The following is a 144179-nucleotide window of genomic DNA, read 5'->3' as shown; positions in this document are numbered from 1 at the left end:
TGCTGAAAATAAATGAGGAAGCCATAGGGTATCCCTGCTCTTTTTATTGACGCAAATAATCCCATTAAAGTCCACAGGAGTTCTTGTATCCAGTGGGCAGGTTCTGACCCCAATTGTTTTAACAGTTCTTTTTATTCACACCTCATATTCCAACTAAAAAATGTGATGGAGCTTGACAGAAGGCTTAAAATCATGAGACTGCCCAATGGTGGAATTAAAATTATGCATAAACTACTTGATTGACTTTGCTCAGGTGAAAAGGGATAGAAAAAATAGAGGAAGAAAAAAGGTGTTGAGGGTAAACAGCTAGCAGAAGTTTGCTGAGTCAGACTGTCAGCATCATAATCTTATTGAGAAATCACAGTCAACACATTACTTTTATCTGTGCCTCAGTTTCCCCACCTACAATAGCAGATTTATCATATTTTCCTTTTGAAAAGAGTTGTGAACATATAGTCGGTTACACAATTCAGGTTATGGGTTGTAAAAGGGATGAGTGCATTTTTCTTCAAATAAGGTGAAAATCAGTCCTCTTTGGTAAAAGAATTATCTTTTTATCTTATTATCCTGGTGCTTCTCAGAGTTGTTGACATAGAAATGTGATGAATGATGTTACGTTCAGCCATAAATGCTGAAAATAAACCAGAGGTAACTGATTCAAAGAGAGTGAGCTCTGTGCATGTTTACACAGTCCTATGCTTCTCTTCTACATCGCTCAATGCACAGTCAAAAACAATTTTCTAAAACCAGTTAAGAACAATTAAATTTCTTCAGAGCATCTAAAAAACTTCTCCTCCCTATAGGCTGTCCCATTGCTAAAAAGTTTTTGATGCATTCTAAGCTGAATTCAAAGTGAAAAGTTAAGCTTTTTTTTTGTTGTTGTTTTTAAAAAACAAAAACATTTATTTGCTTACAACACCAGCACCGTATAAATAGCAAGGCATTCCACTCCACACATCTTCCTCATATCTTACACCTTCTGGTAGACAATCTAATTTTATTTCAGCTTTGAAGGGAATTAGTCACCTCTAAGTTCAAACTAAACACAAAAAGTTGTAAGCAGAATAGATTTTTTTGAGAAAATTACATGGGAAGGTATAAAAACAACGGGTTAGAAAGGAATTAGTCTTTCAGCTTGAGTTTATTGTGTTTATGATATTACTCAGTTTCTGAAGAAACTAATAACCATCACAAATCTCACCAGCATCCCATGTTTTAGGGCTTGAGTATTCAACTTTCTGCTGGTTTAAAGCCTAACAAAAACAATAACAAAGTTTTGGTAAACTAAACTCTAATATTAAAATTGTTGCAATATTTATAGATACATAATATAGAGATATATAACATTACTCTTGGGCAACAAAAATCTCTATTGCAACTTTAACAACAAATGTCATCCCCTCTCCTACATCCCATAATAGCCTCTATTTTTCAAGAGTAGAGCTCCACATCTGTAGTATATTATGTGCATAATTTGCACTTAATTACCAACCACATTGATTAAGCCATTGCACAACAATTAAACTTAATTAGTTTTTTTTTACAGTGCCTTCACTATTTAACTGAAACACGTCAAGTGTCTTATCAGCCCTAATTGAAATGCTTGCTGGAGATATTTAGCTTAAAGTGTGATCGCCATTTCTTTCCAATTTCAGGTGAAGGTAAAACTGGGGATTAACAAATGTGTGTCAGCCTGTGACCCAGCATGAGTCACTTTGCATTCACAATTGTTTCCATGTGTATGCCAGCAAATGTTCATCTCAATGCTATAAATAGATGACCAGGCTGCCCCCACCCTGAAATTAGACAAGTTCTATAGCACTTAACAGGAATGGTGGGTTTTGGTTGTTATTAAAAACCAGACCATGAAATTCAAAGGGTATGTCGAATTTTCGGTATTATAGGTAATAATTTCAGGCTTTATTTTTCTCAAGAACAGAAACGTAGATGCTATCCGAAAGGACAGAATTCTGTAGAATTCATCTAGTAAGGGTGATGAAGAAGTACATTGAGGTGTGCCATTACTAAGAAGCTGGTAGTTAGATTTAGGGAACTAATTTTTATTTTTTTTATTTGTTTTAAATAATAAAAAAAAAAGCTACTGCAGTTCAGATATTTGCACAATTATGGCTTTGAGTGTTTGATTATTTTTCTATACAGAAAGTGATGGCAAAATATTTGATACCTTGAAAGTGTAGCTCCTATGACAGAGGCTACCGGTAGATCTTTGAGCTGTACTTCATGTGAAAGAAATAAATTAATTATCGCTTTGACAATGTTCATTCTTACTGGGGCTGAACTTGTTGGGGGGAGAGAGGGGGAGGAAATGGAAATGAAAGGGAGAAATAAAATAGGTACAGTTCATTGGTTTCTGATCGAAGAAAACAAATAAAGGAGTGATCTATGTTCAGTTATATATCAGTGATGTTAAGTTACAAAAACAAACAAAAACACTTGAAAACCACTGAATAATGCCCAGAGATGAATGCAAAATGTTTGAGATGTGGACTTTTTGTGGACTTTTAATTCTGCTTCAAGCTTGAATCTAGTTGTGCCAGGTTGTCACTTTTTATTCAGGAGCAAGCAACTGAGCCTTCTCTCTATTTAATTTCTTAAGCAATATTAACCTGGACAATTTTTAAAGCAATAAGTTAATTCTACTACAGATGATGGATATGATATATACACAGATATGCAGTTTCCGATTTTCAGTAGCATATAAACTATTGTTTTAAAAAATATTAGTTGCTTCATTGGCAGAGAAAGGCATTTCAGTATTTTAATTGCCATCAGGTCCAACAGTGATTGAAGTCTGTTGAATATATTCATCAGACAATGCTTTTGGCAGATTTTACAATGTGTCTTCACTAAATGATTTAACTAAAATGATATTCATCTCTTTCCCAGCTGATAGTACTGCTTTGGTAAATTTCCCAACCATTCGTGGGGGGAGAGGTTTCTGTGGAATCTTTCAAATATAATATTTTCAAGCAAGAAATATTTTCCTTTAAGTCACCCAGCGTGGTGACTGCTGAAACTGTAAGAAAAGCTAAACTAGGAAAGTTCAGTGCACATATACAGTGCCTCAGATCAATAGACATCATTTCAGTTTTGCCTCTAAAATTTTTTCTTCTCAAATGATTTAGAAATAATTAAAAAACAAAAAACAAAAAACATGATTTGACTGCAAACATGCCCTGGACATTTCAGCAAAGTGGGAAAAGCAAAACTTTCTCATTCAATGCCCACCCAGCACATCTCTCAGGGGTCCACCTTAAGAGCCCATCTGTAGGCTGGGGGCAGACATCTATTTTTAAAGAGCAGGAGAGTTCAAGACCTGCTCCGTGGTTAACCGTGGAGCCTTCTTCCAGTGTTCCCAGTGACTCCTCTCTGCAAGCGTGAAATGCCATAAAGCGCTGCAGTGATGTCGTTATGAATGGCCTGTTTGTCTCCCTCTCCTCTGGCAGCCTTTTTTTTTTTTTTCCCTTCCTTTTTCACCCCACACTTCTCCAGTGGCCCAAAGCAGTTTAGCAGATATGGCAGCTCACATGAATTATGGAAATGTGAATATGGCTTGGCTGCCTTGTACTCTGAGTGCTGGTGCTTTGTTGGGTTCTATTTTCACTGCAAAATATCTTTGTGAAAAATTAGAGGACAGGAAAATGTATTCCTGTAGACAACACCGGGTGCTGCACATGCGTAAACAGGAAAAATAATTGGCCAAATTTAAATAGTGAATGTACGCATTTCCTAGTAGAACCTAAATGCAAGATCTCTCTGTGTCAGTAGCAGATCAAACTCTACTTATGGATATGCTCAAAGATGGAGCGTCTGGATCCAGGGGTAATGTCTGCAGGTGTTGTTCATCTCTTAAATAAAACCATATCTGGGAGACAGGCAGGATCGCACTCATGCCACTCTACAAAGTGACAAATCAATCTTCTGTGCACTCTGTGAGAGATGAATTTATAAAATGTTGGAAGAATTTAATTAAGTGGCCTAGCAGTTCATTTCAGAAGTATTACTGGCAAATCACCTAAACTTCTAGGGTTGATGTTAAAATCTGTTTCCACATATCCTTGGGGTGGGGGGAGGAAAGGGGGAGGACAAGACAGGACAGAAATGAAAAAAAGGTTATCCTTCACCCTTTCCAGTGAGCCAGGAAAGCTTGAAACTGAAATGGTGGCTTTATGCCCAGACAGAGAGGAACTGAAGTAAATATGAGCAGGGTTAAGAATTTTCTTTATTGAGAGCACCTGCTCCAATTTTATATGTAGCGTTGCTAAAAATTCCTTCACTACAGTGTACTCAACTCTGTGGGAGTTCAGTGAAGCCTTTGGTACTGAGAAAACCCAAATGGGTCCTTTGGACCTAGCCAGAGAAAGACTTTCCTTGCTTTCATCCAAATGAATTAATTTAATGTGTCCAAACAAAGGTATCACAATGGCAGAGGTGCATGCGGTGTTTCCAAAGCCATTCGTGGGCAAAAATGAATGTCCTGCATTGCTGTGGGTGAGTTACAGGCCAAGGAAGTGGGAAAAAAAAAAAAAAAAAAGACTGGCAAAGCCTCTCTGCTTGTGAAAGTTCATACAAAATGGCAATTTCTGCAGTTATTTTTTTTCTGTGGCCACACACCTGGATGTATTGGGTACACTACACCTGAACATCAACAGTTGCTTTTGTGTCTGCTCAACCATCTAGTCAAACAAAGGACACTGGAGGAGCTGGTTTAGGAGTTTATTTTGTGATACACCAAATTTTGACATTTTATTGTCATTGTGACGGGATAAAGACAAAAAGCATGCAAAGTTTTAGCAAGAAGAAATCTGTTTGTATTAAATTGGTTGATGTAGCTAGAAAAGACATCAGGCAGGCCAGATTTCTGTGGGTCTTAAGCAACAAATTTCACACTAATTTTGGGGAAAAAAATGGTCCTTTCAAGTTTAAATTGATAATGTTAATCAATTAGCCTGAGACTTTGACTGAGACAGAGGCATACTTTGTCTAAGGTCGAAAAAATTAGGGACTAATCCTGTAAACTGTATTACTGCTGGAGTCCGGGTTGATTACGCACAGATCACTCAAACCTTCTACTGCTGCTGTTGAAGTTTAGCTCTCCAGAGGTCTTTTGCTAAAGTTGTGATGATCCAAGGACATGTCTAAGAAAAGGTACAGCTGCTGCTTACCAACCAAATTCCAGTTCAAGTCTGTTACTATCTTCTTACTTCACCTTGTGGAAAAGGAAGCTGTCTTCAACTTCGGAAGCTTAATCTCAGTGTTGACAGTGGGTCTCTTGGTGACATTGACTGAGTTTCTTGTTTTATGGCACCTTGCTTTCCCCTAAGACATGATGATTCCTTTGTTAATGGTCTAAAAATAATATTCACAATAAACTTTTCAACTAGATGGAAGCCTTTAGATGATAGATTCTGAAGTGCTTTAGGAAGCATTGTTTGAGAACTAATAAAAAAATTATGTGTAAGAAAACAGCAACATGCTGGTGATGGCCAACAGATTCAGTCAGACTGGCTGAGTCCTTGCAATGCTGCCTGAAATTCTCCTGGAACTCAGCTCAGCAGCCCTGTCCTTGGAGCTGCTAGCATCTAGTTTGGTAGCCCACTTTGCTCTTCCATGTGCCATAAAGCTGCAATATATATATATATATGTGTGAATGGCATCCTGGGGGTCACCATACAGGGGTGCCAGTATCTACTGACCGAAGGCATCTGCAACATGCAGACCCATGGCAAGCCATCAGAGAGCTGCTACCCCATGGAGAAATCATTTCTGCAGCTGAAGATGGACATGAGCAGGGGTGGAAAAGAAGTGCAGGAGGTTCCTTGCATCAGCTGTTTCCTTCAGATATCTCCCCAGGTGCTGACATAGCCTAAGCCTAGGAACTGGCAGGGATTTTTTGCTTCACTGGGACAGAAGTAACATTCTTGAACTTACAGAAATTGCAATACTTTACTATGGGATAAATCTAATCAGATCGTATCCAAATGGTTGATCTATAAATTTTAACCACAGATGTATCTCATTTTCTTAATACCTAAGCTGCTTAGAAGCTTTAGCGTATTTATTTTCCTTTCACCCCTGCAATGCAGAGATACACTGTCTCTATTTTACAGCTGGGGAAGTTACTCACAGAGAGATTTAAGTGTATGTATTCACAGCAGTCACTGAGTAGAACGGAATTCAGCATGGCTGGAAAACCCACCTGAGAAGCTGGGTAAATACTTGGGCAAGTAGCTCAGTGGTCAATGCCAGGAGTACCCACGCTAATTCATTGAAAACAGGTTTAAGTGCATCTACTTGCACTCTCTGCAGGGTAGAAAGGGTCTGAATGTCTCGCTCAGGGTGATGCAGGGAGCCTGGGGCAGTCCCAGGAGCTGATCCATGTCACTGAGGCTGTATTCTGCTCCTGCCTGCTCCATGGGCAGGGGCTCACTGGTTGGTGAATTATGTGATAGAAATTAGGTATGAGGTGAAGGTACTAAAGGGCACTAAAAGCTCCATGTTTGTTGTTGTTGTTTTGTTTTTTATTTATTTATTATTATGTTTATTTTTTTTACATTCTCACCTCCTTTTTCTCTGTAGTTGTGTAAGAAGCATCCACCAGTCCAGACCAAGTCATTAAACCTCCTGCCCACTCTGGTCTCCCAGTCAATCAATCAAGCTCAGCGAATTCATTGATTTCCCTTGGAGGTTTGAACAGGACCTTTTAGAGAAGCAAGGGCGCAATGATAAATCAGACCAGCAACACGTGTGTGAACCTAGCCACGAGTGTGGCACTGCAGCAGAGACCATTCCTTGAGTCCCAGGTCATAATTAACTCCCTGAGGGACAGAAACCTGACAGGAAATCCAAAATCTCTTTGCAATCCACTAAATATTACAGGAATGAATGGCTGGCACAGGGGAAGGAATGTTGGCTGGAAGTGAAGCTCTTTGGTTTGAGCTTTTCCTGGGTTGTGTTTATTTAGTGTATAGCTTGGAGGCACTTGCTGTTTCATATCTACCAGTGGAAGTAGCACAGATAGCCTTGCACTGGAAGATGGAAGGGCTGCAGCTCAATCTGCTGTTACCTGGAGCTAATTTCTGTGCTTGCACAGGACCTTGGGTGGTGTTTAAAGCATTTAAAGTATTTAACTGTGGGTTTAAGTCAAACAGTTCAAAATGTGGCCGCCTTGCAGGCCTTTGCACTCACATTGTGAAGTCCAAGGTGTGATTCCTAATGGCTTTTAATTTTCCCTGTGTGAAATGGAAATGAAACCATAGAAAAAATATCTGAGCCTTTCTCCTGCCAAACCCCAAAAAACCAATGCACTTCAAATTCAATTTCCCTCAAGAACAGGATGAGAGAAAGGAAAGACATATGTTGTGTGATGTCATATAACCACTACCAGAAGATATTCAGATACGAGATAGTGAGGGTCCCATACAAACTAAAATAGAACAGAGATCATTAATTTCAGTGAAGTGATGCTGTTTCACAACAGCTATAGATTCCCTCCTTCCTCGAGAGCTCTAGTTTTGCCAAGCTTCCATCTGCAAACATTCTTTGTCTTCATTTCTTATCCTTTCCCCCCTACAAACCATCCTTGGTTGTGTTTGAGAGCATCACTCTCATCTAGCTCTTTTCTTCTGCTCCCTGGAAAATAAGGGCCTGCCACCCCATGTAACTTTGAATGGCTGATGCCATTCGGATAGCAGAGGGCTTGATTTTACACAGCATCACTGAACCCTGGGTGTTGAAATGCAGGTGATGAGTTTCCAATCAGATAAAGCGATGGTAATTCCAGATGACCCTGCCATCAGTTGCAGGAATTGCCATGCAGGGAATGTTGGGATTAGGTTTCACTTGGAGCCTGGACACATTTATAATGTTTCAGTAAATGAATAGGGAGTACTGTGACCCAGCTGGGAAATTTATGGCCTTGGTTGTGGCTCTGACAGGACTTTGGAGTGAGATATCGTGGGCTTCAGGGGTGGAGGCTCATCTTAAACTTAAATTGGGGTGGGGGTAGGGGTGAGAAGCAGAGATAAAGCAGCTGTTGAAAAGCTTAAGCTGTGTGTCTCTGGCTAAAAGCAGCTCAAGAGAACTTGCTCACTGAGGTGTCAACCGTCTATGAAGTACCCATTAATTGAAAAATGTTCCAACTGGACCCTGAAGGATAGATCGAGTCCCGTGTTGGGGGGTCCAGGCACTCGCTCGTAAAATCTGCAGATTGCAGTCTTCACAGAGGGAGGAGGAGGAATAGTTTCATGGGAGGAGAGGTTGTTCCTGACAATGTGCAGTCACTGCCAGGCTCGAGTCAGGGAGCTGTGCAACACAGAGACCTTTCACTCCACAGTCTGTGGTCACTCAACTTATTTTCTCTTGTGTCGGGGCGAGGGATTTATTGCACCTTTTGGATTTTCAACAGCATCTGTTACATAACCTGAATGCCTGATTAAAATGAGCTCTTCAAGAAGGGGAAGCTAATCTTTGTCTAAGCAACGTATGGTGATATGCTGTGACCCCCTTGACTTATGTTTAGAAAAGTTTAGCTTAAAAGTAAAGGGTGAAAAGCAGGTTTTATATATATCCTGGGACATTTACAAGTATGATAACATTTTTCAGCCTGTTTGGTTTTATGATAAATCAGTTTTTATTGCCTAAGAAAACCCAGGAGATGATGTTCAGAAGTAGCATTTTTTTGGCTTTATAATTTGAAAATCAGACCCCAAATGTTTCAGCTATGAATGAAAGGAGGCTTAAAGCACAAAACAGTCTTAGGTAACTAGTCAGAATACTTGCTGTGGCTATCCAAACAAAACCAAAAAATGCTTAGAAGTAAACAAAAGATATATTTTGCAGGCCACTGAGAAGGCCCTTATTTTTCCCCTTTTGATCTCAAAGAATTTTTTGTATTTTTTCCAAAGAAAGTAGTGAGGTTGAAAAATAATTTTTGTGTGTGTGAAAAATATGAGTGTTTGGAGAAAAGCCAGCTGTTGATGATTTGTTTGATTTGAAAAATTTCAGTCATCTGTACCTATGAAACTGGAAATCAGGTAAAAATTGCCCTGATCTGGGCTATCTGGGCTTTTTTTTTTTTTTTTTTTTAAACTGGAAAGTCAACAAGGGTTCATCAGAATGGTTTTCGAACTGTCCCAGCCTTGCTGGAGACTGGACTTGTATATAAAAATCAGATAAAACCATATTGGTTGAGCTGTTTCACTTTCTTGTTTGCAGACAAACCTGAAATCCCAAGTTATATAGCATTTGTAACAAAACCAAACTGAGATTTAGGGAAAAAAAATATATTTGCTAATTAATACCCCCAAAAAATCAACATACACAGAAATGGTAGTTGTATTGAAGTCATTACTTTTGTCATTTACTTGACTGGAAATTGGAGTCTACCCTGAACATTCACCATCAAGTCAACCTGCCTGCTGACACAATAATAAACAGTACTAGCTATTTTCCAAAGCAATTGTCTCATTTTTAATTCTTCTAAATCTTCATCTTGAAGAAAAGCTGATCAATGAAGAGCAATTCTTTGTTGAAAGCCAGCATAGCTTAAACATCTTTTAAGTTTAGAAGAAGAAATAAATATGTCTACCTCTTCATTTCATACTCACAGTTTTAGAAAACTCCTTAGGGGAGTTACCTTTTTCTCTTCTGTTTTAGCATCCTTTCTAGTGGCTAATTCCTGATTTATGTGAAAGACTCATAAGCATTAGGCAATATGAATTTGGTACATAGCTGAATAATAGAATGAGATTCATTTTCAAGTGCAATTATATTGCAGATGTGTGTGGATATTTTTTAAAAGCCCATGTTTGCCTAATCTTAATTTGAAAGAATGGTGAGCCACCAAAGCCTTGATCAACTTCAGGACCCCCTGTTGGATAGTTCACCTGCAGTAAGAAATTGTAGCTGGTATTTTGGATATACTGCAAACCGAAATAAAATATTTCAGGGCTGTTTTTTTTTTCAGGCAATCTATACCTATGCAGTAGCTTTCCTGGAATCTGAACCATCTCACACAGCACAGAACACTGAATTCCTGCCAGAAATGATAAACATATCCCATTTTTCTTTCCTTATCTGTTTGCATTTTGCTAATATCATTTCTCATCCCCTTCCGCTCACTTCCAGTGGCTATTATCAGCAGGCAGCAAAGAAATCCTTCCCAAGCAATGTGTCTGCAACTTACATGTGTGAAATTTTCTCACCCATGTTCTCTATTCACATAAGACATGATTTACAAAACCTAGTGATATGGGGGCTGATTATGGAAGTTTAATTAAGATCAAGTATGTAACAAGTAAAATATTAGGATAAAGGATGACACAACTTCTTGAAAATCTGATTACATGAGACTCACCAAAATATATTGCCACAGGTATTGGGAAAAACATTACTTTGACTTGCTTGGAGGAGGTTTACCAGTAGGGGAAAGCCCAATTTTTTGAATATCTATGTTCATTGCTAAACAGGCTGTATGTATTATAGTAAAAATGAAAAATCAAGAAGGAGAAATTAACTTGTCATGAACTATTAATTTTCAATTACAAATCAATTTGTTGTGTATGTTAGGATTATATATGTGTCAGAAAAAAAAAATATTCTGTTGTAGCACATGGCTAAACAAATTGTAAAGGTCTTGTGTATTCTCCAGAAGTAAATTTAATTGAGTAACTCTTTTTAACTTAATCTTCTAAATTTTATATTATATGTAAAGGGAATTTGCCATCAGTACATCTTTATTAAGTGTACTAAATTATTTTGATAAATGTAGCCTGGAAGCCAGAAAAGTTTTGAGCATAGTAGGTTCCCAGACTTAACGGAAACTAGTATATAGATCATTGGTAATTATACATATGAATTTTTATATATATATATATATATATATATATATATATATATATATAAATATATATATATATAATGCTGCAGATGCCATAGTGTTCAGGTAGGAATCAGAAAAATTTTAAATACTAAAATCTAGATAGAAACCCAGCTCAATAATATTTGTTACAAATGTGGGAGTTGCCAAGGAAGAAGCCAATATTGCATTCCTCAGGTCTAGGGCAGAAAAAGTGGAGGAGTTAAGATGAAGCACAGATTTTCTTCTAATCAAATCCAGAAGACGTGCTGTAAACCTTATTCTAAGAGATCCGCTAAGTCTGCAGCATGAACATGACAGGCAGGCAAAATTGTGGATTTGATCATTTTAAAACCTGTGGATTCCTGGGGTTTTGGCTACGTTAAAGACTCTGAGAAAAGACATGCTGAAAATTGCTGAGGGGTGTTACCAAACCAAGTTGCCAAAGGCTTAGTCTGCCTCAGTAATACAGAGAGCAGCTGGTTGAGCTAACTCCCAGTTAATTACCTCTTCTTTTCTGCAATCACTCCATAGTTTGTTTAGGGCAAGGTGGACCGGAGGTTTCAGTGCCTAAATCATTCAATTTATTCATTTGCTATAGAAAATTAAAGTTGGAAAATAAAGACCTCATTATTGTACATATTTTTTCATTTAATTTGTTATGGGCATATTACAAAATGGCTTTGTAATTTGGGTAATCATACACAAATGTTGAGTTTTGCTGCAGCATATTCAGATCAAATACTTGTTTGGCTGAACCTGGCAGGCAATGCTGGTATAAGCCCAGCTCACTAAGAGTGTAGAGGTGATTGATTAATTGCTTCTGTAAATCTTACAGAGCCAGATCTTGACATCTTTTCACACTCTGAATAAGGTAGGACTTTCAGTGCCCATGATATGAAAGGCTTTTTTACATGGAAGGAAAAAAGTCGTGAGGAGCAAGGGGATCAAAGCAGGGGATACACCCATTTAACTGAGAGGGAAAATAAAGATATGGCACATCTTCTCGTCATTTAATGGGATCATTGTAGGACTGTTTCATATACTGAAGTTTTTCAGGTCATCTGTCCCATCTCCCTCACATAAACACTCTTGGTCTTAGGTCTTGAGTTAACAGCAAAGACAGTCAGTCTTAATTTCCACTATTAGGTCTAACTCTTGTAGGTTTTCCTAAATGATTGCTCTTTTTCTTTGTCATTTTTACACAATACCAAATTACAATCTCTTACAACACCAGCCTCATTTTAACTTTGCAGCGAATTTTAAACCAGCATTTAAGGAGTATTTAACTTGTAAAGTCAAGCTTTAGAAGATTAGGAAGTGCTTGGATCCAGAATACCCAAGCAACCTTAAATTGGGCCCATTCTATTAAATATCTGATTGCTACAAGATCATGCCCCTTCCAACTACTGTGGGAGAAAAAAGAAAAAAAAAAAAAAGAGAGAAAAGAGGGAGAGAGATGAGAAACCTGAAAAAACTAGTCCCCTTTGAGGCACAAACTGGATTCATTCTCACTTTACTTTCCATCTGAGGCTTTGAATGAAGCAGGGTGTTATATGGAGGAAAAAAAAATAAAAGCCACAAAGTCACAGTGTGATAAGGTAATTAATATTTCCTTGTGTGGAACCACAGCAGCCCCTAGCAACTGGTGAGAGCAGATGGAAGAGAGTTCACACCCTCACACTGACAACTTATTGTATGAAATTAGCCCAGCTTTCTCTAGGAAAACCTCTTGGAAGGTTGATATTAATTCATTTTTTCTTGGCAGGCAAGAGTTGCGATGGGAGATTGAAGTGTCTCTTATGCATTTTACTCTCTCACGTTATTGCCCTCAAAAATCAAACTACTAGAAAATAAATCCATGTTCTTCAAAGGATATAGAGGTTTCTTCCACAGCACTTTTTGCTTTATCTGCCATACACTGAGAGTTGGAGACAAAGTGTAGGATCTTTTTCTAAGATTCAGACTTAAGTATCCAGATTACCAAATGCATCTTCAACTTCTGTCACTTGGTTCATCTATTTTAGCTCCAATTTAAAAAAATCAAACAGGGAAATAAACACACAAAGAACAACAACAAAGAAAAAAACTAACACAATTTTGTTTTGTTCTGTTTTGTTTTAAACAACCTCTTCTTCTAAAAATGATGGTGGGGAGGTCCTCATCATCCCTTCCAATGCCAGACTTGATATATGTTTTAGAGGGATTTAATGGAATAATATGCCCACCAAATGATCCAAACGGCTAAGGATGCTTGGGTGTTGGATTATCGTGTAACAGACAGTAAAGACACACTCATGGGACTGGCATCAACAAGAAGTCAGAAAGTGCTGTGTACTGTGAAGTGTTCCAAAGCCACTTTGGGAAATTGAACAGGTCATTGTAAGAAAGTCAACTATTTCAAACTTACATCTTTTCTGTGTTCTCCATAATCCTGCTCTCCAAAGAGGACAAAAAGATGCAAAAGACAATAAGGTGTTTTTCACATTGTATCTAGCTATAATCCCTGATAATTCCAGGCCAGTACTATGGAAGAAATGACCAAATTTTGTTCATTTTATGTTGTGAAAGTTTTAAAAAGCTTGTTTCCAGCTGACTTACCTACTACTGTACTCACTTTGACTGAAATGGCTTTCACAGTCTGGGTACAATCAACATGGCCTCAAGGGATTTGGAAGACCTCACAGTGAAGACCTCCTAGGATCAGCTGTGAATGCTGCCTCTTCAGTTAGAAAATAGCTTCTCAGCTCCAAGTAGGCTTTGAGTCAGTGTCTCAGGAGAGGGATCTGCCCTTGGAAGTTCTGCTTTCCTTGAGTGCTTTTAAGATCTTGACCACTCTTCCACCAAATCATTTTATGTGAGCATTGTGCCTTTTCACTCCAATATCCTGTCAGCATCTGAGGCTGTTTCCATTCAGAGTAGGGACAGTTATTTCCAAAGATGAAGGTTCGTTATGGAGAAATCTTTACTCATTTCCCTTTATTCAAAAATTATGAAGAAATAAAAAGAAAGAAAAAAGAAAAAGCATTGCTTAATCTACATAGAGCTTTAAAAGTCAGAACTCCAACTGGAGCACAGCTCATAGGCCTCTGGTGTTATTATATTGTTCCAGTGACATACCCAACCTATGAAGTGGGTTGACCAGCTTCCAGCTGATTAAAGGTGTTCTCCAGGAGAACAGTCTAATTTGGAGTTGACAAAGGCATGGAAACTATGTCTACTTCCAATAAAAATCCCTTTCTTTTTGCCAGGCACAGAAGAAAAAAGATTTGCCTTTAAACTCCTGGCCCCAAACTTGCTGCATGTTTTAGCATTGCCATGCTCCTTTCCTTCTCACTAAGAACATTGCTAAGAAATTACCAGAATATAATCTGCATGCAAAACCAATATGTTCTTTGACATATTTTCCTGTTTCTTCCTCCATCCCAGTAGCCGCACATTAGTCTGATCTGGGCTACATGCTTCCCCTCTTCTTTTATGCTGGTCCAGTAAACCCCAAAGGCACAAACTGGAAAGCGATTTGGCTGGAGGTGTGATTTGTTCCTCTGTAGACATCCCTAATTTCACTGTATGTTGGCGCAGTTTTTGAAAAATGATTTGGAAGAAAGTGGTGTACTGAAGTTGGTTATTGCTTTCTGATGATAATGCTGAAGGTGATGATTGCCCTGTAGTACAGTGTATCATGTTGGATTCATTTAGTGTATGTTATGTACCCTGTGGTCTGTGATTCATTCACTGCATTGCAACGTGCTTTTTGGAATCACACTCCAGCAGTGACTTTCTGACATGCGGTTCAAATACTCATTTCTTTTTAGACCATACTTTTATTACAGTGAGTAGATCTGTATATAGCTTTAGACTGCTGCAAATTTCCAAGGGCCGCGTCCCAACAAGTATCACTTTCCAATTTCATTCCCCTCAAGAAATTCTGTCAACAGCTTCTCCCAATTCCATTAATCTTGTGTTTTACCATCTTAAAGCCTCCCATTCTCTCAACTCCCTTAAAGATGTGACCAGTGTTTCTCCTTGAGTGCTGACAATTGCTTTCTCATTCTTACGTGGAGCTGCTCTCCTTGCTAAGAACCACATGCAGTTTTCAATAATACCTATTCATCAGTAATGTATATAGTGAGCCAGGTCTGGATTTCCACACTGAGGTACTGATGTATTTTACATACCTTTCCTTTCTCAAAAGGGATTTTCTGTCTCTGAACACTAAATATGAGAAGCATTTTTCAAATTCTTTGACAGAATGCTTTTAACATATCAGCAGGGTTAATAAATCTTTTCCATTTGTTCTGTTCACTTTTATTCATAGTGAAGTATTGATCAGGAACAAGCAGGGATTGTGAGGACAGTTCTCAAATGAAAGTGATATATGGGACTAACAGGACACTGATGCAAAAAGTTTTGCTTGGAGTTGTGGGCCATCAGCCCTGAGGATTTTCTCCCTGCAGCAAGGAAACCCAGAAAAAGAACATTATAACCGTGCCAGACCACCAACCTGTTGGAGCTCTTCATTGCATTAAGTTTTCACATTTGCTTTTCTTCAACCCCCTTTTCACTGTGGTGCTCTTAATTAACACAAGTATACTTTGTCTCTGAAATACAAGCAATTGCTGGGTCAACATGACTGATTTCAAGCAGAAATGGAGTGAGATTGGGTACAATAATACTGATGCTAAAGGGAATACTTCTGAAGCTCAATTTCACCTTCTGTCCATGCCTCAAATCTAGACAACCCAGGGAGTTATCCTGCATTAATTTAATTTCTCTCAAAATATATTCCTGTATGTGTATGCTTGATAGGTACCCTATGGCTGTGCAACAATTAAAGCTTCTTCTCAGACTAATAGTTCAGATGTGTATTTGATCCTGTTATCTTGGGTTGAAGGATAATTTGCCAGCTGCAAAAGCTTGTGCTCACAGGTAGTCCACAAGATTGGTCCTTGGGGCAGCATGAGCATGGAACAGGACCACCACATACACAAAGATAAACACAGTTGTCACAGACACTCTTGGGCAGGTCCTTGGATGAAGAAACCTGAAGGTGCTTCTTGGGGACCAGGACAGTGTCTGCACAAAACCATCACTGAATTACAGCAAGAAGTAAACAGCATGAAAGGAGACAGGGAAGTTCATGAGTGTCCTTGCATGGTTGGAAGCTATGTCTGGAAGAAATAACAAAGAAATTCTCATGTAATAAACATTGCAAAAATTTTTCAGTTACAGCCTTCTTCACTTATACATCCCAAATGTCATTAGAGGAATGTGACAGACTCCCAACTGTGCTGTCACAAATGAATTTCTGGTGTAGAGAGGTCACACATGTCTCATTCAGCAATTGAACTTAGGTCCCACACCTTACCTGAGGGTTCTGTTCACTACCCCTGTTTTCAAAGCAATTTGAAAAGTGTCCAGAAAAGAACAAACTCACAAAAACAAAATCAAAAGTCAGCAAATCCTTTAGAAAAGAATATGTAGAATGTCAAATACTCTATAGAAGGCAAAAAAAAAAAAAATGCTGTTTGTTTTAATCAATTTTCCATTTCTAGTTTCCACAATCCTGTAATTCCGCGTTGTTTTTTTTTTCTCTGTTGTTCTGCATATGAAACAGCTTCTCCACATGCCAGTTTTTCAGAAGCATCTGGTCATTGCAATTCCTGCGTAAAACTTTGGTGACATGTTGTGCTTTTGTCACTCTTGGCAGAGGCAGGGACAGTTCATGTGATCCACTGAGAAGAACAGAATGTCAAAACACAGTTGTAGCACAAGAAGAGTCGACAAAGTTTGGAGTTGGAAGTCTATTTTTAGTGGCTAAGGATTGTTCCAAGGTTAAAAGAACATACAATTCTGGGGGACGGTGGAGAGAATATTTGCCCTCCCTGGAGGGAATCCAAGAGGATTTCAGAATAAGAGGTCAGAGGAGCAAAGGGAGGGGAGGGGTATCTGTGACACAGCTGTTTTTGAAAACAGAAAGAAAAAAGGAGTTGGATGGTAATGCTGAGTCCCATACGCTGTATCCCACTGAAGCGTTTTTCAGGCTGGTGGAGTGGAACAAATGTACAGTCATATTTAAGGCATCAGACCACCTACGTCTTAACAGATCCACAAATTGACGTTAATGAAGCCATTTATGTTAAAAAAATTTAAATTCAGCTGGAAAAATAGAAAGATTGCTGAAACACTGGCTTACTTGTTCAAACCAGCTTTCTAAAGCAGTATTTGATATGTTTGCTGGAGAAAAGAGCAGAAAGGACAAAGCTTTCTAAGGAAGATGTAGCTTGGGCAATACTTTTCTTCAGCATGTTTCTGACCAACAGTGGAAGACCTGAGGGTTGTATCAATGACAAATGCTTGCACATAAAAAAGGAAACAGCAGTTTCTTTTTTTGGCAGAAAAATGAATATTTGGGCAGTGTAGGACCCTTTCAGATGCATTTATTGGAGATGAAAACTGCAAATGCAGCAAGAACTATTCACTGTAAATTAGTGATGTCTAAACTGGGAAGATATTGTGATTCCTCTTTCTTTCTTTCTTTCTTTCTTTCTTTCTTTCTTTCTTTCTTTCTTTCTTTCTTTCTTTCTTTCTTTCTTTTCTTTCTTTCTTTTCTTTCTTTCTTTCTTTCTTTCTTTCTTTCTTTTCCTTCTTTCCTTCTTTCGTTAGAAAATGAAAACTACTTTTACTTTTTTCTCCTGTGACTATTTCAGTTACTCACTTTTTCAAGAGAAAGCATAGCAACTTCATTTTTGAACAGGGAAAGGCACAGGAGCTACCTACTTTTGCTACATTTTGTTCTCCCTTAAAGAATTGTAAGTTTTCTCCAAGGAAGTATGTTGTCAATGATCAAGCCACATATGAAAAGAAAACAGTACATGTAACCCAGTCTGTGCACAAGTCAGAATGTTTTTTACACAGGTTAAGAACGTGCTCAGAATTATTTCTTTTCACCTGCCAATGAGCCACGCTCACCCATTCACATTTTGGATGTACATATAAATCTTTCAAAGACTTTCAAAGGTTGTCCTCAGTATTTAAGGATAGAGCAGAAAGCCAATATTGTCCATTTGAGGGCTATATTTGATGAATGCTTGCAGAGAGCTCTCTAGGGTTGCCATAAATATCCTGTTTGCTTTCTTTGTTTCTCTTTCATTTAGCTCCCTTGGTTTCACCCAGACTATTGTTTCCAAAATGTTTTACTATATCCCTGCTGCTCCATTCAGAGGAGGAAACCAGGGAAATACATTTGCAGGGGGAAAGGTATATTTATTCAGCAATGAGTAACTTTTAAAAATAGTTAAATCAATTTAGAGCAAACTTTCAGCAGTGAACGCTCACCTTTGGACAGGGATCAAGAATGGAAACTCTCAGACCAGAAGGAATTTGTGCAGGATGTAATGAGGAATAAAAAAATGTGAGTGGATCTGGGGGGTGCCAGGACTGAAATAACGCCAGGTCACCCCAAACTGCCAGGCAACACGCTGCCTTTTTCCCCTCTCACACAGCACACACACAGATGTATAACATTTCGCTGAGAGAGTGAAGTGCAAATTCAGGCACCCGCAAGGATTAATTTACATGCCCAAATGGGGAGCTGTGCTTCAACAATGAGGCTCTACCCTGAAGTCCTTCAGTATGTCACATACATGCACAAGTCCAGATGCAGGCATTCAAGTGCCTACAGAGTATTTCTTCTGGCAAGAGGTGCATGTGATATTGGGCTCATTAAGATTAAAAACATGAAATCAGATCCTCCTCCTTTTTTTCCTGCTCTGTTCTGTCTGTCTTTCCACTGGGTGTCAGAAATGCAGATTGCATTTGTACAACCGCTGCCTGCAGCATCGGAGTGAGACAGGGTTTATTTGTATCTTCCTTCTGTTTGTCTTTACAAATTGTTGGCTTCCTCATTCAGAAGTTTCTGAAAAAGAGAAATTCTCCTAGCACTGATAAACTTTTTTTTTTTTTTTTTTTTCTCTTTTGTGAAGCAGATGTTATGTTTCTTAGAACACCACTGCTGACCTTTTTCCCATGTCTGTTCTCCTGGCTGGGGTGTGTGGGACGCCAGCAGCTCTGCTGACCACTGGCCCACATGCCTGCGGCTGGAGAGCCATTCCTCACCAAGGAGGCTTTGCATCAGCCTCCCTGACAAGCTGGGGAAATGCCTTCAAGCAGCTCCTCTCACCTCCTAAAAGCCAGGGTGTGAATTGCCAGCACATGTGAGACACCCTGCAGACTCTGGGGATGCTGAACTTCTGTTCTCCCACCACTATGGCCCCAAGTGCTCAGCAAATCCTTCCCATCCCCATTTTGGTGACAACTCCATTCCCCTGTTGGATGTTTTTCTCAGTCTCATGTGATGCTTTGGATGTGCAGGTGGTGACACAAGAGAAGTGGGTCATTGCTGGCTTCCTAGGGCTACACATAATTTTTGGTGCATACAACAACATGGCTTTTAGGGTCAGCCTTGACACAAGCAGCCAAGAACAGAGATGAGGCTTGCAGATGGGAGGTGGGTGGTGGTTACACTGCCCCAAGCATTGTAGCTGCTCAGGGGAATTTCTACCAAAGGTCTCAGCATCTACAGGGGAGAGCTTGCAGTTCCCGTAATGCCAAAATGTGCAGTGTACTCCACACACAGCTACAGCCATGTCGGTCAGATTTTTATGCTCCTCATGGATAGATAACACCTGCCTCCCCAGAGAAAAATCAGGGGGAATTGTAGATGCCTTTGTAGCGTTGCCTGCCTCATTAAGTTAAAGTACTCCCAGATCTGCCTTTGCTTGTGGGTATCCCATTCCTCTTGCCCAGCAGGCACTGAGGTATGTTGAGTTAGGTTGATATATTCTGTGAACAGGTGGAGAAAAGAACCATTTATTCAGACAAAAAAAAAAAAAAAAAAGAGTGGCTAGAAAGTTCATCCTCTGCTGCTGAGTAACCTTATCAATGAATATCAGTAGGTTACACATTTATGGTTATTTTTTGGTTCTAAAATTATTGTATGATTGCAAATTTAGCTTGCACAGTGTTCTCACAAATGAAAGATTTTTTATCCAAATAGTTAATTACACATATCTGCACAACCTCATCCATCCAGGATGGACGGGATAGGAAAGGACAAGGGTAACACTGCTTGGACAACTGCCTCCAAATGTAAGGAATGTCTAAACCCATATCTTGTAAAATACAGTGTCACTGTTGCCTTTAGCAAGACGCCTCTCAAGAGAGGTGACACCTAGACATCTGTGTCTAGGTGACACCTAGACATCTGTGTCCAAGGCCCCTTGGACATCTTAGGCACCACCAGGAGAAGCCACCACGTCAGTGACCTAGTGGCGTAGACTGCAACGGGGAATTTGGCTCAGGATTCAGACCCCAGAAAAAAGCCTGTCAGATGCTCACTAGTGCCCATGTGAGGGGAAAAGGCTCCCAGCCCAGAGGTTTCACCCCACCAGTGATAATCCTCCTGAAGAAACTATCAAGACAAAACCCTACTTTTTTGTTTTGTCATTGTTGCTGTCAGTGGTTTGCAGTGAATTATGGGCAGTGTGGTGTGTTTACACACTGTGGCTGAGTAAAAATACCTCTCTGTGCCCCCCCAAAAACGATCAACACTCTGAGGAGTCAGCAGATGAACTGGAGTGGTTAAACTCATTAACATTAGGTTAACTCCCATTGTGAAGCTCCTGGCTCGACATCAGAGAGCAATAAAACACCGAGTGCAACATGATGACTGTTCTGATCAGGAAATATGGGACATGTGTCATTACAGGGAACAAACAGGGCAGCAGAGGTGTCTGGCAGCAGCGCTGCCGAGTGTTCGTTGCCATCCACTCCCCCTCAATGTTCCTCTTATGCCCTTTATCGGCTTCCTCCGCCGCTGGGTGCAAACAAAGTCTGGCCCTTACCTGAGGGTCAGAGAGATGAGAGACAGTGTTACACAGGATATTCCCAGCATTTTCAATGCTTCCTTTGCGGTGCGTTATGAATGTCTGACTGACATGTCCGAGCGAAAGTGCTCCGGGTTCCCGCGGGACCTGTGTGGCTGTAAAACTCACAAACATAATAATAACAAAGTCATAAATTCTGACCTGTGGTACAGTCCGAGTCAAATAACAGCTCCCCAGCTGTGGAATATGTGCCCTTGTTGTGTGAAGGTGGCAGACCCGAGGGGAAAGTTCAGGTCGTATTTGTCAAGTTGTGTAGAGCCAGGACTGTTTAATGACCCAAATGCAGCCAAAAACCCCAAGCAGCAGGACAGATGCCCAACAATGTTTTCAGCCTGTTATGATTTACCCATTATTTTGTAAGTGGGGAAGGCTTAAAAAAACAGGGACAGATAACCGAGCCAGGGCTACAAGTAGCTGAGATCCTATCATGAAAGATGGGTTTATCCCCTTCAAAACATGCAGGATCCTTCTACTTTAGAGCTTTACCCGATTATGAATACCTTCAGGGCATGAGGACTGGATGCAGCCCAGAAGGAGAGGTGCAATATCCCATGGCTATTCAAGCTCCTTTCTGCAGTGATGTCTTTCTGCTTTCAACCTTGCAGCCCCCAAACCCTGAAAGACCTTAGGGAAACTCCAGGCCTTACAGAGAAGCAGGGAACTGTGCTGGGTGAATATTAAAGATGCCTGACAGAGCCATGAGCTAATTCAGATCCTTCCCAACAGAGCAGAAATGGCGTTTAATGTGCAGAAACCCCCTGAGTAGCCCATGCCTGCCTTTGGGATGTGCTCAGAAGAGTTGGCAACAAGGAGGTGTGCAAAGAGGCCAAGGAGAAAGCTTGTTAAGGTCAGCCTTCCTCAGGAGTGGGATTTCCAGGGAAAACGGTCTTGGGAGACTTCTTCATCCCCCCGTCTCCTCTTTTAGACTGGGATCGAGTCCACCTAAAGCCTCAGTGACACGCCGGAGTGGGCTGCTCGCCATCCGGAGAAGGAAGGACGAGATGATTTGTTTTTGTGAGTGTTTTTCTTTCCATGTCTGCTGCTTGGAAGGAAACATGTCTGCTTTTAGAGAACAATGCTGCCCAGGGCCGTGGGAGTCAGTTACTGATGTATGCGAATCCTAACCCGGACCCTGTTCCCAGGCCAGTGCTCGGCAGTGCTCAGCTGTGCACTGTCCCCATGCGGCACGTTAAATGTTCAACGAGAGGGACTGGGGGTAATTCAGCACTGCAGTGTCTTCTCCCCTTTAAGGGGACATGGGTTTTCCTGAGCTGTTGTAAACAAGCATGTGCTGGAGCCTCTTGAAGCCCCCCAAGTCCCCACTCTCCAGCCCATGACCTAACTTCCCACCTCTGATTTTTCCTCACTTCCCTACCACCAAATGCTTTCTCTTGATATTTCCTACAGCTTTTTCTTCTTTTCTTCCCCATCTTTACACCAATGAACTGATGGGGACAATATACAGTGATAGGACAGCTACCAAATATCTTCCTCTTCTACAACCAAGCACAGCAAAGCCAAATCTCATCTTGAGACAATGCAGTGCTCTCCAAGATTGTGAAATTCCTACCATATCTTTGGTAATGACATCAAGAGTCATCTATCCCTATTCTCCAACAGCCACCTTTGGAAGTAGGGAGGACTCTGCCTGGTTTTCAGCTCCTACCAGCCAGGTACCATTTTGTGCTGGTACTCCTCAGGTGTCAGACTATGAAGGTTGCCTTCTGGGATGCAACCTTTGTACTCCTCTTCTTGTGCAAAATCATGTTTTAAAGGATTCCCAGCTGGTTTTCCAAACAACTCCTCTGACTGCAAATATTTGCCATAAACTAGGAAAGGCTCAGGTAGGCTCCGGTTTCCGTCTAAGTCTGAGCAATGCAGGACTGGGAGCAGGACATGTTTTAAAGGACTCATTACCAAGCACTATGAAATTGATATTATTAAGGTGAGGGGAGCTTAACAAAAACTGCAGAGTTTTGCAGAGTTTAGACAACAGACAAGAGCAGAACTTTTGAGCTCAACTGTGCCCAAAGGTAGGGAAAGCTATGGGGGGAGTGCTGCTGTCTATCCCAGCAAAATAGAGTCTGGCTGTCCCCATTGGGATCCTTTAAGATGGTCCTGAAGGTCTCCAGGTCACCTGTAACATAAACGACTGCACTGACACATCAGGGAGTGCTTGAACAAGGCCCCTTAACATCCACCCGTCCTTCAGCGCACTTCTCTTGCCATCCGCCTGCCCGAGCCCAGCTAGTATGGGTTTGAATGGGAGCTTAGTTTTAAGGATAAACACATCCATCACAAAGCTGCTCGGCATACGCCAGTGCTGGCACTCACCCCCTCCCTGAAACCCCTTTTGAGGACTCTCAGTCCAGAGCCCGCATCTCCACTCCAGCCTTTCCACTCTCCAACCTGCTTTTTCAGCATTCCCCAAGCCTAATCCCACAGTTTACCGGGAATGCTGAGAGACGCAGGAAAACAAGGGGCGCTTTAACCCCCTTTCAAAGCCTTAATTCCCTCCCAGTTTGGTGTATTTAACTTGGGCACAGTTCTGAAACAAAAGGTATAGAGACTCCAAGTTGTTGGGCAGGGGGAGGGAAGAAAGTTGGTTTGATTTTGAGAGCCCTGGAAGATCATTAAAATTTCATAACAGGCAGAAAGAAAAAAAAGTAAAAAAAAAAAAAAAAAAAAAAAGTTGTTTGCTTATAAGGTCTCTAGTGTTTAAAGAGCTAGAGACAAAACTGCCGAGCAGTATATTCCAGTTTATCCTGTGGAATAGGAAGGAATGGCCCCAGACGTAATTACAAGTAAGTAGTGCACCGAGAGAGGGGAAAAGCGCAGGAAATGTGATGTCTAAGAACTCTTTTTTTTTCCTCTGGTGTTTAATCATTTTGCTGGGTGTACAGTAGGGATTGTTTGTTTGTGTTTTTCGTGATCTGCCTCCGTCATAACATATTGGATTCTTTGATGGTGAATGTGCGGGATGGGAAGAATTTTTCTACAGCAGCTTCTGAAATTCAATGCAGTTTAAAGCAAAACCAGGGAACAAGGGTGAAATGTGAAGCTTGTTTTGTGAGTTTACGGAGCTGAAACCCAGGGTATGAAGTTTCAGTGGTGGTCTCACTACTTATTGACTTTTAAGTTTTATTCACTGAACAAGCAACATGAGAGAGATTTTGCAAAGCAGGGAAATGATATCTCATTAATATTCTACATAGCAAAAAAAGAGAGTAATAATAACATTAGTGGTTATAAAGAAACAGGGAGATCATGATGAATGCTAGGCTGTGTATGAAAACTATACAAGCACGTATAGATTTCAAAAATATGTTCTATTTCTCTTCTTTATCTGACTTCTTAAAAATACATTAATATTAAAATGGAATTTAAAAGCACTGAATAACAACATTCACAAAATATTTCTCAGAAACACAGAACTCGATCTGAAAAAAAAAATCAGTCATAAATCACAGAACACATTAAGAGTCACAATATAGAAATAGAACACTATAAAATATTCTTCTTGGTACAAAAAAAATCTGCAACAACAAATGCATTAAAACGATGCAAACATGAGTAAAAGTATTATATTACTGCAAAGACTGAAGATATCAGTTCCATTTTAAAAACTCTTTAGAGTACTTTAAAAAAATCATCAATAGTAAAAATCTTGTTCTATATTGCAGCATATTTATTTATGAAAACAACAACAAAAAAGTTGGATTATATTTTATTATTAACATACTTTTATTTCTTCAATTTGTACTGATTTAATATATTTAATGAAATGTTTGTTACAATAAAAGATACATATCTTAATTTTCTATTTTGCTTAACAAACAAACGAAAACCCCTACATATAATTTCCTGCAGTTAAATGATTGTTAGGTAACCCTTGAGCTGGGTACAAAAGAAATACATTGAATTATGTCTTTAAAAAACATAATATTTTTGGTAGTTTTAATGATTATAGCACAATATAATGCCTCTGTATATATCAAATATACATGTTTCATGCTTCTAAGAACAACTTTATAACCATGGTAAGAATTTTTAAATGTGTATAGCTAAATTAGAAATGAATTCCTATAATGTAGTGTGGGATTTGTACTCCTAAAAACATGGTGATTCATTGGTAAAATTTTGCATTAAGTTAATCCTCTGCTTTGAAATATTCATATCCCAAGAAGAATTAGTTGTTTTTAATTAGGATATAATTTTCTCTTTACTTTTTGCAACTCCTGGCAATGGAACAGCTTCCTTACATTTCAACTTTTACCTATGCAATTGCACAAATAAAACACAAAGCGTAGGTCTGTACATTGTACACGTGTAAAATCTCATCGTTGTTTTAAGGAGTTTCCCAGATATGAGACTGATCCAAGTCATGTTGAAGTTAATGAGTCATTTCTATCTGCTCTAAAGGGATTTGGATCCAAACACCGGACTCCTTACAAACTGGAGTCTGTACTTTCATAAGAACATGAATTTTATCATTTTGTAAAATCAGGCATAGTTGCCCGTGGAATAGTTTAGACTATAGTTGGAGAGTGTGGTCTGATAATGATATTTTCCTTCATGTACTCTGGACTTATCACTAGCTCTGTGGCTAACACAACTTGTGTCAGCTTATTTCTCACTCATGGGTTAATAAACAACGTGCTTTGGCATAGTGCTTTTATAGCAAAACATAATGAGCTTTTTTTACCCTAACTTTCCTTTTAGTATTTTTCAAAAACAGATAAGGTTATTCATATAAGAGTTCAATCCAAATTTTGGTAATTAGCATAGTAGCCTCAAATCTCATTACATTTATTAGAAAATTGAGAATTCTGAGGGCTTATAGGAATTCTGGAGTCAATGGAGCTTCAAATGCGTTTTGCCTCCTTTTCTTTCTTGCTTCTATACTTTTTATTCCTTGCTGTTCCATTGCGCGTGCCTTTTCACAAAGCTTTCATTCGGAACGGGGAGAGGGTCTGAAAAGGGTTAGCTTAGACTAAACATAGTATGGAAACAAGGACTATGTTGTCACATCAGGTTTGCTCAACACTTCAAATCTGCCTTGGGTCTCCATGTCCTGCCATAATGCAAATGAGAGTGTTCTTGCTGGGAACATGTCATTCCCGTGAACATTAAATGCTGTCATGCAAACCTCGTGGGAGCAAGCTGCAGCAAGTCCTCCTGATTTAAGAGCTATTACTGATGCTGCTATTATTACTTTACAGGGGTACAGCAGGGATTCACAACCTCAGTTCTCAACCTTTCCCTTATTTCTACATGGGAGGAAGCGAGGTGGCAAGGCTCCCAGCTAGACATATTTGTCATCCCAGTATGTAGGAATAATTGGAGCAAGGCTCCTGTTAGGGAGTTTCACTTGTGTAAAAGGAACCCTCAGATCATTTTTCAGACAGAAAGCTTTAAAAAAGTGACTATTTAAATAAATAAATATGTAAATAAAGCCACTACCCTTTATCACCAGGTGACAATAGGGTTGTGGAGAATCAATGGGTGCAATTATTTGCATGTATGATAGATTATGTCATTTATGTGCACAGAAAGCTTCTGGGATTTGCAACCTGGACAGCTGGCAATACGCAGGGATCCCACTCCTGATGTACAAATGGGAGCTGGCATAGATGCACTTCTTTCACTGAGCTCCTGAGGGCAAACTGTTCCAAAGAGGCTGGAGGTGTTGGGGTGAACTGTGATGGACCATTTCCAGGGATGAATCCAGCACCATGGAATTCCCACTACTTTCCCACCCCAATACAGAAAACTTTGCTGGCTCAGGGATGCAGCTTGCAACCCCTCTGGTACAACACTCATATATAGAGACCTTTTTATCTCAAGGTTTTCGTATTCTGAAGAAAATGATCACTGGCCATAACAAACATATCTTTCAGTAGTTCTGCTGAGGGCGCAACAGCCCAAGTCTTCAGCGTGGCATTGAAATGCATACCGCAGGCTAGGAGCCATAGATATGTCCTTATTCTTCCGTTTATCCTTTACACTTGATCCTGACCCAGTCAGTCATATGTTGTTCTTTCTGGAGGGCGGCAACTCAGAAAATGCCAAATCTCTGATTTATTTGTGGTTAAGAAAACGGCCCCTGCATGATCTGAAAGCTCCCCTCCTTTTCATTACAGTACCTGCCAAAAACCTTAAACTCTCCAAAACTTTCCTCAGCCCTGGAGTTGTTATTGCAGCTCCAGCACCCCGGTAAGCCCCTTGTCCTTAAGCATGTGATGGAGAAGACAACGCCTGCCTTAGCACAGCCACTATCTGCAGCAGAGCCAGGACAGGGGATGGGGCTGAAGCTGCTGAATGAGGTCATAATAGATTGGAGAGCAGATGTAAAACCAATTCCTCCAAATTCGGTGGAGAGGCAGTCTGCCCTTTTGTACTCCCAGTGTAGTCTTTTCTCTTTGACAATTTGCTGAAAGGACCTCCATTGTGTGTTACTTAACACAGATGTGAATTTATTGCAAGCTGATGCTTTCTGTTTTACATCTTAGTGGCACAAGCAGAAGAACAATTCACCCCAGATCTCTGACTCCACACCGCACCCAAACGTGGTAAAGCTCTGAAAGGCACTGATGCAGGAGATCCCTGCTTGTCCTGGCCTGATCCTGAATGATACTGACACCCACTGACTTTTCCTTGTAACAGATGCTTAGGAAAAAAGGAGAGAATTTGAATAAATACTACAAAAAAAGGAGGTTTATTTCCAAAACACAGCTTAAAATACCAGACACCACAGTGTCGGGTGGAGAAGATTGCATACAGCATTAACCACATTCCTCGTGTGCAAGTCCGCTTGTCCTGAGTTTATTCCCCTACTGTTTGCATAGTGGAGAATAAGCAGAAAAGGAAAGAATAGACCTTTCCCAGGGAGGAATAAAATTCAAATCTTAGCTTATCAAACTCAGTGGAGGAGCAAGGAGTGACGATGCCTTGCAGACAGATGTTCCCCAGATATTTATCACACCTGTGCTGTTTTGGTGCCTTGGCACTGTCTGGTCAGGGCAGTGCAAATGGGGACACTAAGGGCACCCTGTCCCTCCTGTCCTCCCCACTGAGCAGTTGCTGAGCTGTGTTGTGCTATAGTGCAGGGTTTTTTTCAGCTGGACAGCAGGCTATCCACCACAGGGTGTCCTTATCCTAATGCTTCCCTTGCCCTTTACCTTGTTTAGCCCTTTTGCCATAATGATATAATGTTCAGAATGGCAAGAACACAAAATAGCTCATGATATGCCTCAAACTGTGAGAAAAGACTATCCGATCCTCCCCAAACACAGACCTGCTCACTTCAAAGGCAGCAATATTTAGACAGTAATCAACATCGCGTTTTATTCCCTTTCCTGACTCAACGTGTATATTTGCTCAGCCACTCTTTCCGCCCATCCAGAAAATCTGCCGTGTCCAAAGCACACGTGGGGCTGAACAGAAGCTCCAGGCAATGCTGGGCAAAGCAGTCCCAGGGATGGTCCCAATGGCCTGGCTGCTATGGGGCTGCAAGTCCTGCTACCCCACAGCACAAGATTTGCTTCTGGGTTGCTTTATTTATGGGTATAACCCATAAAGCATTCTCCCACCTAAGTGAGAAACTTCTTCTTTGCCTTAAAGATGGTGAAATAAGAGTAAGCAAGATGGTGAAATGGGAGCAATCAACCAAGTTACAGTCTCAAAATGAGATCTATAACTCCCAGGAGGCAGAAGATATCCCTTGTGCCATTCCCATGCTGATTTCAATGTGTGATACATCTCAGAACAACTGACTGTGGAGAACTGAATTTCTTCAGTTCTCAGATACTGTAATAAATGTTTAATAAAGAATCAGATTAAAACCGAATGTTGCCTTTTTTTTTTTTTCCTTAGGTCAGCATGTGCAGCTTCTCGTGCTGTTATTTATGAAACAGCTTTATTAACTTATTACGAAAGTGGGCATTTGTTATGCAGTAAATTTAAGTTTCATAGTCAATGGATATTTTGTGGCCTGGGAAAAAGTAAACATAAACTGAAAAAGTCACTTATTCCTATTCTTGTTTTGGCCCAACGAGAATTAACATCAGATGTGTGAATGGTAAAATTCCTTGAAGGAAATGCATCTCCTTTGTTAGTGATTGTTAGCTAAAAACACCAGAACCTCAGATGATGTAATAGGCAGACGTCTTCAGACTTTAGGAACAATTGTAATTTATTTCCAGGAATAAGAGGAAATTTCTTTCTACTCCTCTTCCCACATCACTCATCCTAGCAGAGAAAGATACTTTCCAAGGCATTTCAGCAGCCACTAACGTTGTAGACTGTATGGGTCAATCCACTCAACAGATGGATTGGGATCTAACATCAATCCCATGAAAAAAGTGAAAAGAAGCCATAATATGAGAATGGAGACAGACTTATGAGAACACAGTGCTGATAGCAGTGAATTATTCAGGGGCTAAAGATGAAGGCTGACTGTGATGAGGTGCCAAAAATCCATCTGGAAGTACATGGCTGGGTGATAAATATCGAGTAAGATTCGGAATAGGTAAATGTCAAGTGATATACATGGGAGGGGAGGGTTCTGATTTTACCTATCCTCTAAACTAACTATAATGATTGAGGATTGTTAGAGCTATAACAGAGAATCTTGTAAAACTGATTATTCCATGAAACAGACTGCAGCAGTAGCTATCAAAAAAAAAAAAAAAAAAAAGTGAAAGAAATTATCAAGAATATAGAAAAAATATGTTGGTGCTATTTTATAAATATTTTGTAAACATTTATAAATCTCATCTCCACCTGAAATACCCCAAATCTTCAAGCTCCTAAAGGAACTAGTTAGCCTGGATGAGGCTCAGACGAGGGTGCCAAGGACAGGGACTTAGGAAGGCTTCAGTTTGAGAATGATTCTATCTACTAGGTTTCTTCAGCCAGAAAAGAGATGACTGAGAGGATAGATGGAGGGCTCTGGAGTTATGAGTGACAAGGAGAGAATAGCAAGCAGCTGTTCACTGTTTTTTCTTCTAATACAAAAACTCAGAAGCATGAAATGAAGCTGGTAGCTGGCAGTTTAAACTGAGAACAAGCAATCCTTCCTGACACCATGCTTAGTCATCTAGTGGAACTCCTTGCCACAGGATACTCAGAGTGCTAAAAGTTTACTGGATATATTCAGGAAAGAAAAAAACATCTGAGTTTTTTTTAAATCCATCTGGGTTTTGTATTAAATAGAAAGACGCCACGTCTGGTTCAGAAAGTGCTTGAGCCAGAAACCACCGTAGGTTGGGCAAGTATTTTGGGGAAGTATCACTGTATAATTGACCTACATTCGTACTCTTTCCTGGGCTCCTGCTACTATTGCAGATAAGAGGTTATTTGGCATGGACTTCCAGTCTGACCTGCTAAAGCAGTTCGTATCTTCTTCTTGTGAGCCTAGTCTTCGAAGTGATAAGTAATTCCAGACAAATGCATTCCTTATGTTCTCTCTTAAATCTAATTGTAATGTTAACTATTAAGTCAGGTGATGACAGGCCAATGAGTAGTGGCCTCTGGTCTTCTCCTTTTCCAGTTCCTAGTTTCCTTTGCACTGGGTTAATACAACCCAGAGCAACCCACAGGTGCATTAGGGGCATATCCACATGGGTTGACATCAGCTCACTTTGCCAGTCTGAACACCACCTACGTATGGCAGAGCAACCAAGAGACAGGGCAATTTAGCTAATGCACAGCAGGACACTAACAAGGTCAATGTGGTGTCTAGTCTGGCTTTGGGATTGCATGTGCAATGGCTGGGTCTGTCTGGTCAAGCAGATGTGCCCACATATGCTCTTGTTGCGAAGCAGCTCTGATGTGCTGATGCACAGGCAGCTGGAGCTCTGAGCATTTTAGCAGAGAGGAAAGCTAGTTTAGAAAACATTACTTTTGGCTCTAAACTAGCACATCTCCATAAAAGGTATTGACACTCTTATGGCCAGCTACTCCAAATTTAATTGCCTGGCCAGGCAGTTTAAAATAGCTACATCAGGTTCTGGGCAAATATATCTGTAATTTAGTGAAGCGTTTGATAGTCTCATAAAATCTTATTTGAAAGATTGAGTTGAACTGGCCTGGATGTAAGTACTTGTCTGTGGTCTCTGCATTGGCTGAAACACCATAACCGAAGATAAATTTTGACATGTCAGGTTTGAGGAGATGAGGGAGGTTCTGGTGGGAGAGGAACAGGAGTTAAGCCTCACTTTATTTAATGCCTTCATTAATTAACTGGAAGGAGAAGCAAACAAATCGCTCATTGTGTTTGCAGATGGATGGGAAATACTTGTGAAAAACATTGAAAATGAACTACTGGCAAGTAGTCTTCAATAACTCAGGCTAAATCATCTCCAGCAGAAAAAGTCTGCATGCATGTAGGAGTAACTGCATATGACCACCAACAGGGCTGAACATTTGATCTCCGCTGGCTTTATGATATGGCAGCAGAAAACCTGTCACATACGAGGACTCCATAGAGATGAAGCTTAATTGACCAGAGATAACAGTTTTCTTAAGTGTGGTAATGGTGATGCTCTAATTTCTTGAATGCTGTTCCACTCAGGGAATCTCAGTAAAGAAAGAGAGAGAGAGAGAGAGAGTAATAAAAATGATGAAGAGACAGAGGGACTGGTTTACAAGAAAAGATTAAAAGATCAAAATATGTATAAATTGGCTAAATTATGACTAAGAGAGGAAACGATAACTGTCTGTATGTATACAAGGGCTGTAAACTACTAAGAAAGGAAAGGAATTTTTTGATTAGCATAAGCAGAAATTTAGGAAAAATCAAACAAAGAAAAATGTTGAATGAATAAAAGGAATTTTTCCTTATGTTAAACTTGATTAGAGTTTTTAAAACTTTTAATATAAATTGATCCAAAAAAAAAAAGAAAAAAAAAAAACATTATGAAGATGTGAGAAAGCTGCTTGGATGGGAGTTATTAAAGATATCAGATTCTAATGCTTCCTGTAACAAAGCAAGAAACAAGAACAATCGACAGCAAACTCAATGGAAAGGATTTGGCTCTCTTTGTTTTCTGGTGCAGGAGACCAATGGTTTCAGAAAGTTCTGCCAATGAGCTTATTATTAAAAATGTAGTAAGTGCATCCAAAAAGCTCTCAGTCACAAATGAACATGGGTTTCTGAGAGCTTATGGCTGCACCCTCCCTCCTTCCAGGGTTTGAAAATATTTCTCAGCAAACCCTGCCAGAGCACACTGCTCATGTGCTGTAACTGGGAGAACAGGAGGGCTGTGATAAAAGAGGAAAGCAGCGTGACTTACACGCCCAGCACCAACACCAGGTGATGGAGGACAAGCTGGTCCAGGTCCAGGTTTCTTGAAGTGGCTTTCGACCAGAAATCCCAATGAGGTGCCCAAACATGGGCACCAATTCCCATGTTGTCTTTGTGGTGTGCCCAAACCACAGGTGGAGTCTATATGTACTGGGGTTTGTCCACACGACCATATGGCTTAACTCTCTAACTGGAAGCTGTCTGGAGCTGGCAGGAGGCAATAGCATGGACTTCATACCTAGCACTGGGGCCCACATTCCTGCCACAAAACCACGTCCATTACAGGAGGCAGGCAGCAAGTAACTTTGTGCTGCAGAGCCGTGATCCTTGCAGGGTATAAGAACATCTCACTGGGGTGTCCTTGGGGGTTTCTCTTCCAACAGGAGCCACGCAGCAGGTTGAAGAAGTCTCTGACAAACCACAGGCAACTGAATGACACTTCTTGATGCTGAGATGTTGAATAATTAAAAAATGCTGATCTTGCAGGTGGACAGATGAGATCTGGTGCTCCTCCAGGCACCAGGACCTTTTCTTGCAGATGTCAGCAAGACTCAGATTTTATTTTGAGACCACTGAGCTTGTAGGGCCCTGACTGCTTCTGGGAATCATGTCTTTGGCCTTAAAAGACTTGATTTTCCAAATAACTCAGAGACTGAACATTTCCATTGATCCTTAAACAGAGAGAGAGGGAGCACTCAGCACCTCTGTGAATCACTGCACAATTTATCATTTATGATTTAAGTCACCCCATTACCTTCCTAGAGGCTGTGCTCTTAAGACAGGTCTTTATCAAAACCCTGGATTGCCATAAGCCAATCGAATAAATATTGGTAACTGGCATCAGTTCAATAATATGGGTTGTATCAAGACTCAGGATTTTCATATTTCAAAGAATGTTATGATTTTTAAAATCACAAACAGGAACGTATTTATGCACAGACTCATGCTGTGTGCAACATTATCCACTTAGACTCAAATTACAAAAATAAGCTGTAAACACTTTTGATGAAAGGACTAGACACTTTGTTTACACCCTGAAAATGGAGTTTTGTTTTAATGCCCAATTTCAGTTTGGTATTTAACCTTTCCCCTCTGCTTTACGTATATTCTATGATTTCAGTCCAGCTTGCTATTTATTTATCTTTGTGCAGAAGAAAAAAAAAGAAAAAGGAAATCACTTACATATATATATATATATATATATATATATATAAAGTAAATACATATATATATATATATAAGTAAATACATTTATAAAAAAGTGTTTGCAACTCTTAGCTAAATGAATACTACAAATCAGATTCTGTTCACCCTGAGAGTATTTTGTTTGGGGTCTTAGATGTTTCCCGTTCATCATGAATGTGTATTAGGTAAAATAAAAAACCTTTTACTTGTCAAGACATTAATTAAAATGTAATTAGTTTCTGTTTGCATGGTGCTTTGAAGATGTGAAAGTGTTTTGGAAGTCCTGTGCATATTAAGGCTTGCATTGGCTACTTCTGCAGCAGTTTTTGGCATTAGAAATATCCAATCTGGAATCAGGTCTTATTGCATCGTGCAGCCAGCTTGCTGTCTAATGCCTATCTGGGGTTGTGATGGTAACTCAGAAGAAACACTGGCCTTGGCAGCTCCATAAAATCCTTTATATAGAGAGAGAGATATAGATATATAAATATATTTAAAGGCTGGAATCCACCCCTACTGGCCAGGGTTTTCCCACAAATTAAACCTTGCCTCAAGGCCACACAGTGCCAAAAGAAGTGAGTGCGATCACCATGTCTCTCCCTGAATGGCTCAAAGCATCCCAGCATGGATGAAATCTTCACCATGAGGTCCACCTTCTTGGACACCTTATGTTATGCAAGATAGCCCATCATAAAAACACCTAAAAAGATATTTTTTTGGCATCCTTAGTGCCCTTTGCTCTCTGAGTAACCACACCGAAGGCTTTCCTTCAAAGATGGTTCACAGAGAGAAAAAGACAAACCAGAATTGGTCAGAAACATTGGCAAAATTATTTCCTCACTCCAGGAAGCCCAACTTTTAGTGGATTTTATTGTTCTTTGTAGGCACTGCAGCAGAAGAAAATGTTAAAGGAGAGCTTTGAAGCAAGGAAATAAGCTAGCTGGATGGATATTTATGGTAGGGTCTCCTCCCAGCTCTGAGAAACAGAGTGTGAGAAAGAAATGCAAGTACTGTGGTGGACGGTGCTACTAAGAGAAGAATGGTGCAGGGCTGGGTGCTTGTCATGGAAGGGGAGAAACAACCCCCTGGGTTGGATGAGGAGTCCAATAACAGAGTTTAACAAATGGGTGACCTGTTCAGATCAGGACCTTTTCAGAAGCATTTACAGAAAAGAGAATATGAGGGCCTCCTTTCATTGTGCTTCAGTCTGATTTCTAGAGAGCATTTCCATAGATTTCTGATAATCATCTGAACTCTTCTGACATTTTTGTGAACCACCAAATTCTTTTTTTCTTTTTTTTTTTTTTTATGATGTTTAGCCATCACTAATTGTAAATGAGCACTTTGGCTCCCATTTCTTCCAGACATTTAAACTGCCCAGGCACGGTTATACAGTAAAAAATGTCACAGAATTCGCAGAGAGGGAGAATAATAGTGAAATCTGTTCCTCATTTTTTTTATATTTCATATGGGATGCGAACCGTTTACTCCATAGTAATTGCAGATGTTAGACTGAGACTGTAATAATGTATCTGGCAATAACTCTATTGCTTTACCACAAAAAGCTTCCCAGTAGCATTAAAAAGACAACAGAAACAATAGTTTCAACACATTCATATGTACTAGTATTCTGGAAGCACTCAAGCTACTGATTTATCATGTAAACTTTTGCTGGTGTACGTATGAACTCCAAATATTTTCTCATACTGTTGTTTAAGAGATGACAATCCCATATTCTCTTCAATCACGCAATCTCCTAAATTTGTAAGACAAGTTTTGCCTTCCCATGGATTAAAAAGATCTTTGCTTTGTATCTAATATATACCAGAAAAAATGTCTGGTTTTATTTGTTTGTTTTAAAAACATGTATGATTTTCAGCTTCTTTGCCCATTTCAATGTGCTATGCTAGATTGCAAGTTTGAATTCAATTCTAAAATTTACTGCAGTTCTTGAAAAGGCTATTATAACATGCCCAGGCTGTAACGTAAAGAAAATACACCCTAAAATCAACCCTTCTGAGCTACGTGGGTACTCTTATCACACATTTTCATGTGTAAGACAAGACCGGGCGCATATCACTGTGCCTTCAAAGTACCACATATTTGTCACAGATGTTTTGCATAAATAAATGGTGTCATACAGGCTGATTAAATCAATACATCTGTATCAACTTGCAGTTCCTGACAGCCTGTTCCAGAGGATATCTTCTGCTCCCACTGTACCCTTTGAAATTTTAGATATAAACAAATAATAATAATAAAAATGCCTTGTTTTTCCCAGGTTAACTTTTCATCTTTATCTAATGATAACAGTAACAGCTCTGATGATGACAGAGAAAAATAATACACAGATAATGTGGACGAAGCTGTTCAGTGCAAGGTTACTGTTCTCGCAAGATATACAGTCTGGTGGTACTGTAAACCACAGGAGCAGAACTCAGCTCCAGTGTCATCAGATCCCCACGCTGGAATGTTCTTGTACTACAATTTTGGTTTTCCAGCCATTCCTTTCTAATCCAACACTCATACAGAGAACCCTTATTTTCTTTCCATCCATTGTTGCATATTTGCGTGTTTGGTACAGTAGTGCGAGATTAGGAAATTTCAATTTGAAAAAAAGCCTGGGGGCTGTGGTTTCTGGTTGTGTTCACATTGCGCAGAGGTCACTTCTCCATTGATATTTGCTGAAAGTAATGAGATTCGTAGCATGCCAATAATAATATCATGTTGTGTATCTGCTTTGCGTGTCTGGGTATCTTCAGAACCTCTATCTATCATGTGTGTTTAGTAGTGTTATTAACAGTGTGAGATCAGGTCTGGGATGTGGGGTTTTAGGGACTTTACAGCTACCAAGGGAAAAAAAGTGTCCTACGGATAATATTCATAGTTTTCCATTTAAATTAAGAACAAGTAAACAGATGAGTAACCTATGGTAAAAATACCAGTAACTTTTTTCTCAGAGGACGGGCTCCCATTAGGATTTAAAAATCATATTTTCCTCTGACTGCCGACTTCTGTCTCACTTCCTGGTCTTCCATCATTTCCAGAGCACTTGATAAGTTGGTGCTGGTATGTCAAAGTCTCTCTGTGCCGTCCTTAGGTGCAGAAGGCAAATTGATCCACCTGAGCTCAACAAGAGCTACTAACTGTCTGCATTGTAAACCCCTGATGACAATATATTGATTAGACTTATTTATGTAAGTGATTGTATTGCATCTGGTTTTAGGATAACCTTAAACACTGACTCTGTATCTGCTATTATGTTGATTAATATTAGAGGTAAGCATTAATGAACAGACCCAGGACATAACACAGCAAGTCATGAGCAGTCTTTAAAAAATAAATAAATAAAAAGTAATGTTACCTCTGGCTCTTACACATCTTTGATGTCAGACATTCCAAAGACTTCATTTTACTAAATGAAAAAGTCTTCCTGGAATTGGACTAGACAGCTTAGAAGTACTAGCAGTTAGAATTTCTTAGGGTTATCTTCCCACAGCTCTCTTTTTGTGGTTTACACGGTCATCAACAGACAGAATCTGAGCACCTTTCATGTAAAACTAACAGCAACTTAGCGCTATAAATGAGCAAACAATTATGGAAAGAATGAGAGAGAAAGTGTGTCTTCTCTGTCTCAAGAGATATGATGTTTTATGGGTAGTTGGAATATTTCTGTATTCATTATCTGCATCTTGGCTTGGCTTATCTTCAACCCCCAAGTTCTACAGAAATGTATCTCTGTATCGTTGTGACCTTCCAAACACATCAGTCTGGCTAGGAAATCCAGAGAATTTCTGGCATTGAGGGTACTGACTCACTCATTGTTCCTGTTCATTGTCAGTTCAGGAATTTCCTCTGGTTTGGTTGGAAGGAAAAAATCCAGCCAATGGCAGTTATGGGTATTTTGCTGTTGTTTGCCAGGAGTCTAAACCCCAAAATATTTTCTCTTCTCAACAGCGTCGTGTTTCTGATTAATCAGGGCCAACTCTTCTTTTTCTCACCTGACCTCTAGCAGTGACCCCAATGTTCCTTTTAATTTCCTTGATCTATTTGCTACATTCCCAGCCAGGTCTCTGGAGTGTTGAAGATTGAAAATAATTTCTAAACACCTTCAGCTGCATTCTGGTTCAAGTTAAACTGGTCCAAATCAAGACACCCTCTGCAGTATTCACTGGGCAAAATTGATATGAGAGCCAAACCACAGTTTATAATATTAAGGATTATGTCTTTCAAGGGGAAAAAGAAAGAGTTCTAATAATTGCTGTAGTATTTACTTTTTCTTACTAATCCAGATCTCTCCCTGTCTTCCTCATCAGCACAATGTCCTCTTTACGAACATGGTTTCCCAGCTCCCTTCAGTCAGCAGATACCACGAGAGGCAAATGGCTATGCCGGATGGAGCTCAGTCACAGGGTGCTGGATCTGCCCCTATGTCCCTGGGTGACTCCATCCAGCATTCCTGATTGACAATGGGAACTGTTTCTGAGATGTCCTTCTAGAGTAAGGGATGGAACTAGTCTATTTATTCCCATTAAGAAAACTAAGTGATGCAAAAATTTGAAAGACTGCAAGGGAATGACTATCATCTTCACTTATTAAAGAACATATTTCAGGCAGGATCACACCCTATTTGATTAAGCAAGCCTTCTCCTAAGGATCAGGCTTGATAGATGTCTGTTGTTTCAGTTTTGTTGCATCTGGGAGTTATAAACTCTATCAGAGATGGGCTCATGCTGTGAAGCTCGAAGAGGCTGGCTAGGTCTGAGCTTTTGGGGCTGTGCTCAGGACCTCAGGAGTCAGATACTGCTCAGTGGGATGCAGGGAGCTCGCTTTGACACAGAGGGTTTCTGCACGGGGAGGCCCAGATGATGGATTTGAACTTGAAAATGTAACCATAATATATTTACACCATAAGGTATATAATGATGTGCGTGTGTGTGTTCGTGAAGCAATGCTGGAAGGGGGTTCATGCAATAAGGCATGATTTATGTCGGCTGCTTAGTGGATCTAGCCTCCTTTTATCCCCTCTGAAGACCCATCTGGGAATTTCATCATGGTAGGAAAACAGTGAGGTGAAAAGGCATCCTCACTTTAGGTGATCTAACCCTGATCCAGCTCAGTAGCATCTGAGAGCAGGTTACCACAAGCGCAGCCCTGGTGCCAGGACTTATATAGTTTCCATTTCCCCATAAAGGCCAGCTCACATTATCCAGCGGAGATGAACGAAATTTCCATTTGCCATGGTGGGCTCATTAGTTACAGGTAAAAGTTTGTTCTCTTCACTAGCTAAATCCCTTAAGGGCACTTTGGGTTCATTCCTAGTCCCATTAAAGTCAATGGGAGCAGGATTGGGCTCCAGAAGGTATTATTCTTAATTTAAACATTAATAGTTTAACTCTCTGTTGTTAATAATAATAACCCCTTGGAAAATTCAGACTGAAATCCGTTTCCTTGCTGAATTTCTTTTCTCCCATCAGGCATGCAAACTGGTTTGTTATTGTTGGGTTGCTCTTGAGTGCTTTGGGTTGCACACACTGGTTTGTTATTGTTGGGTTGCTCTTCAGCGCTGGGCCGCGCACACTAACTAATTTGTTATTGGAGTGTTGCTCTAAGCTACACACTCCAGTTCATTACTGATGGGCTGTTCGCTGTGTGTTGGGCTGCTGTCCTTGTTTTATGATTATTACTGAGGTCTTTTGTGAAACTCCTACCCACACAAATAGAAGGGCAGGAACTGTGGCAAATTTAATGCAATGTTTGGGGATTAATCCATTTTGTTTAACTTTTAAAAAAGGACTAATTAAGGCTTTCAGAATTAGGAAACCTGCTTCTTACTTTAATATGGTTTAAAATACCATTTCCTTCCCTACTTCCCTTTCTTCCCACATCCTTCTTTTGAAACATAACTTTTTATAGGTATCCTATCTTCCATCTTAATGCTTCTGTTAGCTTCCCACTGGCCTTTCAGGAAAAACTTCTTTATGGAAGATTTCCTTTCAGGTTCAGTGCAAGAGCAAATACTCATGACCCTTGATCTTAATACTTACTTTCTTCTTTAATGCCTTCATTTCATTTTACTTCATATGCTGATGATCATCAAGGCAAGTGGAAAGAAAAACTGTTGGAAAATATTTGTTGGACAAGAATCTGACATATTTATATGATTTAAAACAGTGTTAATCATTGCCATCATTACTGAACAGCAAAATGCTGAATAAAATTTTAATTTTCCCTTTTCCACAAGCAGTGCCACTGGTGATCTGGTAACGTTAATTTGTTTTACCTGTTTGTTTTACCTGAGCTCTTTTACCAAGTCAGAAGTAACTATAAGAAAATAAATTATGATAAAAAACAGCTATGAGCTTTGAAACAACCAGTGGTGACTTCATCTTTTACTTTGCCATGCTGTTAATTTTTGCATTGTTAATGTTCTCTTGGATTTAAAAACAAATTTTCAGTGCAGTACTGTTGTTTGCAAAAGGTGAAGTAAAATAGCTACAAAGTGAATAGGACTCTTCACAGTTGTAACTCCGTCACTGTTACATTAACAATTATAAATAAGGAAAGAGAGAAACTCATGGCTAATTCATGCAACATTTCCTGCAAGACCCATCACTCTATCTCTCATTCATATACATAGCTGTCCATTCCAATTATATGAGTGTAAAACCCAAAAGACATCAGGCTGAAGACACCTCCTCATTGCTAAATCTATCTGCCTGCTATCAAGGCTTAGCACACTGACCTCGTTGAGCTTCATCTTGAAACAAGTGAGGATTTGATTTTGCACCCCAGCTGATCTGGACATTTCTGCACACCAGCCATGGACCAGGCACTAACCACAGGCATGAATGTGGAAATGCCCCTGCATCTGTCCACCAAACCCCAGAGGTAATAAAAGAAGTTGAGAAAGGGAAATGATTATTAGGCTTGTTTTAAGGAGAGGCCAGCTAAGGCAGAGAGGATCATCCCCCAAAGTCGTGGGCAGATCTGGGGGAGAGCAGCCAGGACTAAGTGGTAGGTCTCTGTCTCGGACTGGCTTTTCAGCCCTGGTCAGAAGCCAACCAGAGACTGAAGAAGCACTTTCACCATCCTGCAAAAGAAACGTTGTGCTATTGGCGCAAAAGTACTCCCTGGTCGGAATAGTTGCATCACATAATGGACTCTTTCTGGAAAGGGAAACTCATCTTAAACACGTATTTCCAAATAGCAACATCCCATGCTCCCTGCGGATGCAGCCTGCTCCTCAAAATAAAAATAGCAGTATCTTTTGATTTTTCTAACCCAAACACCACTTGCTTCAAGTCTTTATTTTCCTTTCAATAGAATTCATTTTCTGAGGGATGCTGGGGCACAGTTCAGGCTGGTTGCCTTCAGTGGCGCGCTCCATGCCTGAATAAATGGAGTGAGGAGGCTTGATGCCAACTTCTGCCCTCAGATAAACACTCTCAATGCTCATTGACTTGTCCACAAGCTGCCGGCGCATATCTGAGGGCAGAACTTGGCCTACAGAGTTGTTGTTTTGGTTATTTTGCAATTCCAGCACAGAAATGGATTTTTTCCTCCCCGTTCAGTGCCACAAACCAGTCTGCTGGTAAATGAAGCCTGGTGGGTTTATCGGTGATGACTTTTAACTACCGAGCTGTGTTGGGATTCTCAAGTTTTACAGCCGGAATATAGGATCTCTGATATGAACACCCAAGGATTTATTGGTCCCACAAGAACTCAGGATTTTGCTGGCACTGCAGTTCAGAGAGTCAGGAGAAGTCAAAGGTTATCTTTTGTAGGGTCGTATGGGACTTACCAGTTGACCCCTCCCCCTCTCCTCTGATTCATCTGCTAAAATCATTAAAGAGCTTTCCTTTACCCTCAAGAACTGTTAGTGTCTTTTTAGCACTGAGATCAGGTTACTGACCTCTGCGTTGCCAATATACCTTGAGGATTTCAAAAGCTCAGGGGTATTTTCAGTGTTAAAAGGAACAGTGCGAGGAAAGATAAATAGGTAGGTGCATTGCCCAAAATGAAATTTAAAGTTTTTCTCACTTGTTACATGGAGGCCTTGCTTGTTTATACATCATTGACTAGGGAGATTTTGCATTTGAGAAAATGTTTCACTCTTGCAGTGAATGGAAAAAAAAAGGAGGAGGAAAGTGGGATTTAGAAATTAATTGCAAGTGCTGAACTCATCATGGTGTTCCCCATCCAGCACACCATGAGAAGGCAGCTTGCCACTGTCATTCCAGAAATGATCTTCAGAAATGATGGGGAAATCATTTTGTCTTTCAACCATGCTGCTGGAGGACTTCATGGAGCTGGAGCTTTGTGCAGACAATTCCCAGGGTCCGTAAAGTGCTGCTCTCAGGAAAGAGAGCAGGAAAATTAACAGATGAATGTTGCTCTTCCACTCTCCTGATAGACTCTTCACCCTCCAGAACCAGCAACCAGGTCTTCTTGTAAAGGCTTCAGTAAGTTTATTTCCAGTTAAATTCATTTTGGAAGGACTCCACCACAAAATTAGCAATGAAATAACAATGATCTGGCTGGGCTTTTCTCACAGTTTCAAAGAGCAGCTAGAAGAGGTCATTTAAGGCTCCCGCTAATGTTTCCTCCTCCCTGCTGCCATCCCCTGCCACATACATCAGTGATCTAATCACCTGTGAAACCCAAAGCAGGGGTCTCTGATGTTATTTCATTACAAAATCAAGATTTATCTGAACATGATAAGCCTAGCAGGGTTTTATGATATGCGTGGCGCCATTCCTTTCTGTTAACCTATTTGTTATATTTATACTCAGGAACTTTTTATCATTCTTGACACCCCTCCATCTGTTCCTCACCATTCAGTTGCTGGGGGTCTTGTTTCACGGGACAGCAAGGATGAAATCGCTTCATCTCAATAATGGGTTACAGCAATTAAGTAACTGTTTGAACACTTGGATTTTAATCTGCTTTAAGGATAGAGTCCCTGGGCTTCCTTTTCTTCCCATCCTCCATAGAATTTGACACCCAGATAACTACAATTCCACCAATTATTGACTTTAAAATTTAATATATTTTCTTTTTTATTCTAATAACAAAAAGAATCTTAATATCAGATTTTCTTCTTGTAAAACTAAGGCAGGGGGCAAATGTTCTCAGGCATTAATTATACCCAGATTATCCGATATCAGGATCCAGAGAGTAGATTTTAATGTGCAGTATAAAGTGTGAAAAGAAGACAAGGAAAAAAAGAAATCTCTTTGTTTTCTCTTCAGTGTCAAGCCATTTGGAACCTGTTAGCTGAGCAAAACAGCTCCAAGATGCTATCGATTAATAGCAATTACAGTGATGCAGCAACCAGCTCAGTGACATGACTGACACCTTCTTGCCAACACTTTTAATGAGCTAGTCAAAAAGTTAAACTTTGTTTGCGTTGCATGGAATCCATCAGGAAATTGGAAAATATTGCACGTGCTTCAAGCTCTACTGGCTCCAGAGCCAGAGCCTCAGTGCATGCTGCAAGCCTGCATTGGCAAGATGTGAGGAAGATGTTCCTTCATGTCTTGCCTTGGATGACAACAGCTAGATATGTGAAGAAAGGCTTGTATTTTGCCTAATCTATCATCCTGCCTAGCAAAATATGTTACCCCTGGTTTTAAGCTCTTGTCTTGCTAATTTTTACTTCTTGTCTTCTTGTAACATTCAATTTTCTCTTTTATCAAATCACTGCTAAGAAAACAAAAACAGATACCTTCAACCTCGTAAAAAAAGAAGTGGGTAACAAAGAAAGCTTGCTGAAATGAATGGGTACAGCTGCTTGCTCTTGCTTGCTATTTATGAGGGGCATCGGGAGCTCAGTCAAATAAAACCCTGTGATTCAAGCAGCAAGTTTGGAGTAAACACTACATGTTTTATGAGCCGAACTCAGAAAATACAGATTGAACTGAGGCAATTACTTCTCGTACTTTGAAATGCCCCACCAGTTCTTTTTCTGGCTGCTGCTGACGCACTTTGCAGACCAAGTTTCCTTCTCTTTGAAGGCTTCAGAGCAGTGACAGATGCTGGCCATCTTCACCCCACAAACCAGGCTCCACCCTGAGCTACTGGGGCAGGTCCTTGACCAGCAAAATTGTATTAATTACCATCAGGTATGTGAATTTCAGAAATGAAGCTCTAAGAAGGATTATGAACAGTGCCTATGGGATACACAAATACAGCTAAATACCTGCTAGGGGCTGAGGTAGATGGCCTTCACTATGTGGAGGTATTTTTTGGCTCCCAGAATTGTACTCCTGACTTCAGAGGGATCACTTGCTCCACCTGACCGTGGATGTGAATGTGCTGCAGACACTGGTGCTGAGCTAGAACGTGAGAAGTTAGAAATAAATGTCTGGCATCTCGGTACCATTGAATTGAAAATTTCAGTTCTTTCTCCAGTTCTCAAGTAATGTGGGTCTCGGCTGGCTTTAAAATTCAGTTTAAAAGAATAAGTATTATCTGCCTTATTTAGACTCCTTGCTCCAGACTCACTGAGCAAGGGAGCTGGGAGGCAAGGCCATTTAGAGAAGTTCAAATAACTAAACTGGCCGTGACCTGAACTAAAACTAATAGTTTGTGTTTGTGATGGCTACGAGAACGGCATCTGGCTTACATTTAAATAGAAGGCTATTCAATAAAGCCACTGCTTCTCGAAACTGCACAGAAGCAAAGATTAATTATTGCAGCTAATGACGTTTCAGCCATTCATGCACCCAAGGGAGTAAGGCAACCCCCTGCCCCCAAAACCAATAACAACAACAACAAAATCTTGCAGAAAGCTGAACAAGGGAGAAACACCAAGCAATACTGTTGTTCCTGATGTTCTGCCCAGGCATCCTAAACATGGAATTAAATATAATCTTTACCAGCAAACTCTTTCTGCTTGTTATCCTCCCAAAGGAGAACCAAGAGTTTCGAATGGGCTTTTAATAGCAACACTCTGAGAATCCAGCCTCTATGTCTTGCAGCGTCTTAGGGAGATCATGTTTCACATTTCACTCATTCCTCAGTGCGTTGGCACAGCCTAACACTGGCTTCAGACATTTGGTATTTGAAACAGAAAATCTTGGTGTTTCATTCCTTGACTCACTTCTCCCTGTGTTTCTCCAGCATCATATAATATTGACAGCCCCTGCCTGTAAAGAAAGGCCAGGTTCTCTCGTTTATTCAGCTGCAGGCTTTAAAAATGTAGAATAGGGGTTTTGTTCATAGGAGAGAGCAACTGCCAGTGAACTTTTTCCTTCTTTACATAAAAGTAGGATAGCACAATAAACAATGGTAAGAGAAGTTGGACCCTAGGTATGCATGTATGTATGTAATATTTAGCTGGCCAGATTTTAGTGTCCCAGTTTCTGGGTACAAATCTCTTCCCATTTGTGTGAGTGACTTACATACTTTAAAAATCTCAGAACTTGTCCCTTTTTATGTCAAAATCTACAGTAAAAGATCTGGACCAATGCATGGCTCATATTTTGGTGAATCACATACTGAAGCATGCCAAGTTGTGTCTTTAGAGATTTCAGGAGCGAGAGAATGCCCACATTCGGGGAAAAGAGATGAGAAAGAGGAGATACAGAAACAAGGCATCACATCAAGTGGAACATTTTCAAAGACAATGGCCATTTCCATTTGGAGACATGCTGCAAGTTTACACAGGAGAGGCATATTAGGCAAATATCTGCATATCCTTTTTTTTTTTTTTAACACATTTCTTGAAGCACTGCTTCAGCAGATTGACTCCTATTCCATAATGGTGATGGGGAAAAAAATTAATTGTACAGTTTCTTTGTGGATATAAAATAGAAATCGTTGAATACCTATTGCTTTCCTCCATGCGATGGCCAGTCCTGTCTACTCCAATTCCTCTGTTTAATCTCCCCATCCCAGCTGTTCCCATCACCTCCAAACCCTGGCAGAGCCAGAATTGGATGACCGAGTCACCCGAAGAGGCCACCTGTTTTGGACAGACCTCAGTAACCCCTGCTGTTCAATAGACATGACTTTGATGGGCATATGAGCAGGTTGAACCACTGCATTCCTGCAGCTGTGCTCCCATGGCTGGGGAAGACATCCCCTATCAAAAAGACAGTTTAAGGAAAGGAGAAAGGTCTATAAGGAGGAAAGAAGGAATGGTGCAGTGTTGCATTGAGCCATCATGAGATGCCAGCATTGAGGCAGTGAGAACAGGAAATAAATCAAATGCTTGGCCTTGAGGGGCACTTCAGTGAGCTGCTACAGCAACGCCGAAGGGTCGGATTTGTCTAACGTCCTCCTCAAGGCAGGGAGAGCAGGGAGCATGCTGACTTCATCTCACAGGCGTCGTTATGCATGATTAATGCTGTTTGCCTCTGCTTCTGATCTTCCTCTGGGGAATTTTCATACTTCTTTTGGCCATAAGCACAAAAGGGATGTGAAAGGGAAAGCAAATTTTGGATCATTACTGGGTCTGTTGTGAAGAACTTACAGTGAAGCTGTACTTCAGTGTGAGCTGCTTGCTTGTTAGAGTGTAATAGCTCTGGAGCTGTCATCGGGTGTAGTATTGTGTAAATATATATTCAGGCACTTCTTTTGGAAGTGGATATGTGACCCAATAGGCTTTATTTAGCTCCTTCTGGCGACTGCAGGAATGCATCATTTTTGGCATATCCATGAGTAATCAGAGTAGATTCGGCCCTGTAGAAGTAAGGGCCTGTGAGGGATGTAGAGATGTTATGTACCTCATCTGGAAGCTGGGATTTTGCTGGAGAGGGAAGTGAAATTCTGACCCACTGCAGAAAATAGAGGCTTGACGACTTTAGAGAATGCTGTTTTTTTGTTTTTTTGTTTTTTTGTTTGTTTGTTTTTGTGTGTGTGTGTGTGTGTGTTTGTTTTCTTTCAGATATGCTCATGGTATTATTTGCTCTTAACAAAATAATGGGATGCTGCATCCTTCAAAACAATCTCTGTGTTAGTATGGAGAGTCATGAATTTGCTTTAAATGGGTCTCAAGAAGTGAAAGATCTCGTGGAGCTCCACAGTGTTGCTCAGCAGCTCCGTTATGGGGCCAGACACTGAGATGTTCCCCTGAAGCCCCAGAGGACCTCAGGTGGGGGGGCGGGGGGGGGGGACAGTTTTGAAAGCCACACTTCCATCTGCAAACGAAGTCTGCAGAAGTCTGAAATGCCTGTCTCAGCACTGAATTTATAGCATAGCAGGAAGGTGGTGGATTTTTTTTCAGATTTCTTTCAATTAAAAATGCCTTTTTCCCAATAATTTCCAATTATTCTTTTCCACTCCATTTGTGAATTTTATGTCATAAAATGTTATAGCCAAAATATGACACTTTGGACACAAAATGTCCAAGTTTGAAGACAAAAAATATTTTTTTTAAAAAATAGGGTGTTTTGGCAGAAGAAAGAAAAAAAGTTTTCAATGAAGTAAAAAATACTTTGAGCTGAACATGTTCTTAAAAGAATAAAATAATTATAATTATATCTGTTAATAAATATATTAATTGTACATGTTTATATTTATCCAAATCTTGTTTAAAATTCATTAAAGAAAACATCAGAACTAGTTTTAAATTTCACACCACTCCTTTTCCCTTCTTTTATTGAAATACAGGTTAACTTCTAATTCTCCTTTTTTGATATGAAAAAATTAGTTTTTAACAGGTCCCAACTAATTGACTGATTTTTGGGAAAAAAAAAAAATCCACAAGCTTTTACTGAGCTGCATCCAAAAAAATCTGCCCTGGTGCACTTCCTTTCTTCAGTCTGATAACATGAAATTAAAATGAAATCAAACCGATAAGCACATCCAAAACCCAGGGACTGGCGGCAGGGTTCGATAGCTTGCTCTCTGGAGGTCTCTGTCTCAGATATGGATCAGATTTCCTCCTGTTTACATGTAAGAAGGTTGTGAAGATCTGCAATTTCAAGATACATCTGGTTCTCGCATCAAATTAAACAGCAACTAAAGCCTGAGCACTAGGGCAGATTTTAAAATGTAGGAATGAATGTGTGTTTATATAGTATTTGCATTAATGCTTCCTACGGTTTATTTTGAAAGTGAAGAAAGAACATTGCATGGTAGGCAACTTAACCCAAACAATATCGGTTTAAAGTTAGGGGCATGCTCCTTGGAATATTTTCCTAGTGTTTTGAAGTGTCCACTTGAAGAGGGAATGGGGAGGGGGGGGAAGAAAAGGATTGTTCTGTCTTCTGCTCTGTGTTTGGCCTGGCTCAGTAGGGCTATTGCTGTTGCTCATCTGGTATGGATTAGGCCTTCTCTCTCACACTCTGTCAACTTGGGTGTTCTGCATGCAGGCTGTTTCTGCAGGGGTCTTGGTTTTGCTTTTTTTAACGGCAGGAAGTGCCCCACTCAGACCACATGTGAAATTGTGTGGGAACAGTGGGGGGGGATGAAAGAGCCCCATCAAACGTACCAAAAGTGTGGGTGGAGAGACAGGGAGCGTAAGCAGAGAGATACCAGCTGAGTAATTTAACCTCCTGGGCTGGCTGGGCTGGGGACACAGGGGAAGTTAGCTGCCCTAAAAGTGTCTGTTCCTTGGGACATCCATTTCTAATATTTTATAATATCAGGGGCTGTTAGAAGTGTGAGGGATTACAGCTGCCGCTTAATTTGTTCTAAATTTCCTGCTAGCCTCACTAGACATGTACAGGAAATAGGCAGTAAATGTTTAATAGGTAATACCTAACTGGACAATTAACAGGTGCTGTCACACTGAAAAACCAAACCTGCGTGCTCATGCACACTTTGATGCTGCCAGCAGCAGTGAGCGAGCAGCATCCCAATGCCATGGTACCCAGCTTCGAGAAGCCTGAGGTCCCAAATTCATCCCTTTTCCCATGTCCCTTGGAGACAAGGAGATTTTGTTTCTTTTTAAGTCACTTGCAGCAGTGGATTTTGCTCTTTGCATGAATAAATACCATCACAGAAACTAGTCCATCCTGTGGTGACGGATGGTGGAAAGCCTTCTTGAATCCAAATAACGCACAAAATCCACTCTCGTTATTCACACTATGGAAAAGAGAAGTCCAACACTCATCATGTGATAGGAAAGTGACTGTTTTTTCCAGGTCAGAATAAATGTCTGTCTGTCCTGCCACCCCAGCTCTACCAAAGACCAGCAAATGCTTGAAAAAAATATTGCAATAGGCAGGATATATTAAATGATCTTTCCCTTCTGGACTTTCTCAGCTTTTGGCAGTTGGCAGGTATGGGGTTTCCTGCTCCGGAGGCTGTATCTGGACTTTAATAGTCACCGATGGATGGTTTTTCCCAGTTTCAAATTAATTTTATTTTTTTTCCTGGTCTCCATAAAATCCTGTGGCAATGAGTTCTACAAGTTAATAGTCTGTTGTGTGAAAAGTACTTAAACTTGTTTTAAAACTCAGTATTAAATGTGACTTTAATTCTGTGCTGTTTTCTTTGTCTCAGTAGAAGACAATTTAAAATATATATGTATATTTAATATTTATATTAGAGTATATAATTTATAAAATATATTATACATATAATAAATATTAGCATAGTGGAATTACTTTGTTTTTATAGCAGCTATCCTTTGCAATTTTTCATTTATCTCCAGGTAAAATATTAGCAAATAATCCTTTTCAACTTCCAACCTTCTTTAATAGTTATAAGCTTGCAATTAAACTCTGTTCAAAATAATTGTATTTCCAATGAAAGTAGAATTAGGTTAATTGAACTGCTATTATTACCTACAGAGCAATATTGGTTTAATATGTTTGGCCAACATAAAGCAAACCTCTTCTTTGGAATTTGCTTTTATTAAGTTCAAGTCCAATTGAGTTCAAAAGATCCTTCTGTAAAACTTAGCTGTCCCCTAATAGTGCATGACTAATGTCTTACACTTGGCTTTCCTATAAATTGCTCTCTTTACTGAGCAATTTCTGTGTCAATACTCAGACATCCTTATCAGCACTTGATGTTCATGTAAACCAACTCTTGTTAATGACTACATGGACGGAGTGTGGGGAGGGGGAAGTAACATTACACAGACCTCAAGACTCCCGCTCCATCCGAACTTTGAAGTCCAGCTGTTAATAGCAGCGTTGACTACTTACATAAAAATGTGTAGTAAACTGAACTGACGTTGTCTGATTTCAAGTGATTGGTTTAAACCATCGCAAATGGCTCGAGCTTCCATGCTTTTTTCATCTTTCCAGCTCAGTGCCGTCACTCAGGATGATTAACGTTGTTTTGCACTATGAAAGCTATTGTCCTAAGCTGAAAAAAGTAAACGTTTTTACAGTTGGGAGCAAGAAAAATTTCAAACAAGTTCCCTTTTGCATGAAAAAGGGAACCCCAGCTGCTGTTTATTATCTCTCTGTTTATATCACACATGTGCAAGTGGAGGACAAAGTAGTTCAATAAATTACTTCTCTGCTATCAGTTTGGCCATTAAAGACTGGCAGGAACAAAAGCATTTAATAGCTCATCGAATGTCTTTCAATGTTCCTGCACTCATTTTTAACTCTCTCAAAGTGTTTGATCTGATTTCATCTGCTTTGCTATTTCATTTAAGGACAAGAACTTTTTTCACATTGCATGTAGTGAAATAAAATGAATTAAATTATTTCTACTGTTAAAGTGGTTCATATACATAGGCACAAACTCACACATTGCACTGGGCTTTTTGATATTAATGATGTGAATTCTTGCCCTGGAAGAGCCTGTGGCTTCCACAAGATTTGGTAAAGTTATTAATCCCTTATTCAATAATTACTCAATTAATTGATTAATCAATAATTTACCTAATGCCTCCATTTCTGGGTTTCTTGTATTGAAGTACACCTCCATGGGAAAAAAAAAAAGTAAAATCAAATGTATATAGAAATAGCATGAAAATGGATTTTTCTCTATAATAACAACTAACAACACCTTCATGGCTGTGCAAACACAGTCACATTCACTTGGCCTTCTTACCAGCCTTGAGTGTTTGGAAATCACTTACATTTTTTCATGGTTTAAGTCCATGTTGGGATGCCACTGTTGCTGCTTTTCTCTTAGGCAGGCAGCCTGCAGCAGGGCATCGGAATTTCCCTGGTGGCAGGGGAGAGTCTGTCTGCCCACTCCTCCTGAGCCCTGGCCCTCCCACCCCTCATCTTCATCCCTGGCTTTCCTGCCAAGTCAACTCTTTGAGGATCTTTTTCTAGTACAAGTCTACACAATGATCTACCTCTATAAAGGAGTAAAACCTAAACAGCTATAATCCCTAGCCTCTTTTCCCAGCTCCCACAATTTTCAGTGGAGCTATTACCAAATTAGTTGTGTACCTGCCCACAAGCAGGAACCACACACATGTTCTTCAGCAAAACAACTGGCAAAAAAAAAAAAAAAGTATCAGTGAGATGGTCAGAGTTCAAGAGACATTTCTGAGCTTTTGTTTTGGCCTGGATGATTTCAGAGCTCTCTGTGCAGAAAAGTCCAAGGAGAGCTGCACAAATAAAGGTTTGGATGAAAACTTCTCAAACCAATATCACCACCAACAAGAAGTTCCACAGCCTGGTCTGAGCAAGGTCAAGGTGCTATGGCAGCCCCATCTTCTCCCCCAGCGGCTCTGTGCTGGGGACTTCAAAGCCTCATATCTCCCTGTTTTTTGTATGGTGAGATGGGCAAACCCTTCCTTTCACATCCCAGCAGCCTATCCTGACTAACACCAGCTCCTGTGGTGACTCCTGAGCCCCTGCAGCACATAGCAATGACTTTTTTTTTTTTTCCTACCTCCCTCAGCCTTCCCATGGGACATTTTCCCGCTCAGTTTTTTATCAGACATTTGTGTTTTTGTCAGGTAGGTGAAGTCATCCCCCTTTGCACCTGAGACATGTATTACAAACCAGTTAATCATGTGCATGTTGTCATGTCCTATTGCTCACGGTTAAGAGATCAGGAGAGAAGAGCTGACGTCTCAGCTCAGCACGGAGCAAAGGGAAGCAATGCTTTCTGCCCTTCCCAGCTTCTCACCTCCCCACTGTGCCCATCAAATACTGAAGCTGTTATGATATGGTCCAAGCTGCTGTCAAGCAGTCCTACTTCTTATCACACAACAAGCTCATTCAGACAGCAGGTGTAATATTAACATTAACAATCCACTTCCCGTGCACTTGCTGACAATTCAGCAAACAGCTGGAAAGCCCCCTTGATGATCTTTCAGAAACAGAGGATACTATGTCTGGGACATATTTACGAATACACGTTAAAGCAAAACCAAAAAGATGCCCTGTAGGAAGTTAAACTTTCAATATCATTCCAGATCATTGCTCAGATTAGTGTGAATGCATACTACTGGTAAACACTCATTTAGTGCTGCTGGGAGTGTTTTGTGAATATGCATACATATATTTATGTGTGTGTGTGTGTTCTCTCAGGCAGCATCCGATGAAGATGCTCAGTCCTACTTCAGCTCAGTCACTCCATCTGATGCATCACTTTTGTATCACAATGAGCAGCCATGAGATCCACATCACAAGAACATTGTTGTATCCTAGCAGCCATGCCTGAAGTCCTACACAAAGGAAGATTGTTATGTCCATATAAGATGAAAACAATTCAAATGTCCATGTAAATGCTGAAAAAAGTGCTTCAAATGGAGTTCTTATTCTGAAAATTATAATCTGTTTGTCTTTTTTTTTTATTATTGGGTGATATCATCAACAGCAGGAAAAATATAAAATGCTTGGGTAGCCTTCTATCTCCTGACACTATGTTAATCTTCTGAGTGTAGAAAAATGGGAGAAAAGCCACAGTCTGGGGCCCACCTCAACAACATCATCTCAGAGTAATGTTGTCGTGAAAGGATGTCCAGTCCCTGTCATTCTGATACAGGCAGAGGAGAAAGAGCTGGAGAGGGGCAAAAGCCAACAAGAGTTCCCTCTAGGTTGATGTAGGTTTTCAAAGGAGAAAGAGCGGTTAACCTTTATGTCATTCTAAAGTACTTCAATACCTTTCTCTGGCATGTATTTGGGCTTAAGTATACGCCAAGTAGACAATGCAGAAGGCAGTTATCTTTGTAGCATCAAGAATGGAAGCAATAAGGAGCAGGAATTTCCCACAGACAGCTTGTTCTGGTGCAATTTTCCAGCCCAGGTTTCTTAACTTAAGAAATGTGAATATTTATAAGCCTCAGGAACCAAATGAACTCTGGGAGGATCCTCTGACTGAAACCCAGCATTTTTTAGATTTGCCGGTGACCGCGTTACACTGAAGCTGCCCCATGTCTGAAGTTACACAGTAGTTGTAGTCAGTGAAATAAAGACACTGACTTTCTTGATTCGTTCTTGGCTAAGAGCAATCTCTTGTACATTCCTACCTTTCACCCCTTCTTCATTAAGTGGAAAATCCAAAGTTTCCTTTAATCAGGTTTGAGCTTGGACTGATGTGATGTTTACTGACTGAGACAGTGGTTTTCAAACGACGTCAGGAACATCTGGCCTCGTGGCTTGGCAGGGAGCCCAGCAAATTGCCAATCCAAAGGCCCAAGTTCACAAGCAGCTTTGGGGCTTTCATCCTGTAACAAGAAAGCCCTGAGGGCAGTGGAGGTGGTACCGCTCCTCCCTGTTTAATCATGCTGCTTTACTACCTATGTGTTCCACTGCTGATCCCTGTGTACTGTCAGAGCCCTCTGATTAAGTTCCTGCAGGCATCTGTCAAGGCCATGCCATGCTGGCCTTGTCTCTACCTTCCTGTTGTGTCCCAGCACTGCCACCATCTCCCACTCCTACGTGTGGTGGGAGCTGTGGGGCAGATGGGATGAAAGGAAAGCTGTTCCTGCTCCAAGCAGTGGCAGCACACAACACATCCCTGTGTATGTCACAGCAGGTCCAACCCTACAACGCTTCCCATATTTCCATCTGTTTTTACAGATTCCCTAAGGCACCCAGGAAGTCTGTGCCATGCAAAGGGTTGAACCCAGGTCTCCAGCCTCCCAGTGGAGCAGCCTGACCAGGAGACCAAGCTGACATTGTGTCAGCAAGGACCGCCTGGAAAGCACAGCAGCAGCAGATGGTCTACATACGGAAAGCATTTGCATCTAGTGCAGTTTACAGCTACAGACACTTTTTAAAAGTTAATTCTCTAATGTTTTACTTGTCTGAGTTGCTTCTACTCCAACAAGTAGATCCGTTGACTCCATCAAATGGATAAGTAGGACTTCAGATGCAACCAAAGATTGGATCTCACTGTGAGGGATCTTAAGTACTATGACCTGGGCCCATCTGGTTCAGATTGCATTCTCTGTAATGGGTTGTTGGCTGGAGCATGAAAGTTTAACTCATCCTACACTGCTGAAATATGCACTATAGTTAAACAAAAAGCAGGCGGTCTCTGTTTGCATTTGGGATGTATATCATTGCAACATACCTCATGTAAGGAAACAACGGTGCTTGTTTACATGCAAGTGAAAATCTCTGAAGGTAGAGGATTATGTGGCTTTCACTGCATGGAAAATGGATGTGGAGAGGCTCACAGTCAAATTAAAAGTGTGTTTGTTAAAAAACAAAACAAAACACAGTCCTTTAGGGATTAGCACCAGTTGTCTTGAAACGGTTAGTGAGGTGAGAGGGAAAAGCAGCCAAGGGAAAAACAAGCCTCCAAAAGTAAGTGACCGATTGCTGAGAGAATGAAGCGTCTCCATCCTGACCTCCCGTGAGCTCTGAACTCTGCCGGCACTGTCCAGCCTCCTTCCCTCAGACATACAAAGCTTATGGAGAAAAAGTCATCTTTGTTCCACGAAATATTTACTTTAGAGAAGGGAAGGTCTTTTGTATATTGTCACTGACCTTGGGGGGGGGGGGGGGGGGCGGAGGATTGTAATCAGGTTTCATGATCACAATTTTCACAGCTGCACATAATAATTTGATTCAGGTATTTGATTCACGCATTGAAGTTGAAAACTTGTCTAGAGCTAACAAATGCTCTGCTTTCCCACAGACTGCAGAGAGGAACCTACCACCTGCCTATCAGCAGCTATTGACCCAGGCATGGACCATGAGTGGAAACCCTTTGTCCTGAGCACTATAAGAAAAGGGAAAGGAATAAAAAAGTAAAATGAAAATGCCTACATCTAGCATTCTTTTGTGTCTGATGATTTTTTTTTTCTTCCAAAAGCTAGCAAATGAAAAGGAAGAGCTAATAGGAGCTTGGCTCCTTCTCCTCTTCCTGAGACAGAGTGGGGTCTACAGAATTTCCTGCTCCTGTGCAGCTATCTTAGAGAGGCTTAAAAACACAGCCAAGTCCAAGAAAAATCAAAGGGCGATCTCTGAAAAGGGATACAGAATTTCCAGATCCTAGGGTGGGAGCTGCATTGATGTGGCAAATTACATGGCGGTGGAAAAAGGAAGCAGGTTCAGTGTAAGATTTCATGTGGATGCCCTTTAGTGCCTCAACAATGTAATGGGGAGAAGGGGTGGGGGTGCCTGGATGTGGGAGAGGAAAGATCCAGACTCCTTATTTCCTCTGTAACAAAACACAATCACTTACTACTTCAAATGCTGCCTTACCCAGCAATAACATGTAAGTGCTTTACAGACCATGGTTGGAAGCTTTATTCCTTCAGTGTTGAAGCCACAGAGACATTAACATGTCAGCCTGCTCTGACTGTGAGATCTCTCACTGATGTCATGCTGTCAAGGTACTGTGGGTCAAAATAAGGCAGTGCAAATCAGGAAAATTTGAATTCCCAAAAAGACCACAACTGCCCATTCTTGATGAAAAATTCATCCCATTTATCTATTTATGCATGTGTATTTAACTTATTTACACACTTGAATTAGGTATGATCAACTGGACAGCTGCAATTGCTCAGGGTGAGCTTTCAAAAGAAGAGGAAATCCACCCTTTCTGCAACCAGCTCTTAGTAACACCTTATCAGGTGATCTGATTTACATCAATAGGAAAAAAATAATAATAATAATTAAAAAAAAAAAAAGAGCAGAAAGGAATGAGTAGAAACAAGATGTACAATTACAGAAACATCCTGAAGACTTCACTGTGCTTGGATGAAGGTTGTCACAGCAGGACAGAGACAAAAGGTGTTGAAGAAGGTGTTCACTCACCCAAACCACAAGCTACACCAAATCCTGCCTACCGAGTCACCTACCATTAGCTCTACTGGTATAATACCAGAAATATGTTTGGCTTTTTTTAGTCTTCCCTCACAGATTCAGGCCTGAAATAACATCCTCTTATTTTTAAAGAAATCTTATGAAAATGCTACAAAACTGGGAATAGGTGGAGGGCAGAGAGTTTAGGTATTCAGCAGAGATGTACAGGAAAGCCCATGACCTCTGAGCAGACAGTTTGCCATTTGTGTCATCGTCTTTCTGTGCTTTAAGCATCAAGGATAATCTGGAATGCACTCCTGCTTTGGAGACAGATGGCAGTGAGGAAGTAGGTTGGAAGAAAGGAATAATAAATATCTGAAGGTGAGTAAATGTCTTGGCTTTAGGCAGCTGCGCCTGTGGTTTTTCTCAGGGTGCACAAATGTCCCCACATTTACTGTGCAGAACGCTTCTAGTAACTTTTTTATTGCGTGTTTCCTGTACTGTCTGGTGGAGGGTCAGAGATGTTAAGAGCTGGGGGAAATCTGAATTTGAGAGCACTGCATGATCAGGGTGTGATAAAACAGATTGATGGGCCCGTTTGCTGCAGGCAAGGCAGAGTTAGCTAGGCAGAGCAAAAAGGGTTATGGAAGGTTTCTGTTACCCAGAGGGTTGTTTTTTGCCAATTTTTAGACCACTAAGAAGTCAGTTTACCTTCTTCACCATGCTGCTGTATGTATATCCATCAGTAGCTGAACAGCTGCAGGAAATCAATATTCATAGTCTATTTGAGATACCCTCTTGCACCCTTCCTTCTGGGAACTTGGTGAACATCAAAAACACTGAGATTCACCAACAGATAGGGGACAGACTTTTTCTTTTCTGAGTTGTCTGGTGGCAGAAGACTGATGGTTGGACATGGATGTGGAGGCAACTGTGTGCTATAATGTACTCTTGGGAAGGTTTAAATCATGGCTTTTGCGAACAACAGTACAGAGCCATCCATCAAATGAAAATAGCTGGAACATGACAGCCAGCTTCCCAGCCCCATCCATTCTCTGTCAGGAGGGAGAGGCCTAGTGGAGAAGCCATCCATCCACTGTCTGAAGAGCGTTATATACTGTGAGAATGTGGGGACACTTATCTGTTCTTTGTTTCTTTATGGTGTAAAGTTTGCATCACAAACTGAACTGCCACCATAGGTGGAAGAAGGGTAGTTCCACAAAACAGTGCTATGCAACTGTTTAGAACTGAAAAATGGAGAAAGAAAAAAAAAATCAGAGCCAAAGTACACTTCATGCAGTTGACATAAGAGGCTGAAATGAGATAGGCAGTTTGTAATTACTTACATTGGAATATGGCCAGGACATCGAGGTTAACATCACAACTTCACAAGGACTTCAGAAGCAGCTGAGGATCTCTCTGAGTTGAGAAGACGTGCAGGGAACTTCCCTGAAACCTCCTGGCTTGGGCCATCACATGCAATGCATGCAAGCTCTCGCCCGGGCCAAGGCCAGGGAGGAACAAAATGGGTAGGAGCAAGACCTGATATGTCTTCATTGACATGCCAGAACCAAATAAACAAACAGCAAGGCTGTTGCTCTTCAGCCCAGGGCTGTTGGTCTTCTGCCACAGAGTTGTCATTCTTCTCGACAGTGTGCATCTGTTTGGGTAGTCCACCTTTTGAGATGAGAAAGCATAAGAGGGTAAAGAGTAAAAAAGGGAGACACAGCTGCAGCCCGTGAGCATCCCACACCACAGCAAACACAAGGGAGAATTTAAAGAAATTCTACACAGCCAAGAGATAACCAAATTTTTTCTTTAAAAAAACGTTGGTTTCAATAAACATAAGGGACATCTCTGGGCTCGTGCCATCTGTAACACATGCGAGAAGCACAAGCTACCGGGTGTCTCTCCACCAATGCAAACATATTTTATGGCAGCTCTTAATTTGACCCTAACCAGACTCAGAGGCAATAATTTTTGAGTGTTTCTCTGCAGAAAGACCACACCTCAAGTTTTTCTTGGAACTCAGCTACATTAAGAACAATCTTGTTCCTTAGGGGCTGGGCTGTTTTTTTTTTTTTTTATTTATACTAAGAACTCAGGTGTTTGAACCATGAACTAAGATGCCAATGCTTCACCTTGTTGCTTTAATTTAAACAGGCTGCAGCTTCACAAGAGAAACACGTGAAATGCTGAAAAAAAAGCAAAGATGGCGTATTGACTGCGACGTGAGAGCAAAGACATTTCTTCTATTCATTCAACTTCATGAAGAGGGTGAGAGAAAAGGAGGCTTTGGCAAAAGACATTTTGCACACGTTAATAGATGCATAGATGAGCTCTGTACCAGTCAAAATAGGAAATACCACCCATTAAATGTTGGAGGGAGTGAAAAGCTTTGTGAAACTGTGCCGTGGAGTGCTAAGTAGAATGGAAAAACCATCATTCCTAAAGCTAGTCTTTAGAGATTTCTGGGAAAATTGGCTTACCCACTAATTTTTGCTCAAGTCTTGATGTGACTGGTCTTAACCCTGGCAAGTACTCTAATCTACTCACTTAATCTGGCTGCAAAACAATGCCGTGCTGCAAAGAGCTGAGATGCTGTTTAGGTAATTTAGCTTAACTTTTTCTTTCCCCTGTTGCAAGCTGAGCCAGCCCTTTTTGTTCACTTAAATGGCTTCTTCTTCAAAGGGCTTGTGGAAAAGTCTTATTTCTTCCCCCAAGTGACAGATTTTTAAGTAATCGCGAAGATATCTTGTCCAACAGAATTACCCTCCACAAATCTGACCCTGACAGAGCTGAGGTAAAGTGTGATTTTTAACCTCAAGCACTAAAACATGTCAGGAAAGTTGTAGTTGTGGTGGAAAGACCTTGAGGTGGCTAAAATTTATGGAGAAGAGACGTTAGAAGTTTTAAATTCCAGATGTTTGAAGCTCCAGCCATTTGGTGAACAATCGTGGAATTCTGGACCATTTCTCAAGCACTGATTTCAGCCTCAGAAATCTATGCAGAATATGATCCAGCTATTTAATTGTCTGTTTTTAATTTATGCAAATAGTTTATTCATACCCTGGGACATGAAACATTTACTGTTTCTTAGAATGACTGAAGAAGACATATCACATTTTCAAAGGGGCATCCATGTATTGTTACCACAGAATCCCATATAAAATGCTATTCAGCTTTTTTAGTTTATTGAGCAAACCTGTAAGATGATGTATTGCAGAGCTATTAGAAAATGTATGCCACAGTTCGAGTCACTTTAACCCCATTGCTTGATTTAGGCTAAGTATGAGGGATAAAGACTGCCATTGAGACTGTATTTGATTTCTGTTTCAATTCTTGCCTCAAATTCTTATTTAAAGTCAAGTTCCCTGGAGTGTTTGTATTATAAGGGTCTGTAACAGCAGAGGCATGTGTTGTAAAGTCAAATTATTCACCTCCCATCCTGAACTGTGGGAAAAGGAAATCAGGGAATCTAATAAGATGGGAACAGTTTAGATGTAGATGGGATATAATAATAGACTAAAAAGGGAAAAAGAGGCTTAGACAGACAAAGAAAAAAAAAATAATTTCAGAAATTAATTTCATCTGTTTTAACCTTGGTAGCAGAGACACCATTCTGCTGGGACTTCTTCCCAAAAGAAGAGACCTGATGCTGTTTGCATGGAAGCAAACTCAGGGGCAGCAAAAGCAGCCAGAATTTTTCTTATTAACCTCTGGCTGTCTCTGTTGAATCAAAGCAGTTTGCTTCCAGGTAATGCTTTGTCATAACTGGTTGAAAAGAAGAGGCAACAGTTGCTCAAGTACAGCTAGATCTAGCTTTTTTTGCCCCCCTGCAACGAGTGAGGCAAGGGTTTTCAGAGGAAACAGCAATGGCAGAAATGTTTTGGGGTGAAAGGAGACAGGTCAAATCAAAAAGTTCTCACTCCTCAGCATCCTCAGCCTGTTTGGGAATGACAAATTGGAGGCAGGAAAATAAGCTAGAACATGACTGCAAGGGAGGAGGAGCAGTGTGTAATAGATGACTTAATAACAGGTTGCACTGATGGACAAATTGCACCTCTGTACTGTTTCCCTCCTTGAGCTGGCAGAAGGATGCTTGGATCCTTGTCAGGAAAGCTAAAAGATGGTTCCCAGTTGGAACATGCAACTAATCCATTGGCCCCATGCCTCCAGCACCAGGCCCTGGCCCTAGCACAGTCTCAACCTCCTTGGTCGCAGGGGCACCCTCAGAGAAAAAAAAAAAAAAAAAAAAAAAAAAAAAAAGGCACAAGGCAAAGGGTTAGGCTTCAAAAAAAGACATGGATTAGGTTTTAAATTCAACTCCTTTGTAGTTTTATTTCCATCCATATCTCTGTGTGGCCAAGCAGCTCCATTTCCCCTGTGAGCAGCCAGTGGGACTGCAGGGCATTGGCAATGAACACCTGAACATCATGCATGGGAGAGCCTGGATATCTGCCATGAAGGTCCTCAGTAAGATAATTTTACCTGACCCAAAAGTTGGGGTCTGTGAGCAATATTCCCTTTCATGAGGGAAGCTGCTCATCACAATGTGGGTTTTCCCAGTAATTCATTTCTATATGGCATAAGAGAAGCTGTCATTAGTAAGCATCCTGAGACTTTAATAAATAAGGCTTCCTAAAATAACCTTCAAGTATTTTACGACACACACCATCTTTCCTATGTGCTGGGTGTGATGTACAGCACCAACAATGATCTGACATAATTCCTCCAGAGGGCTCTTACTTTGCTCTAACCTCTAACCTCTAACCAGAAGGCTCTTACTTAGGTCTGCAAACTTTTTAGGTCCTGTTGCTTTAGTGCAACAGTTGGGGCTGCTCTGTCCCTACTTTCCCCACTCCCAGCAAATCCCAGGTCATTTTGTCCCCTTTCCCTTCCCAGCGTCCTCAAGAGCTCTCAGTAAAGGTTACAGCCTTCCCACCAGGGCTGGAGAGAAACAAATTAGCGGGGAAAAGGAAATGCTAATGGCAGATGGGTGCTCCTGGGGCTCCTAGTGTTCCCTCGCTTGGGATATGTTCACACCACAAGCCCCCAGAGCAAGAATGTCTGCTCTTAGTCTTCATGAACACAAATACCAAATAAAGACTGTAAATTTAGGGAATGGGCTTGTGGAATGACCCCAAATGATGTGTGGGCTGGGGAGAAAATATGCCCTACAAATTTCAGGGGGAATGAAAGCATCCCCTTTTCACTGAGGTCCTTTGCTGGATTTTGAGGCACATTCTTAACTTTCAGCTGGGCACTTGGGGCTCGCACAGATGCCATCTTCCAGTGACAGCATTTTGTACTGGAGATGCAAATGAAAGAAAAAGAGAAAAGAATAGTTATTGAAATTTCCCCTGAGGTGTCTCCTCCCCAATCATTAAATAATTATTTTCCAAAATAAAATTATTCAGCAAAATACTTTCCATCCCTTTTAAACCTGGGTGCCCTGTTTTTTTTCGCATCACTGCTTCCTGTGCACCCTATAGGTGTGGGACTGTTGGTGTGTTAAATTGGTTTCTGCCCTACCAAGACCAGTAAACCCTGCACAAACAAGCCTGACCAGTAAACAGCCCTCAACAAGATGTTAGGCAGCTGCTCTTTTTGGTCAGTTCTTGACATTATAGCTACTACAATAAGTCTGTGTGTTCGAGATGTATAACAATAATCTGTCATAATCTGTCATTGATAAAACAAACCAAAAAAAAAAAAAAAAAGAAATTACTTGTCCTGCATTACCCTAAAAATAAAATTAGATAGTGTCATGATCCTTCCTGACTTCATCATTAATGCATAATTTAATTATTAATAATAATATTTAAGCATTCACTGTATTCACAACTAAAGACTCCTTTCCGCCAGGCCACATAAAAGTGCTGGCTGCTCCCCAAAGACGTTGTTGCCTAAGGACCAACCACCAAATGCACTGTGCATGGTCATGTCTCTACCAGATGGTTTTCAGCATATCCTGAGAGGCTGTCTGAAGGACAAAGCGAGGAACTTCTGAAGGAGCTATGCAAAGTGACGCGAAAAAGCAAGTCCATGCATGTAATACAGTAAAGTACTTAAAATTATAAAGAGATCAACATTCTTTTGGAAAAGCTGAGGAATACCCAAATGGTAAAAAATTGAAAACTATCCCATGTACACACAAGCAACTGGAGAATTTGACCTAGGGATGTAATCAGTGGCACCAAGGCAGACACATGGCATGCTGGAAGGGACAGTGAAGAACTGCCAGGTCAAGCATAGCACTTGAAAAAGGTGACATCTATGTAAAAAGTCTGTGCCTCAACAATAAAAATAAAAAATAAAATAAAAATAAAAATAAAAAACAAAAATATAATTAAAATAATAAAATAAAAATAATGCATTAAATTTGATTAAAATAAAATAAAATAAAATAAAATAAAATATAATAAAATAAAATAAAATAAAATAAAATAAAATAAAATAAAATAAAATAAAATAAAATAAAATAAAATAAAATAAAATAAAATAAAATAAAATAAAAATAAATTCAGAGCATCAACACCTGAATTAAAGTTCTGTCACTAGGCTGAAAAGTCAAACATTTAAGTGGAAGAAAGCATGGTCGCCCAGTCCATGGCTGTGGTGTTAATTATGGTCTTTGAGCTGGGCGCCTTGAAGACACGTGGGAGGGAGCTCTCCTAATCTGGGCTGACTGGAAATGACAAACGGCCGTAACAAAACTCCAGTGTGCTGGCAGCATTTTATAGGGCATCTATGGAGACTTGGGGACGGGAAGCCAACCAAAACTTTAATCTCTGATTAAAAAAGAAAATAAAAACAAAGAAGGAAAATAAGTGGGATTTTTAAATGTGTTTACACACACACGCAATTGCTTCTTTTTTACTGCTAATGAAAACAGGATACATAGGCAGAGCTGGTACTTGCAGTAATAAATCCATGTACAGTAGCCCAATAATCCATGATTTCATGCTCAGGGTAAAGGTAGTCTGGCAGAGCTATGAGTCACACAGTTTAAAATAATGGCTTAGGCTCTACAAGGAAGAAGTCTATCCTATAACGTATGTGAGGGGTCTTAGAAACAGCAAACAAAAACTGCATTTTGTTCTTGTGTTTCCAGCAGTCACATTTGTCACCCTTTAGGACTGGGAACATAATTTTTTTGACCGGACAAAACAGGGTCACACCAACACTGGCAAAAATAGCCTGATGTAATTTTTCACTTCCCTTCTTCTCATGAGCACAATACCAAATTAGTTTGGTTCAGAAGAGGAGGGAGATTGCCTTAAAAATGGCCTTTTGGCAAGGCTAGTTTTGAGTTTGCAGTCAGATCTGAAGCCCCAAAAAATTAAAAGTTTTGGGTGCCTTTCAATGGAGAATGTGTCCCCAGCTGGAAAGATCAGCAGTTTAATGCAGGGCTCTGATGTCTGAACATTTGCCTACCACGCAGCGCAGTGAAACGCCCAACTTCTTCCGCTGAGATCAGCCCGAACTGTCAGACTTGTCCATGATTTAAATCCCTTCCAGCCTCACCCATTTTGGATGAGCTTCCTTTGATCAACACAAGCAAGTAATCCCCGGTGTGTCAGTGTTACAATTAACCCACTGTGTCCAATTCACAGATGACGCAAATCTATCATAGTGCTGCTTGAGGAACTTTAATTCAAGCCATTACAACTCCCTTCTTAAAGCCTTGATGCAATTGTGCAGCAAGGATAAATGCAGAGAAATGGAGTTATTCCCTACTGCAGCATTTGCTGTTTTTATGCTCCCTAAATAAGTGAATATTTATTTACTACTACTTTATTTTTGGGGAGCATTGGCAAAAAGCAGTACAGAACCTGGATGAATGGTGGGGAGCGAGATTTATTTGATGCCCAGTAGATGACAGATATTTCCTCCCAGGGCGGATTATTTATTTGCCCAGAGATGTTGGCATGCACGGATTTCTGACTCGTATAGGTCAGTTTGAAAAATGTGGTTTGCGAGAATATGAAAGCAAGCGGCACGGCTTGGTGAACACTCACGTCCGAAAGCAAAAGGTTTACCTACAGTTTTAAAATGCTCGTTGTGTCTTTGGTGGCGGAGCTTGAATGAAATCATTTATATCAGCAGCAATATCTGGCTGACTCCACTGATCTCCATAATCAAACGCAAGAGATTTGGAGGGGAGAAGGGGAAGGGGGTGGAGCGAAGCGTGTATAATTCAAACCTTGTTCTAATCCAGCTTTGATGCTTTTGCCAGGACAGGTTGGACTAGTCAAAAGCCCCAAACATTTTAGGTAGAATGTTGTTTTTTGTTGTTGTTTTTGTTGTGTTATTTTGTTTTGTTTTGTTTTTTAATTCTCTCAGTGGCTGCGAAGCAGCAAAGTGGTTATTAGCCTTATAAGGTACCAAGGTAAATATTTCAGATCCCCTGTGAATTTCAGTCTCTCCCGACTCGGTTTATTTGTTCTTGTCAGTGGACAGTGAAGTTTTGTTTGTCGAAACCAGTCGGGGCAGAGAGTGACAGCACCAGCGCGCTGTGATTTATTTTCCACCAGCCTGCCGCTTCCCCCGCGCTTCTTCCCCAGCCTGCCCCCGCGGGCTCTGCCCGGGGACATCACCACTGCTCCAGGCATGCAGCTGGGGGGTGACCCTGCACCAACCCTGGCGGCGCCAGGGCTTTTCCTTCTCTTTTTTCCATCTGTCTTAGGGCCCTTCTGTTGGTTCATACAAGGGAGCGATGCTGGATTTCAGGGTTGCAGGGTGCTTGTTACAATGGTTTTTTCTGCAGAGGGTCTTGTTTCCTTGCAGAACCATGGACCATGTATGCCAGTGTCTTCCAGGATGAGGATGCAGGACACTGACCTCTGGTGACATGTCCAATGTGGCATCTGGAAAGACTGTGGCCACCAGGGGCATGGGGACCAATGCAGACTCAATCTGCACACACAGTGCTTACAGACAATCTCATCTCAGAAGTGAATCCCAACAGGGCTTGCAAAACTACACAGCTTCCTTGCTCAAAACTCCATTGCCATATGACATCTCTTCAGCTTGAAGGCAAAGGAGAGAGAGAATGGTGTAGGGGGGCCAAGTCTCAAAAAACCTTTTTCGGGTATTATTTCGGAAAGGAGGTATTGAGTGTCTTTCATGGATGTTGAAAGCAAGAAAGAGCTTTCATTTGCAAGAGCATTTGTTCAAAATGTAGGAGAGGTCTAATAGGAACAGACTTAAGGAAATCGGTTTGTTTATCTTATTAAAAAGATCAAATAGAGAGTCATTTGTAGCATATAAGTATTTTCACCAGGGAAAAATAACAAATATTAAAGATTTCTTCAATCTAGTGAGAGAGGAGAGCTGAGTTCCAGTGGTTAAAAAAAAAAAAAAAAAAAAAAAAGTAGAGAAATACACACTGGTAATGAAGCATTTCATTTAATTCTGTTCCCTTTGTGGGGAAGAACAAGGTTGAATAACAATGATAACAAACAATTGCTGCAACCAAGGGTGCGTAGATTGGGAATGAAAGCTGTTCTGGATGACGTGGCTTTTCTGGGCAGGAAATACGATGGTAGAGCAGTTGTTAAGCAACGAGTGCAGCAGCTTGGAAAGCCAGGTAGTACCAATGCTGGTGCCCCTCTCAGTTGGTGGCACTGCCCCATTTTTGGGAAAAGCCTCAGCCAGCCCTACAGCCAAGTGGGGAGCCTCCCAGGACCAGGTGTCTCTTCCAGCTCCCTCCACCTGCAGCTCTCCTGAGATATGGCACGATCTATTCATCAGCCCAGGCATGTCCCCTCCCTCTGATGCCGAGGTGTTTTGCAAGACACTCTTTGCCCTCTACAGGACTTCGCTGCAAAGACCTTCAGCTCATTGCGATAATGAGGGGAGCTTCTTCTACCAGGTATGAGTTTGATCTGCAGCAATTCCATCTGCAAACTAGAAAGGAGAATTCTTGGCATATAAAACAAAACTCTGTACTTATGCAAACCAATGTGTGATAGCAGATAGGAAGGGAGAAGTCTCGTCACTAGGTGCTTAGAAGAAGCCAATAACTAGACCAATTCTTCTCTCCCATGAGGGAAGAGACATTAGACCAAGGTAGAAAGAATCCCCAGCTGTGTTAGAGGAATCATGTTGTTATAAGACTCTTTACAGTTTAGACGCTTTCTGTGGAAGACAAACCACTTCAGCAGACACTGCCAAGTTCACCAGAAGGGCTTGCCTGGTATTTGCCCCTTTTCAAGTTTTGAATTCAACTCTCCACCAAAAACCTTAGACTGTGGTCAGACTCTGCCCTCTCCTTCCGTCAAGGAAGAATAATCCTAGCAATTACATTTTAATCATAGCTGTTGTACAGTACCGCCTAACAGATCTTCCCCCACCCAATGATCAGTGCAAGGAGACCCATCGCTGTTTTCTAATGAGCTGCAGATGTGAAGCCAGCAGGGGGAGTGCATCATCGTGCCTTTGCAGAATCAGCAATAATTAATAAGCGGTATACAGGAGAAAAACCCTTCTTGGTAGTGGCCTTGTGCTCATAAACAGAAAAGTGGCATTTGGCAGATCTTCCTGGTCTGCAGGATGCGGCAGCACAAAACTTTGCTTTATTTTTAATTCAGGATGTAATGCAGACCAGAGGGCAGAAGGGCAGGAAGAAGAGTACCACATGGAGGGGATCTCAGAGGGAAAAGCATGTGCCCCAAATTCATTGGTGCTGCAGGAGAAGAAGGAGGGTTAAAGTTCTTGATGGCAGCAGCTAGAAGAAATCTGACTAAAGGCTAGAGGAAGCAAAGTGAGTAGCAAAAAGGAGAGGTACCCATCTCCATTCACAGAAGGTGCCAAAAAACAATACAACAAATGTCACCTTGCAGCTCTGGGAATACATATATGATGGTGTACTATCAACATTTTCCCCTACAACCTCCTAGTAACATCTCTCACCAATTCAGAATTACCTAGTGATTTCAAAGATTCAGTTCTGTTCAAAGAAAGATGTTAACAGCCCTTAGGAAATAAATTGCAATAATAACAAAAATGCAAAAATAAAATTCTGTGCACACTGATAAGAGTTTATTAAGCTGGCTGCCCTCATGCAGCCCAGTTTAACAAGATACTTAAGTTTCATTGTCTGAAATGGAAAAGAATTCAGCTGACAGTTGAAAGTATCTTCAACTACTTTGCTGTGCTGTGGATTTAACAGGGACATATTTTATATATCCCTAATGCAGTAGCCAGAGTTGGCCCCTTCTTCCTTCATATTTCCTTCTCCTTCCTTCATATTGGCTGATTTCCAGAAAACGTGTCGGTCACTTCATGTTCTCCTCTGTTTTGTCTGTTGCTTGTTTATTTATTTATTTTGATGCTCCCTTGCTGTAAGTAACACTAACCTCACAACTTACACACAAAAAAAAAAAAAAAAAAAAAAAAAAGTCTAAGGTTCAAAGTTTTTTCAACCAAAAAAATACAAATAAATTATTCTTAACAGCATGTTCTGAAGGTAGAAATCTATAATTTAGCCTGACATTTTAAGTGTACATCACTTGAATTGCTGCCAGCTTTCTAGAGTGATTAGGTGACTTGAAAAAGGCAAATATTTTTTCATATGCTTCCACTGAATTGGAGGCTCTGCTGCTGAAAAGACTTCAATAATCCTAGCTGTATTTATTTCCTAAAGCCTCACTCATCATTGTCAAAATGTTATCAGCCATCCCCAGCTTTCTCTCCAGCCCAGAATCTAATTCCAATTATTTAAAAAAATCCCTTTCTGGAAATGAATCTTCTGCAGTACTCTCTATTTTTCATGTAAGACTTAATCAATTATTAACTGGAATGTATATGCCACATAACTGTTGAGCTTAAGTGAAACTGCTCTTGTGTGTTAGAGAAAGACATGAAGAAGGGCTTCGGCATGCTTGCTGGGGAGCTGAAAGCGCATGGCTCATGCAAAGCTGCAGCAGTGCTCTGGGACCTTGGGCACAGGAAGAAAATTCACCGCCAAGGATCGTCTTGGAAGGAGTATAGGCTGGGAAGTAGCCCATGCCTGACCTCTTCTCTTAATTGTGAGTAGAAATGAAGAATTTGGTTCCACGAACACATAACCTCCCTCTGAAAAGCACCAAGGAGATAAATCAATCTCATTTGCTTGACTCCATCAGCAGCACAGGGAACTCAGTGTTTGCAAAATTTGCGGTGGGATCATCATCAGTTACATCCTTCCAGGATCTTGGCTGCAGTTTTTTGTCATTTCGTCAGCTGGGAAACAGTCTCTGTTTGCTTGATAAAAACACCTAGAAAGAACATTTTGTACTTTTCTGGGCAGACATGTCAGAAGATAGCTGAAAGACTGATTTGCCCCATGAGTTGCTCATGCTCATTCCAAAGATCATCCTCTTTAACCCTTAAAGCATTGCAGGATCCCCAACCAAGCTGTCCCCCAGCTGCTGCTGGCCCTCAGGCTTGTAGGTGTTGGGTGGGCTGCAGGGCTGCAGTAAAAGCAAGAGAAACAAAATAAGAGATCCTAGTGAGGGACTCTCATCCTCCAGGTTGGCAGTTCAAGGACGCATTTCAAACAGAGCCAAAATTCACTTATTTTGGAAGGAGTGTCCACCCAGTGATTTACAGGGGTTATCTGTAAAAATCCACACTTTTTTCTGTCTTGCTGGGGCTTCTTTAGGAGTAAAGATTTTGTCCTTAACTCCAGTGGGATCAGGCTTTCCCCTACAAATACCCAAAGGAAAAATAAAATAAAAAAAAATATGATACATCATCAAATGTATTTCATTTACTTCTAGATGGTGTTGTATGATGACTGCTTTATGTAGTAACTGTTCTAACATATATTCAGGGAAATAACCTTAGACAATCCAGTCTGGTGGTATACGACATTGTCTGCTCTTGTATGAAAAATGCAGAATAGCAGTATTTCTGTGCAAATTGCAGGAACAATTAGCTTTATTATAGTAAATGTCTTCAGACTACTTAGTGAAACATGCAGACTGTATTCGTTTGCTTCCAGCTAAATGAAGTTGTCCACTGTTTTTCAGTGCCTTATCACGAGGGTCCAACAGAGTTAAGATGAGACACCTTGTGTCCCAAATTTGCTGATAGCTACATGGCATCGAGGCTAGGTTTCCATATCTTACACGATGAACTTTCCATGACTTTCTGCGTCGTGTGCTCCTACAGGCTGAACCTCCCCTGCCTGCAAAGGGAAAATAGTAGTGAAGGAGTCAGAGGCACCGAGGCATTGAGTTAACACATTTATACCTTAGGGGGGTTTAAGGAGTTCGTGCCTGTTTTTACAGGGAGTTTTTCAGCCTACTTTGAACTACCTTAAAACAATAAAGTTCCCTTTTCAGCAGCTTGGTTTAATGGAAAGATTTACTGTATTTTCATTCTCCTGCTGAAAAGTGATAATGAAGCCAAGTTCAGAATTCAGTGTCAAAGGGAACGTCTATTTAGGAGAATTAAAGGGTCTAATAACATTCCTGCCACCTGGATTGCCTTATGGGTGGGAGACGTGGGTAGTCCTTCATGGAACACAGCTTGGTGTAAGTATGACATATTTTTATTTTAAAATAAAAGCACAAGCCCTTTGCCAATCACAAGAATACCTTGCTAAAATTAAAGTTTCAGAAAATACCGAAGAAGTCAAAATACAGCTTTGTAGGTTTAACATTTCATCATTGCTATATCTAATACTCTTCTGCCTGAGAGGGGCAACACAGTCCTGCCGTTATTGCTTCATGCCTCATCCTATTATGAACTTTCTCCTGTTAAACAAAGAAAATTCGGGTCCTGCAAATGCTAACACACATGCTTAGTTTTAAACATGTGAGTAACCTAACTGGCTCAAGTACAACTGTTTAAATGCTTGACATAAAGTGTGTGTGTACAGGTTTTCAGGAGAGGAGATATGGTTGCAAAGAATAACTTTACACGCGTGCTCCCAGATTCTCGAGTTGAGGAATCCATTAAGCTGCCGTTTGCTTTTTGTACTTTCCCTCCCAAAGGTTTGTACTAGAAATGACCCATTTTATGAACGGCACTTTTCAGGTTTGAACCCTTTAATACCGCACATAATGCTGGATAAGGAATTTTAGCTTGCGGAAACGTCTGCAGCAGCAGCAACAAGAGAAAGTGTCTCCTTTCAGAATTTCCCTTGCCTGCTCGGTGGTGAAGGAAATAAGCAAAACAAGTCTGAAATTGGGTTCGTTAATTTTTTGACAAGTTTTAACTAAGCACAATGACAGGGAGCTTTGCGAGAGAAATTTTAGAAGCCCAGGCACCAAGGCATAATAAGCTGTCAGAGAAAAGATCAAGTAGCATTCTCTAATTCATCTAACCAACATCAATGTTCCAGCTAACAGTAGACAGTGTTAGCCAGATTCTTGCCCTTTTTATCTATGAAAAGCTACATTTATCAAAATAAGCAAAAAATGTGAGGTATGGAATGCAGTTCATTGGAGGGCAGGGCTTTATTGGTTGATTGGTAAATTGAAACACATGGAAAAGTGCTACATGTAGGAACACACTGCTGACTGTATTACTCATTTTTTATTGGTTAATCTCTAATAAGAACCAGCTGGTAATAAAGGACGGAGTTCATGGGAACCCACCCTTTGTTGAAAGCGAAGTTGGTGTCAATACTAGAAACACATGAGCACAAAGAAAACAGATGTAATTGGCTTCTGGAGGTCAGGTTATGTAAAGACCCCAGTGAACAGAGGTGAGGTTTTGGCTGCAGAGAATGACAGGCTAAAATAGCCATTATTTCTGTGTCTGCAAGTGTGTGTGTGTCAGAAGGGGGTGGCAGTCACAGAGACCTCTGTTTTGGGTAGGAATCAGGGCTTTATGCTCTACAGAAAACAGGGAGCTTCACCTTAAACATACAGTTGCCAAATTAGGGAAAAAATGCTTTTTGGGGTAGGAAACCCGCAGCTTTGTCTTCAACTATAGTCTAAAATCTGCTTTGAGCTTTACTAGAATTAAATGCATTTTGTTAGACAAAACAGTGATGAGATACACGTTCACCCCTACAAATTCGTGATGTCTACAGCCCTGAAGAGAATGGGCTGGGGCTTCAGCACAGGTTTAAAGTTAAACAGATGCTTCAATAGTTCCTTGCCCAATAATGTCTACTTCTTCAATCAGAACATAAAACTGTCTTGTTAAAGCTTTAAACTAATTCATAAGAGGGGCAGAGGGGACTTTTTTCTTTTTTTTTTCTCTGAGGGCAAGAGTATACATTACATAAAAAATGTTCACATAGCAGGTTAGAAATGTAAGGAATCAAAATGGCAATATCCTGGGTTTTACCATCAGAGCGTTTAATGAGGCATTTAAACCAAGCTCTGTCTCTCTTGCACAGAAGGCTTCCTTTAAGAAGAACCTCAGAGATTCTGTTCCTTAATTTGGATTTCTCTGTTCTTTTTATAACGTGATGCTGCATGAACAATTCATGTGAGTAATGTGGGCAACAAGTGAATTTTCAGATACAGCCTTGTTCAGAATTATTTGCCAAAAATACTTCAGCTTGAGGATTGCCCAGGAGGAGTTCAGCAACAAGGATTCGAAATCCAAGCCTTGTAGGTGACATCTGAGCAGGCATGTGGTGGCGGCTCTGCCCTGCGGTTCGCTCACTGTAATCCTCAGATTCAGGATTCTGTTTTGAATATTTGTGGTTTGGAGTTCAAACTTCGTTTTCTTCAAACATTCTCTAATGTTCGAGTCAAATGCACTCTTTCCCGCCTGCAGGCTTCTTCACTGGAATACCACTTGCAAACAAATTAAAAAGACACACAAATGCAACCCTGGCTAAATCCAGATCTGGTCACTGATACCATCTTACAGTTACACCAATATAACTGCACTGGAACGTATTCTTGGTTTAATTCTCATGTGCATTGCAACAATGTCTAAAAGCCCTCAGGTCCCCCCAAAGTAGGCTTTCATTCTGCAAAGGACCATGTCAGAAATGAAAAGTCCATCTCAGCACTCCCAAGATCTTTTTGCCCCCTGCAGAGGAAAGAGCTGAATTGCTCAGTGCATTGTAAAATGAGGTCCCTCCAAGCTGTGCGTATATAGAGGAGTTATCTGGCAAAGTTGGCATGAAAAAAACGTCTGAGAAGCACAAAAGTAAAAATGAAAAGGAGGTTTTGGGTGATTGGTTCTGAGCCTGTACGCTGATGCATATTTAAAATACCTGAAATGAGGGACAAGTACACTGTAAACTGTATTGGAAAGGTTTTTTGGAAAAGTGTTTGCTACTGTTATTTTAAAGTCAGCTTAATGCCTTAATGCCTTTCTAGAAGCAGTGGTTACCAAAAAAAAAAAAAAAAAAGCTGGGAAAGAATTATTAACATAAAATTCAATAACATCCCCCTTGCTTTCTCCAAGGTATTGCCTGAGTGACTGCAGCATTTACAAAAGGGATTCTAATCTGAAATGAATTTGCAGCTAATTCAACCTGTAGGCTAGTGACTCTGGGATTTCCTAGATAATACAATCCAGACAGTAATGTTGATGGATGTTAAAGACTTGCCTGTGTAACTGTTGTAAAGCTCTGTCATAAGAACAAATGAGGCATTATTGCTTTAACAAAAGTAATCCCACTGCACCAGTAAATTCTGCACTCTTTCAATATCACACGATTATTAGTTACAGTGACTTAGTGATGTATCCTCCTTCAAAGAGGAACAAACACTTCATCCGTGGCTTTTGTATGTGAGAGGCTCTCCACAAACTATTTTTTTATTTACTTATTTTTAACACAGAGTGAATTCAGTGTCATGTGTTTTCTTACCTAGACAGATGAGCTGGAAGAAATGTGGCCAGCGTATAACAATGAGTACCAGGGTAGTGGGGCTACAAAAGCAGATGGTGATTTTCATTGCTCTGTATTTTGTTACTGACTCTGTGAGGGAGGTCAGGATGGCTGGGAGTAAAAAACTAGCCTTAAAAAGCTAAAAGAACATTTATGTTTGGAGGACACTGAATAAAAATGGTTTAGTGGTTGCATATTTTCCTAAAGGCTTCTATTGAAGCCACAGATATTTGGCTAACCTGGACTAGACTCTTCTGCGTTCACCCTAGAGCTAATGTGTTTTATGGATTTTAATTCCTGGACCAAGCCTCACTGACAGCATCCAGATTTCCATTCCTCTCTTTGCTCTTGAATAAAATGGCCAACCTGCCCTTTTCTTCCCTAGGTATCCATGCTCTCCAGCATTACCAGATATTCCACCCTATGCCTACAATCCTTTTCATCCAATGTTTTAGTCATCCTCTCACATATTTTATCATCTGTTCGTCTTTCTCAGAGAGCAAACCTTCAAAACAATTGAAGTAAAGCCAAAATAATTCTTTACTTTTGTGGGAGGGAAATATTGACCAACGGGGGGAAAAGAATTAAGCACATTATACTTACCAAGTCTTGCTGTGATGTTAGTATTAAAACTCTCCTTGTAAACTTTGAGAACCTCTTTTACTGATAATTTCAAGCATTAAAAATACCATTTTTCATGACCAGTGGTCCTTCTATTCCTAATGCTTTCCAGCCTTCTTTTTTTTTTTTTTTTTCCCTCCTAGTAAACAGCTGATGGACTAGAGCCTTCTGATCAAACACCTACTTACTAAATCCTGGGGGGAAGGGGGTTGTTAACTTCTATTTTTACTAATGCAACCACTCTGGAAACAACCCTATTGAAAGAGCATATAAAAGGTATCCCTTTTCCAGCCCAGTTTTTCCAATGGAGGGTTCTCCTGGCATAAGAGATTTACCCAAAGGTTTCTGTTGCTTCTCAGCTTTTCCAGCTCCAATCAAGGCCTGGGACAGGTTAGGTTCATGAAGTGAAGAGCCACCCTGATGTTCTCTGCTGGTCCTCGGCTGCAGTATGGCCCTGCTGGAACCAGGGCTGAGCATTAAAAGGTTTTGCATGTGTTGGGCTACAGCAAGAGCCAGAAGAGGCAGTGGTGTAACCAGTTCCCCAGCTCCCCTCCCTCCATCAGAGAGAACTTGGCTGAGCAAAGTGAACATGGCCCTCACTGTGAGTAACACTGTGGTTTAGAAAATAATAATAATGTTGGACTATCTAGGAAAAATCACACTTATTACGAGGCTGTCTGAAACCTGCCTTTGTGCCAAAGGTTAATGAGGAGAGGGCTGCAGGGGAATCTGGGCGGGAAGGGGGACGGGCACCTGATCTTCCATGATTAACTTGACAAATGTCTTCCTGGCCTCTGTCCAGTTCCTTGTGGAGATACAGCTCTTGGATGCATTCAAAATGACCTACTTTTCACTGCTGGCCAGGATTTTGCTGCATTGTTGTTATTGTTGGACTTTTCCGCTGCTTTTGGTACTGTTGCACATGAGGTTTTTGTCCTGTGTTAGAGTGCTGGTTTTGTGCCTGAGTACAGGTCTTCTCTGACTTCTCACATGCTGATGGTGACAATAAAGCATTACACCTTGAGGTACCTATATTCTGAAGCTCTCCAAAGGGTTTTAAAACTGTTTTCTTCTCCCATCGCTGTACATTAATAATTAATGCAGAGTTCCTAAAACCTGCTCATACATCTGCTTGCTCTGAATACAGAGTGGGCAGATGTTTGACATTCATCATCACCAGCCTAAAGAAGGAGTTAAAGATGATGGTACACAACAAAATCCACCAAGAAACTTGGCCCAGGAATGGGGATTAATGACTGAACAATAAAGAATGACCACCCCAAGAATGTGTCTTCCTCATCCCACCCTTTTCCTTAAATTGGACAGAGTACTACTCCAACCTGGTTCCTGTTTCCAGAGCCATTGGAAGGACAGAGCAAGCATCTCCTTGGTCAGACCAGCTCGGGTCAGCTTCAACAACCCTGCCAAAACACAGCGTTGTCTTGTAGTTTTAAAAACAGCTTTGGAAAGGATAAGATTCCTGGTTCACTCACACCTGCTCTTGCCCTTCAGGTCCATTTGCCTGAGGCTTGTGCAAATGATTTCTCTGCTCAAGCCAAAAGGGGTTTTGATGTATGCTTGTAATAGGTTTGGGTCTTGATTTTATGGGTTTCCATCTTGCTGAACATGACCACAAACATTTCTAACATATGTACTGGGGTAATTCAGAAAGATAGCAATCAGCAGAGAGCATAGGCTCGTTTAAGGTGTTACAGATAACTCTACAACCTGTTAAGCCAGAAGAAGCCTCAGGTAACAAGTGTATTGAAGAAAATGTAAAATGTATCCCAGAATGGATAGACAGACGAATATATTTAATGTTATTCTTTTTCTATTGGACATGTCAGTTCCGATTTACTAGGAGACTAGTTCATTATTTATCTCCTGTAAAATACAAACATGAAGGAAAGGCAAAGGTCTGTAGACGTCTCTTTGTTAGTCCAGCAATGCTGATGGCTATTTAGTCATGTTAGAAACTAAAATAATATTTTCTTCAAATGCTGCGTTTGCCAAATACAAAGTGAGCTGACATCTGCTTGGCTACAGCTGGGGTCACATATGAAGCAGTGCCTAAACTGAACAAATATTTCCAATTTTTAAAAAAGAAAGAAAAAGAAGAGAAAAGAAAATCATTAACCTTTTGTCATTAGCATTAGCTGTTCTTTGAATTGCTCAGCAGTTTGAATCAGTGCACCTGCCAAAATAAGCACCAAGTGTTGTTACCCTCTTAGGGACAGCCCTGTTCCATAAATCACAGGATTTCAATGACAGCTAAATGTGTTTTATATCATATAGAGAGCCTGTGTTTATGAATGTGAGATAAAAGGGGTTTAACCAGTGCAAACACTAAGACTACTGTATGCAGTCTGGCTCTCCCTTATTTTTTCCCCTTTTTCTTAAACGTGATTTCTATTGCCCATGCGCATGTCTATCTGCAAATTTCCTGCCAGTTTTGTCTGTAGTTGAATTTCCTTCCAATTCTTTCTGTCCTGAAGTGCAGCACTGACTGCATAATCCCTGTAAGTGTCCAGCTGGAAGAAAACTGGACTTGGAGACATGAATGCTTTGCATGAAATGAATTATTTGCATGGACTTTAGATCTTGAACTGAAGACTAAAGGTATGGCATTATTCACCTGTGAACATGTGTGTTCTCCAGACATAATGCCTGTAATATTCTTACCTTGCAAAAGTCCTGGCATTACTCCTGCCAGTCACAAACATCCCAAAATGAGATTCTTCAATATGAGAACAGCCAAAATGAGATCACTTCTGTGTAAAGGCAATTAGGGGAACTTATCAAGAAACCTACTTTTTTTTTTCAAACCCATACTAGGTTTCCCAACTGCACAAAAAAAAAAAAAAAAAAAATCACATCCCAGGGGTGCTGAAATGTAGATTATTAATGTTCTGAAATTGTTCAAAGACCCTGAGATGTCGCCTGTCTGTTTTTTAACATCTCTGTTCCAAAGTCTCATATAAACAGAAAAAGTTACCTGAGACTAGTTTGCTCTTTCCTTCTGTGCTAGCAAATGCACCAGCATATCCCTGAAAACAACTACTGCTTGAACAAGGACCAGCATTATTGTAAAAATGAAATTATTAATAAAAGTTTAAAAGTTGAAATGATTTTGTTTTTCAAACTGCCCATTTTTTTTCTAACCAGTTAAATTTTCATTTTTTGCTAGGAACTTTCACTCTGTGAAATTAAAGTTAAAGCCATCCCCAGCCACCGGATAGAGCATCTACTGAGTCATTATTTATAAAAAGTCTCCATGTAAATAGATGAGAACACTGTAATTTTCACTCGTAGTCCAGTGTTATTTTCAAAGGCCTGCAATTTATTTTAAAAGTTAAATCTCTTGGAAAAGCATCATGAGAGAACACACATAGAAATCACTTTCTGTCTAAGGCAGGAAACAATCTTCATGGATGTCTCCCTGAATTCATTCCAGAGCAATATATGGAGCTGAAATGATTGAATGATTCATCTTCATTGCAGTAAAGATAAAAGAATTTAAATAAACATCAGACAGGAGGCAGTTAACGTTAAAATACAGTACAAGAATGGGACTAAAATGTACAAGAGACACATTTCTCTGTTAGAGGGCTGCGTGTGTGAATTTGGTTAAATCACAGTGTAGGAAATCCTATCCCCATGGAGTTTTGCCATGGAAGCCAGCAAAAGGCAGCTGCATCTCTCGTTAGCACAAGAACCACTTTGGAGATGTTTTGGTGGTGCAGACCTCAGATGTGTTCCACACCTGGCCACCATCCTCCAGAAGGGGTCGGAACCTGAAACCGGCAACGACCGCCTGCAGATTTTAAACAGCTATGTTTTAATTTGCTCCCTTCAGATGAAATAAATATATCTGTGAGCTGGTATAAAAATTCCACAGGGATGTTATATGGATGGCTGGTTTCCTCTTCCAAGAAGAACTTTGCTAGGAATCACAGGCACTGCTACATGTCATTCTTCTCTGACGAGCACTGTTGTGTCAGGAGCATGGTCCCTCCAGGGAAGCAGGCACAAATGCCAATTCCTGTAAGAAATATGTCACCCAGCTGAGTTCTCTCATAACAGTAGTGGCTTTTCTACTCCCTACATTTGTCAATGATTTCTGCTCGTGAGCTCAGTCATTGCTATGTGGCTAGGGAAAATTGTAGCCCTTTATCAAAAGCTGCTCCCATCCCTGCCAGATGAGGTCTGCTTTTCATTTGAAAGGCTTGCAGCAAGCAAGGAAGTGTCTGAGCCATGCCCAGTCCTCCTAGGCAAATTCTTTGCCACCTCAGATGTTAATTCCTAGAAACTCTATTGTCAAGAGCGATAGTCCTGAGAGCTCTGCTGAGCTGCGGATCTTGGAGAGGGTTGGAGACATTTTCTGCTGCAGTCATTTGGAACAGCTCTGCGTTACTGCAATCTCCATTACAACACAATAACAGGAAACGTTTCAGTGGCCTCTACAGTACTTGGCATATTATTTCACTTTAATGCTCGTATTGTTTGAGCATTAATAAAACTGGAAACTGTGATATAATTAAATCCATTCTTCCTACAGAGAAGATGACTGTCTAAGATAGTGGCAAGAGCTGCAGACTCACATGTCGCCTGGAGAAGAGAGTGCGTTCCCCTTGCCAAGGCACAGCATACACGTGCTTGGTTTTATATCCTCGTGCATAAAAACAGCTCCAGTTGAGAGCTGGAGACCTCTTGCACCTCTGGATCCAGAGCTGCGAGACTTTATTGCTTGAGCTATAAGATTATCCTGTTAGACCAAAGGATAAAGCGTTCTCAGACCCACTGTGCATAACCTGAGCCTCTTGTGGGTTAAGATTTTAGACACAGAGACCAAATAGCTGATAGAGCCATGGCTTATTTGAACTGGCTGAAGTGCATGTTTATATTTTGGGTGGAATCAGGAATATCACAGTGTGGAAATCTCTGTGCATCTCTCTGGTGCTGCACCACTGAAATGAGGCATTCTGTGGCTGTTGCTGCCTGCAGTCATCTGCTCTGATTGTGCGCACACACTGCAGCCAACCACAGGGTGATGCCCATCCTCATGTCTGCAGTCACAGGTCCAATCCAGCTTCCAGCTAAACACATTGATACCAGGGAAATAACTAAGCTGATAATGTAATCTGTCTGCAGGCAGATTGAGCCAACAAAATCCTTTATGTGTCCAGTTGCCTTTGCTGCCCCCTCAGTAATTTGCAGAAATGTTGCAGCAACCGAGGAGATGTGTTTCCTGTAGTGAAGGCTTTCCTTTGTACATGCCTGGCATTCATTCATTTGCATTAGTCCAGCTGTAATTAAATCTCTGCTAAACTTTTAATGTAGACCTGGGGTGTGCCCTCTTGACTCAAAAGGATTGGAACAATGCTAAGAAATATACAGAGATCTCCTCTATTGTGGCAGTCCACAAATCAGCTCAGAAGATTCCTGTGCAAGGAGTGTCACGGGTTGTTAATTGTTAAACTGATATTTTTGAAATGTTGATGAAATTACAACCTTAAAGAACATCTTGTGTTTGGTAAGCATTATTGGAGAAATTCATGGAAAGTTCCTAGAAACACTTTTTTTTTTCTTTTTTTTCTTTTTTTTTTCAGTACAAAAAGTGAGTAGTGAACTGGTTAGACCACAAAAATTAGAATTGTAAAATATTGCTCTGAAATAACTCTATAATGCAAGTTTTCAGATTTAACTTAATACAGTAAGTGTCTCTGTGTGACCTCAACATACATTTTTAAATAATAAAACAATCTATGTGTAGCCAGCAACATGGACAAAACTTACACGAGCGTAGTTTTCCTCCTTCTATGCTATCACTTTGAAAAACGGATCTGCATAGTACACTTTCCAACCTACTTGCTCTTAGGGAAGAGCCAGAAAAGAGAGATTATAACAGCTATTAAAATTCTTCTTCTACTAATGAAATTTAACAAACAGAAAGAAGGTGAAAATTGATTTGTATACATTAGACGTATTTAACTCCAGCTGCAGATTTTGTAGTGCATATCCAAACTGGAACTTTCTTCCGTATTTCCCTGAAAAACTTCAGAGCCCAGAGGAGGAAACCAAGGAAGAGGGTGAACTGTTGAACAAGCTGCACAAGGTGGTTTTAAAGCCAAGTATCTGTTAGATACGTTTTCAGTTCCTATACCTTGTTTTCCTATTCTTAGTCTACCTGCTAACAGAGACATTAGAGGGATAGGAGGAAAACTTTGAGCTTCAGAAACAGCAAGTAACATGGGGAAAAGTGAGAGATATCTATGCTAAGTTGCGCTTTCTGCTCCTGTAAATCGCCCTCCCAACACTGGGCAAACAGAAGCATTCTTCTCCCTTTTACCCCTATTACAGAGAGTAACAGTGGTACTGGCTCACTTCTTCCCACACGTGGGAAATTGAAACTCTTGGTCCAGCGTTGGGTTCAAAACAATCCTCACCAAGATGTCTAGCACTGATCACAACATCCTCCATTGATTTTGGTTAACTTGGGATTTCACACCAAAGTTTTTGTCCAAAAAAAAAAAAAATAGAAAAAACTTGCTTCATTTAAGCTTGTTGCCAACTTCTTCTTCCTTCCCTGACTTTCAGGATTCAGCCATTATGCAATATCTCATCTTAAACCTTTGCTTAAATGTCAACAGCTGCCTTTGTTGGCTACTGATCTACTCAGAAGTTAAATTGTCTTCAGACCATGCTTTTAGAGATTGTAGATATTTTAGAAGGCTGTCATCAATATGTCCTAGGAGTTGGAAGATGTTTTTTTCTTTTGTGGAAGCCAGTTAAGAATCCATAATGCAGCACAATGTAGGCTTTCAAAAAGGCATAGAGGTAGAAAAAAGTAAGTTTTTCCTGTTCTTGATGTGGAAACCAAGAGGAATCCAGGCATTTCTCTTGACTTCACTGTGAACTACACACAGCAAAAGGTTACAAAATTGGAAGTGGGGGAAAGATCAGAGGTTAAGGAGCTCATATTTCTACATAACATGACCTTATCTCAGTGGCAACTCAATTCTCATGATCTGCTGCTGTGTTCTCACAAAGATAAGTCTTCTAAAGACATGGAAGAGTGTTTTAGCAAGGAAAACAGGAGACTGCACTCACAGCAGTTTCTTTGAAAAGTTTGCCTGCCTGTGAGTTACAAGATACTGTACTTAAAATGTCAAATCAAGCAATCTGTTCTGAAAGGAAAATTACCAAAGCAATCACAGAACTTGATTTCCCCTAGACTCATGGAATACAGACAAAAATTATGAAAATCGCTTGGCCACCCAGAGCCTTAATGTTGAAGTCCCAGGTCAAGGAAAGCTCAAGCAATTAGCCTGCTGCACTAATGACATGCCTGTTTGATATAGTAGCTGAATAGCACCCTGATTGCCTATAATATGATTATGCACATTTTGGGTTCCTTAAAAAAAATGATGCCTTGGAAAAATAAAATCTCATTTCTCTGGCATTTCTGAAAAACCTCTGTTTCCTGAAAAGCCAAAGGCATATTTCAGCTCCCTATGTTTCCACAAATGTTATTAGATTCACTCACTGGCCTACCTTTAATGAGTATAATATGTCATTGTTGAGAAGGATATTAAAATACAGTTGCAAGACAATGTTGTCCCATCACAAAGCTGCTGTAATTCATGGGGCCAGTTTCTCTTCATCTCCCATTAAAAAAAAAAAAAAATACACACAACAGGAAGGTTGGACGAAGATTGCTTCAGGGTGGATAGTATTAACAATTCAGTTACTGTATTCACAAGACAAATTCTGGTAATCAGAAAAACACTCTTCTTCCTCCCCCTTTATACAAAACTCAAATTCTGAACTGTTCTGTCATTTCTGAAAATTTCAAAAACAATTTAATTTTCCTTTTTTTAATTTTTATTTTATTTTATTTTCTGTGTCTGACGATGTTTTTCCTTCTAGTTGGAGCTAAAATTGGTGACACTGAGTAAGTCAGGAGCAAGATTGGACTCAAATGTTCTGGATGTTCAACATCTTAATGTAAACCTCTTTAGAGTCACCTATGTATGTGCATATATATATATATACCACTCTGTCATACATCCATTATTACAGACAGATGAGAAAAAAGGCAAGGAAAAGACATCATGAGAAAATCTATTTTATTCAAGATATACAGCTGAAACATACTAAGCAGACACACAACAAAGAATGCTACAAGGATAAGTCCAAACGATACCTAAGCACTCAACAGTCTGTGATAAGAAGCTTCTTTATTGCTCATATGTTGAATTAATATCACAGGTAAAGCAGACCAGAAATCCAAGTACAAACAACAGCTTGAGATATTCAGTATTTTTGCAGGACATGGGGACAAAGAAGCCAGTGACACAGCCGAGACTAGAGCAGCACAAATGTGAGATGAAAAAGGGGATGGAAAAAAATCCTAAACCTAATTCAATATTTGGTTTGGGAGGTGATCTGGCTTCTTTTAATCTAGAGGTGTTTGCATATTCCGACCAGTGGGACCATCACTCTCTTCAGCTGCACCATAAAGCAGGGCTTGTAGTGTTTTGGACAAAACCACAGCGGTTACCTGCGCCTCCTGAGCGCTGACTCTGGAAACAGGTCAGAGTTCTCCAGTTTTGGGGCATTTCATTTTTTTTCCTGGCATTATGTCCCTGACAGTCTAATCTCAGGCACCACTATTTATTGACATTAAAAAAGAAAATCCCCTCTTCAGAAAGAGGAAAGGGAAATCTAGAAGTGATTAATACTGTAGGTCTTGTGTACAATGAGGGCCTGTGTCTCATGAGCGCACCAATTAGATTTAAAGCTGATATTTTTGGGTTTCCCAAGGAGAGGAGAGTGAGCCTGAGAAAGCTCCTGACCATCTTCATACATATTCAGGGTTTCTCTTTGTTTTCTGATGAAGGGATAGGCTCTGTCCTCAAACTTTTGAATGGTCCCTTGACACCAGTCCTGGTGATTTTTTTTAATTAAGCCTGCCTGGAGTGGTTTGAATTTGGATCTAATACTGACAGCTTAGCCCCTTGGTTTAAAAGGGGTTTTAACCTGAAAGGAAATGGAAATCTCATATAAATTTGCTTTTGTGATTTTAAAGGTTTTTCTACAAAAAAAAGCTTCCCCTCCTTCCATTTCTCCCTTCACATCTATTGCTCCTGGAAATTATCAATGGAGTTTGTCAGAAAGATGGAGAAGGGGAGAAAAACATTAAAATAAAATAAAATAAAATAAAATAAAATAAAATAAAATAAAATAAAATAAAATAAAATAAAATAAAATAAAATAAAATAAAATAAAATAAAATAAATAGCTCAGGAGAAATTGTAAAACATTTTGTGCTAGACCTTCAGCTGATATTAATAACGTTTATGTTAATATTTATACCCCATTCTCCGCTTCTCAGATGTGGCACAAGCAACTCCTACACCTCCAGCTTCCCTCAAGGTGTGGGGTCAGCCCCAAAGCAATGTGGTGAGGGTAAGTGCGTGTCCCCTGTCCCAGACGAGGCACGGTCCCTCTCCCCTACTCACAGCCATGCTGTGTCCCCACCAGGAAATGCCTTCTCAGGAACAGCTCCCGGGAATAGGCTTCCCAAACCACCCAAATTTTGAGGGAGGACCAAAACAGTGGAGACAAAAGGACAACCAGTCAAAACTCTAAATGAACTTTAAATAAGAAGAATGAGCCGGAATAGGTAATCAAAAACACATGAAATCCTATTCATTTTCTCTGTGGCTAGGCTCAGAAATGATCAAAACTTCTTTTTTTATATTTCCGTAAGACTTTTTACTAAAATATGGTCCATTTTAATCAGAAGAAAAGTCTGCAGCTGCTCTCTAATTTTACAACTGCAACATTTCAAATGCTGTTTTCCCGTTTTTAATATTGTGAAGGGAAAAAAAAAATAAAGAAAAAATGTAGAGGTCTCCTTAATGCACACTTGCATCATTCTGCTGTTCTCAGTACTGGACTGACCAGTACACTGGTAAATATTTGCTGAACTTTAATGCACTACATTTGTCTAATAAGTTCACATAAATGAACTATAGGTACATTACTTGGGAAGATTTTGCATACTCTTTTCTCTCTCCTTCGGACTTGGAGACCATCGTTAGCGTTTTACAGAAGGATTATTTGAAATTCAGACTAGCAAAACATAAGCTAAAGAGGTACAGCTGTGACTTGTCTACTGCAACATGTTTTATAATTATTGTGTCCCTCCCTGCTAATGACTTTTTGACTTTTTTCATCCACTTGGTACCCAAGGGATGTACAACATTATCTGTGCACATCAATATTTTTCAAGGAACATGTGTTTTTACTTTGTAGCAGATTTTCCTCATTGCTTACAAGTAGCAAATAAAGTTCTAATAAAAATTGATGCTTATATCCCTTCAACACCAGGTATAGTTTTTCGAGCCAGCAAGTAGGATTGCACGTTGGAATCTGTGTTGCTGGTGTTCCTGGTTCTCCATGCAGCCAGGAAAATAAAATCAGGCTGTTGAGGCTTTGGAAAGGAAAAGCAAATCAACCAACAAATATTTGGAGAGGAGTAATTTGGGGAATATTAGATAAACCGTCTTTCCTTACTGTAGTACAGAAAAAATTATCTCTACTTCCAGCCTCTTTATATCCCTAACATCATTTCTGTGTCTTCTCAGTCTCTCTTTTTTTTGCTGACTCATCTGCCATTTGAGACGCCTCTAACTCACACATCCTTTATTCTATTTGAATCTATTTTAGAGCCCTAAATTCATCCTGTGGGATTCATTTAGATTTTTTTAAAAACACTCAAGCTCACATGAAACCTCTTAGTAAATATTTAATTTAGTCTCTCATATGTAGAGACCCTCCAGTCATTCTGATTTCAAAAGCAAGAGGGAAACATTGACACAGAAAAGAGCACGCTGCTGCAAGAGGCAAAAGGCCTCTGGCTTTCAGAAAAGATGCACTCAGATGAGCATGGAGGCCAGTATCTCTCTGGAGCTGCCACCATCAGCTGTAGCTTTCTTTGTCACTCTCTTAGAGACATTATTGGTCCCTGTATCTGTTTCTCTTCCATACTCTCCTCTTTTTGGATCTTTCTGCAGACATAACCCCCTCCTCCCCCCCTCCAAAGTTACTCAAATTCAAGGTGCTTTCTACACTGGAAAAAAAATATCAAATCAATCCTAAAGTAGACTTGACAGAACGAATGGGAATGAATAGCAGAGGCCATTCCAGTTTCTATGTTACCCACAGATGATAAGAGAAGCTGAATTAGGAGTCTGAGTTTTCGTTTGATGTTCAAGGATTATCATCTCTCCTCCCTGAGCAAATGTCTCCCACCGACTTGCACTACCAGGAGTCTGGTCTCTGAAGGCTCTTACACCCCTCCCAGCCGCAAAGGAGCGGCATCTTCACATGGTCCTGCTTATAGAAGGGGCATTTTTAGACAGCTATGATGCACCCTTGGACTCTTTCTCCTCCTTTTCTTCACAGGCAGGCTTCTGGGATGTTCTGCAGGTGTTGATCACTTCATAACTACCTACGTGTCTGGCTGCTTTCAGTTCTCCTGAAAGCATTCAATTTTTTGATTCTTCCCCATGCACATTTTGAAGGGAAATGAAAAGCTGTTGAACATGAAAGACCTCCTAAACCTCTGGTTGGTGCCCAGCAGATATTCACCGTGGAGCTTTGATCCACCTCCATAATGTGATCTGTCACTCCGTTTCTCTCACCTTTTCATGCTATTCCTCTCCATAAAACCCCCAGCCCAACCTCCTCTTCCAGCCAAGGGCCCCGTCCACCCTACAAACAGGGCTCAGTGTTGTAACGGGCACACAGGCTCAGATCAACAACTCGCTTCCCCTCTTGATCTGCTCTGGGGTTTCTGGCAGGGACACGCGGGGAGGCTGCAGGTCCACGAGGGACCTGACGTTGTGGCAATACCTGTCTGCCCTCCAGGAACGGCAGTCGGGCTCCTCACCCTGCAGTAGTCGGAGTTTACCCTAAAGGTCTGTAGTAAACTCATTACCTCTGTGGCTCTCCTTCATCGCAACTTAACAGCTTTTTATAGATTTTTGTTGGATCTGAGTTAAAGTGCTTGAAACGCAGTGATGTCCTGCCAGTGATTTAACTAGAACCTCAGACAAAAATGTTCCTTTTGCTCTCTGCTCAAGCCTGTGGACCTGGGACGTGTTTCTTTTTAACAGAAACACTCTCTTTTTTTTTTTTTTTCTTTTTTTTCAAAAATCCCTAGAGAAAAAAGCAGACAAACTTGAGAACTTGAGTCAACTATTTCACATTTAGTGCATCGAGTTTTGTTCTCTCGGCTGCCTGCCCGGGACAGTCAGATGGGCAGGATTCACTCCGAGCAGACTCAAGCACTCAGCAGATTTGTAGCCCTTTAAGATGGGACCAAAAAATCCAAACCAAAGGCTGAACTTACTGGAAACCAGTAAAATGCTGGTGTTCCCGCTGTATTTTTACAAGCCAGGTGTGTTGGCAGGAAAGCTGCAATGGTCCTGGGGGGCAGGTAGCTTGACAGCTTCTCTCCAACACATCTTTGCAGATTCATGGAGCCTCTCCAGACCTGAGCTGTGTTGCTCCAGGTGCTCTGGTCCTCTCTGGTGTCTGTAAATTTTGTGTAGAGCAAGGCAGGGAGCATCCCGCTTGTCCCTCATTCCCTGTTTCTCCAAATTTGGGATAGCCTAAAGAGGATCAGTGCCTCAGGTGTTGTAATTGTCAGGGAGTCAGGAGGATTTGAGTGCTCACAACAGGGACAAGTGACAAGTTTCTAAGTAATTACAAGAGACATTAACAGTAGGGAAATATAGACGGCAAGACTGCCGCAAGGCAAAGACAAAGTAAAAACATGGCCAGAAAGCCATGAAAAGTGCAACAGGGGGCCTGGGGATGAAAAGCTGGAGCAGAACTGCCCCCAGCCCACCTCACTCAGCCACCCCACACCCTGCAGCAGGAGATGCTGAGCTGCCCTTGGTGCCCCAGCCACCACCCAGCGCCCCGGGTCACCCAGCAGTTAACACAGCGTTGTAAAACATGCTCAGATTTTTCCTATTGCCTAAGCATAAAAATCCCCTTAAAAATTAAAAATCAGTTGGGGTTTTCACTCTTTCCACTCACTCCTAACAAAGAACCGTTTCTTTCTTTCTTTTTCTTTTTTTTTTTTTTTTTCTGGGAGAAGTTGGGAAACTCTCAGAGTTTGCAGGGTCCAAGCCAGGGCGAGCATCCTCGTTTTTCCTCCCAGTGACAAGGGCAGCAGTGATATAATGAAATGTACATGTTCTAAGTGGGGCTTCTTCATTTTTAAACAGTTGCCAAAGCTACATAAATGGGACTCCTTCTTTTCTGACCCTTTGCCCTACTTCAAATGAGCTCTTAAACCCTTTGGAAAACATGCGGTTTTACTTTCAACTGCATTAACGCTCATAATGTGTTATTTTGGCTCTCCTTGTATATTCAGGTTGAAGGCATAGATTTCAGAGATTTCGCCTGGTAATGTTGACAAGCAAGCCCTACGCAGGGGCTATCAAGCACCCAAGTCAGCTTCTTTTAAAGCTCTGTTAGCTCAGCTGTATTTTTCTTTGTACACCCAAATACTTCTGGACATTACAGGAGTCTCCGCACTCAACATGCTCCAAACAGTTCATATATAATGCAGCAAGTGTCCGCCAAGGGTACTGATGGTGTCAAAACTCACCTGGGGTTTACAACACACTAAAGAAAATATTGGTGGCATCTAGCCCTGCTGGCAGCCCTCCAAAAACCCTGGCTCGGTGCTCATGCCAGCACACAGAGGGACAAAGCCAGTGTGTACCGAAGTCTAGCAGACCTGTCCACCTTTGCCGTCAGTATTTATTCAGCTTTGTGCAAGGAGAATTTGCATTTTAAAAGAGTGATCCTGCAGCCAGAGTGCTTTGGACTCAGGCTGACAATGAGCATGGAGAGCTTTAGTCTGTTTTTTGAGGGCATTGAGATGTTTCTGTCCCACAAATCCTCCATGCAGGAGACGATGCAAGCAGCCTGCTTGTAGATATCCACTGTCATATAGGTATTTTTTAGTTGTTGTTATATAGAGACTTCCACAATCTGTGCTTTGTTGATGGTTTTCAAAGGTATAGATAATGTGGCAGCTAAGCTGTTTTACAGTAAATCTACCAGAAAGTCATTGTATTGTAATTAGTTTTTGACCCAACGCATCTAAACAGTGTCTTAGAGGGGAGTTACTTAGGCTATTCACACCACACATAAAGAGCGAGTGGTAAAACCAAAACCTCATCTCCCTTGGTCCCCTCTGTAAAGAGCCAAGGGAGTTTGGTTCCTCCAAAAGTGCTTCTGAGCCCAGCTCTCACCACAATTTCTGGTTGGGATCTTTTTGTTGTTGTTGCTGTTGACATATTTTATTAGCTCTAGGGAGGGGTCTCCCACTTCTCCCCCTGCACTCCCACCGGAGAAGTGAATGGCATTTTGCACCTCTTCTCTCTGGACAGCCAAGGGAAGACACAAAGCAGCATCAACTGCAAGAAATGCAACCCAAGCAATGTTACATCATGGTCTTTATATGAAAATATGAACAAATTTAAGGCTGTGGGTGATGCCATGTGATGGTCAAGTATGTAAAGCAGCCAGATCCATAAAAAATCCCAATATTTAATCCACAAAGGGTTTAAAAAAAATAGAAAGGGGAAAAAAAAGTCTTGCCGAAGTACATTTATGGAGCAGTGTCTTGGAACACAAATGTTTCTGGGTATGTGACCAACATTTTAAAAAGTTATGGTGGATTTTGCTTTAGGAAAGCTTTTTGTAAAAGTCGTATTTATTTCTTTGGGCTTAAGTAATAACTTAAAGCAATCCCACTTCTTCTAACACACTATTAACAGTATAATTAATTCTCAGCAACAGGAAACAGAAACCTTTCTTTTTCACTTCATCATTTCAGAGTCAGACCTTCGGTCTTCTTCCAGGTTCCCTATCAAACAGATGGCTTTTATACTCATAAACATGTTGAGCTCAATTTTCCTCCTGCTGAGTGAGAGATTCAAACAAACCAAACTTCCATACTACTGCTAGGAAATTCCAAACATCTAGAAATACTTTTACAGACGTTTCTTGGCAAGGGTTTCCTAGAAATGTGTGTGGTTCAAAAAAGCCAACCCCAAAGCAGTGAATTTCAATTATGAAAATCGCTGATTTTAAAAAAAGGAAAAAAAAAAATAGGGGGGGAGGGGGGAATCAGGGGAAGACTACAAAATAAGAGAGGAGGCAGACTTCTATCTGGATAACCAAGTTTTGGAGGCCTGTAATGAAACTTTTCTTTTTTTCTTTTGTTCTTGCTTGTTTGTAAGATGGAACCTTTCAAACTAAGCAGGATTGACTTTTTAATGAACGGTGTCCAATTTTAAGACAGCCTCGGCAAATTTATCAGTTCAGGAATGGAAGTCGGTGGTTCAACCACACTTGGAGCCTAGACCAGGCAAATTTTTGGTGGTTAAGACTAATTTTAGAGGGTGAAATTTAAAGGATGCAAATCCATGCAAAATAAAATCCTCACAGATATGAACGATCACAGGTCGATGTCCCTTTTTAGCAGAGTTCTCTGTGATTTAAGGTCTACTTGTTTTCATAAAGACTGTTCTCACTCCTGTTTATGAGACATTTATCCTGTTAACTAATCTTTGGGTACAGCTAATGCTGATACATGAATGGATATCTCTGTTGAACGCTCTGACAATAATCCAGATATTTCACCTAGTAAATACATGAGACATTTTGCTGTCTGCCAAGGGCCGCGTTGGCAGACAGAAAACCCATTCTCTCACCAATGGACACGGGGGAATTTCCAGAGGGATTCAGCCACCAGCCATGAAGGGAGGAGAAGGGGGAAAATTTAAAGAAAGTCAGACGGATACAATAACCACGCAGGCCAGCGAGTTGGAAACTCAACAAAACATGCGGGATGCATTTTTAGAGGCAGCATTTGCTGAATGTGAAATGGCAGCATGACTGCGGCATGATGAATTTTCTCATTCCTAACCCCCCCTACCCAAGCTCTGGGCAAGCGGCTGGATAAGTAAGATGTATTTAATGAGGTTTGGAAACCTGCGATGCCACCACTTCTCCCCTCATGTTTTCCACACTTTAACCCTCCCTCTTTTTTTTTTTTTTTCTTATAATGGCTGTCTGGTTTGGTGGGTTTCTCAGTATTGTGCATTTTCCTCTCTGCAAGCTCGTGTTTGTTACATATGAAACCATCTCCAGACCCCTGGGAAAGGCCTCATAAAAAGTCAGGAATTATATCATCCCCATGCTGTGTTTTAAGGAAAAAACAAACTGTTATTTTGGAAAGGCTCTACCGAGCATTAGCAGCACTATCATCCACACTGTGTGTGTGTGTGTGCACGTGTAGTTACCAAACAACTTCATTAAATCTCATTTAAATGCTGGCCATGGTCAGCTGTTGTGACTCCAGCCCAAGCTGGAGCAGAAAATCGACAGCCTTTAAACACAAAACACATCTCATTGGGCCAATATTATTTTCATCTTCCTGAACATCATCGTCTGATCTGGAGGTCCAATTACACCCCTTGTTAGTTTTGGCCCTGTGTCAGCAAAGTATGTGCGGATCAGACAAATACGGGGCTTCAAATACGCAGGCATATTTTTTGGCTAATACTGTCAGATAAGGCCATGTTATCTGCACCTTTTCTCTGAGCTGGCTCTAACCCTATTGAAATTGTTCTATTTTACAAGCAGTATGTCAACAGTACCTGTTTATGGAAGGTGACACTGTCTCCCCCCTGCTGCTGGTGTTATCGATGAGGAAGCACTACGTGGGTGTGTGAGTATTTTTAAAGTACACTGCAAAAATAAAATAACAAGAAAGCTCTTGATTTATCCATCTGTTAACAAAATAATGATCCTGCCACCTACAACTGTATTGTTCTGTGCAGCATTCCCATCTCTTCTGTACTCATTTTTAGAATAAATCCTTGTTTCTTCTCATAAAAGAAAATATTGACCATATCTTGGAAATCAAATGATTTATTTTCCTGATATTTGGTGGTTAGACTTCAACTGCAAGCCTTTTTATTTTTCATTGTTAGGACAAGTGGTGGTGGTCCCACCTGTAGGGAGGGAGACTGAAATCATTGTCTTCATCTGATTTTGGTTTCCTGAAGATCATCGCTGAATGTCTCAATGAATGTCAGAGAAACAGTGAGAAGTCAAGAGTTTCTTGGAATCCTACCTGCAGTGTCTGCACATGAACCAGAGACAATTCAGTTATCTTCCATACGAAGAGTCTTACTTACATACTTTATACTGCTATCTCATGCACACACGTATAGGATTATGCATATGCAGGGATTAATCAGTTCTAGTTTGTAGTGTCTCAGGTACATTTCTGTGTTGATAATTAACATGACAGTGTTATCAAAGTATTTAGAGTTGAATTAACTATTTCTGTCCCTATTTAAACAAACACATTAAAATCCCACCTCGATGTTTGCAGGGCAGTGGCACATTCTGTTAGCAGTGCTACCGTGCCTCATTTTGGCTCCCCAAGACACTTACGGAGAAATGGCTTTCTTTTACATGCATTCATAACTGCAACAAAAGCCATAAACAATTCTCAAAAGGGTGTAGCTGTGCGTGGAAAAATCAGAGCTTCTGTTTCCCGGTGATACGTATATGTGGGTGGGTGTATATATGCTTCTGGATATTGATTTGTGTTTCAGGGACACTACACATGCTGGCAGCAAGCAACGATATAACAGTTATAGAAGACACCCATTTGGGATTTGGGGGATTGACATTCTTCTAGGAAAGAAAGCTGGGGCTATTCATTAACCAACAAAAGTATAAGTAGGTTGTCACATTGTGTGTAAGATGCATATTCTTACATGCTTGGCTAGTCAAAATATATATTCATATAGTGGTCAGATGGGTTAGAATACAATAATATAACATACCAATGTTTCCTTTTCTACCTACACTTTTTTATTTTTCTGAACATTGTAGCCAAATTTATAGTGATAGTTCTATATTTCTAACTCCTCTGCATAATTAAGCAAAGAAAACAGCATTTCTAGGTGTATGATTTTCTACATCAGCTCCACTTAATCCATATGTATTTTCCCTACTTACACTCAGGCAATCTTCTAAACATCCATCTTAAGACAGATCACTACTAGAAAAAAAGTTGATCTTGGAGACTGGGACAAAACTATATAGCAAGCAATACCGAGCTTGCCCAAATCTAGGAACACCAAAACAGAAGTTCCTTGACAAGACATATTAGTCTCAAAAAAAGAAGAAATGTTCATGTTTGCCAAAATTAAAAAAAAAAAAAAAAAATTACTATTTCTTTGGAAGATTATTGATGTCAAACACTCTTTGTTTTTGGCATGTTTGTTGCTCAAACATGCAAAATTACTAATGCCTTTAGACTGCTGTTTCAAGTAATCACGGAACTAACAGAGTGGCAATATTATTCTTATGTTATAATCAAAATCTGCTATTTTCTCTGCATCTTCAGAACAATATTTTCATCCACAGGTGTGCCCTAAAGGAAGCTTACAGTGACCAAATTTTCCTTGCAATGACCAAGGACATGGCACATACAGGTGGTGAACATGATTTTCATCAGGGACTTTTGCTCGTTTTACTAACAGAGTGTCCAAATGTGTTTTTACGGAGAAAACAACGTGTGTGTGAGGTTTGCTACGGTCAGACAGCAGTAGCCTCTTGTTACATGCTTAATGAGCTAATAAAGACAAGCAACGAAGAGACCTGGTACCAGACATAGACCAGCTGTCCCAAAGTTACTCCTCTTCCTTTTCCCTTTTTTTGTGAGGCTGGGCTACAACCAGTCTATCACTCGCTCCAGTCCAGCTGAGGCTTTCCATGGACCGCAATGGGATGTGGGTTAGGCTTACAGTAGTTGAAACCAAGCAATCGTAGTAGAAGGAGAAACGGAAGGAAAAATTGTTCAACAGCATGTGCTGGGCCAAATTCAAGAGATGCACTAGGGAAAAATTGTCCCATCATTGCTTTTCTAAGGAAATGAACGTCCAGCATAGATACTGAATTCATTTCAGAATGATTTAAATTCAGCTTTCTGAGGGGGCGTGTGCACATGGAAAAGCTGGTTTGAGACATAAATATATTCCTTTTGTTGATAGTGGAAGAAACACTGTTTCCTTTGGTCATACAGAAGAGCAAACAGTTACTTTGATAGTCTTGGCAAGTGAAAAAAAATTATTTTTATCGAACGGCGAAGGAAATACTGTACAACCCTTGCCAATATGTTATACTCTATGTGACACGTCCCATTTAATCCCACTGCTCCCAGTACAAAATTCTCACAGCATATCTGCTTCACTAGGGGAGCCTATCGTCACTCTGGGGGGCATGTCTAGGCTTTACCTTTGCTTAAGGTAAAGGTTTCTCACAGAAATTAAGATTTTTTTAAAGCAGGCACCAAGGTCAGGAAGAACACATCAGCCGGTGTTTCATGCACTGTTATAGGCAGCGCAACATCAATACAAAGGACATTTGTTTGAGATCTTTTCTGTAGGTTGCTTGCATTGCAATTAATCCAGCCAACAGATGAAGGTGAGGATGGCGGGTCAACTAGTTGTGTGCAAAGTACAGCCATCAGCACAAGCCTGCCCTTTGTCTCTCTCTGGAGTAAAGGCCTGACCACCTTGTGGCTCATTTGGATCTCAACAAGGTCTAAGGCAGTCACTGAAACACAGTGTTGGCAATACAGAGATGCTCCCATTTCTGAGCCACAAAGCACAACATTGTTCCTGATAAATCGATGGACAGCCCACCACTTGAGCTGAGTCCAAGCAGAAATAAGGCATTATATGTGCTCAATCTTCTTACTTTTTCCTGAGTTTTCCTTCTTGAATATTGACATAGGAACCAGTGTTTTAAAAGACCTGTTTTCACTGTTTTGCAACAAAACCTAATGAAAACTGCACAGATAGCAGCAGCAGCTTGCCACTGCGAGACTGCTGAAAGACTGGGTTGGGAGGGAGAGGGGGGGATTTCTCTCACTTTCTCTCTTTCTTTCTTTCTTTTGCTCTGCAACAGCTGGCTCTTAACAAGCAGACTGGTGCTTAAACCGTCTGATATGATGTGAGAAAGCAAAATAATCACCTGCCAAGGTTTTCATCTTCATAAAAGGCAAGGTGTAAGATCAAGTTTCAAAACGTGTAGGAGTTCATCACACGCTGTGACACTAGCATGAACTCTGAGAAACCAACTTCTGTTAACTTTAAAAACACAACATTCATCTCCTTGCCCCGCCAGACCCTGCTGCTCAAATTTTGGCAACACTAGGCTCTTCTGGAGCCTGGGCTGCAAAGGTAAATCAATAGAGAATGGAAAAGAGAAGATGGAAAAAGGGGGGAGGAGGTTGAAGGTTCCAGAAACCCAACCAAAAACACAGCTCTACCAGAGGTTGCGTGTGCTCCTCTCTGATAATAATATATAAGAGCACTTCTCATTTGCAACTCTGTCCAAAGTGCTAGCTTCACACTTGGTTACCCAGGGAGAATTTGACCACGTACACGGATGATGGCAAATGGAGAATAAGGGCTTTCTTCTCGGTAGACACAAGAAGGGAGTGGGTTCCTCCTGTGAAGAAAATTGTTTGGACACAGTTTAAGCCTTAATAAAAAGTTGGCAGGGTAGCTGTCATGATAAAACTCCCCCGTTAAGCAAGATGTACTTGTGTTACCATTCAAGCTTTGGAGAATTTAAGAGGCTGGTTTACTTTTCATCTTTAATTAGGTTTTTGCCTCATTCAGTTTGGAAATATAAAAAAGATTTAACAGTCTCAATTGCTAAGACAGTGGCTTTTCTGTCTGAACAAATATTTTAGTTGTTACATGGTATTTTCTATTGGTTTAATGATGGATGGATGGATGGATGGATGGATGGATGGATGGATGGATGGATGGATGGATGGATGAAAATAACATGTAATGTTTCAGTGAAAATCTCTCTGTCTTTTACTTCATTTATTATTTTCTTAATTTCCATCTTTACAGAGGAAAAGCCAAAGCAAGTAGAAAAGGATTTAATTCTGATTTAGTGTCCACCAAGCATTTTTTCAACCTTGGATCCTAAAGCTTTATTCAAAAGAGGAATCCACCCCCTTAGCAGCTGCAGAAAGAGGTGCCTGCTGCTGTGGACTTGCAGAAGATCACCCACAGATGCACACAGAGTGGCCATGCACCCCACTCCCCTCGTGGGGTCTTATCCCGCTGTTTGCAGCCTGGTTTGCATGGTTTAGCCAGGCCACATGCATAACCAGCCTATGCAGATACATTTCCCAGTGCCTGACTGCAGGTTTCCTGTGGATCTTTTGCATCTGCACACTTGGCAAGCGAAAACACAGTGCTTCCTCCGTCAGCCACAGATGATGCATTGTCAGCAGGAGCAATATTTTGGGCCAGTTATATATGTGGCTGCAGGGAAGAAGTCTTGAACTATTGGTTTTGGGTTTTTGGGCATGCTCAGTGGCAGATGCCGACACAGGCAGCAATGACATCAGCTCCTTGCATACAGGCTGAGAGTCCCCTCTCTCCAAATCTTTACATGGATGAACTACAGAAGGTAAATTAAAGCCCTGCTCTCTAAACTTTCTGTGTAGGATCAAATACAGTATGTGTCCAGTATTCTCCCCATCTGCTCTAGATTGCCTGGCTCATAATTTGCAACATTTTTCTCAGCTACTTCCATTTATATTTTCCCCAAAATATATTTTTTTTAACCATGAATTTGTGATGACACACTGAAACTTTTTTTTTTTTTTTAAATGTAGGTCTCATACAAATATGCTCCTGGCAGCATTTTGATGTAGCTGTGATGGTCTTGAGTCAAAGACATGAAATCTGCTACTTTTTTTTTTTCTTTTTTTCAGATTTGTGTGCCTGGCAGTTTGGTTGATTGTCCAGCTTGAACTAATAACAAATATTTAAAAATTAACTTCTGCTTTAAACTTCACCTATTCCTTACATGGCAGTTATGTTCACATTACAGTGAGTGATCAGCTGCAAGGGCAGTCATACTGATTAACTGCTACATGTATGTATATGTGTGTGCGTGGAAAGTGTATAGAACAGACTGATTTGGGGAAAATTTTAACATGATCTTTGTAGGGTGGTACACTGATAAGAGATCGAGGCATAGCAGCAATTGGTTAAGCAGACCTCCCCCTTCCCCTTAAATTTTCTTGTCTTGCCTTCTATTTTCTGTGTTTCCAAATGAGTACATTGCAATTACTTCATTAGGAAACTATTAGAAGGGAACAAGAGAAGATGAAGCACTCGTTTTTTGTCTGTGCTTTTATCTGATGGTGAGAACTGGAGGAATTCTAAAAATCTTTTCTAGGTCACTGATCCTTCCGAGTGCTCATGCCCATCTTCCCTCCTCCCTCCCCGACTCCAAGCAATTCTGCAGATCCTGGTGTGGATCCACCCACAAGGAATTATTTACAGAGCCTGATTTTCAATGAGAAAACTGTTTCTTTCCTTTTTGTATTTCACTCTTTCTAGATAAGGAAAAAAAAAAACCTGTTTGTTTGTTTGTTTCTTTGTTTGTTTGTTTTTTCCTTGTAACAATGATTGCTTGTGCATGAGATTCTACAACTCCCAGACTTTGGCTCGGTTTGAAAATTCTCCCAGATTGAAAGTACTGGATGGAGAGATTTAAAGATGATGAGGAACACTTCAAATCAAATAAAAACCTTTTAAAACTTGTGTGTTGTAAAATACTGTTCAGTTCACATCCAGATCCCAACTGCCAATATTCTCTTTCAAAAAAAAAAAAAAAACAACCTTAATGCATTTTTACTTTCTTCATCATGAACATCATGGTGCCTTCATTCTTTCCTTTCAATCCCCATGTTGAGAGCATCACAATCACAAATGGAGCCCCCAGATCTACGTTTGAACTGTAAAACAAGCTCTGAGTTCATGACTGGGGAGGAAGTTTTCAGCCTTATTTAAAATGGAAGCCATAATATTTTTGCATCAGAAATGTATTTATCATCTTCTGGAAATGAGGTCTGGCACATTTTGGAGAAAGTTCCCTCAAAGAATGGGAACCAAGTCCTTTCCTGGCTATTTAATCACAGTATCAGTTTGCCTTGGTGTTTTCCAAGTCCCTTTACCATTGACTTGCCAAAACATGTGAGGTCTGCTTGCCCTAACTGCCACTTGGATTAAAAGTGATTGACAGGGGATACAATTAAGGTCTAATTCAGAATTCAACAGGCCTGAATTCCTTTGGTAAGAAAATACTTTGATTCCAGAAAAAAAAAAAAATACTCTTTGGAATAATCATCACAAATTAATATTTGAATATTTAAGAAGTATTACAGCAAAAGTCAAAAAGAAAATTAGAAGTAATGCTGTGAGGTGGCTGGTTACAGTTTCTTGAAACAACAACAACAAAAACATGAGGCATTTAGATTAAAATCTCTTTGTGTGTTTCCTTCTGTGCCGAACTGATTTACATATTGATATAGACCAGATGTTTCAGAAACAAATGCTGTTACATCCGCTGATGGATTGGCTTCAGCTGCTTGCAAACGGCCACTGGAAAGAGTTCAGTGAGGGTATAATGTCACATTAGTCATTCTCATTTACCTTATAAGTCCTATGTTGACCCAACAGTACCTGAATAATTTTTGTACTGCAGAGGGAAACCTATGGGGGCAAATGTAGTAAAGGGGGTATTATTTTCCAGATGACAGGGTAGGCTGGCAGATGAATTTTTCTGTTTATTTTTACACTGTTTTGCTCAGCTTTATTTCCTGCATTGGATAGAAGGCATAAAATAAAAAGCAGAGGTCAAAATATTGTCCTCTTTCATTCTGCAGTGTTTTTCTCCTCTGAAGGATTCTGCAAAGGAGAAATGCGAAACAAAGGGCTTTCCCTCAAGGCTGCAGCATCTTTTGGGACAGGGCAGGAGCCTGGGGCACAAACAGAGGATGCTTCAGCTCTGCAGGGACTGGAGGTGACAGCAGCTGTGGGCACTGTCCCCAGGGATACCATGCTTCACCACCCTCCTTCCTGGATCACAACACATCCAGTGCCAGCAGCTGGTGACCGTGGCTTTATCTACAAGCGTAGCTCCAGTTCACATCCTTTTTAGAGACTGTTCCCAGTCTCCCCTCCCCAAAGCTGGGAAATTATCTCTTGTTTATCTCCGGATACTTTTTATTTTCACATCAGGTTGTCCTGATGTGTCCACTGCCAACGCTGTTGAAGGAGATATGTGAACACATGCCCATCCTGTGTCCTTCTGAGCTTTGATGTGTGAGCTGACGTGTATTAATCAAGAACCTCGGAAGCAAGTGTTGCTCCAGAGTAAAATCTGGGCAGTGAAATGCTAGTGGTGATGGTTTAAATGCTAAATTTCTCATGGGCTTTGTGGAGACAAGGTTTCAGAAGCAAAGGCCAAGGGCATAGATGTGGACTGGCTGAACTTTCTTCCAAATAGCAATAATAAACAAACTGAAGTCTCCCAGAGAGAGAAATAAGAGCATGGAGACTTGTCCATGTGCATTTGCAGCTCCTCTAAATGCATCGCAGCACAGTTAAAAGCAAAATGACTGTGCACAAAAAAAGGGTGAAAATTCAGGGGCGTAAACCCTTCCAGTCCTGCTCTTTAGAAGAAAGAGTTTGCTTAGAGGTGCAGCACCATAAACGTGCTGTATAAACAATGCACAGAAACCCGCATTAGAGAAAACCAAATAATCGGTGCCTAAGGAAATAGCCAGGATTTAGAGAGCTTACAACCAGGCCCTGCTGTGATACAATAGCTTTATTAAGCGTGATATTTTATATACGCTTTTGAGAGTTTGAAGGTTTTGCGCAGTGTTTGGGTAAGGATAAGTGGGATTTCGGAAGCTGTGACCTCATCCTGCATTTGATGCTATCAGAGTTCAGCTGCCGGTGCTCGCCGAAGGGCTGGGAGGTTTGGCCAATGTGAAGGCAAAGCCAAAAGCAGCCCTGCAAGCCTCACTGTTTACCAGCTCAGAGCCTATAATTGTTTTTTTTTTGTGGGGGAAGCTCAAGCCCACCCAAAGAGTGTTTCATAGCGCTCACCAAACCAATAAATGTAATAGTTATGAAAGGCCTCATACTCTAGCTCCTGGCCAAGGTTTAGCTGCGTGGCTCCCTTTGACTTTAAAGCAAACTGTGCGGCAAAAACCTCATGTACCTCTTGGAAAGCTTTGGGCTTGACCTGCTTACTGAAGCCAAAGCATCTGGAAGAGGGGAAAGGTTCCCCTGTGACCAGGCATAGCAATTTTCCTCCAGAGGATGAGTTCTTTGCAAGCTCAGGATACATCCTGCACGATCACACCTCTCTGGAGCGCTGTTGTTCTACTCTGCAGGAACTGATGGCTGGGATGTGGGAACCAATATGGAAGCATTTATACAAATAAGTCACCAACAAGGAAGGATTCCTCACCACCAAGGACTTTCAGAAAAGTTGTATAAAGTTTTCAAAAGAACAAAAAGAACAAACCCCAAAGCCTGGGGAGAACCACAAAGAGGGTAGCTTTGTAATGTCTGCCTTTGGGTGTGATTAAATCAGATGGCAAAGGACATTTTGGGTGTAGGTTTGGGATTTACAACTGATGAAATATCAGTTGTGGAAAACCATGTCCGGATTTATTCTGCCTCATAAATTGGACATTTGGATAAGAGACTACTTGGTTTTTAGGTTTGCTTACAAAGTTATCTTTCAACATCCATGTAAACATGTTCTTCAGATTAAACCAGACTTGCCTAGAGGCATGGAGGTTTTTGTTTGTTTGTTTTTGTGAACCACATCAGCATGATACAAACATGGACCTGAATATTTATTTCCTTAATAATTGAACATGGTCACTTGCTCTGACAGCATCTGTAAATCTTGGAGTATAAATACACCAAAATATTTCTTAATGCACAGCACATTGAGCAGTTTGTATGCTGAGTACTCATGGCATCTACTCAAAGCTACTCAGTTTGTACCTTTCCTCCTTGTTGTATTCTTTGTTGTTGTTGTTGTTGTTAATCCAGAATGAGTTCTTGACACTGGGGCAAGGCTCTGGGACCACAGAAACATAGAATCATTTGGGATTTCTTATTTTTATTTCTGAGTAGTTGCATATCACAGTAAATTCTGTAGAACAACTAGGGAGCACCAGGCTTAAGGAATTGGGGGGTGGGGGGAGAGATGTTGGCTCTGCAGTGGTGTTCATCAAATGGGAACAAGATGCTACAGCTTCATTGCCTGGTGATGATGCCACTGTTTTCTTGTGTGGGCAACAGCCAAAAAATTTACCAGGCTCAAGGTGAGAGTATCTTCATCATAGCAGAGATTTTCCTGATGTGCTGTTATTTGTCAATGGTCAATGTACATTAATGAACAAAATCTGCTTTATTTTGGACTTTCATTTTTTATTTAGGTAATTAAATGTTCTTTATCATTATGTGACAAAATGTGTATTTCTGTTATTGGATATGTTAAACAGAGCTTTTGAGTACAGAGAAAAAATCAGTCTTTGGGAAGTATGATATGAGTCTGCTCTCTGAGCAGAATTTTGGGTGCATTATCTCTGAAGCTTGTTTTCACACATGTACTCAGGAAACTCTGCTCATGGGTAGAAACTAGCATGCCTACTTGAATCAAGAATTTACAATAAAATGACCTGTTTTGAAGGTTCCTAAAACTGCATTAAAGAATTTAAAGTCCGTATTGATTGCTATCAATTGGTGGCTATCTCTTCACTTTGGTGTCCATTGAGTCAATCAGCAACAGCTGAGATAAGTCAGACTGCCATCAGTAAAAGGTTTTTTCTCCCCGCAAATTAAATTAACAGAGTCTGATACATTTTATATTTTTGGATGACCCAGCATGGCCAAAGCAAAGTGGGACTGTACAAGCCATCTGACATACTTTGTCTTCTGCTGTTTTGGGAAGTTTCTCAGCTGACATGAGAAGCAAATGTTCTGCAGTCTCGCAGGGTCTTTCTTGAGGCTGAGTGGTTTATAGCTGGAAAAAATCCTCAGCTGGTTTCAGTAGCTATTTGTTACCAACTTAAAGATCAGGTTCTTCAAGGTAAACTGAAAATGACAATTGGAAAATAAACATGAGCCACTTGGTGTGTGTCCTCTATTGGACTGAAATGTGACCCGTGTGCTGAGAGGTTAAGGGGTTAAATTGTGCTTCGGTCATTACAGCCCATGAAAAAAAAATCCTGGGTAAACTCAGAGCACATCGCTGTGCTAGCAGGGTGAGGTAGATCTGAAACCTATCACTGCTTGATGTGGCTCTCCAATGATATGTGATACCCCTTTCTGTAGTGTCATGGTTATCAACTGCTTAGGCATATAAGAACTGACGTCAAAAAACATTGAGCTGCTGTTCTCTTCTTGCTCTGGTTGTCACTCTGAGCTCATAAGAAAAGCATCAGGCGTGTTTACACATGGAAAAGTTATTAAAGGCCCTTAAAGAAGGGCTTTAAGGAATGGAGTCTCACCTGGAGGATGGCTGGATTGATCTTAGCCCTTTTATTCTGGCTGGAATACCTACCTCATAAAAAATGAAATGGGCCCCAGAGAACATTTATGTTCCCCAGCCTCATCCCTCCCTCTGATTTAAACCAGCTCCTAGTCAGAGTTTTTAAGACCACCCTGAATATAGTTGCTTGTCAGGCCACTCATTTAGGGTCAGAAAGCAGCAAAGCGCTTCAACATGTGCCCAGACTTTGGCACATGCTCAGTCCCATTGGCTACTGATCTAAGATGCTCTCGTCTCACAAACATAAAGAATTTCCCTAAAAATGGCATTTAAACATGTATTTATGCAAAAGCAAATTTTGCATAGGGATTCATACAAAAGCTGAATTTCAGATGTTCATTTCTGAGATTCTTAGCCACACACTTTATGAAGAAAAAATTTCATCTAACAGCATGCTACCTCTCCTCTTCAGCACAAAAATTCTTTTTTGGAAATTAGTTACAAGAAGTAATTTACTGATGGAGAATGCACAGTGATGCTCATGGTGCCCAAGTCATCCCTGTTAACAAATATCCAGAAACAAACTATTGATTAATGTTCCCGGATGGGGTACATTGAATAAGTTTTGGAAATGCATATAAGATGTCTGCTTGCTATGGTCATGTTTTCTTCTTAACTACTGGATATCTCCTTCTTCCAAGTGTGTTTTAGAAACTTTAGCTTTTCTGAGAGCTCCTCCAAAATGCAAGAATTTAAAATGACCAATTCTGGTGTTTCCAAAATGTCCTATTTGATCTGAAATTATATTTCCAGTTGTTTTGGTCTCTCCAAAACTGCACTTTTTAGTGACCTATTCATTTTTCCAACAAAATGTTGCCTTGCTCTGGTCATTAGCTAATAGTGGTTAAATTCTGGGCTGCATATCTAGTTAATGTTTTACACATGAGCCTACTTGACTTCTTTCAAGAAGAAGCCACTGGATCTTGGAAAACATCATCAAGCTGTCAGCATTAAGAGTAGGACAAGTTAATAAGGGCTTGAATAAATCACACAGAGCTTGTCTAGTATTTATGATGATTGGTGAAATATATATTTTCAGAGGTAATGAAATATGAATTCGCACTGCAATTCCATTATTTTAATGTAGCTTTGACTCTTTGTCATACTAAATCAGACCCTTTGCCTCCTCATTTGTCATTTAAGATCTGTAGTGCTCCTTCCCATAGCTGTTCAGAGCAGATGAGGATTAGGCCCAGGGTGAATGGGGAGTGATTGCAGCCAGTTTTGGTGTTTGTGTTAGTGTAGTGTGTTATTCCTTCCCTCCTTATCTCAGCAAGGTGAAGGACCACATGTGGGCTAGTCAGAAGAGATAACCATGACTCTTTCTGTATTTTCCCTGTTATGTGTGTTAACTCGTTTAGATGTTCAACAGAAATCGTTAGCCATCCATAATGCAAGGAAAATTTTGAATTCATCTCAGGTTCTGGACTACTCATTTCTAGGAGGAGGCAGCACAGCTTCAGAGGCAGGAACCACTGTTTATCCCTATCCTCCCTGGCACACAAAACAGCAATGCGATGTAACAGGGAAATTAGCCCATTCACAATCAGGTTATTTAGCTTCAAGCTGTGCCTTTGTCACTAATTTACAAATCAACTGCTGAGTTTATTTTCCCTTTGTTTTGGCTTCCTGTAAAATGGGTTTTATTTTATCAATTGTTGGTCTTTGTAAGGAACATAAATTGTAAGATCCCTTCCTCAAAGGGAATTTCACTATTTTAAGTACAAGTGTTAAGCATTCCAAAACCCTTGATTTCTCAGTGCAAACAGTACACCCGGCCAATTCCTTGTCACAGACTAAGCTGCTTTATCAACGGCATGATCAATGGTCTCACAGCATTACAAGTTAAAGGCAATAGGGAAGAAGGCTTCTCCTACAAGACAGGGTTGTTTTCCTCTTTGCTACTGTCCTGTGCGGATAAGCCATTAAAGGGAAGGCAGCAGTCCTACATTTTCCATCAGCACATTGCCACAGAAAATTATTCACGATGAGTATCTGGAGAGTCAAAAACAGAGATTCAAAAAAGGCAGCACATATTGGAAACCATCCAGAGTGATTAATTCAGACTTATTTCATTGATGGACCATACAGATATGAATGGCCATTTCTTAAGTGAAAGAGTAGGTTTCTCTGCAACACTATAAAAATGAAGTGCAGTAGCGTGACCTTTTCTGAACTGATCTAAACTTCTCAAATCCCCCTGGGCTATCCCATATCTGTGTGGTTCGCATTACCCACAGCTCTGCTCCCAGAAACATTTTCTTTCAAACAGCCAGCTAGAGTTAACTTTCCTCTCTTCATGGTGACTGCTTTCAGAAGTCCAACCAAGTGCTTTTTCTGTTCTGCCACTGTCTTTCCCTGCACAATTGTTTAAAATATACTGTTTTCCTGTTTCAGGTCGAAGGAGGTTGTATATTTAAATTTCTCACGCCTGTTAAAGCTTTGGAAGGTATCATTTACAAAGTCAATACCCAGGAATGGAAAACATCTTATAAAGTTTCAAACAAAATCTGGCCATATTTAGAAGGCAGTGTGACTTTGCTCCCCATCTATAAACTACATGCTAATAGAAAGAGCTTGCTCCATCTCCATCTCGATCCCGCCCCGCCAGCCTTGGCTGTGATCGTAGATAAGTCTGGGCTGAGCTGAGAGCCGGTGATTGGCTCACGTTGCACGTTATACCCTCTAACCTCTGACACGGCGAACATATGATAACAAGCATGAGTGAGCTCCCAGAGGGACGATGCTAAGGGCTGCAGTGGATTAAACGTTCTCAAGCATGACTTCTTCCAAAGGCAAGAGCAGGGGAAGAGCTCAAAGCAAGAGGCAGAGACTGCCGATTAAGGGCCTTGAAGGATTTTCCTATCCCATCTCGTCAAGCTACTTGCTGTATAGCCACACAAAATCTGCTTTGACAGAAGATCAAGTTTGCTATTTAAAGATCAGCAACAGTGGAGGAAGGCTGAAAGATGTTTGTTTCACTTCGTCCTTTCACTCAAGCTGGATTTTTTGCTAATGTTCTAGGAATGTTTCCTTATCAGGATTATAAAAAATAAATATAGCAAGCATTTTGGCAGTCAAAAAGAACAATATAGATTAGAAAATGATTTAGTACCCTTATTTCTTTAGCTAACTTATATTGCCTGATCTAATGAGCAATCATCCACATGAGTAATTCTTCTGCGTGAAGATCTTTGTTGAAATCAAAATGGAAATTTTCACATAGACAAAACTGCTCACATACTTATACTCATTGCTTAGTTTCCTAGTGTTAAATTTACGAACAGACTGTTTCCTTTAAAACTTATTTCTCAGTGAAGCACAGCTCTCCTCTACAAATTCTATGAATAGTTAAATGGAAATATTTCATTTTTCTGAAAACCCTCTGTATCTCTTAACTACCTGTTAATAGAGTTTGTTACATAGAGCTCCTCCACCAGCCTAACAGTTACTGTAAGACATTCTTAGTAGACTTATGAGGCAGTGACTTGCTAACACCTGATGCTTCTTAACCATTTTTATAAGCTTTGAGATCTACATAGGGCCACCAAAACATCTCCACCAATGTCCTCCAATCACTTATGGGGTGGTACAAAGAAAGTCTGACAGCTTAACAAATGCAAAAAGAGAATAAAACAAAACAAGATGTTAAAAAACATACAATGTAGGGATAAAAAAAAAAAAAAAAAAAAAAAGGAACAGATGAAAACTGCATAGTTAATAAATCAATCAAATGAATCACTCAAAGCACAATATTTAGCCAAAAGATACAGGAAATGAGAATTTCTGCAAAACCCACCAGAGATGTCGCTATTGCTACTGATATAATTTAGATAGTGTTTGGATACTTGAATGATAGACAGCTACACAGCCCCTGGGTTTGAAGGTTAAAACATTGTGAAGATGTGAATTCTGGTGATCTGGGTTTTTCACAATTTTTTGAAAAACGCTCCAGTAGCAATTCTTAAATATGGCCTCTGACATTCTAAAGGGGAATAATATGCTTTATATTATGAACCAGGGTGTCATGTCATGAGCTTCGTGTTTCATAAAGGATTCCAGAAACTTGGGCTTCTTACCGAGTACTGTTCTATGACAACTTATTAACACTTTTATATATTAACGCTTAAGGCAAAATAGAAATTCAAACCATGACCCCACTCGCTAACAATATCCACACTCAGATACCAAGCAGATGACTTCAGCACAGCCCTTCTACACAGAATTCTGTGAAAATTCATCTTAAAGAAAGAAAAACAAATTTTAAATCCACCTAACAATAAAAGGTTAGACTGGATTATTACAAGGTCCCACCTGACTTGGAAATGTATACATATGTTTGTATAATTTTAGAATTTTTGTGAAGTCTAAAGGCACATTTTAAGATAAGTGCTATGAACATTTGGCAAGCTTCTTTTAAACATGCTGTAAGATTTTTGGACATACACGTATACTTATAAACCAAAAAAAAAAATAATAAAATAACATTCAAACATTCTCTCTCTTGTTTTGTCTCAGCATTAATGTAAGATGATTAGCTACTCTGAGAATGTTTAGAAGAAACTTCAGGCCCTTTTTAGAAGATAGATCTGGGAGCAGCATGCTCACCTCACTGTGGGACATTCTTTTTACTTTGCTTCAGATTTTCTCAGGTTTAAACCAATGAGAATTGCTTGGGAAGAAAGAGCTGAACCTGTTTTAACAGAAAAGCTGTATTTCAAAACCTTCGCTGTCCCAGAGTGGCAGAGTAACACAGATGCTTTTGGGTTTCTCCAGCATTTTTACAGAGAGACTATTAACTTGGATCCAAAACTGTATTTGGCCAGACATTTCAAGTCCACAGAAAAGAGATCTGAAAAGCTTTATCTGAGCCCGATAACCATCCCAGCTGCAGTATGGCCTTACTCCTGATTTACATCATTGCAGTGGAAAGAGAGACAGACAGTCTTGTTATGCTGTTAAAGTTCTAGCAAAGTGAAACTAAATAAATCCTTAAGATGATTTTAATTTGTTTGTTTGCTTGTTGTTTGATGACATCACTCAAATGCCCAGTTTATCTTTATTTTTACTTGAACTAGATCCTCATCATGGTTTGCCAGAACAGTGCCAAAGGCATGTAGGAAAACCACATAAAATTCATCCAGTTCGATGTTTTCTTTGTAAATGCTCTAAAATCGGCTTGACTCTGTCCCAAAGGATCATTAAAGTTCCTGAACTTTCTGGGGCAAGCGCGACCAAGTTCAAAGCAAATCTGGGGTTGATTTATGGTTCTGATCGGAGACCAAGGAAAAGTCAAATTTACAGTCTGATTTTTGTGTTAAGTTTCTTGTGTGCTTTCAATCTGAAACTTGAAGCAAACATCAGGGGGTTGGAAGTCCATGAACACTGAAACCATTGCTGGTACGATGCTCAGCTGGTGAAAGTTGGCACAGCCCTGCAATTTCCCTCGTGGCTTAGACATGCTGAAGACTTTACTCCAGTGCCAAATGAAGCAGTAGGTTTTGTTGCTTTCTGTTAGCAGTGTTTAAAAGATGAATAATACTGGACATTGGAACATGACTAAATAGTCTAGAGATAAGGTGTTTTTTTTAAAGGAGCTGGATAGGTAGGACATAAGATCCTAAGTACTCCAAGCATTTTCAAACAGCCCAGGTTAAAGCAAAGAGCATTAATTACTACCAGAGAGATGGTCATGACAAATTGTTCCTGGTAAAAGGGTTGTAACAATTCTGAAAAATTCAAGAGATTTGGGGGAACATTATTTGACCATTTCAAGATGCAGATGACATGTGGGTACTCAGGACTTAGTGAGCAACTCCGGAAGTAGGTGCTTTGCTGTTGTCACTTTTTATGGATGGCTGTCCTTGAGAACAATGGCTCTAGCAGGAGCCATTGGGAGGGGAGCCAAGTGGAAATATCATATCACAGCCAGTGTTTGCTGTTAGTCTGAAGCCATGACTTCATGGGCAGAAAGTGCATATAACAAAAGAACAATGCTTTTTAGGCTTGGAAGAGTAATCCCTGTTTGAATGCATAATAGTGCTTATTGGACAATGTACTCCTTGTAAGATCATGGAAAAACCATTGTTGAAGGCCTGGAATACCTTTTCCCTGCCAACCTTGGCCCAAATTTTTGTCAATTTTATTTTAAATAGTTTCTGAAAGTTTGAATGTTTACTTTGTTTTAGTGGGAATCACCCCTGTGTCAAGGATTTTCTCTTAATTCTGATCTTTCCCTTGCTCCAACCTTCATATCCTGAGATGAGTTAATTCCAATCCAATGAACTTGAATCAGTGTTTTTCTTGGAAAAACCCATTCCACGTCCCCAGCTTTTCCCTTGCCCTGAGTGCAGTTGTGCAGCACAATAAGGAAGTCTGTTTGAAGGAGCTGTCTGCTCACAGGGGATCATCCCAGGGGGAAGGCTGCCATGGCTCAAGCACAGGAATGAACTCAGAGTTGCTCAGCATCAGGGCTCCACATGAATGGGTTGCCACATCCTACAAAGAATCATTGTATAAAGCCATCCAAGTCATCCTGGGATCCTAGAAGTTGGATGGGTAAATAAAAAGCCTATCAAATGACGGGCTTAGGGCTCAGTCCACACTTTGAGTTGAAGAAATCTGAGATTTCTTCACTCTTAGATCTGTCTGTGCAGCACAGTGAAATACAAGACTAAGGTTTAAGTCACGGTTTAACAGGGAAACCAGTTAGTAGCTAGGGCTGGTTTTCATTCTTTTCTTCTTTCCCTTCCTCTAAAAATTCCTTCCAAGACTGACACCTCCTGAAGAAATTGGTGTCCTGTTATAATCTCCATAACCAGTCCTATAACTAGTAGGAAAGTCATGCTATGAACGACCACCTTTCCAGGACACTCTACAGCTCAGATGTTGTGGAAACCCATAGTCTACACTGGTATGTCACTGATGTTGTAGCAAAGTGTTAAGAGTTCTTATTAATATTTGCATTCTGCTTCAGCATTTCCATTGGCTTCCAGCAATCAAATTAAAGCTGCCAGATTTCCTGTGATTCTCCCAGATCTCTGCCATCTACCACAAAATTAGTATGGTGAAGAAGGAACTGGAGAAAAGGCAGGCAGAGAGTAAAGCCTTGAATACGCCACATATAGATCAGTGCCCACCTGTAGCCATCAAGCAGGTATTATGCCAGATGTCAGGTTGACAGTGAACCTGCAAAGGCTGGGCTTTTCAGTGCTTCCTGTTAACATGGGGTTTGATTTGCTTTGGATGGGGAGGGAGGAAAAAACTGCAGCATCCAGAATACTTTTGAACAAACAAAGACAGGACTCCCACTATGAGACATGATGCAAGTGAATAGCACCCTGATTATGCCATGCAGGGAATGAAAATGGGAGGGTGCAAGTTAAAAGCGATGTGTCATTTGAGTTCCGTTAAAGGAGCTGGAAAGTATGGGAGTGTGTCTGAGGGTGTCCATACAAAAAATTAAAAAAAAAAAATGGTGCTTTTGTAGGAGAAATTTCTGCCTTCTTCTCTAACATTTTGGAGTTTCTAACCACCATTCCAACCATCTTTCCAAGGGAGCAATACAGGCCTCTCTGAGGGTCAGAAGAGACTACCGGTTGCACAGTTGCATTAGTGTATTAGCCTGGGCATAGCCTGACCCTGACACGGCCATGTGGCTTCCAGGCGCAGGAGAAACATATCCAGCCCAGATGACAGCATGGACAGGTTTGCCTACAGCCATCTGTGTAAATAGAGGGACCTTCTGTCCCAGCTCCAGATGTGTCTTTTCCAGATGTGACTGTGACCTTCTGCTCTTAGCCACCTACTACGTGGAGGCTGCTGCCCGTTTCCTAACCCAACGTCCGGCACATTCACCAAGGTTGCTCCACATTGCCCTTTTTAAAATAGGGCTGCTATATCCTGCCTGACCTGGACCTGGGAGAGCCCACATGGCCACCTCTGCCAGGAAAGAGGTATAGGAGAAACAGAAAATGAGAAAAGACTAGTGTTTGCAGGAATGAGGGTGGGCCAACAAATGCAGATAGCTAATCTCATGTAGTTCCACCTTGAACCTCACACAAGATCCCAACAAAAACAAGATTTGGGTTTTAAGGGAAAGATTAATGCTAAACATGAGCCATTCTTTTTTTTTTGCATTGAGTTGAATGGTCGGTTAATTTTCAGTCTCCAAATATAATACAAATCACTCAAGTTATTTGGCATGGGTTGTGCCTTGATTAACATTTTTGGCATTTTTAGAAGGACTCTTAAATAATAGAAGTGGCATCTGGATGGAAATAGGAATAGGCCAGTGAGAGGAAAAGTGCCTTTTAGGCTTTGGAGAATTAGCAAAAGCTTCCAAAATGTCAGAAGATGTTAAAAATTTGAAACCAGCTGAGGCCTTATTTTTAAAACGGTGTCAAAATTGATTTGTCCCCCATTTGTTTTTTTGTCTCCAGTGCTGCCTTTATAAGTTAAGCAGACATTAACATTTCAAGTCCACACACAATACATAGCTCTCTGCCTCCATTTTCATGCAAGTCTGAGTAGCTAAGATATGCTTCTCCAAGGACTGTTTATGATGCTTGACCTTCTTACATCATCATTAAAAATCTTTACTGATTTTTTTTTTCTTTTTCACAATACTGATGTGAAAAACACATTCTGGAGTTTTCTAGGCCATTTACTTTGTCCGCTCTGTGGCTATATGGTGGACTGTCATCCCTCCCAGGCAATGATTGTGTAACTGGATCCAAAGAAAATTCTTCAAACTTTATTGGCCACGGAAAACTGAAGTCAATTGGTTAAAAAGAAAAGTGTTAATTATGTTTACTCTGGCATTCTAGCTGTGGAGAATTATTAATCATTAAGATCCAGATACATAAAATTTGCTTTTCATTTTTTCCTAAGCAAGGCTTTGCCAATTCATTAAACATTATCATTAACTTAAAGTAAGCCTCAGTAAGAATGATTTTTTCCTCATCTTTTAAAACGATTTTCCTTTATCATATTGTCTTACTGTTCTTCATCAAAGTAATCACCACTATATTCTGAGGGCCTGGAGAGTGTAGAAACACTTCTTCCTCTGATGTTTATAATTTTGCAGGAGTTCTGAAGGTGGACACAAGAGTCTTGAATCAACTCCCATTCATCTCAAGTTGAATCAGACCGAAAAGTGTGGATTTGTCTCTTCCATCCAAAGGTCATGACTTGGAAGCCATATATACTGGGTCTCTTCTTTTTGGAAAGTGAATTAAAAAGTGAAAAGAGAAGAACCAGTGAGGTTCTTCTGGACATGGCCCATATTATGGGAAATAAATCCACAGATACAATGCTATTGATTCATGTTTGTCATACCAGACCTCCAGCCACTGATGAAAAGTTTTCTCTTGAGATCAGTTGCAGAGGTTTTGGAGGGAAATAGCCTCTCTCAGCCTCACCAGTAATCAGAGACATACTGCAGAAAGGGCTTCCAGTTCTGGCATACGTTCCCTGTTTGACTGGTCCCAGGTTATCCTTCAGGCTGGATGGTTCAGAGCATTATAGTTCTGGTAACAGAAGATTGGCACTATTCCTTGAACTCTGTTTTTATAATGTCAATGTAAGTGCTGAAACAATATTTTTATTCCACTGACATATCTAAAAATGCAGTGACCAGGGCTGCCAGGATCACTTTCCAGCCCATTCCCAACTGATGCCACAAAGGAAGAGCTGAAATTGCAAATGAGTGTATCACCCAATCTGCAGGCTCCTGTCTCCTACATATTTTGCCTTCATCGGAGGGATCACTCCTCCTTTTGAACATGCAAGCCAGAAACAGAGAAATTATGGCCCTCTGTATGAACTAAATCATATTGATTCTTGCAGTAACTGTATTTGGTGATATGTTTACACTGCTGTGAAATCTCGAGTTAAGCCTTAAACAACTTCACCTGGGAGCAATAGGAGCAGTTCAGCTAAGAGAGCATAGCATTATTCATCCTGCTAAAAGGTGGCCCAGTTTTGGTTTGGGACTCCCTGCTTGATGCATAACCACATCATGGTTTTACACTGAACTTTGGATATTTCAGGTAAAATTGCCCTTGAACCAATGCTGCTCCTGATACAACAAGCAGAAAGAGTAGGGGTTCATTTCCTCTCCTTCTTCTCTTTGCAAACACATCACGTTTGTTCTTCTTTCCAATGTTTGAAGTGAATTGTGCCTTTGTCACTGGTTCATTTTTACCCTGATACAGGCTGAGTGCAGAAGGAGAGTGGGTGTCAGAACTCTGCAGGTCAGATGTTTAATGTTTTGTCAGATATTTGGCATAGACCTGGCCAGACCATACCTGGACCCACCGGATGAGCCAGCAGACATTAGCAAATGCAAATACAATAACTTCATTCCCCCGAAGATGTATGTCTCAGCATGGTGCCCAGCAATTGCAACTCCACATTGACACAACCAGCCTGACAGCCCCTAGTGAGGACATAATTCAGTGGTATATTATTTAACTTACAAAAAAAAAAAAGTTAAACCATGACCTTTCCTTCCTCCTGCCCGTCCTGTTTCCCGAGGGGAAGGCTGTAGGGCTGTGTCTGGGAATTAGAAAGCAACATGGGTGGTGACCCCCTGGTGCCAAGAGTGTCATGAAGAATAAACCATATGTTGTATCTTTGCATGTTGGGAGGTCCCAGCTCTACACACCTAACAACTGTTTTTCAGCCTACACAAGTTAGCATGCCCAGGAGAACCATTTAGGAAGCCAAAATGCCTGGGGAGCACAACCGAAAGGGGCTGACCTATTCCCTCGTTTTCAAATGCAAAACCATGGCCAACACGATGTGCCACTAACCCCAGGTTCACAGCCCTCTGAGAAACCATTATAAATGCTAACTGCAGCTGTGCTGTGACAAAATTCCTACTCTACCAGCTGGGAGCCCACCAGCAAATGCTCTCATGCTCTACCAGCAGCAGGCAACATCCCTTCCTCAAATGAGCGGTGGCCTAAAGCACAACCAAGGGCTGTGGACTAGGGTTGGAACAATTTTGCCTGCCAAGAATACCTGGCTACAGAGCCACAGGTTCACACCACTTATGGAAGGATCTGTGCTCCTCAAACCTAAGCAGCCAGTGCTTGTGTGTGATAGTGTATCAGCCAGCTGTTTGAGATCTTGTGGAAGAGACATGAGTAGGGATCTCCCCCCACCTTCCACCATTCATCACAGCCAGCTTTACTGGCTACTCGCATTTTTGTTCTCTAATTAAAGCTTCTGTCAGGTGCTTTAAATTATGGCCCTGATTACGGACTTCAGATCAAAATTCAACAGGCTTTGGAACCTGCCATTTTATTTAATTACTTGCAGTAAATTATTTTGACACCCTCAATTAACAATGTCCGTCACTTCAGCCCAGCGATGATGAGTGTGAGGAATTTGCTATTTGATCTGTTTTGTCTGGTGGAAAGGTGGATAGAAAAAAAAAAATCACTGCATAAATGTAGCAAGAATTTTAGTAGTCTCCACAATAAAAGTAAGAAAATAATAATAAATATATTTATTATATTAACATTTTGTTACTAAAGGCCAGGGTATATTTAGAATGGATACCATTGCTACAGAGCCAGGATGGGAACTGGTTGTTGGTGGAAATACAGGTTCTTCATACTTGGGTGTGATTGCAAGATCTGTCATTTTGAAGCAGAATTATTAAATCTAAAGCACATTTAGATGTTAAATTTTTATCAATGTACAACAGTACATGATCACATCCCAGATCATTAACCCATGCCCACCAAGACAAGGACAGCATCTATATTATCTTGAGGAGGAGCCGCTCTGCATACCCTGAAGGGCAATGTGTCCAAGTCATCTCGTGAACCAAACGCTTCGCTGCCTTGCTGGCCAGAGCAATATTAAACTCCAGCATTCTCAGTCACTTTAACAACCTTGTGGGTGTTGATGATGGAGCTAATTAGCCATGTTCTTTAATTTATTAAAATCATAAATATTTCACTTCAAGGGTTTTTTCTTGGGGGGGAGAGAAGAAGGGAGTGGGAATGTTAAAGGGAGACAACTGCATGGAATTCTTTGGCTGATTAAACTTTCCATAATACGCAGCAATATTTTACCTCTGGTAAGTGATTCAGTGGCACATCAGACCTGGCATCTCATCCTTTGACCTGTTTATTTTTAATTATGACTGTTACTTTATTTACTATGGATAACTTAAGGACATGGTATGGTTGTCTGAAAAAGTCAGAGAGCACAAAATCATTTGAGTCAGGAGCTTAAATAAGAGCAAAGGAGCAGCAAAGCTGTAAAACAAGTGGATTTAGAAAGACATAACATTATAGGAGATTGTTCCACTATGAAAGCTCTAGAATAATTGTCTAGACCTATAGTTAATTTGAGAAGAAGCAATTTCAAATCCAACCCTTACTTCCAACAGACAAATCTGCATATCGCTATTTGTTCTATTAAATAGATCATTTTCATATTTAAATACTTTTAAGACTTGATGTAAGACTTGCTCATAGTCACCTTACAAAACTTTGTAATTCTTGTATAGAGCAATGCTATGTATTGCAGAATGAGAGAGCAGTGAAAGAGTTCAGATTCTCCCTCTGCTATCAAAGAAAAATGTTTTTCCATGCCTTGGCATGTCTACTAGTGCAAAAAGTACAAGCCCTGATCTTTCTGTGGATGTTTTATACACTTTCAGGAAAGCTGTGTAGGTTCTCCATGGGCATCCATACACATGGTGCATGCTGCAACTCAACTGCCTATAAGCAGACTGGCCGTGCCTAGCAGAAAGCTCACCCGCCCTGGGAATGTGGCATGAATCTCACCTGGAAGGCTGTCCTGGTATGTGCTGTGAAGATATCAAACATGGCTAAGCGTGCCTCAGTTTCCCAGCTGCACATTCGAAATGAATCTTTATCTTAGGGATTGGGGAGGAAGGAAAGGGAGCACTTGTTTGGGAAAGACAAAGGTTGTGAGGCACTCAGGTGTCCCAGTGCCTTTTATCAGCTGAAAATGCCTTCAGCTATTGTAAATCATAAAGGAGGAGGAGAAGAGGAGGAACTGATCCTGGAATGTGATAGGTGAGATAAAATAAATGGAAAACACCAGGCCTAAAATCCCAGTTTATTCCAGCCCAGCTCTGGCTGAACCCAAGGATGTGATTCCCCTTGGCAATAGATAATGGGGCAGACAAAACGATGCTAAAATACCTGGGATTACCTGCCCTCCTCTCCCCATTCAAAATATTCCCTCCTTCCATCACTGGCATGGGAGATGCCAGAGATATATGGCCCATTGTTCTGGGGTGCGCTGGTAGATGCAATCTGTTCCTCATTGTCTGGTAATAGCTTGATTATCTAGGGGGGAAAATGCAGAGTGGTTGTGCCCAATGAACCATGAAATTGCCACTGCTCGGAGGAATGATTTATCATCAGCCCTTTAGAGCGAGGAGGGCCGGCGGCTCGGTGGGAGACATGGGGCAGGTATTCATCCAGAGCCGGGCGGCAGGAATGCGCCTGGGATGGTCCCAAGCTGAACTTTTCAAGGAGCAAGTGAACCCTGGCAGCCGCAGAGCGGGGAGCCCTTCCTGGGGGACCAAGCGCGCCGCGGTGCCCCGACAAAAATGCCTGCAAAGTCTGAAGAATACATTAGGAGAGCTGCCGGAGGAAGATGGCTGAGGCTTTCTTTGCTTCCTCTTCAGCAGAGAGGAAATTTGGGTAAAGCCATTAAGCTTTAATTCCACTGGGCTCGGGCCATGTATTTTGTGTCAAACCCATGTTTAAAATGCGAGTGAGCAACTTCTAGAAGTGTACAAGGAATCTGGACACAGGCAGGCTTCCCGTCCCCAGGGCAGATTCCACTTTTAATGACCCTGGCCCCTAGCTTAGGAACTAATTTATAAACTAAATCTAATTCCTTCTTGGAAACTGCTGCCCAAAGCCATTCCTGCCAGGAGTTCCCACAGAGCTGAGCTGACAGGATACATCCCCACTCACGAAGCTGCGATAAGCGAGCCCCCCCACGGGGTCAGGTATTTGTCCCAAAATCCTGAAGCTTATCTAAAAATCGTTGCTAGCATCACCAGATGGGAGGCAGAGGTTCAGTTTCACTGAGCAGGAATAGGTCCAGGAGCTCGGGACATGGGTGTCTTGTGCCAGCAGATCTTAGCAGATAAGTCAATGCATTTGCACCTCAAAAGCACAAAAATTTATAATTTCAGCTCATCTTAAAAGTACAAATTCATCCCCAGTCAATGTAACTGAGTTTCACTCTGTTGGAGGCAAGGACTGATACTCAATGTTTGACAGATGAACCAGCCCAGCAAGAGCTGGGTGAGCTAGTTAGATGGGCAGAGCTGAAATTTGTGGGAGCAAAAGACACTGCAAATAAATAAGAAGAGTGGGGTTTGTGTGCTCCTCCCTTCCAGCTCAAATCCAGGAGTTACGAAACTTGATCCAGGGAATCCTGCGGGGCCTTACAGGAAAGGAATTTACTCCCACCCATCCTGGGTTCAGCCTAACTCCTCATTTTTTGTTACTTTAGCCTATGGCCTGGAAAAGTGCACATTTTCTGCCTGGAGACCCAGCCCGTCCTAACCCCATGCTCCTCGGTCCCTCTTGCAGAGAGGCCACCACCTGCAGCACAGAGATTCCTGTGGCTCGGACCCAGGAGCATCCCCCCACAGCCCCATGTGCAGAGGCAAAAAAATCTGCTGTTGGCAGGAATTTCCTCCTGGGTGCACACATACCAGAGCATGAGACACAGGGATCCTGTGCAAAGGGCCATTCTGCCCAGAAATCTCTGAAAACTTCCAGGAATTCAGTTCAATAAGTTTTCTCCACACTACATTATTTACTGAAATAAAATCCCCAGGGCTGTGGATGGCTTTTTGGTAACGGAGAATTGCAAATGACTGTGACTCTACTTCAAATTTTGTTATTTATCGAAAGCTCTGGTGTGTGTTGCCCTGTTAAATGAATGGTCATTGCCAGATCTCTGGCTGGATTATAACAGTCCCTTCTGATGAGTGTTTTATTAACTGGAGAAATGATGAGATTTTATGGTAATTCCAAATCCTGTGACGGTTTGTTGAGTAAATCAGATTTTACAAGACTTGGCACCCACTTATCCAGTTTCCATCATCCAGATTGTGACGTGGTGGATTTTACCCAGAGGAGAAGTATAAGGCAGATCCCTTAATTTCTCTTCAGCTTCTCAGTGCATGGTGTTACATCTGTGCTGTAGCCTGCTGCTGTGCTATGAAGATGTGTTGCAGCCTCTGAATATAAGAATACTGTCCTCTGTTGATCAGAAAGGAAACGACTGCTGTTCATACACCAGAAAGCTCTGGCAAAAGAAAATCCCTGCTAAAACCTCTCGGTGAAAATCAACCTGTTCCTCATAATTCCCCTTTGTGGTTATTCACAGCCTAGCATACCTTTGAAAGGTATATATGCTGAATTTGAGGTGTGGCTACATCATTCTTCTCAATCTCATGCCATAACTACCCTTGTGTTTTGGTAGAAATAGTAATAAAAGTGAATGATCTAAAGCTCTCAGTTGTTGATAGTTAAACCTGTAGTGGGCATAAAAAAAAGAAATATCCTATTTTCAGGAGAGAATCTCTGACTGATGTTGCAAAGAAACACAGTGAACTAAAATGAAAAGGGAAGTCAAATGGGTAAAAGAGAGTGCATTTTGGGGGGGAAATAAAAATATATATATTTAAAAAAAAAAAAATGTAGGGTTGAACTGCTGGAGGGCAATGCCTATGGCACTTTATCAGGATGCAGTCTGCCCAAAACACAGCACCGCTCAGCTCTCTGCATCCCCCCGCCACCTCCAGCAGCCCAGCAGCTCGCTCTCCCCTTGACAAGAGAGAAACCCAAGCGGGGATTAATTTGCTGGGAAAACAGGCGGGAGCAGCTGAGTCAATAGCCGCGCGCTGTCACGGGGCCGTGGCGCAGCGTGGTGGGCTCGCTGCCGTGGCCACACCGCCAGGAGGTGGTGGCAGCACCAGGGACGTGTGGCCGGGGGGCTCCTGCAACAGCTTGCGGGGACTACACCTACTTATAGCAGCACAGGGTTGTGCTCATAAGCTGCAAAGAGTTTGGAGAGCAGAGCTGCAGTGAGGCTGAATTATTACCTAAGTGCTCAGAAAGAGGAGGCAGAGCGAGAGTTTAAAGGAAGCCTCAACTTTTGGGGTTGTTTTCCTTTGTCACCTGATGCCACAGCATCACATTTTGTTCTGCAAACATAAGAAAGCAGGGATTGACTTTGAAAATAAAATTGAAAAAAAGCTCGGGTTCTTGTCACATTCAAGAGCTGCAGCTTTAAGACAGGTACCATATGTTCCAAGACTCGCTAATTAAATCATGCAAATTAGCCACACTGCACATCTGAGGTTCAGCAACTCCAGGGTTCAGAGCCATTTGCATCTCAGGATTTTGGGTTGGCCCGGGCAGGCTCTCTGCAACTCTGATCCGAAGCCGAGTTCAGATTTCAGGCACCACTAGGCATGAACATGTTGACTGTATGCTTTTCATTTCAGCCTGTCCCTGAATATAATTAAACATTTCTTGCAGCTCTACCTGCTTGGCTCTTTTCTTTGTAGTACCTCGTCAAACCCAGCAGGTCTGCTCACCCCTTAGGCTCAGGCTGAGCTCGTCACAGCCTTTCCCCTTTGGGTTATCGTGTTGTTTTACCTGGATGTGACAAAGAAAACGATGACGCCACCACTTAGCGCTCTCCAGTCGAGTCTTGCTCTAAATTAGTCACTTAAAAGCAGCAGCCCAGTCAGCCGAGCAGTCAGCTGGCAAGAAACTCTGGGAGAAAAATTTTCCATGTGCTATTTTTAATATGAAATGGGTCTGAAAGCAAGGCTGGGATGGGCTTTTGTAGCAAAGAAGGAGGTACAGATGCCAACTGTCCCTATTTAGGAAGGATAGTTTCTATTTTTTTTTAAAGCAAAATATCTCTTATTTTTCCATTCTGTCCTTCTTTGAAAGCTCTCACGGTCCAAAATATGTCAATGGACTTTAAAGGTGTGTCCCTATTTCTCTTTCCTAAATGTGCCTATTTATAGCTTCACAGATGCCACTAGCAAGCCTGGAAGAGGGCACAAATAAGGGTTTTACTTTCTATCACATGAATTACAGAATAAAATAAGGAGGTCACAAAGAGTGGCTTGTAGGTGGACCTTGCAGTGATGCTGCACAGAACACACAGAAAGCCCAGGCGCAAACTTCCCAAATCAATTGTTCATTAAACAAATTAATGCAAAACCATATCCTTATGGATAAAAGAAACCAGCATCATGGTCTGAGAGCTCCCGTGGCTCCCATGCAAAGCCAGGCAGCCTTCTGCTGCACAGGTGTGGGTACAAATTTCCCATGAAGGCCCAGGTGTAGATAAGCCACTTAAATTTCTCTGGTACACACATTTGATGCTGCCTCCCCACATTAGCTCTGGGCTCTCCATCCCTCTGAGCCCAATGCATGGAAGTCTCTGCCTTCTCCCCGGCACTGTTGTTTCCCCAAATGACTTTCACCAGCTAAAATCAACTTTCTCTGCTTTGCTGCAAGTGCTGCTTTGAGTGTCCACGGGCTGAATGTGAAATCAGAGCTGTTTTGACTGGACATCAAGGTCCCCCAGGGCCGTCTTGTATTCTGATGGAGTGCAATCATTTAGGGCATAAACATGCCTGATGCAAGCACTCTTGGTTGTGAATGTGAAATCCTTCCTCTGTGGAAATCCCATGGCTGCTGGAAATTTGCTGCTCCCACAGACTTCGTTGCCAATAAACTCCTTTTAAGGAACCCCAGCCGAAAACAAAAGCAAGGCTGGAAGCATATTTATCTCACACGTCAAACGAACGGTCATGTATCACTCTTGTAAGATTTGCCCAGTGCTGCTTAACAGTGTGTCGGAGCCAAATTTGGGAGAAGTGGGAGGAAGAAGAATTCAGCTCCGTTAGTTCGTTATAGGTAAAATATGTTAGAGATTTTTGAAGGAAAGGAAAGGAAAGGAAAGGAAAGGAAAGGAAAGGAAAGGAAAGGAAAGGAAAGGAAAGGAAAGGAAAGGAAAGGAAAGGAAAGGAAAGGAAAGGAAAGGAAAGGAAAGGAAAGGAAAGGAAAGGAAAGGAAAGGAAAGGAAAGGAAAGGAAAGGAAAGGAAAGGAAAGGATTCCTATGCATCATAAAAAAAAAAAAAAAAAAAATTCCTCTCTTCTTTTTCTCCCTGTCCTTTTTTCTGCATTCCTCTATGATAAACACAGCCAAATGTATTATTTTTTTTTTGTTAATCTGGAGGGAAAAATGACAAACTTTTTTTGCAGGCTGAGATCTCTCACCAGCTTTTAAACTGCAATGGATTTCCACCACTGTGCTTAAACCCCTAACAAGAACTCCTTCCTTTTCTCAGTGACTTTCTGAGAAAAATAATAAAAAGTTAGAATACCCATAGGCACTTTTTTTTGTAAAGAATTTTTTTTTTAAATCAATATTTGTTAAAATAAAATACTGTTTTCATTGTAAAGCTAATCAGATGCACAACACTGTCAAAGAGCTGCCCCAGAGCACCACAGGTCTAAACCAAAGTATTTCTTTCTGCTGCTGTCCCAGGACGCACTTTACCAAAAGTTACAACTTGAGTGAAATATTTCTATGAATTATAGCAGTTCTCCCATGAACTATGGGCTTGTGACCAGTTGGATACTCGTTTATACTGGTGAGTTAACAGTTCTTCGCTTGCTATTTCTGAATGCACAAGCAATGAATTGTTGCCAAACTCACTGCAGACCAGTGCAGTCTCAGGGGCTCCTGGTTATCATTCTGCTGAAGGTGGGAGTCAGAAAGAAAAAAAAAAAAAAAAAAAAAACACTTTTTGCATTTTCCCAGCCTTGGGGCCAGGTAAGGGGAAGGCTGGTATCCTGCAAAAAATGGGAAGAGACTGAAGTCTGCTGTATTTTGCATAGGTCTGTTATTGCAAGCAGTCATCCTGCTGATGGTGAGCGTGTTTTCAGGCTGCTGGAATGGCTTTTGCACCACTGAGGATCCCAGTGTGACCTCCTTCTGGCAGTTGCGTATTCAAGACTCGCTAGGATTTTATCCCTTTGGAGATGTGTAACATTTATAGCAGCAGGCACAGAGACAGAGAGCGGGACAGCCATAAACAGCAACGTTTGCTGTGCAAGGTACAATAAAGCAACGAGCAAACTGCGTTTTATAGCGCTGTTTGCTGGGAAATCTCAACAAACATAAATTCTCCTGACATTCGTGAGGTCCATTTTATGATTCAGCAAGACAACATGAAGAAACTAGATAACATGCCCAAAACTACAGCAAGTCAGTGGCAGAAATGGAAACAAAATCCCAAGGAGCTGATTCCAACCCCCTCCTCTAACTACTAGCCTGCGTGTTTTTTCATTACAGAAAATGTTTGGTTAAGTGTTCTGAATTGCCTGCAAGTTAAAGCCTAGGAAATCTATGGTTTTCATATTTGATGGAGTGAAATGCACTGAGGGATAATCAAAGCTTTATGTACCAGCCTTAGAGAAAAGCATTTCACAATGCTAAAAAACCTTATTACTTTCATAAGGGGGGAAACGACTAATGACACACATATGCTGACTCCCTTCCTCCAGCTAAAGCAGTGGACAAAAGTGTGTGGAGTGTGATGCAGAAGTGCAGATACAGCCAGAGGGGGCTTGTAGCACTATTAATTGCTGTGATACATATCTAAGCTTAGGCAATCAACTGTAGCCACAAAATTTCAAAATAATTTCTTTTTTTTTTTCAAGAAACCGATGCCAAACTACCTGTTGACAACATAAGCAACTGGCACAAAAGCTCCTTTTTTACAGGTGGAAGGTCTCTGGAGCTATGGTTGAAATCAGAGTGAGGTAAATCCAAAATTGGGTGAGAATCAGGGACACGGTTTGCTGTGGGAGGAGGAGGGTGCTGTGGGTGAAAAGTAATGCTTCTCCCAGCCTAAAAATCCTTGGCACTGAGGCATCCCATTTCTCTTAGCAGTAATACCTACAGTAGACTGTCCTTAACAATAAAGAGAATATTAGTCCAAGAAAATGTCAGCTCAAGCCTTTCCAAATGCCTTTGAATTATAAGGGTAAGTTTTTAGTTAGTTAGTTAGCTATTAACATTAAACTAGCAGGAAAACATCCTTAAAAACAGATAATGGAGTAGAAAGCTTTCTGCTCCAGTGCCTGTACTTTGTGTTTTCCTCTGCTTGTGTCAGCAGCCCAGTGCTGTAGGGAGCATTGCCTAAATAACTCTCAGAAGCAACAATACTTGTGCATTGACAGACTGGAGAGAAAGGGCTTTGCAGAGCTTGCAAAGATTAATCCTAGTTGTGTGTTCACATTCTAACAAACTCATCACCTGCAATAAGAGGTGTGTTTTATATGCATATATACAATATAATCCCACAATGGCCTGTGCTGGGGTAGGTGGCATTCCCGATGACTGATACATATATATATACATCCAAGACAAATATAAAGCTGGAAAATCTGAAAAGGATCATGGTTTCTTTTCACCCTTCAGGTCCTCTCAGGCACTTGCACAGATGCACAATCTGGCCAAGAAGATCAATGAAAACGTTTCCTGTGTCCTGCTACAGGTTTGATCTCAAAGAACCTCTGCCCTCTTCTCACACATTTAAGCTTAAAGAGAAAGAAATTTAAAAATAATAATTAATAAATAAATAAATAAATAAATAAGAATAATAATAGTAGTAGTAGTAATAAAACTTTTCCTTACTAGGAAAAGTAGAAGACTTTGGCATCATCAAGACACAGCCCCTCAAAGATGTCTCTTTTTTGCCTGTTTAAGATCTCCTGAAGGCGCTAGAGGTTGCTCTTTATCCCAACGGCATTTCTATTGACCACACATTAATTTCAATAACATTTGGCAGTCGGAGGTTTGGATGACGGCTCAGTGACCCAAAGCTCTTCCAAACCACTTCCTGGGGCCAGTGGCCATTTCTTTGCGTGGTCCGCGGGATTTCTGGGAAAGGAAACTCTCTTTGTTACTGTGTGATAGGTACAGAGAAAGTTCTTTTATTTGTACATCTTAGATGACGGTGGGCCTGCAGTGGCTTGAAAATTTCCTCCCCGTGGGTTTCCCTTTATAAGGTTAATGATCATTTGGATTCACGTCTAAAAGCCCTTTCACACTATGGCTCCTTCTCCTGCTCAAAAGCCTCTGCCAACACTTAATGTAGCAAAGGGGGGAAAAAATTTAATAACGTTCCTTAAATCTCAGGAAATGAAGCTTTGCCTCCTTAAGTTCCTTTTCAGAATGAATGTTCCACTGTGGCCAGCCGAATGTGTGCTGAGGTTTTGAATGCGGCTCCTCTGGATACCCGAATTTATTGATAATGCGTTCCTTCGCCCAGCGAGCTGCCGGAGAGAGACGGAGGCTGCTGACCTGGTGGCCGTCTCTTCTCCTGCTCCCACGGCACTGCCCTGTGGCGTGCCTCACACTTTGTGCAGCTCACAGCAATCACACAGCAGAATCACAACTTTGTCAGCCCCGTTCCTCACCGCGGCGGCCACCAGTAACGCCAACCAGCTGGGCAGGCACAACAGCTCAGGGAGAGCCCCAGCTCTGGGTCAGCAGTGGTCACCCACACCCTGAAGTCCCAAATTCCTCCCTCCTCCCTCTGAACTTAACCCCAGCTTGAAAAAGTGCGGAGGGAAAGATAAGAAGGAAAGAAAATCCCATATAAAACTTTAAAGAAAGTATAGGCTGAAAGGGCTTCTCTTTTCCCTTTTTTTTTTTTTTTTTTTTAAGCGCTGCCATTTGTTCCCTTGTAAAAGCAGAGGGCTGAACCTTTAAAGCCACACAGCCCTCCGGTGGGAATTTCACCGTCTGAGTAATAAGTTCAAGGATTGCTCCCACAGCATTTAGGAGAAGAGAAAACAGGGAAAGATGGTTACTTCTGTCAACGCCTAGGAAATAACAGTTGTTCAGCCCCATTTTCAGCTCCTCCTGCTTTCAGAGTACGTCAGAGCTGATCACTATGACGTTTCCTCCTGCAGGCTTTCCTTGGGTTGCAGCAACGAAGCTCACTCCCTGCTGCATTTACTCACTACGTAATGTTCATGGGGTTTTCCCACCATGGAAGCAGGCTTTATGGACTGGCAGATAGAAATGTCTTGTTTCTGTATCACCCTTTCATGGAAGTGTAGCAGTGATGACATTACTGGGAATGTGAAATGATGGTCAGAGCTCTGAGACCTCTCTCCTCATTGTGTTATATTGTAGCGTGGCTGCAGGAGCAGCCTTCCTTACTGACAAGGAAAAACCTTGGAGCTTGTTTCTGAGATAGAGAACCAGACACCTGATGGCAGCACATATAAGGAATCTTAAGCGCATTTTTAATATCTCTGGACTCCAAGTTATTGCATGGACCACAGTGAGAGGTTTTTCTCTTTTTTTTTTTTTTTTTTTTTTCTGGTCCTCTTACAATAAAACCTATTAAGACTCCATTTAAGGAGAAAACTCTTCTTGCTTTCAGAGGATCCTTGGTGATGCCTTTAGAAAGGAGGCAGAAGAGCAAGAAAGAAAGAAAAAATAACCTCAAGTAGCCAAAGCACAGGATCTTGGTCTGAAGTAGATCAAAATGGGTTGTAGACATCCAGTTCTTGCTGCTTCTTGAGAGTATGATATTAAGGTTACTCTCACCCTGTAGTCAAATGTTATAATTTATTGCATTGGTTTAGGCAATATGGCAATGACCTGCTGGTTTGTGACTCCTTTTACGACAAAAGTTTGCTTTTCTATATAAAAATCTTTGTTATTACCTTTTAGCTGATGCCTTCACTAATAACACATTGCAGCAAGCTTCAGCCACACAAATGATTCCTTCCAGGACTGTCACCAGCACCTGAAGGATTTCTGATACATAGGGAAGTCCCTTTGTATGTCTCTTACCTCTACGCTGGTGATCAAACACCAATTTTAACAGTTCAACTAATGTATCTTCTAAGACAATGGAATATGATATTACCATTACGTATTGCAAAATACATAATGAGTTTTATGATAAATAATGTATGTTAATAGGAAGGGTCTAGCCATGATAAAATGTGGCATCGAAGGGTAGCATGCATGCTGGAACAGTCCCAGAAAGACAGTGCTGTGTGTGGCTACATGGGCACAGACTTAATGGAGGAGTGCAGAGCTCTTTTCCCCTCCATCCCAGCTGAGGCCCATAGGACACATCCCCAGAGATGCTGTGGGCACAGGCATGCAGCAGTCCCCATGCCAGAGAGCGTCTGAGGCTTCCCCAAGGGTTTGGAGCAGGAGGTGGTGGGGAGGACAAGGGCAACATTTTTCCTTTGGCAATATAGGACAGTTATTGGGTGAAAGGTTTGAAGAATGGGGTCAAAACAATCCCCTGAAAAGCCGTGGGCTTTGGGAGGTAAGATTATTTTAAACCCCAAACCTGTGAAATCACTTAACTGAACAACACAGAGAAAATAACATTGTCCTAACAAGGGCTTTACCATATGGCTTTACAGTAGGGCACTGGCCTGGAGATCACTGTTTTCCACCTCTCCTAATGACGTCCTTCTAGGAACAAAACGAGGCCAATTTTATTTGGAACATGTGTCATGAAAGCTGGTATGTAGTGCGGTTTGAGAATGCAAAACCCACCCATACATCCAGGGTGTTATTAGCGACTTCTATCAAACCAGCATGGCTAACTACTGTACACTCGTTCCCGCTGACTATTTGCTGGGCTCTGGGAGTGGGTTGCAGGGTTAAAATGCCTGCCTCTCACCCACAGGTTTACGCTATGAAATGTGCTCCAACAGGAGACAAAAGCGACATTTGACAGATACATGGTGCAGGCAATTAAAAGTGAAAATACTGAGTCTCTTCCTCTCTCAATTTCTGCTATTGGAAAAGTAGATCATGCAAAATCTTTAAAATGTTGCTTGATAGCGGTTGGTTTGGAAAGCATTATTTAGAAAGCTGGAAGAGAGGAAAAGTTTCAATAATCCTTTTGGTATCCCTTACTTCTGAGCTCATAGATTAATGTACTCAGAGTAATTTTATAGGAGCATGCAAGCATATAGGAAACCATATGCTCTCTTTTTACCCAGCCTTTGCACTCTAGCCTCTTGCTGTGTCTCTGAGGGAAGATACTCCTCTTTAAGATGAAATTGGAAGTTGTTTTCACTTAGCAAACCACTGAGGTCCCCAGGGAAGGGGCACATCAGGGTGCTGCAGGTCGACCCGGTGGGCTCAGAGGGACGGGGCAGCTGGCCTCTTGGCCACATGTCCCGCTGCTCTCCCATGGCCCAGAGGGGTTGTCACTGACAGACAAAATAAGGGGCAGCTCTCCGGTCACATTTATAGCAACAACATGACAGGGGAAGGTCTCAGCACTGAACTATACTCACAGGAAAAAACATCTCCTACTGTCAGAGATCCACACACTCATTCCTTCCTACTCAGCACTCCATGCAGCAAGAGGCTACACATCTACCTTCTGTCTTTTAACCTGTAATCAAAGGCATTGAGGTGCCTGGACTGTGCCTAGATTTCCCATGCAAGGTAGGTGATAAAAATATGGATTTCTTTGGGTTTATCTTCACCAAAGTTCTTCAAGTCCACGGGACAGACAAATGGAAAACTGCAGCCCTGGAGTGAACCACCTGAAGTTCAGACCTCACTTTAAGGTCAGCTTCTCCAAACTTTCCTCCCTTGGAGCTGTTATGGTCCATTTTGGCCTCAGATTGCCATCGCCTCCTTATAACTGATGGGTAGAGGAGAAAAAAAAATGTTATATGCAACACATCTACTTATTTATTGACTCTGAGCTTTACTTTTTTGGACTCTTTCTTAGGGCACTGCTGTGAAACAACTGACTGCTTAAGGACTCAGTGCTCCGTGATTATATCCATCTAATCCAGCTCCCCGTGGGATTTCAGTGGGAGCAGAATTGAATCCTTATGCAGCAAATGGGCTTGAAAAGTTCATTCCCATTTTAGAGATTTCTAATCCCAGAGAGTCCCTAGATGGAAGGGACTCTTTTCCATGGGCTTTAGTGGACTTTAAATCAAACTGAAAATGGGGTATTTTGCTGGAACCAGTGTGACAAATGTCATTGCCAGGGGGGATTACAGAGCTCCAAAATATTTTGCTCATGTTGGATTTTGGAGACGAGCAAGGGAGCAGACCCACGAATCCTCACGCACAGACAAAGTCAGTGGTTGCAGCTCACTGGGACTGAATTTGCTGTTGAAGAGGCAGAAACTTTGCTGCTGTTGCCAGAGCTGTGTGAGCCAGCTCGAGCTGTGTGAGCTCACTGCTGTGCGGACAGACCACTGAGGCCAGGTCAAGCCAAGCTACAGGGAGAAGAAAAGGGGAAAAAAGGGCAGAGCAGGCATGAGGGATGGGGGAAAGCCTTAAAGATATTATGGGTTTGTGACAGCGGGTTCAGTTGTCATCAGAGCATTTTAGGGACAGCACATATGGCCACCAGCTGTTGCTCCAGATCAGCTGCAGTTGCCTGTAATTTCCATGTTGTATCTACCAGTCCCATGCAGGTGCCCCAGGTACAGATAAAACCATTAGGAGCTGATACTTGGGCAGCTCAGTCCCCCAGGGTCAGGTTAGGCTGGGATCTCCCAGAAAGAGATCTGCCAAATAAACCTGACCTCTACTTCTCAGCCCAGAAAGAGGATGGAGTTGAGGACTAAATTGACCAAAATGAGCGGAGGGTTTCTAGGGAGGCTGAGAAAGCAGCAGACGTGGCTCTCTGCCAACTTCCATCAGTATCAGTCGATTTGTTTCCAAGTGCCATTGTGCATCACCAGACACTTAAATAGCTCTGACGTGGTGGGCATCCATCACCACCTCATCTCTTCTGGGTTCCCGGAGGGAGGAACCTCTGCTGCTCTGGACCCTGCAAGACCTTTGGGGAAAAAAAGCAAACCCGTCACAGCTGAAGGCAAGGGACTGAAGTACAGAAGGGGGGGTCAGGGTGAAGCAAGAGCTGTAGGGAACACCATCACTGAAAATCAATGGCCCTGGTGGAGCCACAGCAACTCAGCAGCCCTCTCCCTCTCTCGCACACCATCTCTCCCTCTGCCAAGCAGCTAAGCTGCTGCACAGCACCTTCCCCTTCCCCATGGCACTCATAAAATTGCAGTTCTGCACATATTAATGTCAGGAAAGTCACAATTTGTATATTCCTACTGTTCAGTGATGTGCCTTTGGGGGAATTCCCTCACAGAAAGTGAAATAGAAATGTAATCTACGCATAGTCTCTTGATGACGTAATTTCTAGAAAACTTCTAGGAAGAATCAACATTCATTAAAAAAAAAAAAGAAGAAGAAGATTGATGTGTTCAGAGGCCTTGGGACTTTAAACTGGACATATTTTCTTTATCTGTGCTCTAAACAACAACTGCAGCTAATAATTTACGCAAGGTCATCTTGCCAAAAAAGTACTTTTCATCTTATAAATGTAATTGATCAAAATACTTATTCTCAGACCCAAATGGACAGCTCAAAAGGCATAAATTTGAATGTGGCCATGGTGGGAGAAAAAAAAATACTCATAAATATCCATTCATACTAACAATGTAAGTGCTCTGATGTTTATATGTTTGTTCAGACTTGATAATTAATTGGCTGTATGTTCATGGCAGTGGAAAACCAGCTCAATGATGTCAAGCAGATAGGGAGGAACTTGACAGGACTGAGTGGAGTTACATCAGGTTTCACATCAGAATCTGCCTTCTGAAATTAAAGCCAGCCCACTTGCTAACAAGCCTGCAGGGCGTTTTCATTTCTCCCCTGGTTTTGCCAGATTGTTGAAAACCTCAGGAAATTTTGATATGAATGCAAAGAAAAATGCCACACAGTTCTCCTGTTTGCCTCAAAACTAGTTAAATGAGGGCCAAGACAAGCAGACTTCTACAGTCTCTGCTAGAAGCACATGTGCACAACTACCACTGCTCACATGGGGACAAGGGGACCAGGTGCCAGAAGGGGCTGCAAAGTCCATGAGGAGCTGGACATGTGGAGGATGAGCTATGTGTGCTGCTCCCTGTCTATGAGCAAGCGTGGATGAAGCTCACGCTTTGCAAACATGGTCTCAATGCTAGCTGCAGAGCAGTCATCCCCTGATGCAATATTTGAAGGCAGCAGTGATTGCATCCCCTCTCACAGCAGGATCTGCTCCAAGCTCATGGATAAAGTCATAAACTTCATTAGGATGGTGTTGCTCTAACACATTAACACGATTTCCAGAACTGGCTTGCAGCAGGTTGGGTTGGATCAATGCATCACCAGATGCTGGCTAAGGGCAAGTTGTCTCTGACGGGATGAGAAACTAAACAAAACTTTCTTTCAGCTTGAAAGGCAAAAAGAAATACGATTATCTTCTTTTTTTTTTCTTTTTTCTTTTTTTTTTTTTAGCAATTATTTCTTGTTTCCAAATTGCCGTCTATTTCCTGGTTCCAGCGCAGACATGCCATGGGAAAGCCAGTTCTCACAGCGTTTGCACAAACAGGAAGCATGTGAATTTTCAAAAGAGACCCTATTTTTATGAGAGCTCCCGCTGAGTTTTGCTGACTCAAGAGACCTTGGCTAGAATTTAAATAAGCAACTTTGGAGTAACTGAACCAAACCTTTGCATTTCCAGACTGCTTATCGGCCATTCGGTTCCAAAACAAAGCAAGCTGCCTGACTCAAAACGAAACCCTCTGCCGCAGCGCTATCTCACCAAGAGACTGGTCCAGAGCAACGCTTTCCCAGTCAGAGAGAAAGGCTCTAGGGCTCTGAGCAGATATTAGGGATCTTATTTTAATGCTGGCAGATTGCTAGGGAATCCCTATTTCTTTCCACCCATGGGAAGGGGATCTGGCCGGCCGTCACGTGGAGCTGTCAGAAAGCTTCACCTCCCTCCGTCCTGACGCTGCGCAGAGCCTGGGATGTCAAAAGCTGTCAGTCCTGAACGGGATGTTTACTTCTGTTCGTGGCGAGGTAGAGATTTGTTATCCGCTTGGCATCCTCCATGAGCAACACGAGAGCACGTCGTTTCGGCTGATTGCTTCTCGGCTTGGCTGGGTTTGCTCAGCCTTTCCATGGGATGGATTTTGATGCTCTCCCCACCAGCAGGTGCCATTTGGGCATGCAGAAATGAGCTCAATGCTACCAAAACCTGCCTGAATGCCACTACAGGGTCTGCGGGTTGCAATTTTGTTCCCAGATGGAAATTGAGGCTTTCAGGCAGGTTGGAAGGAGCCGGTGCTCTGGAAAACAACTGGCTTTTTGAAGAATAAGGTGAAAGGACCTTTCTGTGGCTTAAATTCTTTACGCTAATTTTAACAACTATTTCAACCCCTTGAAAATTGCCACTCTGAAAAAATAAACAGGGCCCATATTCAGCCACCGAACTGGCACACAGTCTTGTCTCGGCCAAGACCTGGATTGCCTAACAGTAGCCAGCCTTATTCCTGTGTGCAAAAGCAAAGGGAGAGAGAGAAAAAGAAAGGCAGAAAGCAAGCGAGGGCTACTCCAGGCTAATTGGCCTGCCGTAAGATTGGGCTGCTGACATTGGGTTGGTTTTAAGTTACATGTAAGCAAGTGAAACGGTATATAAATAATAGCAGGGGGAGAGCTACAGTGGAAAAGCCAGCCAGTGTCTGTCTGACTTGATGTTCTGTTATTCGTCAAGTCCTGGTGTGGTTTGTGTCATTTTAGGCGCGCTTGCCGGGAACCAGCAAGCTGCCCTCGGAGAGCACCCGCTGGTCACCATCATGAGGTTCTAGGGCTGGGATGTCCCATCCCTAGGGACATCACCGAGTCCAGACTGTCCTCAGGGAGGTCTCTTGGTTTGCAAGCCCTCAGGGAGTCTGCTCCCTAATGAGGTCCTTGTTGTCTTTGGTTGAGGTGGTTGGTGGATGCTCTTTTGGTTTTGTGTTGGGCAGGGGTGGCTTTGCTTCAGGAGAAACCATCAGACCACCAATGCCATCATGCAAGTTATCATCTTTATGGCCCTGATGACACAGAGAAGAGATCTTTGCATCCTTCTGCATTTTTCTGGAGATTCTGAGGTTCAGAGCAGTCATTTCAGGCTGGATGACAAGCCCTGATCAGTCTGCTACTGGCACTCATGGAGCTGACAGCTCCTCAGTCCCTGGGACTGGCTGAAGGGTTTATGTGGTTCCTCAGACTAGCTTCCTTCAATAAAAAGTTCTTTCCTATAATTTTAGTCCATGTCTTTTTATATCATGGATGATTAAGCTTTTTTTTTCTTTTTTTTTTTCTTTTTTTTTTTTTAATATAACTTAAAAATTCCAAGAAAAGGCAACTTGCCATATGTGTTAGATATGTTAAGAAATAAAAATCTCTATCATGCCTCCTACACACACAAACATTTTCCCTGCAGGGACAAGTACCCTATATCCTACACTTACTACATAGCTGCAGTTCTGTCTCTTATTTCCTCCTTGGCTTTTGTTTTTGTTTCCCTGTAATCTCCTTAGTTTGTTGTAGTTTTTGTTTTTTGTTTTTTTTTTCTCTCTCTCTTTCTCTCCTACACTTCCTCTCCATTCCTCTATCATTTCCTGGCTGTTTTCTCTCTGCCCTCTTTTCCACCGTCTCTGCTGACAGGAGATTTCCCCTCATCCCTGACAAGTCACACTTCCCAACTCATTGTATAAACAGAGTTGGTTCTGGTAGTTTGTCATTACACAGAAGACAAGCTAGAATCCTTTTATTTATTAACACTTTTTTTATACTACGTTTATAATCTGGGTCTATTAGATAATCTGTTTTTCCCGTTATCTCCATCAGTACATCAACTCTTCTTCTATTATGGGTTTTCCAAGACGCAGAAGACTCAGGATAATAACATTCTTTTGTTGTTTGTTGTGGTTCATTATTATTATTATTATTATTATTTGTTTGTTTTTGGAAAATCAGAAGTAAAAATATTCTGTAAGTAAAAGGGATTTCAAGGTGAAGCCACGAATTACTGTGATACCCCAAAACCAGGGCAATCCCCAGAGCACAGCACATTTCCATGGATCAAAACTTAGCACCTACATGGCATGTTTCTATGCTACGTTCACTACCTGCCTCCCTGAGCACTCGAAGACCTTTGAAAACAACTCTAGGCAAAATCCTAAAAGACAAATCAAAGAAGAAAAAAAAAAAACTTACCACACAAGAAAACTGCAAATCCAAGTTTGTTTCAAGGTTTAACTATTGGGGAGTGTTCTTGAACATTAGCATCTCTCCCTTCGCTACCCAATGTCCACAGCGCAAGGAGGAGACAACAAAGAATCCTTGTGGGATAGTTGAGCCAATAATTACTTCTCAGACATAAAATCCAAGCCTGGCTGATCCTGAGCCAAACATTGCGAGTTTGTCCTGGCAGACATGGTGTTACATCGCAAACACAATTATGTCATGTTGTAACGCGAAGCTGCCAGCAAGGAAGTCTGAGACAGCATCTTGGGGGCATGGGATGCAGGGAACGACCAGACCCTTCACCACCACTGACCAAAAGGAGGTGATGGGTGGCAAACAGGGGAAAGCAAACAGCTGGTGGACTCTCTGAGAGCCTCTCCAAGGCTGGAGGCATTGTAGGAGCCAATATGGAAGAAGATTGAGTTCTGGATACCCATCACATAAAAAAGGCTCAGCTTCGAAATAGGCAGGTGGAGGAACCACTGAGACTCAGCAGGGAAGAGGGTAAAACATCAATTTTTTGGTCTTTGTTTTTTTTTTCATTCACTGTGTTGGGACACAGGGATCTGCCATGCTCTTGGTGCTGGATGCTGCTGTGTGTCTTGACCTTGCGTCCAGCAAAGCAGCTGAGGATAACCTCAAACTATTTTTAATCTTTTTTTTTAACATGAATTCTCATTGAAAACAAAAATGACTCAGAAAGCCCAGATCAGCCCAGAAAAGGAGATGGATCAGTACTGAAGAGTGTGTACAGAGCAGGCTGGGGATGGGTGAAAAAGCACAAATGACCACATAGGTTGGCGTTTACACACACAAGCACATCTCTGTGTGTGAGTGGCCATGTACTGTGAGTGCACACCAGTGTGCCTAATACATCTAAAGAGTCCAGGCTCAAAAAGAGAAAAGGAAAAAAAAAAGGGGGGGGGGGGGAAAAAAGGAAATATTTGGGCAACTGGAAGGAATTATTCTTTCTTCCATACTCTGGCCTCTATTCATAAATCATCCATAATTTTTAGATGTCTAGAACAATGTCACCATTTGATGAAATAAAATATCGAACCTATGTGACATCATCTTTTATCTTAGGAGTTCTGCACACTTGGTCATGTTCCTGAGCCACATTTGTTCTGCAGATATTTAGGACAAACCTGACATTTTATAGACTTCCTTCAGCTTGTGCATGTGTTGGAGACAGTTGTTTGGATTAGCACGATCAAAAAATTTAACACAGCCTTTCAAGATCCCATTTTCATCTGGATTTGCACAACACATAAGAGAGCATTATGCCAAAAATATGTTTTTTTGAAAACACATACACTTTGTTGTGACTGTTTGTAACTGGTAAAATCCTAGGATGCCCTGATTACCATGACCTGTGTGCTTTCATACAAGCCTAAGATATAAAAGTACTGTATACAAATGAAAACCGTTAGCTTTCATACCACATGTGTTGTACTTATGCCAGTGGGAAATGACAGAGAATGTACAAGGTCATGGTTTACTAAAAATATAAAAGTTTAACATGTGGTGTTAATAGAACACACAACAGGGGTCACTGGTACAATGGAAAATAATTCATTTCCAATGTCAGGCCAAGTAATTCACTAGGAAGGAACATTTGAAAATGTGTTACTTATATCTTTCTCTTTCTGTTCTTTATGATGAGTTTAGGGGGAAAAAAAGCAAAATTACTACTAATACAAATGCATAAATAATAGGCATGATTCAGATTTCAACTGTGTCCTTATAAATCAGGCACATGAGCTCTACTGGAGCTGTCAGAATTACACCAGGGTGTGCAGCATCAGCACTGCACCCTGCCTCCTTCCCAAAAAGTTGAACTACTAGTAAGTACTAAATCCCCACCAGGGTGTGTTTACAGCCCAATCACTCTCCCTGCAGTGATTTTGGTGTCTCAGCCCAAAATGAAGGGCCACAAAACCCCTGCTCAGTTGCTACCTGATGCAGGCAGTGCTGTGTGTCCAGACCTGCATCCCACATGCACAGGGATTTGTCTGCAGGGACCTGGCACATAGATGTTGCCAGAAATTATAAAGTTGGTGTCACCCTCCCCATCTCAGCTTCCCAAAGTCACCCAAGATGCTAGAATCATGGAATCATTTAGGTTACTAATGACTTTCAAGATCGTCCAACCATCAACCTGACCTTCCACGCCCCCATCGCTAAATCATGTCCCTCAGTGCCACGAGGAGCAGGGAAAGGTGGCAATGTCCTCTCCTTTTCACCACAGCACCCATGCTGAGAGTACTGGAAAGACCCCCTCACAGGGGCTGCCACCTCCCCTCCCCAATCTCCTGGGACTGCCAAAGCCACCAGCACATGCACGTATCCTGCTCTCAGCTCCATGTGCCCATCACCTGGGCCGCAAGAGATCCAGCACTTCAGCCTGAATCCTGGAGGCTCCCTGCCTGTCCAGCATTCCTAATTATTTGTGGAAAAAGAAATAGTTTGAAGCTGAAGCTGTGGAATTGCTTGTTACACCCCGTAGATAAGTCTGTGAGATGAAGCCATGCCAGGCACCACAGCTGATGCTGCTGACAGTGCTAGCTCTCAGGATCATACGTCTGGAGATGAGCAGCTATTGCATTAACACCAGGAGGGTTGTTGTAACCTTGCAGTTGGCCAGCACCACCCCAGCTGAACCTGCTGCACAGCACCAGTCCCATCTCTGCCTTTACCTGCCCCTTCCAGCACACGCAAAGCTCCGTCAGCAGCTCTTGCCTAAAGAGAGCAGCAGGTGAAACTGTTTTTCTTTCCTTCACTCCCTTGTGGAAAGTGTTTTTGTTTCTGGGTTGGCTCAAGCCATTTATGTAACATGCATCTCCCCGTCTGAATAGTCAAGCTGATTGAAAACATGTTTTAACTGGCTGTCCTTCCCCTCCTGTCTCCTGGTGTTCCTGCTGCAGCCTCTGGTGCGCGCCTGGCACCGGCGCCTGGCAGAGCCCTGCTTTAACGCTTTTCAAGCAGGAATGGCCATGCTCAAGCTAGAAAAGCTGCTGGAAGCCATGACCATCTCTCGGTGGCGCTTCCTCCATGCCTGCTCTGGTAGGACTCTGCTCAAGCCACAGCTGAGTTTTTGTAGGTTAAAATTTGAAGTTTTTGCTTTCCCCTGGGAGCGCAGGGAAGAACCGCGCACCAGGCTGCAGCTGCCTTGTGCCCGTCTACATCACCCACAGCGCCACTGAAGTTTGTGGGATTCTTCCAGTCTGACTCAGTCAAAGGATCATTAAAATAATACAGTGAGACACGTAGTCTAAAACCCACGATGGAGCTATTAAACTGAGCAGGCAGAAGGAAAGATGGATCAAAAGGAAACATACGCTGGGCATTAAAGAAATACAACATGGGGGCTGTGTATGTCTTCTCCTAAAAGCAACTCTAAGAGTTTAGGTCACTGACTGGAAAAGTATTCATTATAAACATTTGTTATCTTATCTCCTGCAGCCCTTTGTATGTGCTAATGCCAGCTCTGCTAATGACATTGGATAACGACACTCGTTTTCCCTCCCTTTGAGTTGCAAATGTCAGTGTGAAATTAATCTTTCCTTTCCAAACGTGTGTTCAACACATCCTAGTTGCTCCAATTAACAACGACATAAAAAAAAAAAGTACTACAAGACATAGTACACTTGTAATAAATTCCTAAGAGATGATATTAGCTGCCTGTTAGAAAGACAGCCCTTGTATGACATATTAGGCTTGATGTAAAGGATGCTGGTTAGTAAGGTTTCACTGAAATACTAAGGATGATAAAGTTCAGTTTTATCCTCTGCATTTCTAAAAACAAACAGACAAAAAAAAGATCAAACAAAAACCCTCCCATTAAGACACATTGTATGTGATACATTGCAGCATTTGCTATGGGGTTAGGGTGGCTGAAAAGCCTACAGAGTTTAAGAGAAGCTCAGAATATCATTTTACAAGCTTTTTTTCCTAGTCTTGCTCTGTCCTAAACTGTGTTAAGCCACCTGCATGGCAACATGCACTGTGGTGCCAGTAGTACCCCCTGGTTATTTTGGCTCAGCCGGTGTTGATAACCTGCTAGCCACCCCACAACTGCTTGCAGTCAAAAAAAACCATTCATATGTCTTACTGAACCAATTCAAAAGAGAAAAGATACCTGCTTTTGCAGCTTTCTATATGCATTTACAGTGGTTTCTCATTTCCTAAGGAAAAGGAAATATTTCTCATTTTTCTGAGGAGCACATGTAGTATTTGTTCCTGATGCATTGGTTTAAAAAAATATTATTTTTTTTTTAAATAAAGCACTAAAGCAGTACTTGCAGAAATGCTATGTGCATGCTCAAGGAGACAGATACCCTGGCAACTATCGTGGGGACATTTTTAGAAACTATCTTAATTATCTGGCCCAGCGTTTTGTTATGACATGCAGCTAAGAGTAGGGAGAGATGCGGTTTCTTTGTCCTCTGCCAAACCCTCTGATTTTCACTGTTTGCTTTGTTAATTTAAAAATGTAGTAACAACTTCAAGAAGTTACCCATATGATCAAATACAACTGATAGTTGTATCCTCTGCTGGCACGGGCTCTTGATAGGGAACCAGATGTGTGTTGGGCTGCAGGGAAGGCAAGGAGGGAAGGAGCAGGACAGAGGATGCACAAGGCACAGAACTGGAATGAATTCCTCTTGAAGTTCTCTCTCATCACTCCCCTATTACTTTTATGTTGTTAATCACATTTAAATGAATTATTTCATATAAATGCCAGCTTAATAATCTGGACTATATACCTTTTACAAAATTTCCATTGGGATTGGGATGCCCCTATAAATGAGAGATATGAGCAATGAGAAACTTTTTCCAAAAAAAATGCAGAAGCTTAACACTCAGGTGAATATTAGTATTTTAGGAAAGTTTTCCTATTGTTAAATAATGTATAGAGACCACAAGCAGATATGTTTCAAAAGGGAAAACCAAAAATAAATAAATAAATAAATAAAGAGCTAACATAAAACCTCTACAGAGGAAAGCCCACATAAGGGTATCATATTATTATAAGGAAAAGCTGTTTTCTCCTGGCCCCATCCCACAGTGCAGACAGTTACAGCAGCAGAGGTGCAGGGGGGGATCTCCAGCAGGAGATGGGGGCTGCCACCCCGTGCAGCAGCCTGGCCGATCGCATCCTTGCTCCTCCATCACATTTTTGAAGACACCCTCTCCCAGACACACGTGGTTCAGCTGTCACTCCTTGTCCCCACAGTGCTCTTTGCAGAACGGGATTAACACAGTCCCACAGCTGCCCGTGACACAGGCAGCGAATGTGATTAACAAGCTCCTGACCTCTGCTGACTCCTTTTCCTGTGGCTCACCAGTGAATCTCCACCAGGCACAGCTCCTTTTGCAGAGCTGGCACCAATCCTACCTGTGCCAGCAGAAGCAAATTCAGTGTTATTTAGGAGCAAGGCATTGGGCCCCTCGTGGGGGCAAGGATTTTCCCATGCACGTGCAGGGCTATGCTGAGCAAAATGGGAAACTTGGAACTGATGCTAAAATCGGAGCCATAAAAGACACAGAAAGAGACAGGCTCCCAGAGGGCCATGTAGGATGTGCCTCTGGGACCCATAAACACAGCCCAGGAGAGTATTTGGGGGAACCCAGCAGCACCAGTGAGGACACAATGCTTCTTCCTGCCTGGAAAGCTCTTAAAATGCAGTGGGGTCAAGCAGATACTCAGGGTGTCCTTGTTTAGATGGGATCAGGGCTATAACCAAGGCTAAAAAGCATTTGTCTGCTTCTTAATGGGCTGGCGTAGGATTAACTTGCATCTAATATCCCTTAAAATAAACAAACAAACAAAACACCTAAATTTAAGTTGGATCATTCAGAACTTGTAGAAGAAAAGAATGACATGAACTCAGCTGTACCCCTCAGAAATAAATCACACCCAGGCCTCAAATAAAAAGGCAAATCAGCCAAGGAAATGGCAGCAAATTAGCAAATTGCATCTGATCAGGAAGAAGCTGTCTGCAAGATAGAGCCCCAACCAAGCAGCCCATTGCAGCGGGGGAAGGCGATCGCACAGGTTCAACACCAGGTTACTTTCCCACACATAACGTTCTCTGTTTGCACAGACGGATCCGTCTGTCTGCATCTATATTTAACTAGTCCAGAAACAAAGCGAGATAACCAGGTTAAGGTTAGCGCTCGGGCTACATGTGTGCCTGTGTCAAATAGGGTATCCTGATTACATAATTAAATGCTTTCCTGTTGGAGTAATTAGGAGAGACATGCTGAGATTTATAGGCTTGTAATCACTGCAGACATTCTCAGCTCCATATCGGAGGGACTGAGCCTGTTGTTGTGCCAGATTCTCATTTCCACCACATTTTTACAGTTGCAAAATTAGATTAAAAAAAAAAAAAAAAAAATTGAGATGGATGCAAAGGCTTCTCGTGAGTGAGAGCAAGCAAGCTGCTGGCATTTTTATTTTCAGTGTACTTACACAGGCTTTGTTTATGTGCTGCTCCACTTTAAACAAACTCCCTCTTTGCCTCTCCCCTGACAAGAACTGTCTGGGTGGAAATAGAGATTCAGGCAGCCCTGCACACTCTGGGTTCAGCTGTACCTCTCTGGCTTGGGAAAAGATGAAGCAATATCAGCCCGTTAGTACACGTGAAAAAGATGAAGACCAGCCTTGATATAAATCAAGCGGGGCAAATCAGAAAGCTCGCTGGCCATAGCCAACGTGGCAACGGCGCAAAAGCCTCGGAAGATGTGAAGATTTAGGACTCTGACTCACACACGGAGCAGATTAAACTCAGGCTTCCCACAGCTTCCTGCCCTGCCCCTTTCCAAAGGCTCCCTCCTCCACAGCACGGACGCTTCGGCCGCTCGCCCAGCCGCCGCTGCACTCATCGCTGCTGCCCCGCCAGCAGACCCAGAGTGTTCAGCAAAGACATTTGCATAGCGCCTCCCCATCACCGATGACGAGATATTGCCCGATTTTTGCCGGCAGAGAAACTGAGGAATGGAGTATTCCCACAATTTTTTTTTGGATCGGTTGTTCAAAGCTGTGTTTTTAGTCTGTGGATAGGCATCTACTAAAGGTTCATTAGCAAGCTCAGACAACTCATAGAAGTTTCTCAGTATGGAGTTAGGAATTATGTTTTAAGCATGAGTTTCTCCAACCACTTCCTCCCATGCTTTGTCTCTCGTAATGCAGTAGAGGAATTCAAGGGTGTCTGTCAGATGGCATGTAAGTGCCAGCATGGATAAATCATTGCTAGCAGGATGGGAAGAGCATTTCCTCCCCATTTTCTTTGCCTGCCTGAGCACACAGCAATGAGAAGTCCAGGTCTGACCTCACTCCCATCACCAGCACTCAGGTATAATCCCAAACTCCAGCACGATTATCTATTCCATCTAGATCCCACATGTCTTGGGACCTTGGTGCTCAGCACAGTTCACAGCTGAGAACATCAATGTGAGTTAAAACTGATGCAGTGTAAACCCAACCTGTTCGTGACTATGTGTAGTCATGAGGATTTTCCCTTTGCAGGTTGCTTTCAGAAATCCTTGGTGCAGTGGTGTTTCTTTCTGGGCTTCCTCCCTTCCCTTTCATCATTCAGCATCTGCCCAGCTATTGAATTGTGATTTAATTTCTTGTCTATGTGATCCTGACATTAGTATTCTGCTTCAGTGCTGAAGAGTTCAGAGAAAGCCAAGAGGTTCCTGGAACCCAACAGTTAATGAGGAAAAGTTGTCTTGGCAAGAGAAATGGTCTCATAGGCTGGTTCGAATATATTAAAGGTGAAATGTTTTGCAATGGGGAGGATGCTCTTTCCAGCCCAAGCTTTTAAGGTTGAGTTTCCTGATTTGCATTCTTTTGAAAACATAGATAAAAGCTTGGAGTCGTTTCTGCTTCCTTTGCTATTTTGAAAAATCCAAGGGCTAGCGTGTAGATGCTGAGGGGTGTAGTTGGCACACACAAGAACATTGAGGAAAAAAAAAATAATAAAAGGACAGGAAGAAATTAAGACTTTGGGCATGTGATGACAGGAGATACCATTCCTCTGACTCAAAGGGTAGTGAGTTGCCACCGATGTGAACAAGCCCTCCGTAATGCCATCAGCTCCTCTGCCTCATCAGGGAAACATGAAATAACCACCCTGGTCAGACTGCTGGTGTTAATGGAAGAAGGCACCCCGGTGAGCTCCCTCCCATCATGAATATCTCTTGACTGCCTCACTTGATGCGTTTCATTTTCTGGTGTGGGGATGGGGCAAAGGAGAGCAGATTGGCCAGCCAGGCATCTCGTCCTTGGGAGGTGTTTAAGGGAGATTTCCAAGAGGGGCAGTCAGCGCTGGAGGAGAAGCAGCTCTTTAAAGCTTTGCCATTTACCTTGCAGCGCGCGAGTCCCGCCTGCCCGTTTTCACACATTCGTGGTGGAATACGATAAGTCCTAATCATGCTTTCAAGCCTGCCTGTTTGGCTCCCCTCTCGTGGAGCGGCCGCTTCATCGCCCGCCCGCCTTTGAAGTGTATCCGAGCTCCCAGTAGCTATAAGATGACACTTAAGTTACACCTCTCCCGCATTCTTATCTCTGTCAGCGGTCTTTGAATTGCTGACACGTTGGCAGCCCGATGGCCCTTCTGGTGAGCGGGTTGTCCCCTGCGTGACCTCTGGGTTTCTGAAGGAGACACCTGAAACCCCAAATGGAAGGGATCAGAGGAAGGGGGAATCCCACCTCTTCTTCATCAGCTGCCAAAGAGCCGTCTCCCGTTCCACAGGAAACAGCATCTGTCTTATCTCTTTATTTGTCTCCCTTTTTTAAACTTTTCTTTTAGACATAGGGCCTTTTGAAACCACTTCTTGTTCTTCCTTCTTTCCCAAAGCATCTTTGAACCCACTCTCTCCTCCAAGTAAATCTTACAAACAGGAGGGTCACTGGAGGGAAGGAGGTTTTGTATTGCTGTTAGTGGGGCAGAATAAAGATTAAGCACTAGAAAATGTCCAAGATTTTGGCCAGCTGCAAGAATTTGGAGTACAAACAATACAAAACTGTTGCAGCAGAAGGCAGGCTTCCCCTCTTCTTTCATGTTTCCTTTCATATCCGTATGAATACCACTAAAATTATTAACACGCTGCTAGCATGTTAATAATTTTAAAGACAAAATATTTATGTAGAATGATTTTAAAATATATATATATATACGCTCAGGTGATGCTGCTGGATATCAAAGCACAGGTGTTGTCCCTCCCCACCTAAGTGTTCACTTTCACTCATTTCTCATTCTCATCCCTACAATATTACACTAAATCTGGACTTCATCAACATGGTGCTGGTGCATGGTACATACAGGGCTTTCAGTCCCAGACTTGGATTTGCTGAGTACCAAAGGCAGAAGGTCCCCGGGGCAGTCCAGGACACCACGGGGGCTCTTGGAGATGTTAGATGGGCTTGCACAGAATCATGCTGACCCACCACTTGGACCTTTCCTTGGCTTTCTTACCTGAGAAGAAAAGCAAGGCAAATCTAACTTCTCCTGAGGTGACCAACTCAGTGTTGAAATTCTGCTGCCAGCATCACTCTCTCTTCTGAAATCCCTGCCTTTCCCTCCTGTGCTGCAGACCCACAGCCCCATTTGCATTTGTACTTTTCAGCCGCGTAACGAAGACCAGAAGGGCTGCTGTGATGGACAGAACTAGTTCAGCTCTTGCTGGATTTTGATGAAAGGCAATTTGATTTCCACAGCCAAGTTATTTAATGAGCCTCTAAAATTACAGCCACAAATTATGCACACACAAAACTATGCATTTGTGCACTGAAGAGGCAAGATTTCCAAAACAGGAAGCCATTGGTCTGCATTAAAAGAAAAAACCCTGCTTGCATAGCTGGTTCCCCATATCAGTGCATATAATTATTCAGTCTGCCCAGCTAACGCAGTGGATTGAATGCACAATGGCTCTGTAGGTAACTACACAGCGATTTTCACATTACAGATGTCTCCTGCTCTGTTTGCACACCTATTTCCTGCAACTGTGCACCCAGATTTATGTCTGGAGCAGAAAAGGAGCTGATCAGGAAAGAAGCATGTGCACTATTTGCTGATGCTAAGTGGTGGGGTAATGTTATCTTAGCTGAACTCCCTCCTTTTTCCACCCTCAGAGATCCAACGTTTGCTTAACCAACCTTCTGCAAGATGTCTGAGATGTCTGCAAGTAGCTCCAGCTGCCTTTGCACCCCATGCAGTGGTACCAGGAGAAAATGCATGCATCAGCCTTGCTGTAATTTGTTCATTCACTCATTTGCTTGTATGGCTGCAGTGTTGATCACAAGCAAGCATTCCCCAAGACCCAGTTTGAAGGCTGGTTACAATTGCTGAGATGAGATGACAGGTGGGGAGCTCCACTGCATTGTACAAGTCAAGTTGTCACAAGGCAGAAGAGGTGAGGTGCAGGTCCCCCGAATGAAATTGCTTTCAATCAGTAAACCCCACCTTTCACTCTTCCTCAGCAGCTAATGTAAGTCTGTCATCAAGGAGGAGTTTAATTGCTTCTTGCCTTATCTCTTCATCTACTCGCTTTTCTTTTATTCAGCTCCAGAGGTCTGATTGGCCTTTAATTATAACTTATCATTTTTCCCCTCTCAGTTTAAGTGGTATACAGTCTTATCCTTTTTTTTTTTTTTTTTATTCTTATTATTCAGAGATTATCACAAAAGCCCACCGAACGCCGACCTGTTATTTCAAATGTGTTGGCAACCTCACAGCAGATTGTTTTCCATCATATCTTGTAGCCCTCCTTTGCTTCCTTCTTCAAATTTCTTAAAAGAACCCATGACAGCACCACGACTTTGTCAAGCCAAAGGCAAGGCTCCTGCATGCTTTTTCAAATCTCAGCAATCATTTCCTTTTCAATTAAACTGACTCTGAAAGAAATAGCTCCTGGAATAGCTGCTAGAAAGGTGTGGGGTTTTTTTGGTTTGGTTTGGTTTGTTTATTTGCTAATTGTTTGCTGTGTTTTGTTTTCCAAATTCCAAAAAGCTCAAGGAACTATCTAGGAATCATGGGAAAAAATATATATATTTTTCTGTCCTCAAAATGATTTTTATAGCAGAGAATGGAGGTGCCCAACTGACAGGCTAACAGATGACAGCCATCTTCTCCAGAGACGATAGAAAGCATGCTGAACACTGTGGAGCAGCAGATATTATCTTTATTCAGCACGGTCCCCAGCCCTCTTACTCCAGTTCACTTTCCAGAAACTCCAGAGCAATGAGATGCAAGTTTCTTTTTTAACTCTTGCAAAACTGCCTCTAGCTCTTCAGGCACTGTGAGCCTCTGGAAGATGACTGATCAGCTCTTTGTGTTTTGTTTGGTTTTCTCATTTTCTCTTTCTTGAAGCAAGATCATTTTTGCCAATTCCTCTTAAGACAAGCACAGTCTCAACCTTTGCGTTTAAGGGCTCACACAGCTGCTATCGGTGTGCAAAAGCCAACAGTATTAAAGTGACCTCAGTGCTCAGTCAGCTTTCACATGTATTTATTTTTATTTCCTTTTGAGGCAAAATGCATGTCTTTGTTTTCCACCATGTATTCCCTAATCCAACCTTAGCTGCTATTTAAGCACAGTGTTTTTATCTTGAATAACTTCTTTGTACAACCTGACAATTTACCTAGTTGTTAGAGAATCAAAATTCCCCAAAATACAGCGACAACTCCCAAAACTGGAGCTCCTGGGAGAGGGAAAGAGCTTCAGAAATAAGAAGAGCTTCCTGTGCAGCAGGAAATGCCAACACGCGCACCTCCCTGGGCAGAGCGGTATTGGCCGACCGACCCGCGAAGGAAGTAACAGCGAGGCTAGAAGGGCTGAGCGTGGCATTTCCTAAACTTAGCAGCACACAAAAATCAGAAACGGGCAGCCTCTGAATAAAGACCAGACTTTTCAACACAGCTATGATCTCAGCCGTTAATGTACGGGGCTGTGAAAGCTGGCAAGTCCCTGAAAGGCTGGACAGAAAAATAGATGCTTCCCTCCCCCTCAAAAAAAAAAAAAAAAAAAAAAAAAGGCAAGAAAGACAAAAAGGAAAAGAGGTCAGGGCAGAGTATGGAAAGATTTCATCACCAGCTCATCTCTGGATGTCTAAAGGTTTTGGGGGCATGTATGTTGGACAACACACAATTCCCACAGCAAGCACAGAAAACCCAACTTGCAGTAATAGAAAAAATGACCCTACACCATGACAGGGGCTTCCAGCCACATGCTGGTGCAGGGAGAAGAGGTCAAGCAACAGTCAAAAAGCTCATGGTCAATCTGTCTCCAGCAGTGGAGCTGGAGGGAAAGCATCTTCTCAGAGTCAATTTTTAACAGCCAGTCCAGGAAACAGCACTTGTGTCCAAGCTGGACACAACAGCCCACAGCTGAGCCTTGGAAATGTGCAGCAGAGCATCTCCAAGAGAAATCTTTTTAAAAATCCTAGCAAGGGAGGTAGCAGCATTCATTTCAACAGCATCAAGCTGATGGAAGCCGCCACAAAGGATGGAGAGGAGTGGAAAGGACGAGTTTCCACCCTGAGTGCCAGGGTTGGCCCTAGGAGCCTGTAACATAATGTAAAAATAATATTCTATTAAACATTATGGACTAGTTGACCCAAATGAGTCAAAGGAAGAAAATCAAAATTACATGTTTCTACAGCATTAAATTGAAATGACTTGCCATTATTAAAAAGGAATTAGAAAGCCAAAATTCCTCATCTCACCTTTTTGGAAGTTGTAAATTTCTCCCAAATTACTACATTTCATGCATAATTTAGACAACATTCCAGAGTGGGTGGAAAATTGTTCCACCAAAAATTGTTGGCCATCTGCACCCAAAAATTGTTGATATGAGAATGACTATCATTGGCTTAAAACAGACTTTGGGTTAGCATTTTATGGAATAAAATGTTATACAAAACAAGCACAAGATCTAGTCTGTTTTATTAATTTCAGCCAGAACATCCTTTCAAATATTGCTCACTTGCCAGTGTCAGTCCACATTTAAAGCCAATTTGAAGGCTATGCTTGAAGCCTCCAGCTCTTCCATGTGTTGCTCTGCACCTGCAGGAGGGAAACAGGACACTGTTTGTGCAAGTGTTTTGAAAGAATGAGGTTCAGCAGAATCTGTATGTGATGTGGGATGGTTAGGACCGCAAAGGGGAAAAAAAGGTAGTTACGGTACCCGTTAGTAAGTGCCAATTAATTCCCACTACGTAATAAGAATGGGAATGGATTTTATTTCGAAGGATGTCTGAAGCCATAGCAAATGTTTCTCTAAATACAGAGAAGCGAGAGGTTCAAGTGCTTCAGGATGTATAAAATGTGGATTTTCCTCTCATATATTTGCTGTTTATAATGTGTGTGTGTGTGGCTGTGCCTTGCAGTGTGTGCTTAGTATGAGAAAGGAAGAAGGTTTCATTTATTTCCAGAAAACTTGCCAGTTCCAAATAACCTTCCATTTCTTTTAACACTGAGCTGGGAAACAATAGCCTCCAATTAACAACAGCACG

General features: G+C 41.3%; 2 long non-coding RNA genes across 4 annotated transcripts; one reads left to right on the top strand and one right to left on the bottom strand.

Annotated features, from left to right (window-relative positions):
- Window positions 1–23045: 23045 nt before the first annotated feature.
- On the top strand, window positions 23046–95601 carry LOC137861951 (uncharacterized). Of its 3 annotated transcripts, none has more exons than XR_011099945.1 (4): window positions 23046–23630; window positions 57568–57681; window positions 73189–73430; window positions 89576–95601. It is a non-coding gene; the product is annotated as an uncharacterized lncRNA (long non-coding RNA). The 3 variants fall into 3 exon arrangements; XR_011099943.1 differs by lacking the exon at window positions 89576–95601 and adding an exon at window positions 73632–78285 and having other exon boundaries at window positions 23050–23630; XR_011099944.1 differs by lacking the exons at window positions 57568–57681; window positions 89576–95601 and adding an exon at window positions 73632–78285 and having other exon boundaries at window positions 23064–23630.
- A 14643-nt stretch (window positions 95602–110244) lies between these two features.
- Window positions 110245–111604, bottom strand: LOC137861752 (uncharacterized). The gene is made up of 3 exons (XR_011099817.1): window positions 111452–111604; window positions 110734–110864; window positions 110245–110641 (listed from the first exon to the last, which is right to left on the bottom strand). It is a non-coding gene; the product is annotated as an uncharacterized lncRNA (long non-coding RNA).
- Window positions 111605–144179: the final 32575 nt, after the last annotated feature.

The sequence above is a fragment of the Anas acuta genome, chromosome 10, assembly GCF_963932015.1.
Source record: "Anas acuta chromosome 10, bAnaAcu1.1, whole genome shotgun sequence".
Taxonomy (NCBI): Eukaryota; Metazoa; Chordata; class Aves; order Anseriformes; family Anatidae; genus Anas; species Anas acuta.
Note: the sequence above shows the minus strand (reverse complement) of the source record. Positions and strands in the feature narration are given on the sequence as shown.